Consider the following 135,772-nt stretch of genomic DNA (forward strand, 5'->3'; position numbering starts at 1 on the left):
GTTTGCCTGAGGATGATGGGTTTAATCCAAGGGGAAAAGGTGGAGTATTCTTACTCCTGGTATTTAGGGCTGTATGGGTAGGGAACCCCTGACCGAGAGTTGTCAAATACCGTTGTGGTTCCCAAGACTTAAAAGACAAGGGACACTTAGTAAAAAGACAAAGCTGGACGGAGGTGCTAAATGTAGGTAGATAAATAAGTTGATGCCATAAAAAGTTGATATATCCTCATATACTTTCGTGATCGAAGCTCTAAAGTTAATAAAAGGTAACCTAGTTAGTTGTAAAATAAGCAGATGAATTTAATAGGCCAGTAAAGATGTATCTGCTTCCCCGAACCTGCGCCGCATGAGATATGCAATATAATGAACTCGTAAATGCTGTTGCAAGAGAAAGTGCGTGTTTATACTTAGGTACTCCGGGATTATATATTTGATTTAAGACTTGTTTACTTCAACGTTTCTTTGATTATCTCGTGGACTAGACGGGAGACTACTTAACAGCTATTATGTACAATGAATTTCGATGTTTGCGCAAGCGAATTTGTTAAATGTTACACGTTTAGTAATAAGAGATTTTGAAATAACTAAATGCTTTAAAACATGAAGCATTTGATTAATATGGGCAATTTGGCCACGCTATGTATGGTAGCGCAACACGTTAATAGTTAATAACTACAATTATTTTAATTTTATTCTCGTAATAATTACTGCTTAGCATTTGCTACTTGATATAAGACGCCTTGATATTGTAAGACACTAGCCCGTAAATTACCATATATACAAATTAGGTAATTTAACATATGGAAGAACTTTTAGCAGACAACAAAGTTTGCTCAAGTTCTAATATGATTAACTAATACTATTTATCGGCAGTCTTTTCATATACACCTTTTCAGTTGCTATATCCGGGGCTACCCATTCATTTCATGTCTAGCTTTAATTGGCTATTCACACTGTACAAAAGTACATATTACGTAGTACATCCTTTTATCCTTGTTTAAACTCGGGTGCAATAAAATTATACTTTAATTGTTGACATGTGATAGGGGCGTCATTGAAACCGGTTTAATATGTGTATATGTTTGTCTACCAAATATGTACTAGATACAAAAGCTTGTTACCATGATTTCTAAAATATTCTGCTCGTACAAGCCGGTCATAGGTTCTTGATATTGAATTATAATTGAAGTAGCCTTTAGCTATTCCGTACAATTGAGCACAGTGTTGGTCTAGTTCCCCACGTGGGCCATCAATGCGAAGGTGGGCGCATCCTTGTGAATAAAAAAGGTACAGGCTTTATGTACGTTCTATCAGGAGGGCGTGAATGAAAAGCTTTAGGTAGGGAATCAGGGAAAGAATTTTCAAGATCGCTGGACGGTGTATGATGAGATCCGTCGACTGGGCACCGCTGTAAGCTGCATACTTGGGTGGCCTTGTCCTTCCCAAGAGATTATTACAATACCAATGCAATGCATCGAGACATCCTCGCAGTTGAGGAGCAGCAAAATTCTCCGAGTTGACCAGGCTGCCTGGCGCTCTTAAAGCTAGCGGGGATCAATCATCAATAGTGTGTCGAGGCTCAGAGGCGCCCACTCGCCTCTTTTAACATTGGCCACGGGTCCTGTATTGATCGATTCCACCATCCAGGGGACTTGGTATCTAACAATCTGGGGGTTTTATTTTGGGCGTAGAAACGAGATCTGCCGGTCAAGGATTGATGCAGGCCTTACATCATGCAGCTCATCAAACTGCAATATACAGAACGCGACCAAACTCTATGTTTATACAACAGCTAAATACTTTTATGGTCATTTATAACCTGGGGTTGTTTAAATAACTTAACAAATTGTAAAGTAAAACATATAAATGAAGTATAAATTACATATAGCAAGCACATGTGCCTAAGACAGTAATGGGTTCAAAGGGGGGAAGGGGGCAAAAAAAAACATGTGAAATATCTACCATAATATGGAATTATTTCCGTGACGACAACATGAGCTGGCATCTTGAACACTATGTGAGGTAGTTCACGTGATACATTGGGCTAATGCATACATACATGCACATGAACATACGTAGTAGTGATTCTCGCGGTTGAATTTGGGGTCGCTTTTGACTGCATGATGTACTGAGTACAATGTTCGGCTTATTGCAAAATGTACGTGGTATTACTGATCACTGATCACTGATCACTGATCGGCCCTATTTAACTATGCTTATCTTATGCATAATATAAAATGTCATTTCCGAAGCTACGCGTTAGTTGTTAAAACTATGTATCTCTATCCCACCAATGTCTCCCTTCATATTGTATGGTGTCTCAGACATAAGCACGCTGTCAATGAAGATTGGTATGATGCGTAATTATGCCGATCTTGATCGGATTGGGAAGTTATTCATCAGCATTTAGCCCGGGTGTAATACGAGTTGCATGTTTTACAAACTAAAATATCTAATAATAATATAGTTCGCACGAATCTAGACTTGCCCGAGAGATATGTCATTTATTTAGCTACTTATATCGGAGCAATCCGTGGAAATGGTCTTCTTAATGATGCACGGCTAGAAACTCTATATTGAGCCAGCAACAACGTGTTGCGAGCCAGAAAAAAGATGTTAACATTAACATGTAATTACTTAGGTACATAGGTAAAATACGATAGAAGTGGTGCGATACTTATGTACACGTTAAAACTACTGCTCATTTCGACAATTATTATTATTAAAAAAAAAATCGGCTGTAGACTTGTTTTATAATATCAAGGCAAGCCGTAGAGAGGGAATTTTGCCGATAGACCTGATCTCAAAATTTCTTAAAGGCCCGCGAACTGAAAAGGATGGCGTCTCTTCTTATTCCGTCCCGCTTTAGGTAGGTAAAGAATGAAAAAAAGGCGCCTTTTTCTAATTACTTCTTAAGCTCTCCTAATTTCGCTCGTAATACGTACCTAACGTATAGCATACCTAATAGCGTTTCCCGATCCGCTCTGTTGGTAACGAATTCATTCTAGCATACCGGCGCTGCAGTTAGTGTCCACCACGTAGTAACAGTAACATAGAGCAAAGGTAACCTACCTTTTAACCCCATCGCCTGGGGTCTCTCCAGGGAAAAGATACCCACTTGTCCTGTCAGTTCTCGTTATCCCGAGTCCCGTCCTCGATCTCGACGCTACCGTACATGGCCAGGACAAGCCAACCCTGTTGCGACAAGTACACTATATTGCCATAACTGGAAAGCATGATATTAAAACCTGGTGTTTTTGGTGTCTACTTTAAGTCATACACTACCTATGTACCTGTAAAAGACGCTAAAGCTCGTGCTATAGTATATGCACTAGTCGGGCCTATGGTCACCTCGTGATGCTGTAGTAGTATATTATTTTATTAGTCCGAAGAACTAATGATATTACTAATTAGAAGCGGATATGAAAACGATTAAATGATTACATAACTACCTAATATTAGATGTAGCTACCTATATGTAGGTAGGTAATTTCTATAACTTTAATGTTAAGCAACTACCTTAGGTACCTACTTGCATTAAGGAAGTTACAGGTATGCTATCATAAGCGATATGTAAATGTTGAAAGGCAGGACCTTGGGGATAGGCAGGGGCAACGTCCAATTATGGAATAGGTATCCTGAGAATGGAATTTGATATCGTAGGTAGGAGCTACTCGTGAGTTACAGGCACCTGCAGTAGTCTGTATCGTAGTGTATTAAGTATTAATTATCAGTCATTTTACAAGGGACATCATCTCCACAAACCCTTTGTCCCGAAAACCAACCCCCTGTTAACACACCTTTCAATTATAAGCGGCGATTTTCCTGCTTCGTTCAGGGTGTATTTGACCCTTGTTTCTGCATGGAAGCCGACGACTCTAATACACTAGAGGACCCTAGGTTCTTGAATCTTACAGCATACGTGCGGTACGTACTACCATCCTGAACTGCCAAGTCCCTAGTAAATCCAAGAAGCTTAAGCTTGAGACTGCAGCTAAACTTGGACGGCTTCAACGGCTATCCCAAAAGAGATACCCTGTCGCTCGAACCTCTCCCGTTTCTGTCACTACCTACCTATTACCTACCTACGTAGTTTCTAACGATCCTACATCGCGACTCATCAATTACTAATGTACCTAGGTGGGTATGTATGCCCCCGTTACGAAATTCTGGTTGGTGGTCAGCCGCTAATATACTTTTAGATGAGCATCCTAAAATTACTGGAGTGGGCCAACTCGACATATTTGCGGTCAGTTTCGAGAAACTTTTAGGTATTCCGCTGTGACCGTTAGGTGTTAAATTCGCTTGATTGGCCGAGGTATCACTCATCTTGTAAGTAACCGGTTGTCTTTACTTTAAGCTTGAAATAGTCCCGGCGTCGCACACTGCTACTTGTTTCAAGGGGTGCACATCGCTACAGAATGACATCCAAGTCCGTATGAAGTTACCATTCGCAGCGCACAACCCAAGTGGGACGAACCATGCGTGCTTGAGTACCGGTTCTTATTCTCATTATGGAATCACGGCGAATACCCTTTCCGTCTATCGGATCTGAAATGGAGCTATGGGCTACGTGAGACCTCTGTTACGAGCGGACGGATCGTGGCCTACGCTAAAGTGGATTCACGTGGGGGAATCGGATAGCTATGTATGAGGTGTTCTGATGTGTTAAGACCAAACATTCGTACCGGTTGTCATTCCTCTTTATATGCGCATGCTAAATACAGTTCCAAGTGGAATTGATATTACTCGCTCGAGCGCATAGGCTCTTAAGATACATTCCAATTCTTGAAAATATGAAGGACAGAGAATGAGAATTCTTCAATAATGACTTCGTTGCTTATATAAGATTATAAGTCGAGGCCAGTTTTTGTATTCTTTGATTATTAGATCTTTTTATGGTCCAGATCCCTGGGAAATGCAACTTCTAAACATTGGCGGGTGCGCCGCCTAGACGCGTCCACTGCAGCGCCTCTCACGCGCCCCTGACCCTGAAAGCTTGTCCCAAATAACTACGGGATACCCTGCAAATGCGAGTGTCCTGCATGGGAAATACAAAGATTGCGTCAAGGCTTCTAGAGTAGATCTCCTAGATCTTCTACGACCTATGCCAAACTCGAGATTATATGTTCATACTATCTGGTTTCTTAGTATTTATCCCTTCATACTACTTATTTATCTATTTCACTTTTTTCTCCTTCTTCTTCTTGCCTCTCACAATTGTGCGACACTAGTTTCAAGCCTCCTTACCCGTTGTGTGCTCTATTTTCGCGCGCGTGGATTCAGCCGTCGATCTGAATCAGGGTTTCTCGGAACTATTGTACCCCTGCTGCTTCCCGCTCTTGATGATCCCTGAGGGTTCTCCCATCATCTCATCATCCTAGGAAGATTACATACAAGGCGACCATAAGAAATACCATGTTGCATAGACTGCTTCAGCAATTTTTGCCTGTGCTATAAGTTTTATTACTCGTGTTGATGATTATTAACTCCTGTCTACGTTAGGTAGTTTGCTATTATCGTCAAATTACAAGCCACAAGTAGTACTCTCACGCAACGAGTACGTGCTTGTTTATCTGAGAAAGCCAAATCACACAACGAGCGCAGGAGCCAATCATCTCTAGAGCCTGTCCCGACATCCGTCGACGCCCGTATTTTGCTGAATGACAGCAGGACGTGACTGTTAGCTGAGTCAGAGTCCTTACCATCCGACGTTGGCGCATCCAGAGACCCGGTATTATCGGCCGTCCGTATCTGGCCGTCCGTGCCTACATCACTTGATTCCAGATTGACAGGTATCAAAGAGGCTGAAGATTCGCCTTTCTGATGCATGTGTTGACCCCTCATCCTAGCAGTTCAGCAGAGTGCGCCAGGCGACGGTCCGTTGGTTGACTACCGTTCTATTCACTTATTATTAGTCACCGGCTTGATATCTTTTACTCTACTCGAGGCGCTCTGAATCCTCTGGTAAGGACATTATGATCTCTATTTCCTTAGCATCTGGAAAAAGATGCGCTGATTTCAAGTTTGTCAAGTTGACGTTATCAACTGCTACCTGTCGAGGTAGCATTCTATCCTAACTATTAGATACACCCTTGTATTGCTTGTTTATTAGCCGTCAATTTACCCTCAGATCGGATTTTAAAAATTGCCTTGTAACCCATGCCCAATATAATTCCATCGACTTACCTATCAAAACTTCACTGATGCGGAAGTTTTCGTACAGCTAGTTACTCACACATTGTTATCACTTGTATAATCTCGCCTATATCCTGAATACTACGTATCGGGCTTCACTTCTGCTTTTACCCCATCATATTCGGTGTCAAAGGCGCCGCAATACGTAGTTGGTCCCCCAATTTACTAAATGTCATTTTGCCGAACCCCAGTCACTGCGGCCTGTCCCTACACCCCTCCAACACCCCATTCCTTGTCGTCCCCCCATTCGCCTTGGGGAACCATGCATTTGTTTCCTCCTTCTCCTGACGGTATCTGACTAGACAAGGCTGGCATGCATGAACTAATATGGCAGCACAGATCTAATCCCGGGGCCTGGCCACGACAGATAACTTGCAGAAAGTTACGTCGCTTGCGTTGTTGATGCGCGCAGCTATCTGCAAGATTTGGCAGGCATAGCTGAAGCTCATACCTAAGACACGCGATTCGACCTCACTGATACCAGCGGAAAGGTTCAACCTTGCAAAACACGAAACGCCACGAGGGAAAGGCGGGATTCTGTCGAGAGCCGCGAACCGAATATCCAACGCTCTGGACTGTCCAGCATTGGCATGACACGGCTTCCACTACACCACATTGCCATTTTCATAATCTGGTTATTCGGCCAAACTTTCTCAACCCTCTCTACTTACTAATTCTATCGTAGCCCGAGGTGCGTATAATTGATTATTCTTTCTTCCGAATTAAAGTTGTTATTGTCCCCACTGCCTACTTGCCTTTACTATTATGCATATCGTCATGGAATTTTCTTACGCACTGGCTTCTTCGTCGTCTGCCGCTCTCGACGATATATCTCCTTGCCACTGCACCCACGCGCATCTCAATTTCTCGGCAAGCTTCAGCTGAAGGATTTACATGAGTTTGTCATTCGCTACTCTGGTCGACAGAATATTTTCTTATCGATATGTTACTATTTATAATCTCGATGTTTGTTTATGGTCATCAATGATGTGGATACATCATTATACATCGGTCATAATATGTTACTGACCTTACGATAGAAAAGAGGTCAGCCACCCGCCCTTCAGCAAAATACTTGGGTTACCATTGTCTTTTTCATTAAAATATATAACGGTCTTCCACGATTAAACGAATACAATTATCTCAGCATAGTGTGAGTATGTCCATTCCATTCTCATTATGTATAATTTCTTTCAAAGTTGGATGTTTATGTGCGCACTGGGAAACGCGACACTCATCCCGGCTCTATAGTATGGCACGCGGGGAATTTTTCCCATGTACGGTGTGGTCGCTTTTCTGCTAATCCACCTGCTCTCCCATGTTTTCCCAACGGCTTGCACCAATTTGAACCACGTGGAGAAGGCCAGGTTATCTCTGGTCCATTGTTTGTTTCTTTGCTGATTTGAGATAGTTACATAGAAAAACCAACAAAGACTTTCGAATCCACTTAGAGTCAGACTTCATTTACACTATAATGGTTATGAAGATGGGGCAACACCGACAGGCTTCTAACTCGTACCTGAAGGAGGAACAGCGTCCAGATCCGGTGAGTTTGATCTTATTTATATGTATGCTTCACCATGGTTCTACATCAACGCTCCGGAGCAAGTGCTACTTCGCGAATGTAGATCTGCCGGCTCGTAGGCTCGACCCGAGTCAGCCCAGCCGTACGACGTCCGCAGATGCTACAATGTCACAACCCAATCCGTTCCCGTATCAAGCATGCTGGAACAACGCGTCGTTATTGCAGTAAAGCTTAAACATGGATCATGATATCTATATTGAGTTCCTGCGTTTCCAGAAGGTCGTGGGGCTTATTACAGGCCAGGCTACCTAGATCAGTCTTGAAGTCAAGGGAATTACAGGGGAGCATGCTTGTTTCATAAGCGACAAGGTTCCGTCTTCTGGAACAGGGCTTGTGCGGGTTGCCTTAGTGTCCCCAGTCTGCTTTTCAAGGGTGATGATGCTTCTAATCCTATCAATTACCCTTCAGAACGCTGACGTGCCCGTGATGCCCCCTGCCCAAGTGGATGCGGGGAGACCAAGGAGCTTTTCTCTTAATCACGATTCATCATTTTATTACTCCGTATGTTTTGCGCGGTAACCACACTGTCACCATTTTGATCAAAGCTTTAGACCTTAAAAGTTTTTTTTTCTTCTTTTTCTTTTCTTTATACGACCCGAATGTTTGATGGCGCAAGTGCCAAACAAGATGAGAAAAAAAAATAAGGTCTCTGAGGGACTAGAGCCATTGGAGAGAATCTTTTCCGTTTTAAGCGGCGGCCTAAAAAAAAAAAAAAAAAGTTCAGCGGGTTGAACGGAGTCGAGTCCCTTCAAGATATCTGTTTTTTTCTTCTTTCTTTTCGACGCTATCCTAGCGCTGTAGTGTCGATTTTCTCCGGCTTAATTCCCACGAATGCACTTCCAACGTATAACAAGTTGGGTTAGTGTGGTGGGCATTATCATACCTTCGGGGCAGAAACAGGAAAAGGGAAAATAATATTCGACCGAAGTCGTACACGGTACTTCGCAGTCATGGAGGGTTCAAGCCTAACAGAGAATGGGTGTTGGCTATCAAGTGGATCCGGTACAATTCTCCAATAGGTAGTACGGATGTCCCTCAGGACTCGCTGTTGTTACCACACCACCATGGCTCTGGTTCAGAATTTAATAGCAGAGGAGCGAAAGAAAAAAAAATGGCCACCGAGATATGGTTCGTAGTCAAGTGACTGGAGACTCTACCAGCTAGGAGAGTTTCGACGTGAGGATCGTCCAGTACGTCGTTACATATGCTGCTAGTCCGAACATGTCGGCGAGCAAGGGGCCATCTCAATGCCTGGACGAGTTTCGTCGTGGGCGGTACTCTGGTCCGCCAGTTCAATTACACGCAATTCTCGAGTACCTCGATCGTGCCCCGTACACCGCCTTACTCCCTGAAAGCTCGCGAAGGACCTCCCCCCTGCACTGTTGGCTAGCCCCGGACATAGAATACCTCATTGGGTAGGCTAGCCCTGCTTGGCCGTGCCACCATTGGCCACTTCATCTAAAAATGCAGCTGTCCCCCCTGCCCCCTGTCACGTTTCTTCCATGCGATGTCCCACATCTTGATCCGCCCACACCCTAACACGAAATCTCCAAGTTCCCATTTCTCATCGTTCACATTTCATGCTTTGCCGCAGGCATCGCACGTCCTTCCTCTACCAAACTAAGCAGTCATATCGTTCCTGTTAATTATCCCGGAATGAGAGGCTTCTAAGGACGTACATATTGATACATAATAAGTCCCATCCATACATTAGGTCCCAGTTTTACACCTGGAGGGTACGCCAAAGGTATCCTTACCTCGATATTTTCATACCTTGCGATCTTACCTTACATAGCTCAAATATCGTTGACCCTGCCTCTACATCGTCGCATTTGGCATCCTCGCTCCGATCTCAAATCTGCTGTTGCCCTCTTTTTCTCTAGCTGTCCCCCTGTCAAGCGTATACATCTCTCATAACTAATACCCGACGTGTTCGAGGCATTGTTATTTCTTGTCGCGTCCCAAATAGGCTTGAAGGAGAACCTAGTTGGTGAACTTTGAGACTTTCGGGTTCCGCTTCCGATTCCTATCCACTCCTCCCTTTTAGGAGCAAGCACCTGGTGGTGTCATTTCCTGGTACTGCAATTCTTTATCTCTTACGGTAGTATGCTTAGGCCCCTGGTCTTATAACCTATACCTCCCCCCGTCGCTTAAGCAAGCCTCACCCGTTAAACCTCGTCATTAGGAGACGCTTAAGTTCCTTGGACCTTGACAGTGTCAAGAAAATAAAAATTGCCGACGCGTCCTACTTTCTTTTTCTTTTCATGGTTGTCGTTACTATTTGGCTTTGACACTCCAGAGTTCAGGACTAATGGTTGTCTCCTCTATGCAGCATCATCCCCACCACTCGCAGGGTCCGGCGCCTCCCCAGCACCTACAGCATCCTCGGCCCTCGAGTATCGTTCACCAGCAGCATCATCAGGCGCCGCAGCAGCCGTCGCAACACCCTTCCGCGTACTCGTCAACACATTCGATCCAGCCAGCTTACCAGCAAACTGGACACGCACCGAGTGCTCAACACGCGCAAGATTTGCCCTACTACGCTCACCAGAGCCCTTACAGCACTCCAGGCACAACGAGCGGATATACATCCGCAGGTAAGTTCATTGTCGCGCGTCGTGCGCGTTGCTTCAAGTCAATGCATAGGCTCATACATCGTCAGACACCTCCGACATGATGGCCGCAGCTCAAATGCCTAGACCGTACCCTCCGATGTCTTATCATACGCCCCAATCGAATTCGCCAGCTTCAGTCGCGTCGCCGTCAGGTCACGAACAACACCGAAGTCTCTATGGCCAGCCAACATCGCAGCTCCAGCCTCAATCTATGTACTATGGCGCACAACAACCGCAATACTCGTCTCTGCCGCCGCAAGCGCCCTCTCCGTACCAACAACACGCTCAACAGCCGCATCAACCCATGGCCTCGCAGCCAAACATGATGATGTCTCACACGGGCCCGCAGCATCAGATGACGCAGCATGCGAGCCAACACGCACAACCTGGGATGACGGGAAGCCCTCGGCATGCTAAGATGGAGCCTCAGATGTCCTCGCAATTGCAACGGCCCACACCCGGACCATTAGGAACTTCCCAGCCAACTCAAAACGGTGGACAATTATCAACTCCTACCGGGTCGTCAACGCCTGGTGTCAACAACAATGCCGCACCGGGGCCGATTCCGGCGACTACTCCGCTGGTCGTGAGGCAAGATAATAACGGCGTGCAGTGGATTGCCTTCGAATATTCCCGCGATAGGGTAAAGATGGAATATACGATTCGCTGTGATGTTGAGTCCGTAAACGCCGACGATCTTGGCAGCGATTTTAAGACGGAAAACTGTGTTTATCCTAGAGCATGCTGTCCCAAAGACCAGTACAGAGGGAATCGGTTACAGTACGAGACTGAATGCAACACCGTTGGCTGGGCATTGGCCCAGCTCAATCCATGCCTCCGCGGGAAGAGGGGACTTATTCAGAGAGCTGTCGACAGCTGGCGGAATAGCAATCAAGACCCTCGGTTGCGAAGTAGACGCGTGCGTCGAATGGCCAAGATGAACAATCGCAAGGCGGTTCAGACTCCCCACTCCACACACATGTCCGGTCCCAGTGGTCCGGCAGGGATGTCAACCCCTGGGGCCATTGGCCCTGGTGGCGGTACGCCCATGGGGAAACCTGGGATGAGTAACATGGGTCCGCAGATGCACCATCACCACGCCCACGAAGGAGGTGCTCAGGGTGGAGGAGATGAAGTCGGTATGTTTCACCAGATGTGATTCATGCGTTGCTATTGTTGTCGTTGTCGTTGCTGTTGTCATTGTGCAATTACGTGATACCTCTTATCATTATACCTCGTGCCTGTTCGGTTATTTTTGGATTGGACGCCATTTCATGTTTATATAACGGCGCAAAGCCGCGGGCGCTTTTGGAGCACTGGGGGACTGGCACTATTCTGTACATTATCTAGCTGCCATGCACTTGGTAGTCCTTGCTGCTTCGGGACGGTCTAGTCGTCTGTCTGATAGCAAAAGTTGCATGGCATTGCTTTGCATCTCGCTGCACAAACACACCAAGCGCACATATCACTACCTCACGCCGCTGTCTTTGTATTGGAACCCTTTCTGCCACAAAATTGCAAATATCACATCGAATCAGTTTTTTTGCTGCCTTAATTTGCGCTATAGCGTCTCGACCCTAGTGCAATCCCGCTAATTTGAATCTCTGTACAGGGGATGGAGAGTATGTGGATGGATCTCATCATCACCATCATCAAGCACCCACCGGGCCGGCATCTAGAAATCAAGACGACGTCCGTCCGGCTCAAGTTTTTACTGGCTATCCCCAACAGTACCCTAGCCATCCCGTCTCGGGATCGTCCATGCCACCGATCCATGATGGACTTGGCGGTTCTCACCACAACACTATCGTAGCTCGACGCATGAGCAGAGATGATGACAAAAACCCGGAGGGCTTGTTTCCTGATATCCCCGATGCTAAGAAACGAAAATTCATACTGGTTGAGGATAACAAACGCAACTCTCGCCTTCGTGTACGCGTCACCCTTGAAGATGTGAATCCTAAAGAGATACCCGATTCATTTCGCAAAAGTTCGGCTGTGTTTCCACGCAGTTATTTCCCGCGCGAAATGCAAAGCCCACCTCCGAGCGCCACCGGTAGCCAATTCTTCGAAGATGACCTGAGTGACGATAACGTCGAAGTTGACGGTGGGCGGTCTAGGCGTGCCCGTAGGGGAAATGTAAGAGAACGGGTCATGGTGAAAGCCCCAATGTCCGATGGGAACGAGGCCGAGGTTGCTATACCGAGGATCAAAAGAGGCACTCGTATAAAGGAAGTACGACTCAACGACCTGGCTTACCGCATGGCGTGGATGCATAGCCGTGTGTTTGCGGGCAGGACCGTCTTCCTACAGCGAGCACGTAAGTTTACGTCCAAGTTTGTAGACTATTATTCGAAAACACCGCTGACATTTGCTAGTTGACTGTTACCGTAACAAGACTTGCACGGCAATCGAAGGCATGGCGCAAGACATGAAGACCATGGTGCCCCACTACGAAACCCGAGTTGGCAAGCGAAGATGGGGTGAGCGAATGCGTCGTGGCGAGAAACGAGATGACGAGTCTTAGTTTGACATATCTTGCCTCCTATCGGCTGTGTAGGTGGTCACTAACAAATACCCGCCGCTCGTCACCCTTTGTTTAAAGCTCCTCTTCTACGTCTCGAAACGCGTGGTATCTTTAGGGATTCTTTACTCCGTCAATCGGGCGGATAAAATAATATCTTCACACACATATTACGTACCGCGCTTGTATTATATCTGCGCTTCATAAACTAACCAAAAGGTCAACGATATCACACGATCAGCCTCTTATCCCACTGAAGCCTCTTTACTCTGAAAAGGGGGCTTTTGCCTGTCATTTTCGACCATGATATTTCGATCTTCTCCGATCTTCTCCGATCCGTCTTAACGACAGGAGTTTTCACGTTTCATTACGATAATGGTCCGTTTCTCAATTCCCACATAGGGCGCTTTAGTTCTACCTTGCCAGGGTCAGCTGCCCCAGGTTGGGTTGCTGGGCCGCCTTGGATCTACGTACAATTTGGCATCAGTCACTTCTACGTTCGGTTTTGTCCACGGGAAACAATCTCGGGATAGAGGAGTTTGCGTCTGTTCTGTTTTTAATTCATAGTGAGTGGGCTGGGAAAATGGAAAACTGAAAAAAAGGAACAAAATGAGAATATGTGCTATAAGCCCTTTCACGCTGGCAAAAAAGGGGGGTGGCTATAGGAGAGATACCAAGCACTGGTTTATTTTTCGTTGTTGGCCAAGGATGATGAAAAGGGGTGAGTGAGCATGAGGTTCAGTAGCCACATGTGATAAGCAAGAGAGAGGGCGTCGGTGATCGGGTTCCTCTAAGCTAATCATGGCTGGTCCTATAAGCCAGTGAGACAGAAGTATAACTTGATATCAATATTAGTAGTGATTTTGCTTTATCCTTGTGGATGAATTTCTTATCTTAATTATATGTCGTCACTTGAACTATATGTAAAAGGAGTTATGTTTCAGTTAGCATTACTTTAGGCCACGACGTTCGTATATCCATACTTGCCACGCGTGGTTGTCTTGAGGTTAATGAGACCGTTAAATGTTTAAGTTAGTTACCCGCCCCTCCCGAGACAAGAGCGCCTGGCGGCCTAGATATTAACTTTTAAAACGGCTGACGATGTATCGGACTTTCTAGACTTCGCGGCAGATTAAGTTCCCAACCAAGTGGCTGCGTCGATTTTAACAGCAGACAAATATGAAATCTACTTCATAACCTATTTGCCGCTTAATGCGAAGATGGCACGCAACTCATAGCATGCGACTCATAACATGTACAACTACTTGAGAAATGGGCTCTCAGTCCATTCTGCATTGGACTCTAGACCTCTTACTGAGAAGGCATGTAAAGCACCTAACTAGTAGACAAAAACGTTGGCATCCTATAATGTTGAGATATATTCAATAAAAAGTAGCACGAGACCCAAGAGATTTGCAAGTTTCCAGTTATTAAATTTTACTTTTTTATTGATAAACAGGTAACTTCGTTCACCCAACGAATATACTTTACTGTTTCCCCTATTTTAACACACACTGCCTAGTTGCTTACCTACCTAAGTACCTAGGTTAGGTAGGTAGGTAGGTAGGTAACCTAGAGGTACTAAGTGATCATCACAGGGGTAATAAAAAACGTATTCGTTATTTCTGAGTTTATCTCACCGACATGGCATCAGGGACGGCCCGTATTTATAAGACACTGCGGTCCGGGAGCGCCCGGCTGTGGCCACACGGCCACCATGTCTCAAAACCGGGCCTCAGGGAGTCAGATCTCGAGCTACCAGGTGCCATATCATTTATGTATCTACCCGATCATCCTTACGACTGAAGAAATCCGAGCATCATAGCCTGATATCATAGGTACCTATGTACCTAAGTTAGGTATGTTTATCCATCCCGTCCGCCTAAATACAGAAGAGCGATCGTCGTAATAGCGATTTCGTAGTAACTAGGTACCTAAGCCTAGCCAACTCACATATTTAGAAAGGGAAAACCTATCAGCCTTCTATAGATAGTATTTACCCCTAAGTACGGTATTGTATTACATTAAGTCCTTTCTTATTGAAAGATAAAAAGACATGGCGCGGATACCTACCTGCGTTACCTGCGTTACCTGCCCGGACGGGCCGGTGCCGCAGTGAGATGACGACAAGAGGGTACGGATAAGTACCTAACGTCTCGCACGTACGAGTAAACTAATAAGCTTAGTGGCAGGTGTACATATGGTAACATGAGGGGTGATATAACAAACCATAAATCAAAATCTAAGACTTGCAAAGAATACAACTCCTTCTCAGCTCATAAGACTCATACCGTATGTACATAACTCACATCCCGTTCTCTCTACCAGTCATTTTACTCTTACTTTTCGACTTTGCATTCGCTGTACTTGAGAACCTGTCAAATACATGACATATGTAGCTTTCATTTACATAACTCGTATCATATATAAATAAAAACACGAAAAAAAAAAATCTACGGGGTATATCTAACTAAGACCTTCCTTTCACATCCAACTCAGCTCCCCCTCCCTCGTCTGCGGGTATCTGACTTTTTTGGCAGTGACAATTGTAGTGGTGACAAAGGGAAAGGTCATCAGAGAGACAGAGAAGAAAAGAAAGGAAAAGAAAAGAGTCACAAACGACGGACTATACATAGGTGTGATAATCTAGAAACCCAAAATATCCTCATTCCTTCCCTTATCTTGCACCTTGCTCCGTACACGCTTGCTCGTCAACCCGCATACATGTAAGTCATATCGTTTCATTCGTATATACGTGAGATAGCAAAGGGAAAAAAAAAAAAAAAAAAAAAACCCCTTCATCCTCCCCGCACATCTTTCTGTACAGGTATCGTATCGTGTCATGTCTCCTTCTCTTCCATACACACATACATATATATGTTTGCCCCTGACGTGCTCGAGTCTATATATCTCGGAAGATGAGAAGAGTTCCTCGTCGGTGATGTATACATGGAACGAGTAAATAGCGTATGTTAGGTATGTATCATGTACATATTTTATATAGTAGTCGCGGGAAAGGGTAGGCTAGCTTGGCTTAACTAACGCCTGTCGCTTGCCTTGGTAGAGACGGAGTCGTAGTCCCGGTGAGGGCGGTGGGGGCGGGTATCGTGGCTGGTGTTGCTGCTGACGTCGTATTCGATTGCCCGACGGCCCCGGGCGTCGTCCTCGGAGTCCGAACCTTGCCTGTGTGCGCGGCGAGGACGCTCTCTGTCGTCATCCCGGTCACGGTACTTTCTATAGTCGTGGTCGGTCTTGTGATCGCGAGGGTTGTGGTGAATACGCCTCTCGTCATCCGAGTAGTCGCGGTCCTCGCGGTGAGACTCGTAGTTGCGCTCCTGGCCAAACTGCTTCTCGTATTCTCTTCTCTTCTCCGCTGCTCGCTCGTTAGTAAGGTGTTTCGACCGGAATAGAATAGAAATGGGATAGTTAGGCTTATTTATAACTGCCTTGACTTGAACCTACCTCGAATTTTGGCCGTGTCGTTGGCGTATTTCTGGATGTCCTCCTTGGTTAACACCCGTAGAACGATGACGAAGTCGTCGCGGACTTCGAAGCGCTCCTTGCCATTCTCCAGGGCGGCGGGGTTGATCAGTTTCCTGTTGATCTTGGTCCACCGTGCACCCGGTGGGACACCCTTCTTCGTCTTGTCATCCTTGTGTGGCGCGACGCCTTCTCGGATGGGGTTTTGATCCTCGGGGAACTTTGCGCTTGGCGGCTTTAGGATGCCCTTGATAGGCTTCTGATCAGACTTCTCTCGTGGAGGCGAGACAACTCGGACTTGCTTCTCCTTCTCTGCAATGGCGGCATCACGGCCGCGAGATTCCTCACGCGAGGTGGTCGACATACGCTCCACAGAAACAGAACGAGTCGTCTCCTTTTCCGATACTGCCTCCTTGGTGGCTGGCTTCTCCTTTGTCTTGTCCTGGTCCTCTTTTGCGGCCAGTTCCGCTTTTACATCCAGCAAATCAATTGTGTCTGTAGGATCAAAGGTCGAAGAGTTACGACGCCGCCTTCGCGGTGCTGGTGTAGAGTCGTCAGGATTTAACGAGTCGTCTTTCGAGTCTGCCGCGGCGGATCCGTTGACTCTGGTTTTGTCATCCCGGCCGCTGCGCTCGCGTTCACGTTCAGCCTCTCGTTCTATTTCACGTTCTCGCTGAAGTGCTTCTTTCTCTCGTTCTCGCTCCCGCTCCCGTTCCTTCTCAAATTCCCGTTGGTCTCGTTCCCTCTCCCGTTCGCGCTCATAAGCTCGCTCACGGACACGTTCCCTTTCGAGTTCGCGCTCCCTAGAACCTGATGTCGAGTCCGTCTGCTCTCTCCGGGATTCCCGTCGCGAGTCTACAGCGACTGGTTCTTCTCGAATGGATGCTTTTCGTTCTATATCCTTCTCTTTGGGCTTATACTTATCCGCGGTGCGAGAGCTTCCGGCGTCTTTATCTTCATCCGGGTCCCGTCGTCGTGGAGAAACCTTCCGATCGTCATCCTTAGTAGTAGTATCTCTGGGTGCAAGACCCACCGCCGCCGCAGCAGCAACACCTAATCCGGCGACGACTTTGTCACGAGTCCGACCGCCTACACCGTTCTTCTGGGTGGCGCTATCTCTTTGGTCCCGAACTGAGTTGGTTCGGCTTACGGTGTCCTCGGCAGGCTTCCGGGAATCATGACTCCGAGTGTAGTCGATCGACTCATCAGAGCGGCGTCGAGGCTCGCGCTCTGCTACGTCTCGTCGCTGACGTCGATCATCGTAGTCGCGCCGATCAACTGACCTTGCCGGACGATCCGAGCGCTCTGGTTCCAGCGTGTTCGTGCGAATCCCAAATCCACGAGCGGGGACATCGTCATCGCGGTATCCGTCCTTGCGATCTGAGCGACGGTGCACGCGCTCGTCATCGTGGGAGCGATAAAGTTCATCCGGATGCGACATGCGCGCTGGCGTATCTTGATATAAAGAAACTGGGCGCGGTCGAGCTGCCTTGCGGTCTGGCGACGGGTCTCTCGGCGCTTCAATCCGGCGTAGGGGATCAACCGGCGGAGCAGCAGGTACCGGTGGTGGTAAAGCAGGCATAGTGACGGTAGGACGATCATAAATACCTGTGGCTGTAGTTCTGTTGTAACGGTCGAGTGCGCCGGATGCAGGAGGTGGTCCGCGACCGCGAGTATCGTAACGGCCCAGATCATTACTCACGACATTCACGGTAGGGCGGTGGTAAGAACGATCAAGGCTCTCCTTTCGACTTCTATGCGCTAGCTGGCGATCATGATCTAAATCGTACCTGGCCAAATCGCTAGGTTTTGTATACTCATAGCCTTCGTTATCATAATCGACAACTGCCGTGTTGTTAAGGTCGTAGGAAGGAGCCGTATAGTTGGCATGAGGAAGCGAAGAGCGGTAATAATCAGTTGCGACATGCGTTGGTGGTCGAAGTCTGTCGTCGCCGACTCGCTCCCTCAACCGAGAGAATTCTTCATTGCTCAAGGTTGCGCTTTGGGTATAACCGTGGCCATATCGGGCCTGGCTTCGAGAACGTATTGAAGAGGCCGGTTGCGTATAGTAGGTTTCATCGCTTGACCGGTAAGGATCGCGCGACGGGCTGGTTGTGCGCGCGGCAGACGACGTATGAGAAGCGGTACCGTGAGGTCGACTGGCGTGATTGGTGGTGACTATGATAGGCTTCACAGGATTGGTATCTACCGTTGACGAGCGACGACGGGATGTATTGGAATTAGAGCTTCGTTGCGCCGCGACGGTAGCAGCAGCAGTAGCAGCGCCAGGCTCTTTAGTAACGTTGTAGGTGGTGATAGTAGCAGTGGGATTCGAAGGCGCTTTATGATCAGTCGCTCTTCTTGGAACAGCGGCATCATAACGAGCCGTCTGAACCGTATGAAGATCCCCGCTGTAATGAGGGTTATACCCAATGCTCACGGGCATCGATGCTCGCGCGGGGTTAAACTGAGGCGACCTACGACCCGAATAACGGTATCGTGGCTCAGCCATCTTGTCGACTAGCTTATTCAGAATATTATACGACGCAGCGCAGTCTTCTGCTAGTCAACAACGATGACGATGACGATGACGATGACGATGTAACCAAACTCGTCTTCTTAGTTAATAGTTAATGGTTAAGGGTTGGTAGGTTAAGGTAAGTTGGTAGGTTGGTAGGTTGGTAGGTGTCTTTTTTGGGTGTGAGTCAGAAAAGAGGATAAAGCAAATTTTAGAAAAGCTGGAAATTCCGCAAAGTCAGGGTGGGACGGACGTAATTATGTCCGGCTTATATTATTAGGTCTGGTGAAATGACCAGGTTTTCGTGAGTACATAGAAGATTTTCCAATTTTAGGGGCGAAAGGAGTCTTGTGCCCTTCTCTTCCGTACGTTTTTGGTTTTTGTCAGGTCATAGAGAGAAAAAAAGAATGGGTCTACCTGGAACAGACAAATACGTGAGCAAAGTAAGCCTGTTAAGAATTTCAAATGCTCTCGGAGAATATAGTGAAATTTTTTTTAATGAGGACGACAGTCAAGGTACGGAGAACGAGAGGCCGATAGAGGACATGGAGTTGCATATACATACCTCCTAACCAAGGAACAAATATCGAATATCCTGGTAAAGAAATTGGCGACGATAAGGGTCCTACCGCGGGGTAGAAGCCATAGAACATGGAAGGGCTGGAGGGTTGGAGGGGTTGTATCGTTACGAGGTTGTGTCGTCGGGTTGGGCTGCAGAACAGGGAACCGGCGGTGAAATTGGGCCACTAAGAAGATGGGGACCCTTGAGACAGCCACGAGCCACAAGGTATGTACAGTACAGACGGTACAGACGGTACAGACGGTATGTACAGATCTCCCTGGTCTCTCTCTCTCTCTTATTCCCCTTTTCTAACAATTCTTGCCGGGCGTCGCACACTCTTACGAACTTTCGCTAGCTCTTCAGCCGGGAAGAGGCAAATAGTCCAAGTTGTTCCAGATCAGATGGATCAAGTGATCCCCGACCAAAAATGCAAGAATGTACTAGAGGAATCGGCCGAAGAGATCAACCAGGCGTGCGGTGATGGTTGTGGGACTGTGCGCTTTATCGGCTTATTGTATTTGCCTGAAGAGGATCCGTCCTCTACCCTCCAAGTCGAATTGGTAATGTAGGTAATATAGCCAATAATAAGCGGTTTTTACTGCCAAATATCCTGTCGTAGTCGCAGTAGGTAGCAGTAGGTAGCAGTAGGTAGTAGTAGGTAGTATGTAATAGTATGTAGTAGAGCGGGGTGTCGTCCTTGTGTGCCTCGCAATCACGGACTTAAATCTCTCAACTATATAATGAACGTCCGTCGGATATGTGCGACCCCTACTTATCCCCCCTCGCTCCGGCAGCGAACCGAGCAATGGATGCTTCTATATAGAATAAAGTATCCGTCGGTGGGAATAGCAATGATAGTCTTGAGGCTCTGTATGGGAATAAACGAAACGACTGGCGGGAAGCGTGTAACTAACCAACTATTCTCTAACCTAGCTGGTGGATTTCACCTTCATGCAGCTATGCAGCTAGGTGAACTCTTAGGTTAAGATGTCAGTTAAGGTCAGATCATGTATGTGTTAGGTATGTAAGTGTGGTTTTGCCATGCATTGAAGCAAGGGGAGGGAGTGGGGCGTGATTTGATTGAGTAGTCGTATGGTTCGAAGTGAGAAGAAACACGGTAGAATTTCGAAACCGTCCTTCACGTCCTGCTATTGGTTTCTCTTTTGGAGAGAGAGAATTTTCTTGTCGAGACGACGTCAACTGGTCTGATGACAAGAACCCCGTTTCCCGGTCAAGTTAAGAGAGAATGCCCAAGAAGCTAAGAAAGCTGAGAAGGCTAAGAAGGCTAGACCAAGACGGATAGGCAATAGAGCAAAAGCAACGTCGCTCTAGGTGAAATATGATAGATAGTAACAAATGACGATGGTGTGGTGGAGGATGTGCCCGCTTAGCGAATAGGATGGAGAATGCTCGGCGATGACGTCCCGCTTCGCAAAATAGAATCAAACCGCGTTGCGTTAATACATATGTAGCAAGACTTGGGCGACCCAGGCCGAGCTAAAAAAGACAAGCGACGGACAGGTACCCAGCCGAGCGAGGGCTGGTTACGCTGAACCGGAAGACTGGGAGGATCCCCGTTCAAGGGCTTCAAGGGCTTCAAGGGCTTCAAGGGCTTATGGAGGGATCAAATGTTGCCTAAAAAGGCTTGGAACGGGACAAGGTAAATTGACCTAGGTATTTCGCATTGTGTGTTAGTGTGTGCTCTTTCTCCTTCTCCTTCCTAGATCGTTATCCTCCAGGAACACGAACCAAATAACACCTGAATCAAGATCAGCGACCCGAGAAATTACGCCGCTATTATGTCCGTCGCAGGTAGGATCGACTGTATGTACAGTCGCAATGTCGTGGGGATGGATTAGAAATGCTTCCAAATTCCAGCGTACTATGTGTGTGTAGTATGTAGTATGCAGTATGTAAGTGGGAGTGGGAGTGGGAGTGGGAATGGGGATGGGAATGGGAATGTGACTATCAAGTAGGTAAGCAATCTATGTAGGTACCAGAACTGGCGTGTAAGTGTTCAATGGTTCCTGAATCTATTTATTATAGACTAATAAGTGTTAGTAGTGAGTGTTGGTCGGTTCTAATATTGGAAACTCGAATGTTGGCCGTATCCTTTTCATATATTTATTTTGTTGAGCTCTCTACGTAGACATCCCTAGGTTGGTTAAGTTTCGAATATTTCAACTTCTATTCTGTTGATAGGTAAATATGGAATGTTTTTGTCTCTTCATCTTTTCGGAATCTACCAACCATAGTTCCAATTTGGTAACCTGCCAATGAATGTTGTTGATAATTACATACGACGAATAGGCTCGTTCCCTCTAACAGTCACCTTAAAGCAACACGTAAAGGTGTCTCCAGCACATATTCTTCCGAGGCTTGGGGACTGCCTATTATTCTGTCGGCTGCAACTTTCATCATTAATCACACTCTCTCGCCATAGCAACAATAATAGCATAACCAATAGCCAAAACCTCTTTCTCCTTTTTTGTCGTCTTCACCTTACAGAGCATATCTCATCCGCCCTCTTGAGCTTGTTGGGAATGGTGAGGTCTGGTTCCGAACGCTCATTGGTGCGTATTTTGGTGATTCGGGCTTCAACGCTAACTCGATTGGAACCCAATGGTCCCTCCTCTCTGGCTGCGATATCTTCTTTGAGTCACGATTGTTACTTTGAATTGGCCAGGAAAAGTCACTCAGATTCTAACCCTCGTGCCTCGTACCTCGTACCTCGTGGCCCGGCCCGATCTTTTGGATCCGGCGTCTCGCCTCGTCTCATGTACATGGTAGACACGCGCTTAGTGGCGCGGAATTCTCGAAACACAGAAGGCTGCCTATGCATATTCAATCACTTCAGCTGGACAGTTATCCCTAGGTACCTAGGTTAGTCGAATGTCGTGTTGCCCAACTCGCGATTAACGGTTAATATTAACAGGACTACGTGCATATGCATTTACCTTAGGTATTGAATGACGGCTTGCGGTCTACGGTGGTGAGAGTAGAAAGAAAGCCGCCCAGGTGGCGAATCATTGAACTTCCCCTGTATGATTGGGCTGCTATAGTATCAAGGGATGCGATGCTTGACAACTCCTCGGGACCCCTCGCGGCATTTAGCATTACATACATATATCGCGCTTCTCGAATCATATGCCATTCATAAGCCAAGGCACGTTACGTAGAGCCCGTTTCAAATTGCCCTCCTACAGTTTCCCTACTTAGAGTTACCTAATCTAGTAATGGATATAATGGTTTGAGTTGAGGATGGAGACTACCCCGTTTCCATAGGTAGTTAAGGGATGGAAGATTCAGAGGCACGAATATTATAGCCGCTTTATTTAGTGAAGTTTACCATCATCCGTCATCCCTAACATTCGTACGCACCATATATACCTTTACCACCTAGGTACCCATACGAAATAAGGAGATATTGAGAAGATACGCCGTAGCAAAAGCTCCGTCGACAGCCGACTCTGGGGGTGATGACTGATGTCGATGATACCTAGGGCCCGGCTCCTCATTAATCTGGGGTTCCTGGTCTAGGTTGGGCGGAAATAGCACATTCGATATACGTACAAAGCATATCATACATAACTAACGTTAGCATGAGGAATCAGTTTTCACGACATATCCTGACTAGCCAGGCCAAGGAGCTGACAGATCCATGGCTATCAGGTAGTTATGCCCGACGATAGAATATAGATGTTCAAATGTGACCCTTTAAACTCTTGGGGCCGCGTGTTAGTCACCCTTGCGGGTTGAACACACATGGTAGATGGTCTGTACAGGCGCGTAGTCGGTTTAGGCGCCGTGTACCCAGGTTAACCTAAGCTTCCCGCTTCCTCAGCCCACTTGAGGCCTCGAAATAGACCTTGATTTTGATACGAGTAGAACCAACCAACAAAATCAAACGCCTGGAGGCTAAGCCTTACCTGCCGGGCACCAAGCTCTACCAACAATCCAACGGGGATGGACGTCATATGATAGCGGGTGCTATTGGATGCAGGTATCGTGAGATACGGCCGTATCCAAGGTCAGCAAGAAGTTGTACTTTCAACACCTGGTTCCGCAGTCCGAAGACTTGCCCTGAACTTCACCGCTCGCTTTCCCCCTAATACAACCTCAAACAGGCAAAAATAAACAACAGGCGCCTTCGTACGGCATTGGATAAAAGACCGTCGAGTCTTGTTCTAGCCGCTTGTCCATCATGGTCGGACAACTCAGCGGTCGTGTTTGATTCACCAATGTTGCACTACCTATTCTCCGATTAGTCCTCGAGTTTTCTAGAATATTTCTCAAGCGGTCAACTAGCTAAAAATTGTACTTACAGCTTAAAATCCTATGATCTTCGACGATGGGTAACACAAATGCCAGATCATCAGTCCTAGTCGAACGTCATGACTGCCTAGGTATTTACCATATTACCACGTTGGGTCAAGAGAAAGGCAAACCGACGGTTTCAGATAGCCAAGGCGTTTTTCGACGAGGCTCCCAAGATTAACCACTGAGCAAAAAGCATGGCTAAGGGAATGTGGCCAGGCTACCATAATTCCCGAGCTTACTATAGCTCTAGCTAATAGATTTAGTAAATGAACGAGCATGCATCATCTATTCGTCTCTATTCCCACGCCGTGTTACGACGACGTCTCGTCATCTTTCATATCAAATTTCATGTTTCCGATGTCATAACACACTTTGGCGAAGCGTCCGGTAGCCTCATCTCCCATCTATGTAGGTAGTGGAACCCTATCCTTTACCCCCATGGGCAGATCGCGGGACGCCGCTGACACATGGCATGCGAAGTGGCTGCCACACGCACAGCTCTAGATAATCACCGATATGCTCAGATCAGTCGATCCCCTGGTACCGCCGCCCGGCCAGCGTCCAGTAGCCCCCGATACTGAAGCCCGTCGGGCGTGGAGGGGGGGGGGGACGAAAAGGAGAAGGACGAACCGAACCGAGTCCGACACAGCTGCATCTCTCTTTCGTATATGCTTATGTTTGTTGATGATGTGGTATGACGGTATGACGGAAGCTACTCATATGTGCGGCGTTACACCCGTGAGATGAACACGCTAGCAACGCAAATAGATGATGGCTTGCGCAATGGCAAATGCCAAAACATCCAGATCGAGGGACCCTACGTGCATGAGGCTGCACGAGAGCTCCATCTCAAAGTAGTGTTCCAAAACGTGGACCCCTAATATCAAAAGGCCACCTCCGCCCACTGCTGGGGCGTTGCCGGGAATCTCTTCGATACATATTACTGAAGAGCGGTTGGGTGGAACCGGATGCACAACGGTTTATCCCAAGTGGATCGCGAGAATATCGATGTTCCGACTCAGAGAAGAAAAGGAGGAAAGGAGAGAGACAACTCAGCGCATCGGGACGAGTCCTAACATCCACGTTGCCTCTATCAGCCCATGTAAACAAAGAGAATTATAGCATCGATTTCGTTCCCGTAAGATCTCATTCTAATTCGATCGGTTCCGTTGTCAACATCCTAGCACACGCAGTCTTCCCATGCCGACAATGCCTTCTCCAGGTATTGCGCCACCAAGCCGACCCATCAACCAAAATAACGCCTTGCACCTTCAGCCTACCTACTATTTCCCTTTTCTGACCCTGACTCTCGATGCTAGTCCAACCTTTAGCGAGTGGTCCCCGTACCGCAACTTTTACTTCATGTCCTTACGACATCAATCTCGTCCGACTCCACTAAGCCAGTCGAGATCAATCCCATCCCTCCCTCTCGTATGCGCCATCGCCCGGAAGGTATCATACGGTACGTGGACCCTAGGATAGGAAAGCTAGACATACAAGTGGTTTAGTCCACGCCGCCTAGAAACCAGCCTGGCGGCTTACGGGAATGAAAAAGAAAAATGTGGAAAAAGCAATGGGTCCAGCTGCCCACATATCAGGTTATGAAGGCTCAAGAAACTTCTATTCCATGTTAACCTACTTGCATATACCAGCGCCTACTATTCTTATAAACCAGTAAAGGGGCAAGAATACCGTATATAAGTCAATAGACAGAGCCCAGATATAAACCACATGCAGGCTCGCTACATTACGAGGTTTTGCTAGGCCGCAAGTCACACGGGTTCGTAGCAATAAGTAAACTCACCGATTCTCGGCTACGTAGGGTTTGTCCTTCGAGATATGTAGAGAGCGCGGAAATCACTATTAACCGGAACTCGCCGCTTCAAGCAAGCCGGCTATACAGTTAGGGGTAGACATTGACATACAAGGCAGTATTCGCAAGTTCATGATTAAAGCTAAAATTCCCGTAAAGCATAGTCCCACGAAAGCCATTAGCCAAGTTATCCCAACAATAAATGAGATATAAGTGGTCGGCCCGAACACATTCCCGATAGTAGACCAAAATTCTCATACATGTTATCATTACCGTGATCATAACCGTAGGCTAAATTCCAATCGCCCTCCTTAAGATTTCATTTAAGCCAAGCTCCCCATAGGATCCCATAGGGGCAGTACAATCGGCTCCTTAGTTAGCACGTCTCTAACCTTTCTAGCGAGGAACTTCGGGTCAACCACAGCCTGGTATACAAACTCGTCCATCCATCGGTCGCTCATCACGAACCAGCCCTTAGACCCGACGTCCGTGCCCCAGCTATTCTGCACCTTCCAGCGGACGGGCCGGCCGTCGCCGTCGACGTGGACCGCCGTCAGCACCATGGCGTGGGTCATGGCGGACTCGCCGACGCGGAGGCGAGCCGCTTTGTCCAGCTTTCCATAGAGGTTGACATTAAAGCCAAGCTCGTAATCAAAAAGGTCTAGATCCATAATGCCGCTACCCCGCTCGCTGTACTTGCCCACGTCGGACCCGAAAAAGACGGGCAGTCCGGCTCGTAGCATGGATATGCATGCCTGCTTCAAGGTCTCGATATCAACGTTGATGTACGTGATTCCCCTACCGCCTACGATATTGCCCAGACGGTCGACGGTCATCAGGCTTAGAGGCTCGTGGCGCGGGTCGTGAACTAGGGAGACCATGCTAGAGATACTAGAGCTGGTAATGCGGAACTCGTGCGACGAGATGTCCTTGGCAAACCTGTACGGCGTCGAAACTACCGACCGCGCTCTCCCTTCCTTATCTAGGAAATTCCATTCGAACTCCTCGGAAGTACTAGGTGGTGGTCCCAAGGTCAACGTCAGGATGAGGTGAACCTCTCGTAGCATCTTGTCCTTGATAGCCGACAGACTCGCGGCAGTTGTCGCCGAGCTTTTGACCAAATCGCGCAGGATAACAGCATACTCGCGTAGCTTAGCGATGACGATAGAGTTGATAGTGCTGCTTGCCATAGCATTCCAGCTGTCAGGATACAAAGTCTGGGGTATAAGACCATACTTTTCAACTAGGTTGTAAACCATATCCCACTGACCACCATCGCTGATAGGGTCAGCAAGCAGTCTTTGAACCAGTCTCTCATCCAGTGGCTGGTCAGCAGTTTCGATGATATTCTCAAGGAAGAAGTTAGACTTTTCAAGCTTGTCCCAGAAAAATAGATAGGCCTGTGACAGCTCGAAGGAGTCTAAGTTGTACTTCTTCATGATAGCGATCCGGAATATATTAGTACTGGCAAATAGCCAGCATCTTCCCGAGGATCGCTGGTTTGTGATAGGAGCTCCCTCGAACGGGATACGAATATTGAACACATGCTGGTCCGTAATCTTAGTCGCTCGAGAAGCCAGAACATCTCGCGGGTTCGCAGAGCTGAAGGCCGAGAGAGCTAATCTAATCATGAGAGACAAGACACCATCAGCTCTGAGCATCAATGCCACTGGTGATTATTCCTAAGAATTAGGTATAAGAATTAGGTACAAGGCTACAAACCTGTTCTTGGGATCTGCAAGCACCTTAGACTGCCAATTCTGCGTCAGTTCAATAGCCAGCTTTTCCGGCTGTCTAGATATGCCGCCATTGAAGAGTGCTCCCTTCTCCTTGTCAATATGGACAAAGCCGTCCTCTGAGCTAAGCGCCTGTAGGCGTTCTAATATGGCTTTTTCATGTGCGACGGCTGCCATCACCTCAGGCGAGCTCTTAGACTGCTGCGCACCCATAGTAGTTGCGATAACTAAAGCGAGTACGAGCTCGATTCGGAGGTCCTATCTTCAATATTTTCTTAGTAGATTGGGGGCTTAGATAGATTTTTGATATGTTATTCACGATCCTATAATATGTAGGTTGTATACCTATTAGTACAGTTAGAATATGAAGTACCTATGTAGGGTAATGTATTAGAAATAGCGCCCTACATGTAGGTATAGATTGCTACCTAAGGTTATCTCAACAAAAGGATCAAGAGGACCTTCCTGTTTCTGATTGCGTCTTATGATATTACGTGCTTGATAAGCAGAAGCCTGTACTCTGATTGGTACAAAGGAGACTGGTTCCAATCCGGTGACCTCGGTTGAACCTTACCTTAGATAGGATTGCATTAGATGCATAACACCAAACACCTTGATGACCATCACACCTTTTAGGTAAAGATAAGCGACCCTCATGATAGGCACGAAATACACACAAGCAAGCAAAGACAACAATCAGGTATGTACGTTAAAGACTTGACATTGTATTACCATCCATATACAGAACTATGTATCAACTGATATGCCAAAATCCGCAACGTCCTTTTTCCAATCCATACATAATTACGCGCGAAAGATCTGAGAAGCAATCTTTTGAGATCAACCGCGACTCCATCATAAACCATCAGCATAAGAAAACTCCCCTTTTATGATGACATTAAATTGACCACAGTTGATCCCCACACCCTAAAATATCTTTACAAGCTGGAAGCGTGGATGACCTTCATGTCAACGACAAGCTCACGGCCACCATCGTTCAGCACTAGAACGCGGACACTGCCGTGGCCGGCGTTGAAGGCCTGGGTAAGGCGCTGCCACAGGTTGGACTGGTCAATGACGGGGACACCGGTCTTGACATCACCAGTCTCGGTCATGGCGACGACGGAACCATCTTGGATGTCGAGGACACGGTATTGCTTGAAGACGGGACCAAGCATGGTCTGGACAACAACGCTGGGAGCAGGGTTGGAGACGAAAGAAGACTCTTCGTGTAGCTGCTTGGTGAAGAGGTCGACACCAAGGTAACGGTGCTGGCCAGTAGCCGACGAGGTCGAGATACGGATGACCTGGCAGGGGCGACCCTGAAGGATCAAGATATCACCCATGCGGACATGGTGGCAGGGGATGGTAACAGTGTTAGGAATGGAAGGAGCTCCGTTGGACTTAGAGCCGGAGGTACGAGAGTCGCGGACGATGTCGACACGCTCGCCCTCGGGGTGGAAGACACGGTCAGCCATTTTGTGCAGTCCTTCACGGAGTGAGTGGTGGTGTCCTGCGCAAGTTAGCAATTTGGTCTACAACGATAGCAGGCTAGCACTTGAACTAACCGGTTGAGTCGTAATATCCCATTCTACTCTTCTTAGAGCTTGGGCTAGGAGGCTGTCGAGGATACTCTACGGTTTCCTCGGCAATTTCTGCGTCCCTGTGGTAGGATGAACCGGCCTTGGGGGGATCAACAGTTGATTCGCTGATGCGGATTTCTTCGGTGAAGCTGGGGATAGGCTTGGGAGGGTCGATAGTAGACTCAGAGACGTGGGTGTGAGTATGCTCGCTAGCGAAGTGAGAGACTGGCCTGGGAGGGTCGACAGTACTGGCGGCTACGCTGATGTTGTCTTTATAGACGGATGGCTGAGCTCGAGCGCGATACTCACGTTCGATGCGGTCAATGGAACTAAGGTGGGGATTGTGGCGGTCGACCTCAATTGAAGTCTCTGCGTAAGTGAAAGAGGAGGAAGGGCGAGAGGGCTTGGGCTTGAAATGGTGTTCAGAGTGAGAAGTGTGAGGTCTATCGGAAGAGGTTTGTTGTCAGTTGAAGATATTTTTACAAGTTACTTAGCCAACGGGGGATTGACCAAGTCCCAGCCACTCGACAGGGATCCCAGAAAATGAACAATGCACTGGCCCCATGGCTCCATCTTGGCCAATTTAGTTCAATTGAGTCCGTTGCGGGCCGGAATTGACACAGACCAGAAGCTCGGGCTCTGATAATGGAGCCAGTTGCGTAATTTATTGAAATCCAAGCTCTTTTTACGAAATGAAGGGCTCTAAGAATCAAGAAAATATGGTAGACTGACCTGTGCTCCTCGTAATGCTCACGGTGGGCACCGGGACGGCGGTAACGTTCTTCTTCACGTGTGATGCGGACCTCTTCTTCGCTGAAGTGTGGCTCCTGACGCGGAGGTAGCTGAGCTGAAGCAGAGATAGAAGAGTATTGACCTTCCCGTCCGGCTTTCTCTGCTTTTGCGGGGAGATCGATCTGAATCTCTTCGTGAGTGTGGGTGGTGGTCTCTACCTCAGTCTCCTTGTATGTCCGAGGGAAGATACTAAAGGGGACCGGTACGCGGGCTTCAAAGTCCAGGTTGGCGACCTTATCGGCGCGAGAGTCCTCTCCTCGACAACCTTTCGACTAAGGGCGAAAGGAAGACAAGAAGATTCCTCTTGCTCTTCTTTCTACTATACTGAAAGAAAAGAAGGGAGGAGAAGCAGGCGGAAATTGCTCGCTTCTGTACTCGATTCTCTCGTTCAGGCTGGAAGAGCGGGGAAAGATTGGCTGTATTGGGTTGTGAAAGAGATGTTTGGGTTTGATGGTTAGAAGAAAAGGAGGTGAAGTGTCAGAACAGTTTATTGGAAGGAAAGAAATAGGAGAGGCTGCAGGGAGAAAGATGGGCAGTACCGATGTTATTGTACTGTACTGGGGGGGTCACTGTGGGTTACTGCGGGTTGTTGTGGGAGGGAAGGAAGCACTGGCGTGGCAGGTCGTGTTCGCAGGTTGCCCGGAGCTTCTACAGGGGTTGAGTGGGAAGGAGCTTGTTTACTTGAGTGGGTCATCATGGGTCTGGTGTGTTTATCCTACCCCAAAACAAGTTAAGCGGCTGGGGACTAGGGGATATTACAGAAGACAGGGAAATTGAGACGGGTTTTCGCACGGGGACAGTAAGTTACGACCAAGTTCGCTCTTGCACTGTCTGTCTTCCTTTACCAGTTTCCTACTGTCTCCTTGTTTCCAGCCATTTCTGGCCCCCCGTTCAACCTCCTCCCTTGACTCCCTGGTTCGCCCGTAGTTTCGCTTTTCACCGTTTGCCGGGGAAGTCCACCCAATGGCCTATCCATATTGGGCCACCGGGTCACTAGGCCACCGGTGATGATCAGATCGAACCAACAAATACCCCTAGCCGGTCCAGCCTCCTCTTAGCTTTGATAGCCTACATACATACATATGTACCTACTATGTATGTAGTAGGTACCAAAACAAAAACAAAGAGGCCAGTCGCCAGCCTTCCTCGGTTGTGACATCTATCGATTTGAACCGAGCAAATAGAGAGACGGAGATTGAGGACTTACGGTCACTATTACATACATGTAGCATTGAGCGTGCGTATCGCCCATGGAACTCCCATATGTATCAACCTCAATCAGTGTTATATTTGCATAATAATACGATTTCACCGCTCACCATTGCAGCACATATCACACATATTACACGTACCGTAAGAAGTTTACAGTTCAGAGTCTGAACTTCAGACTGGGTAACGCAGCAGCTATTGATTGCCTGCCGCTGTAGGAAATCGAAGAGGCTGGTATCTCCCGAGAAAAGCTAGCAGAGCGTTTCATTTTCTCATCTTCGAAAAGCTGGGCACTACGAAACCAACCACTTATAGAGCCAATAGCTGAATCGGTCTTATATGCACGGACGAATCACGGCTGAGGATGATATGATTCCCAACCACCTTTGCTGACACTTGCAGATTAAAGCAAGGCATCTTCAATTACGCGTAATATCGTGGGTTCCGCTCATTGGGTTATGCAGTGGATTGTGGTGTGCGACTCAGCTGGACTTATGCACGCCTAATGCAGACGGGCTGAGCAGTAGCATTGAAGTGAGCTTTGCTTTTCCGTTGCACACTGTCAGTCCCACAGTCCCATAATCCCATACATAGTCCCATACTATGTATGTAGTCCCACAGGGCGTCAGATCTCACTCACGTCGGGTGGGGTCTAACCTTCAAATCTGGTGCAACTGGAGTTATCTTTCGATAAATTCAACTCAAACCCTCCTTGATTGTCTTGATGTCACCAATTGATTGGCATCGTCCGGTCAATTGCTATGTTTCAAGCCATCAACACGCTCTCATACGTCTCAAATACCGGGAGAAGTGTTCGGTCCACGTTTCTTACTGATGTCCAATTTACCCCTGATCGCCAAATCTCCAATTCGTTGCTATGACAACCGGTTACTAAAACCACGCTACTTAATACAGATCCTTACCTTCTGGATCAAAGTGGAGACGCCAGGATTTTTTTTACGAGCCATTAGCTTCCTGATTTGGAGAGATTCGAGAGAAGCTGTTGCCAACCGGTCCTACCACAAGTCGTGAATCTATCGTTCGTCACATGTCCGAGCTCGAAGATCTGTTTCGCAATCGATGCGACTAGCTACCTAGTAGATAGCTAATTATACGCGAGATCTTAACATTATCGAATTACCGTATCCGAAGATCCCGCAAAAAGCACTGATAAAAGCTTGGAAGCAATGTTAGTTACGAGGCCAACCCCGTCCCAAAGCTTGGACATTATACCTGGGTCAGCTTCATGTAGCCAATATGTCGAGACGCCAATCACTTAATAAGCTCTACGGTTTTAGACAGCTGAAGTCACGATAAAAATAAGAACTTTTGGCATAGGATTGTAAGTGCCTCGGTAATGCTAATTCACTTGTGATGATGTAGTACGGCTGAATCATCACGACATGCAGGCGCCTACTGAATATGGACCCTTCTTCAGCTCTACGTAGTACGGTCTTTGATAGTGCACCCTGGTGGTTTATGGAGCTATTGTAAATTCGCTTTTAGGGGTTGGTTAATGGACAACATGCAAAGACGGTGACCAGAAGCAGCCAATGTGACCCGAATAACTACGATACAGCTTTAAAGAGGACAATGGCTGTGGATTTGGATCTAGTTCACACGTCAGGATACGATAGGGTAGGCTATTCCGAGATGATGTCCTTACCGCTCAAACCATCTCGAAAACGCTTGGCTACCCCTAATGATTTTGAAGAATGTTGTCTCTTGGAATAAGCGAGCATCCGGCGCCAGCAGAGCACGCCCACGTATAATCATTGCGAGTAGCTATTCCGGTAAGCGAGCTGAGTCTGCTATCGTAAGACGAGCCCGAATGCTGCGGCGTAAGAAATCCTAACGTCGAGCGTTTGCCAAGTAGCTATTAGTCCGTGTCATGATAAACCTGAAGCTTCTCAAATAGACATCGTTGTTCTTTTCCCACCCGTTCGATGACACGCGATAAGACATTGTATCGCTTTTGCAGCTCAATTCGTAGAGCTGTACCTACCGTATGGTGATAGAGCTTCTCGACAACTCATCCTACCACATGCAAGTATACCCGTCCACACTATGATCTCTGTATTGCAGATATACACGTTGGCTCGCGCACGAGCCGGACCGTCTATCCACGCGGTCAGCCCGTAGCGAGCTCATTGTCAACAGGTTATGGGTCTGTCTCCATACCCCGTATGCGTTGTTCGACCCGGTTTCGACGGTTATCCCCACGTGCCGAGACGCCGTATCCGCTTGACCACCGTACGGTGCGTGCGAGAGTGTCGGTCGGGAGGCCGGGTTCAGGCAGTTTTCGCTTCCCGTGCTCGACCATGAAACGCGGCAGTCGTGTCAATCTGCAAAGTGCCGTTTAGAAGTTGTGGTGACCCCCCCTCGCCTTTGGCTACGGGCCCGTAGCTGCATGCTGCAGCGCTTAGGGAAAAGATGTCTTGGAACTTCATATTCGCGTCGCCCCGTAGAACGTCAAGCACACGCCACCTTCTGACCTCTATGATGCAAGACGGTGAATATAGTATGTGGACTTGCCACATATACACGGCGAGATCAGGATTCTTGTAGAAGTTCGACGTCTACTCCGCAACGGGTTTGTCGGTATACCCACCCGACGGAATGCTTCGTACTGTCTAGCTTCGGTAGCGAGAGGTGCAGCAATTCTCCACACGTATCCATCATCTTATGCGCAATGGTGGATATAGATTTGATATCAAATCGGATTGTTTGAGTTGGGCATCGTTGACTGTTTGCACCATTGAGCGTAGAGTAAAATGCTAAGCAATTCCTAAGGCGTCTGAGTAGGGTTCGTCTGGGTAACAACAGATCTTTGGCATAGACCCGTTCAGCAATATGATATAAGTTGTAATGAAGAAAGAATAGTATACAATCTCAATCATGTACGACTTTGAGTATAACGCAAGTATATATCGTTTCAACTATCAGGTAATCGTAGAATACATACATACCTACCTACATACATACATACATAGATGCTCCGCTTAAGTTCCCGGATTATAATTCGGTAACGGATGGGTATATATCGTATGCTTCGGTGACCCGTGTACTAGGCAGGTATACAGCTTTGGCTACCCACCTATCAAGTCGACTTTAAAGAAAGTTAGCTATTAAAGGCATAGTAACATGACTAGAGAAAGCGCTTAGCAAAGCTATTATACTGCTGGTGATAGCAACCTTGAATGGTGTGCTCTCTCGTCTCCGTTGAATAACTTTATTGGTGCGATTAGTATGCTATCCAAACATCGTCGACCAACCCACCTCAGCCTAGTTCCTGCATTTAATATAGTGAGAAGTTTCATCAAACGCTTGATGGAACTATAGGCGCTGTCAAACCAGGTCGTTCCAGAACACTATGAAATTAATATTAACCGACCTTAGCAGCTAGCAACTTTATATAAGCGCTGTCCATTAAATCTCGCGCCCTCCGGACAAGAATATGTAATAATTTTTGACCTATTAACAACCTTAGATATTATGAGGCTAAAACATTGCTGGTAAGGGTCAACATTTTAACCGTGTTCGAATTTACTTGGAAATGAGTAACGAATGCACCCGTTCGAGAGTACTTGGTATCCGGAGGGAGCGGGATTCGATAGACGACGCTAATATATAAAATACAAGAAAGAAAAGTCATAACACATAGTTTATAGTCTATCTGATTCCGGGTGTTGGATTTGATGGTGATTTTGTGATGTCTGGCCTTCTATAAAGGGAATGCGTCCCGAAACGATCATCCCTCCGCTACGGTGACATCGACAAAAGGAAAAATTGTGGAAGCCACTAATTATCCGATCAAGCTCGCCATAACTTTACACCGAGACCCGGTGGGCGTAGGAGATGCTGTAGATGATGTATATAATGCGAGATAGGAGAGCGAAGATCGGCGTAACTAGAAGAGTATATACGTAGTAGCACGTGCAAGCTGAGTCGTTACCCAATTAGACAAGCCACGACGAAATATGAAGCTATCTTCACTCTTGTGGGCCTACACGGCAACCGGTGCCCTGGGCGCATCGTGGATTGCCCCGGGTGCTGTGTGGTATGACACCGATGGGAACAAAATCGATGCTCACGGAGGAGGTGTTGTTAAGCGTGGAGATACCTTCTATTGGGTCGGTCACGCAGCCAGCAGTAAATGGCCTCCAAGTTCATAATGTCCAAACTAGTCGATCACTAACAATATCTTCAAGACCAAACGCCGAACTTGTATTCATCCACTGATCTCATCAATTGGAAGAACCTTGGGAAACAGGCGAGCTCTGTATCTGGAATGTGGCGGCCAAAGATAGCAAAGCCGAACGGTTCATTTTGGGTATGAGATATTTTGCTCAGAAGAGGTCTTATCTATTAGAAACCTACTAACTGGGCGAATGGTGACAGTTGTATGGCCAGCAAGATCGTTATGTTCTTTCTCTAAAGTCGGCGAACTTCGTCGGGGGTTATGGCCAGTCAGCAAAGGTTCATATCCCACCAAACGACTACTCCTATTCGGATACTGGAATGTTCTACGACGAAGACGCAGGTGAAGCAAGCTTATCAGACACAGGGGAGTTCTTTAACTAACAGATATATCATATTAGACACATGGTTCCTCCTAACTAGCGCCGACCACAATATCGTCCAGGTTAACCGCATCAACAAGGACGGTGCGCTGGGCGACAAAGTTTCAGATCTGAGTAGGTCTTTGGTTCATACTAGAGTGTAATAACTGCTAAACAGAGTTAAATAGGAAGTGGAGCATACGAAGCCCCAGGTATAGTGAAAGCCGACGGTGTATACTTCTTGATTGTCTCGGGGAAGACTGGCTGGCGTTCCAACCCCAACAAAGTCTTCTGGTCAAACTCGATTAACGGCCCTTGGGCTGGAGGATCGGATATTGCTCCACAGGACCAGAACACCTACGGCTCGCAGAACACGTTCGAGTTGACGGTTAAGGGCTCGCAAAAGACCACTTATATTTACATGGGAGATGCTTGGGATTCGAAAGGGGGAGCAAGCTCAAACTATGTGTGGGCACCCCTGAACATCAATGCCGGGTAAGTGATTCTAAAACGACAAGCCTCTGATAACTAGACGCTGTATTGGCTAATTCTAGTCTTGCTTTGTGTAGATCGCACTCGGTTCAGATTGACTACCATTCGATGTGGAAAGTCGATGTTAAGACTGGAGCGGTTTCTTACCCTAGTACCCTGAAGCGGTATGAGGCCGAGCACGCCGTATTGTCAGGCAGGACAGGTAACGTACCCAAAACCACAACTTCTAAATCCAGAGACTGACGGTTACAAGTGGTGAAAGATTGCAATGAGTGTCTAAGCAAGCGTTCCGTACACGGAGGTAAGTCGTATTATATTCTACCCCAGACGAGACATGCTAGAACTGAACTGATCATATTTATAGTGGGCGACTCAAGCGAAGTGGCCTTCCACAATGTCACCGGCACTGGATCTCGTCAATGGCTCTCTTTCCACTACCGAGTCACCAACCCAGAAGGTAAGTAGCAATATTGTAATTTGTGTAAGAGGTATCGAAGCTAATAATAAACCATTTCTCTAGCTGGCGAGGCTCACATATTTGTTAATGATGAGCCGGCCGTCAACATCTCGAGCCTAAACTCTCGCGCGGGATATCACACTTCTACTCCAGTCCAGCTTACTCTGAAGCCTGGTGATGTGAACACTATCACGTTCGGAGCAACAGGTTCTGACGGTAAGTTATCTCTCAGCTAGGCCTAACTTATTGTGATCTTTACTGACGGTGGTTTTATTAGGATTCGAAGTTGCTGTGGACGGGATTGAACTCTTTGAAGAGGAAGAAGAGTGAAGGCTGTGAAGTAACGGCTTGCTGCTTCGTTAGAGTGATATCAGTGATATAAGATTCGCAGTATATATTGTGTTAGTTAATATTATGACTTCAATATCGATTTTGTCGATCTACAGCTTGCTATCTTCATGGTGATGATTGAGTTGAGTTGGTTATAAGGCCTATAGGTACTGATATTGGGGGGTAGAATGATGTTGATTAGGTTAAGTTGATAATTACTGGAGCAAAGCCCAATAATTTTCAGTATACATAGCTAGGTACCTGTAATTATATATGTAATCACCTCCCACAGAGGTACCTAACCTAACACATGTATCAATGTTAGGGCCAATGACGTAAATTGTTGACGTAAATTATATATAACTGATTGACGGGATTTATGAAGCCCCGCCATTTCTGCGGGTGATACAGATTATGAAAAGTAATTTATACGTATATTACGGTATAACTACTATTTGCAATGCTCGGCTACGGCCAAAAATAACAGTAAGAAATAACTGTAAGGCCTTAACGGTTAATTTAAAACTGCTCCAAAACTGTTCCGCTCTTACATACGTCGTTCGTCTTTTTGCCCCGCGTGTGTTTTCAGTCATCCTACAGTCTATTATTTATGCAATCAGGCATATCCAAGTGAATCGCATCGGCAACCCTGTTGCAGGTTGCAGGTAGGTACATGGAAAAGGAAGATGAAGCAAAGATTTTCCTCGTTGGACGTCAAGGTAAACCCCTAGGTTACAACATTTCCATTCTCAACCTCAGTTAAGCATCGCTAACCGCCATCCCCTCCTCTCGTTCTAGGTCATCGCTCACGAATTATCTAAAAGCCTCGTATCACTTCGGGTCTCCAACATCTATGACCTATCTTCTAAGATTCTCCTCTTCAAACTTGCGAAACCCGAAGTCAAGAAACAACTCCTTATAGATTCTGGCTTCCGATGCCATCTTACCGAGTTTGCGCGAACAACTGCCGCCGCTCCCTCCGTTTTCGTCCAGAAGTTGCGCAAGGCCTTGAAAACCCGACGAGTCACCGCTGTTTCGCAAATCGGTACTGATCGCATCATCGAATTCCAGTTCAGTGATGGCCAATACAGACTATACCTGGAATTCTTTGCTGGAGGCAACGTCATCTTAACAGACAAGGAGCTCAAGATTCTGACGCTGTTACGACATGTTCCCGAGGGAGAAGGTCAGGAGCCGCAGCGCCCAGGTCTTACGTATTCCCTAGAAAACAGACAGAACTATGGTGGAGTTCCCGCACTGACAAAGGAGCGTGTACGAGATGCGCTTCAGACCACTGTGCAAAGGGCTGCTGTTTCGGCTGCAGCGAGCAAGAAAATAAAGAGGAAGCCGGGTGATGAGCTGAGAAGGGGGCTTGCTACCACCATCATGGAACTACCTCCGATATTAGTCGACCACGCGATGAAAGTCACAGGGTTCGATTCGGGTATACAGCCATCTACGGTATTGGAAAATGAAGGACTCCTCGATGACCTACTACAATCGCTTGGGGAAGCCCTCAAAGTCGCTCATGGAGTAACTAGTTCCGACACCTGTAAAGGCTATATATTGGCTAAAACGAGACCGGGCCTTGATAACAAACCATCGGGAGATGCAGATGATGACCAGCAGCGGAAAGGTGCACTGCTATACGAGGATTTTCACCCGTTCTTGCCTCGCCAGTTTGAAGAGGATCCTGCTTATACAGTGCTTACTTTCGAAAACTTCAACGTTATGGTAGATGAGTTCTTTTCTTCCGTAGAGGGACGACAGCTAGAGTCGAAGTTGAACGAGAAGGAAGCCGCCGCTAAGCGTAAACTGGATGCGACTAAAGCCGATCATGCTAAACGGATCGAGGGCCTTCAAGCAGTTCAGCAACTTAATGTTCGGAAAGCCAGTGCAATAGAAGCTAATGTCGAGAGGGTTAAGGAGGCTATAGATGCGGTGAATGGTCTCATAAAACAAGGAATGGACTGGGAAGATATTGGCAAGCTTATCGACAGAGAACGTAAGCGGGGCAATCCTGTAGCTTCTATCATTGCACTTCCTCTCAAGCTACACGAAAATACTATCACTGTACTTCTTGGTGAGGCGGAAGAAGAAGAGGAGGAAGAAGATTATGAGGCATCCGATACCGACTCGGTCAGTTCGGATGATAGTGGTTACGCTGGCACGGAGGCATCTGCGCGAAAGGTTCAGGAAACCCGACTGACAATTGATATTGATCTCGGTATCTCTCCTTTCGCCAATGCAGGAGAATATTATGGAGAGAGAAAGAATGCTGCCGTGAAGGAGCAGAAAACAGTACTGCAATCAGAGACTGCATTGAAGAATGCGAAGCAGAAAATTGCCGCGGAGTTAAAGAAGGGATTGAAGCAGGAAAAGCCAGTCTTGCAACCTATTCGGAAGCAGCTCTGGTTCGAGAAATTCATATGGTTTATCTCGTCCGATGGTTATCTCGTTCTCGGTGGCAAGGATGCCCAGCAAAACGAGATGCTCTATAGACGGTATTTGAAGAAGGGCGACGTCTATGTGCACGCAGACCTCCACGGCGCACCAAGCGTGATCATAAAAAATAGTCCAAGCACACCTGATGCCCCTATACCACCTTCAACTCTGTCACAAGCTGGGTCTTTGGCAGTTTGTGCCTCGTCTGCTTGGGACTCAAAGGCTGGTATGGGTGCGTGGTGGGTGAATGCGGACCAAGTATCAAAGTCGGCGCCAACTGGGGAATTCCTTGGTACTGGTAGCTTTATGGTACGAGGAAAGAAGAATTTCTTACCTCCCGCCCAACTGATACTGGGTCTTGGGGTGATGTTTAGGATAAGCGAGGAAAGCAAGGCCAAACATGTTAAGCACCGTCTTTATGATCTCCCGGAAACCCTACCGAACAAGCCAAGCTCAGACGCTACTAGTAGCAAAGCTATATCCGACATCGCGAAAGAGTCGAGCGTAGAACATCATGATGATGATAATGAGAGTGACTCGGGAGACAGCGCTATAGATATCCAGGAGGATTCCGAGAGGAGAGAAAACCCACTCCAACCATCAGACAGAAATGACGATGAACAAGAGTCTCGGGAACAGGTTGAAGGAAGTCCGCCTCTTCAAGGAATGAGTAGTTTGACAATCTCCGAAGTACCTGATACCACTCATACAGCAGAGCTTCAAGACCACGAGATTGGTGATGAACAGGAAGATCTGGACGAGGTAGTAACGGAAGCTGATTTTGCACCTGTGACAACGATGAATAGTCCGCCTCCCGAAACGTCTGGCAAGTCCACGCCGCAGCCTCAAAAGAAAGGCCAACAGCCTAAGCGAGGACAAAAGGGCAAAGCTAAGAAGGCCGCTAAATACAAGGACCAAGATGAAGAAGACCGCGCCGCGATTGAAGCTTTGATAGGCGCAGCAGCTGGAAAGCAGAAGGCCGAGGCCGAGGCGAAAGCAAAAGCCGAACGCGAAGCTCAACGAGCGGCTGCGCTTGAGCGGCGCCGAGCACAGCACCAACGTCAGCAACGCGAAACAGCTGAACACGAAGAAATCCGCAAAATGATGCTCGAAGAGGGAATCGAGACTCTCGACACTAACGAGGCGGCTAATCTGACTCCTCTCGATGCGCTTGTTGGAACCCCGCTCCCCGGCGATGAGATCCTTGATGCGACTGCCGTGTGCGCGCCATATAGTGCGCTTGGCCGCTGTAAATATAAGGTCAAAATGCAACCTGGTACGCAGAAAAAAGGAAAGGCCGTAAAAGAAATCCTGGATGCGTGGAAGGCAGCTTCTACGAAGAAAGGTGTCGTGGACGAGAAGAGCGAGGACAAGGAGAAGATGTGGCCCCGCGAAGTGGATCTTCTTAAGGCCCTCAAACCTGAAGAGGTCGTCAATATTGTGCCAGTTGGGAAACTAAGGGTTATGCTTAGCGGAGGCGCTGGCGGGAGTGGAGGAGACGCAAAGGGGAAAGGTGGAAGTAAGGGTGGTAGTGCAAACCGTGGCAAGAAGCGGTAGGGGCGCTATACGATAGGTAGACGATGCATATCATCCAATCGATATATATTCCCATTATCCCTCGGCGACAAAGGTGATTGCTAGTATCCTCAGTGTAGGCGGTCAGGTATGAACCGAGACCTGAGTAAAAGGAGATATCATCGAAGCATATCTTATCTGAAATAACTGACTCGACGATACAGTATATGGTTTCTAGAGGCAAAGGTACGTAAAAAAAAAAAAAAAAAAAAAAAAAAAAAGAAGTCATATTCTACTCTCACTTATCACTTCTGATAATTGCTAATTCAGGAACATAAAATATTATATCAACTACCTAGATTAGAGGAACCATTAAACGCTATGCTTACCTTGTTATACAGTACCGTGCCATACTCTATACCGGAGAAGGGATTTCACATTACCTAGCACGTCTCTATTACCTCAACGGAGGCTACTATGGGTGTGTCGGGTATGTCGGGTAGAAGGGGTCTCTCCAGTCAATCATATTATCGTTGTTGTTAAACTTTGACTTCAGATACCCACTCTGGCCGGCACGGTTCTGGAAAAATTGCCGAGCCTCAGCGGGAATATTCAGGGCTTCTATGACTGGCACTCCGTCCCTCATGATCTGTTCCAAGGCGTACCTATAGTGCAGCGGTGGTGAGTTTCTCACGAAGTCGCAGATCCGGCAGCACACGGTCATCCACGCCATGATATGCGATGGCTCAAGCGATCCCCCCATGTGCCGGAATTCGAAAACTCCTCTTTGCTTATCTACGTTGAAGAACTTGTGGTCGTAGTCTATACTTTTCTGCTCGGATTGATCTTTGGGGCTCGGGTTCGCCTTTCCCACAACATCACCTGTGCCCTGGCATTTAATCATCACCTCGGTCTTCCGCGACCGGTGCCCCGTGCTCACGGCATTCACGATAGAGTTTATGTCCGTATATTGCCATATCATGGTGTGGAAAATACGAGTCGCTAGGTTCTCCCTCTGCTTGATCAAGTCGATGGGTAGATGCTCCGCCGCCCTCTGATTTAGTTTCTCTGTGCGTAGAGGCCCGTGTATCGGCACGATGCCACTGTTGTCGAAGTTATCCACGTCCTTGTTTGTCTGCGCTAGCTTAGCTAGCTGGGAGACTTCGCGGATGGGCCCGCACACTTTGTCATGCGGCCTTTGGCTTCGATACCATCGATTGAGGGACCGTAGTTCGTTGGAGACGGCCTCGGTGGCCAGGAACGACGATAGCTTCTGGATATCTAGGAGTGTAAGGCCGCTGGAGTGCGAAACGGAAATCTGCGTCGTCGCGGGGATCGACGGCGCGTCTAGGTGTACGCGGAAGTTATTACGTACGACTTTACAAATATCTTGGATCATGGTATCGATATCAAGAGGCGGCCAGTTGAAGGGCAGTACCGGCGACGAGATCTTGATTGTTACCCACCCGTATAGATCACTAGGGGTTTTCTCCGTCTGTGGCCAGTTTCTGTACTGTTTGCCCTTCGCATAATCCAGGTTTACCTCGTCCATTGCGTAGACCGAGAAGGCTCGATACCGCGGCCTCATGTCGGCTAAGGGGACATGGCGCTTATCTCGCCTTGCTTGGTATGCTTCCAGGTGGAGTAATTCCTCAAGGTGTTTCTCGGCATCATACCTATCCGAGGTGCTAGGTACGCCGTGCATGATGGCCCGCTGTGCGGCATCCTCGAGCTCCTCCCGACTTGCTAACAGAAAGTTTCTGGCGGGTTCCGAGTTGTTGAAATAGCTCAACTTAAGAAAATCTCGGGCCTGCACCGCCGCCCTCTCCGCTACCCGGCTTATAAGGCGCCTTTCGCCCGAGTGTCGCGATGTACTGTCGAGCTTGGTCACGTCCGCCACGAGGGGGAATCCATGTTCAAGCCTGTGCATATTCTCCGCCCACAGGTCTCCAAAGGGTGAGTCCTCGTCCTCCTCCCGATGAATGAAGACCATGTTGGTTTGCGAGTTGAGCACCTCGATAAAACGGTCCACCGTGATTTTATTGACTCGGTCTTTTGGGACGTCGTCGGTTACGATCTCCTCGGCTTCCCACCGGCGGTCGCGGGGGTGAGGTCGCTCAGCCATTAGCCCCCCTCGCCTATAAACGGCGACGGGCAACTCCAGCTCGAAACCTACCGTCCAGTACCCGGGCAAGTCGTCCTTGTAGATCAGGCCCGGGATCTTCTTATCCTTATTTGGTTGATTAGCTGGCGTGGAGGCCCCGCCCAGGTTGCCCGTATTGCCCCCAGTCGAGGGGCCAGGAGCAGCCGGCTGTGAAAATATTGGGGGGAGGTCGGGAAGATCAGGGTGGTCCGGGGCCTGCGTTCCGGTCGGGGAAAACATCTCGACCTCGTTGGGGAGCCAATCGGGCACGGCTTGGGTCTCTGTTCCAAGGTTTCCCTCTTCCAGCTCCCGTCTACGTATCAATTCATCGGCCGCGGGACTACGTATAGGCCAGGAATTCGATGGTTCATGGGTCTCGTCGTACTGCGCGTGTAGCTTGGCCACCTGTCTAAGAGTGCCATTCCGTATCTCTGCCCAAGGCACACGCTGGAAGTTGTGCATTTCTTGCCGCCAGTCCAGATTTAGCCAGTCCGTGTCAAGGAGCATGCGGTCCCAGTCATATACACGGTTATCCATTGTAACAATGTAGTTTACCTTGTCTGGTTTAGAATTAACGATTTACCTCGTCTCGTACTTACCTAACCCAGGTGCTTATACGAGGTTTGTATGTTTTCGTTTATTTGATTCGGTTATAGAGCAGCAGTCTTTGTAATATTGCTTTAGGTACTTTTATTATCACGAAGCAAGATGATCAAAATCGAATTTCTACGGGGACGTGTCCAATATAAACGCCCTCTATGTGAGACAGGCGACAACAATGACAACGACCCTATTGATGCTCTTGACGATTAAATAGACACAATGCAATTGATTTATGTCTGGACAAAGAGTCTAAATAGTTTCGATACGATTCGGCTCTTTTGATATGTATCATGCTTCTAGTTGAAAGAAGACGTGGAATATGAATCGTTATATTTCTATTGTTTATAATAAATTAAGAATCAGGAATTTGTGTTTATAACGGCAATTGTAGCATTAAGGTATATAATAGGGGGTTATGGATTTTTAAAGTCTCCTATTTTCCCCATCCATGATATTTCTTGGTCTATATTGTTTTGTCTGACTTAGCAAATAGACTTGGTAAATATTGAATACCTAAGGTTATTCACCATTAATCCAAGTATTTATATATAGATTCACGTTCTTTTATATATATCTGAACGGTAGGTACTAGGAGAGTTTTCCTAAGATGTACTTCTACAAGCATGATAGCTTTAAGTGAGTTTCTTTTATGTTGATTAGCCTTTTCCTAGACTCGGATACGAATAGCGAACATCTCGATTCAGGCTCATATTAGAGGTTGCGATTCAAAGCACTTCTACGTGTAGGAAATCGGGTCTTGCATTGTGGTACCAATTCGTGGACGGGAGCTTCACATTAAAGGACTAGTTACCCGCCCCTAGGGACAGATCGGGTTGATATGTTTGCTAATGCACCTATTGCTACGAAACTGTTATTATAGTCTCATCGCTAGGTCAAAGTTGCCGGTGACTAAAAAATAGAGGTTTCTAATAGCAGTGGGGTCTTATGGTAAAGGGGTTAAGGCTCTTTTAATAGTTAAGATGGGTTAATTAGTAACAGTAAAAGTGTTTCTTTAGGATCTTGATCTAGGTACTCAAGAATAACCCTTTAGTGTTTAATTCGCCCAGAAAGAACAATTAACTGGTGTGTTCTATAAGAACTAGTAACTACACCAAGTCTTTTTCTTTTCCTTAATCACAACTGGTGGACAATAGGGGCTATTGCTTTCCTATTATGGAAGAGAAACTACTACCCAAGGCCGAATGCCCATGGACGGCGTGGGGAGTGTGGGGAGGGTAGTATTGTTAATTCGGCCTTCCCGGCACTACCGAGAGCGCTTTGGGGATATGTCGACCTAAAGCATGTAGCAATATTTGGCGACATCTCCGCTCCTTTTCGATTCTTGAAGCCCCTGCATGCACAGGTCGGGAACATCTCCCGCTTTGGTAGCCGGTGGTCTCTTCTCGCCGATTCCGACGGCGACGGCCGTTAGACTCCAGATCTAGGAATCTGCATTTCAAGGATCGGCATGGTCCTGTTCTTCTATCCGGCTTCATGGGTGATGATGGTATGCCAGCAATATTAATAGCAGCGAGTTCTGTGAAGATAACAACACGATAGATACTAGACGTAGAAAGTTATATCTATCTACTTCGGCTTAAGTATCCAAAGCTAGTAGCTGGGTCGCTGATGGCGGCGATTGTTAGTACATACCCGTTAACACCGACGATTGATTCGTGATCATTGGCGCTGGCTCTGCAAGACAACTCCATATAAAAACATTTACTACACCTACCAGCCATAGAACTACATATGTAAGTGCCCTAGTTTGCTTTGCCGGTTGGTAGTAAGGTTAATGGATCCTTACTGAGTGAACTGTAGGCTATACAAACCCACCAGACTCATCGGATTGATGCCGAACTGCACGTGGAAAGTCCGGGAGTCGCCAATTCCGTGAAAGAGCCATTAAAACTCCTGGCCCCCAACCTGATACCAAGTGGTCTAGATGGGCTGACATTAGGGATGCCCGGATTCCTAGACACGTAAGGATATTAATATATGCATACATTGTAGCATACATTGTAGCATACATTGTGGTATACATGCATTGTAAGCAGTACACATATGGATTAGCTACCAAAATAGCTGTTCTTTCGGATAGCTGCTCTTTCTTATAGCAGCATGTCAAACTCGTTTCTGGAAACTTGAGTTACCAACAACGTGCATCCCTTAGCTACTCTGGGTGCAATGTTATGTAAGGTTGGTTGGTTGGTTGGTTGGTATATTTAATGCCGGGGCAAGGGGGAAGGATTAGCCTTCGTAGATTTTTTTAAGGGTATGCGGCGTGTAGAGTTATTTAGAATTAATATATAAAATATTTATTTATATGTATATAATATTGGTTTTTAATATTTTATAAATTTAATTTTAAAAGGTATATATAATAATATTTTAGCTGTTTTCGTTGATTTTTTTAAATAAATTTGTGTTTGGTGTAATATTAATGATTAAAGGCTGTTTATTAAGGCGTTATTATTTTGTTTTTAAATTATTTTATGTTAAGTTTTTTCGGGCGTAAGGTTTGTTTTAACTGTAAATATTATTTTATTGCGGTTTAATTATTAGGTATAAGATTTGAGGCGTTTTATTACGTAATATGTTATTAAGCGTTATTTATTTAGATTATTTTAGTTTTTATTTATTTTGTTTTTTAAAATTTGTTTTTTTAAGATTAAAGAAATGTAAGGAGTAAAATAAAAAAAAGAAATTATTAAAGAAAAGCGAAAGGGGTAGTTTTTTTTTTATTTGTTAAATATTTTTGATTTAAATTATTTAGGTAAATTTTGTTGTTTTAGATTTAATATTAAGGGTTAATTTTTTGGAAGTATAACGTAATTTTTAGAAAATGTTTAAATTTTTTAGGTTTTATTAAAAATTTTTACTAATATGTAATTTGGTTTAATAGTTTAGGTTTAAAAGTAGGTTATTTTATTTTAATGTTAGGTTTTTGTATTTTTTTATAAAAAATTAAGTAGTTTAAGGTTTTAATTTTATTATATGTGTAATTTAATTTAATATTTAAGTAGTTAAATTTTTTATAATATTATGTGAAGTTTTTATGTTTGGAATGAGCGGTTAAAAAGTGGTGTAGTATTTTTTTAAGTAGCTTTAATTTTTATGGGTATTTGAATTTAATAGGTAGTTTTAAAAGTTGGTATAAGTTTAAGGGTTTAGTTTTATTAGTTTATTAGTTTTAAAAGTTTGTGGTTGTTTTAACGCGGTATTAGCGGAGGATTATGGTATAAATTAAGGTTTTTTTTAGGTTTTTTAAGAGTAAGGTGTTTTGTTTAATTAATTTGTTAGTTTATTTGTTTTTTAAGATTTTAATATGTTTAGGTATTTAATATATTTTAATATTTATTAAGGAGGTTAAGTGTTAAAATTTTAAGAAGGTTTTTTAAAAGTTTAAAGGTGGTTTTTTTTTAACTTTTTTATAATTATTATATTATTTAAGTATATATATATTAAATAATTATTATTAATTTTTATAATTATTTAAAAACTTTATTTAATTTTTTTAACCTTTTTATTAAAAATTTTAACTTATTATAATTTATTATAATTATATTTAATATTATGTTTATTTTAATATAAAGTAAATTTATACCTTATATAATCTTTTAATTATAATTTATTTATATAAATTATAATATATGTATTGGAAATAATATATAATTATATTTTAAAGACTTTAACTATATTCTTTTTTAATTATTTTTTAGTAAATAATTTTTTAAAATTTAATATATATTTTTATATTAAGAATTTAAATTAAGGAAATGCGGGGAGTAAATTTATTATTTATTACATACACGTATATGTTTTAATAAAATCTTTTATATTACATTTTTACGTTATAATGAACAGGAGTTGGTATTTCCTACAGAATATGGCATATCACTTTAACGTTTAGATCTTTGTAAAAGGCCTTAAACAGTTGATAATAGCACTATACTTTAGAAGAACTATAAGGATTTATTAATCAAATAGAATATATATAATAAATATGTAAGATAAGGCTATAAGTTATAAATATGGGAAAATAACAAATATGTTTATATTAAATATATAACTGAATAGTAATAATTGTGGCTATTTAATTAGAAGAATACAACGAATATTAAACCTTTATATGGCTTGTAACTTAAGATTACATAATAATACCCTTGCTTTTAACGATGTGGCACCACACCAGTTCAGTATAATAATAATGGTTTTTTAACAATAAAAACGTTAGATTTAAGGGTTAAAAGTTTATTACGTTTTTTAATAATTAAATTAATAATAATATTACATTTAAATGGTTTCGTAAAGTTTTTTTAAAAAAAAATAAAACTATTAAATTGTTAGTAATGGTAATTATTAATCCTTAATAGTTACGATAACCATACCATGATAAAATTCTTTTAAGAATATTTTATAAATAAGGTTTACGTTATTTTTATTTTAGTATATTTATTGTATGTTTTATAAGTTATTAACGTGGGTATATTTTTATTAATGAAACGAAATTATTGTCGTAAATTTATTAAGGTATACCAATTATATTATATTTTTAATTTCGGTAAAAGGAAATTTATTATAGCTTATTAAATAATACAAAAAAAACATTTAATTAAATATAATATATTAATTAGCTAAAAAACTATAGGGATTTATCTTAAGGATTGGAATAAGCTATTAAATTATTGGCTTATACTTTGGGAAACTTCCAATACTACCTTAGCTTTTCCAGGTTTTATTTCTAACTTAAAAAAGCTTAATTTTATCAAAAATATAGCTTTAATTTTTTTAATAACGCCTTTAAGTTTATAAAATATTAATATTTTAATTAAAGAATTATTTAAAGTTAATATAACGTTTATTAAATTTACAATAAAGTTTTTATTTAATAAGATTAGTAAGGTCTTTAATAAAGTTATTGTGAAATTAATTATAATAGAAGTTTGCGTCAAGTATTTAAAAAAGGTATTAGTAAATGCGAAATCGTAAAAACGATGTAAAGTATTATTTAACCCAAATTTAACGTTTGTAAATATTAAGGCTATTATGAAAAAAAAGGAGTAATTAAAGGTTTAAGAATTAAATGGTATAATTATAATTAATAATTCTAACATTAATTTAAAAGATAAGGTTTTGTTAATTAAGTCGATAATAAAAGACTATATTGTCGTTAAAATATAACAAATTATAAATTAATTAAATTTAATTTGATTAAATAACGTTAAATTAAAGTTAAGGTGCTTATTTTGAAGGTCTAAAAATTTGAGGTGGCCCTTATTAGGGTGGCCCCCGTAAGGGTGCTTTGACTTAGGACGCAAAAGGCGGCCGGGGCCCGCATAACCCGGTGAGGAAGGCGGATTCCTGTCGCATTGTTCGATATTTCTTTACTGCAGCCTTCGTGCCTGTCTTCCCCAATTCCGCTTAGACCAGCCGATTCATTTGAGACCGTCTCCTCTCCTAGTTTGTCTGATCAATATTTTTATTTTTTATCAAGTTTATAAGACCCGAGTCCTACGCCGAGAACCCGCGAGTTTTCCAGCTGCAAGAACTCCCCGGATAATTCAGGATAATAAAAGTATCGGACCATTTTAGAGTCGAATTAAGGTTGAAGCCACCAAGTCCACTAGGCACGGGCCGTGGTGGAGCGACTTACTTACCGTAGCACCGTCGGATCCACTAATATAGCAATGTACCTAAGTAGTATTCCGTACGGGGTAATTATCATTTTTAATATCATGTTTTCAGCCTCATGCATCATATTACTCATTATATATCATTTTACATTTACTTGACACATGCAGCTTTTACATGACCACTTAAAAGATGACAAAGCAACGGATAATTATCTAATGTTTATGGTATAATAGCAATTACTACCCTGCTTGTTTAATGTCAGGTAGTTATATACATACTCAACGCTCATGTTGTACAACATAACAAATCATGCCATCTTTTTGCTTTTTATGCACGGGCTGGATTCTTATCCTTGCTAGTGTGGTTCCCGTTTATTAGCGGATAGACCTGCGGTCCCTCCCCCACGTTTTCTTCTTTACATATTGTCGCATATAATAAGTAATGACATTTTACGACATTACAAGTTACCTTTTGGTCAAGTGGATAATCTGACACATACCTATCTAAAAGGGGGTAGCACAATACGTAAACAGGTCTACATAGGGTGACCCCTCGATCAACTGAACGTCATTCTTTTATTGTCGTTTTTACTCACCGGCATGCATTCTCGTTTCAGTTCACACATCCTATATGCACGATTTACAAGTTTAACGTTTAATTTTATTGTAGTTACCTAGTAAGATCCAAAGAGCGAGCAATCCTACTAAGCTCAAGCTGCCAAGCATGGAAAAGATCAACTGAATCAGACTCCTTGTCACTTCCGTAAGCACTACTCTGAAAGCAGACATCTGCCGCCATATGTTCTTTTCCTTTGCCCCGCATGATTCTTACAGCATATAGGATGATAATTACTCCACGGCAGGCACGGCAGGTCCAACTAGGACACACGAATCCAAAGTCAACGTGCTACCGTTGATATAATACGCGGCCGGCGTGCAGAGGTATAGACAGGCAGATGCTACCTCGTAGGGTGCAATCAGACGCCCGGCAGCAGGTAGCTGCTCGATGAGACCTCGCAATTGGGGGATTCGGTTGTACTCCTCGTGGGACATGGGGGTGTCAACCCATGAAGGGCAGACCTGATTACACCGAATGCCGATTGCCTTGTAGTCAACAGCTAATCGTCTTGTCAGCAACATGTACGATAGCAGCACCAATCATCATTCTACGTACCGCAAGCTCGGGTAAGTCCCCCGACGGCGTGCTTGGAGGTAATGTAAGCCACCTTGTTGGGCAGGGCGCTAATTCCCAGGATAGAAGAAATGTTGACGATCGATCCACGGCCGAGGTCCTTAACGCCGTGACGTCCTAGTTCAATTTTGGCAGAGTCTTGAGCCTTCATGACCTTAGCAACGGATTGAGTGACGTATAATATGCTCTTAGCGTTGATGTCGAACACGCGATCAAAATCGGCAACGTCTGCTTGGTCAAACGGAACGTTTCTGCGGCCGTCGACCTAGCCATTGATACTCGTCAATATACTACTTTACGTATGGGTATCATCAGAAACTTACACCGGCGGCGTTGACGACGTAGTCAATCCTGCCAAACTCCTTGACTGCAACGTCGACCATCTCTTGCACTGACTTGGCGTCTGTCACGTTCACCTTCACAGCCACTGCTTTGTAGTCCTTAGCTAGAGCTACTTTTTTGCTGCTCTCGGCAGCTTTGGCGGCTCCTTCATAGTTGATATCGGCGAAGAGAACACCCCTTGAGCCTGCCTCAGCAAATGTGGCACCAAGCTCTGTACCAATACCACCACCAGCCTATTCAAAGGGGGGTCAGCACTAACTTATAGAGTTCTTCTGTTTGGATAAAACGTACACCAACTAAGATGGTGTAACCGCTAACTTGAAAAGCTGCCATTGCGGATGAAGATATAAGCAAAAGTGAAGCCCTACTAGGAACTGAAATATAGCAAATATAGCTTGGTGTTCGTGATGTCTAAGAGAACTCGCTTGTGTAAGTAGTAAGTAGCTACAGGAGAGACGATGAAGAGAGAATCTACACGTTTAAATACTTCTTTGTCTATAGCAACACCTCTGCCCAGAAGTCAGCAGTCACCTCTACGTGTCTCGGCATGATACACAAACCGCATTGTGACGCGGGGAGAACGGACGCTTCTTACAACATTTCAACATACTAGTGACGTATAGTCTGCTAGTTACGTTGCTAAACTCCAAAGAAAACCACCATTATCATGCCCAATTCGGCGATGTAGTAGTAACGCCGATAGGATCCCAAGGGACGGACTACACGTGTCAGCCCGAACCAAAGAAACCGTGTAGGGCTAGAACCGGAATGCTACTCTTCGTCAGATCCGGTAATCTAATGCTTGCCATAGTATACGCCTAATGTGAGTTATGACGAGCCTCGAGCTCAGGTTGTAGTTATTGAAGGTTCTTACGAATCTATCCCAAGTGATATTTTTATCGCAAGGCTGATGATGGGTTGTTCTAGCAATAGCCTCGAAGTCTTGGATGACGTTCGGTTTGGTAGGTATATGGGTCTCTTAGTACGTTCTTCCTAGTGCCCGAGCGTTAAGTCCTACTGCTTGTGAACGTGCGACATTTTTTCAGGGATGTCTTTCTGTAATATGACAGGTCGATTTATTATCCAGGGCTGGCGTGCATACATTATGTATGTATGACACTTCTGGATTGCCTACCTCGTCTCTTGCTAGCGTGTTACCACTTTACACCTAGATGGCTTTATTCAAAAGATATGATTCGGCCATCGTCAATATCTAAAGTATAACAGTGCAGTAGTCACTGTTTCACCGCTTCCTTACAGACAGTTCCCATGTATGTATGTTGGAGTATTAGGCATGGCTCGAATACGTACCTAATGCAGCGTTGACCGCCACTTGCATGTTGTGTAAGCCGCAGTTCTTGTATTCGCGTGGGGAGGCTTATTTCTCGGTCTGCTCGTTTCGTACATGATAAAGGCCTTATGTATGTATACCCGGAAAAGTATCCATTGTTAAGAGGTCCAAGCTTAAGGCTAGACTATTGCTGTCAACCGAAGCTTAGATGGGGTTTTCTTTACGAAATCGATTTCTTCTACATAATATAAAGATAAACGTGTTAAGCGAGTCAAGAATAAACACTGAGATATAAACGGGGTAGCATCTAAGTGACATGATGCTATGTTACAATGTGTAAGCAGCTTACGTTTTTTCCATTATTATAAGTCATCACATCAGTTAACTACATTTCATTTCCAGAGTAAATAGGAAGAGCTCTTATTCGCTTTAAATAGAATACTTAATAATTTTGGATTGGAGAACTAGGAGAGCTACTACCACGTTAGGCTCTCAATCCGACCAACTACCAAATAATAGTAGATTAGTTCACTACCCGAAAGCCATTGACATTCTTATAACCAAGTAGAAGGGTAATACACGTATAGAATCACAGGTTTAGGCTCACTATCGGGATATTATTCAAGCTTTTTTGTGCTATCTCGTAGCATGAAGCAGCTAGTGTGGTTGTTCATACATTTGTCTATAACCGCAGCTTGCGATATTAATGTCCGAACGCCACGGCTATGGAAGATGGTTACCATTGAACAGGAGTTGGTATCTCCTGCAGAGTATGGCATATCACTTCAACGTCTAGATCCTCGTAAGAGGCCCTAAACAGCTGATAATAGCACTATACTCTGAAAAAACTGTAAAGATCTACTGATCGGATAGGATATATAAGATAAATACGCAAGATAGGGCCATAAGCTATAAATGTGGGAAAGTAACGAATGTGTCTATATTGAATGCATAACTAAATGATAATGATCGTGGCTAACTAATCAGAAGAATACGACGAATATTAGACCTTTATATGGCCTGTGACCTAAGATTACATAATGATATCCTTGCTCTTGGCGTTGTGGCACCACACCAGTTCACCATCCAAAGTCCGCGAAGACAGTGATGAGAGTAGATACCTGATAGATTACTGTAACCCAAAATTAGACGCCCACCTATTCCATTCGTCAATTTCGACTTATCACAATATAAATTTTTATGTGTTGCTACCAGCCTTTTGCCCTTCTACTTAGGTACTCATCTTCTAGGATAGGTGAATAGTTGGTCGACTGTCTTAGAGGGTGGTATATAACTCATTAAAGTACTGAGACATCAAGTACCGACATATGACATGCAGTTATTATATGCGGTTCCCAGATCGTGGTGCCGCTTCTCCAATCTCCCATGCAACTCATCATCCGACACAATGCGTAGACTGACGAAGTCGTTAGCTATGAAGCTCAATTGATACAATAGAGTGCCATTTGATCACTCACTCCAACACAAGCTGCATAGCGTACTAACGTATCAGGGAAAGCTGTATTATTGGGGCTAGGCCAAGGCGTACGAAGGCACAACTCGGTTTGAGCAGGATCGGACTGCACAAGATCGATTTGGTCAGAACGGGAGGATGAACAAGGTGCTTATCTTAGATGAGAAGACTCACTTGTTTACATGCCTGTTTGATGCAGTTACATGCGCATTGGGGACGGTAGAAGGGATCAAGAACCTAAGGATCGTCGCCGTCGATTAAGACACAGACGTTGCTCGGAGATTTCCCGATCAGTGGGTTCACAGACCGACCGATTGGACCAGAGATCACGCAAGCCGCCAGTACCAAGGCGCTCGATATTTGATGCAGATACATCTTGGGGTCTGGGAATAAAAAGAATGACGTATTATGTAGCGAGCCGCGCCGGGAAATAGATGAGGACAAACAACTTCTATCCAAGGTCTTGGTAAAAAAGGAACAGAGCCAGGTGACAGTATTTTATTCTAATGTTCTACTTGTATAATAAAAGTGTTACTATTGAGCTGCCATTCTCGGATATCGGTATAGACCCGCGAATTTTGGATGTGGTGCCGAATATTGCGCCGAACATCGTGTAAGCAATTTCCCTAGGGCACATAAAATTACCTTATCTCCAAGTCTTCCCCAGATATTATGCGCGTGCCGTAGAATTGCATTTAGCCACGAGTCGAAGGTTATCGAACATGAAATGGGATTGACTAATATCAGCACTCAATACTACCACGGAGTTCTCCGCAGAGTCCTAGGGAAAGCCTAGAACACAGGCACAGTTTGCTGCCTGGATCCAACGGCATGATGATATCCCTATTCTCATCCAAAAATAGCAGTTGCTCTGCTTACCCCATATAGTCAGCATTGGCTAGGTGGTATTCAATATGAAATTCGGAATTATATCTATATTTTGTTAATATAGAAGCATAGTTGAATGGTGGTGCCCAAATATAGAGGGCACCATTGGACTTCTGGATAGAATTCTATACCGAAATAAGATGATAGTTTGTTAAAACGTGGATGGTCTTAAGAACGGTAGCAGATATATTAGTAAGAGAAGTCAAGCAGAATAGGGGTTGGAGGCACGTACAAGATTATTAGGTAGTCACGATGACTCGAAGGTCATTATACCATTCCTATTTGCGTGTTAGTAAGTTGGAATAGAAGGAACATGAAGCACTTCTGCTTAGTTGGAAAAGGGTCAAAGGTATATTAGAGACGTAGTATTAGAAGAAAGTCAATCCAGACGATGTATGATGTATCACCAGAAGTGGGAAATGGAGCTGTTCCCGTCGCAAACTAAATTTCTCGGGTTAGTTCACACGGTTCTATGAGGATCGCTGAACAACAACTTACCATGTTGGCAACATCATGCGGCCGATCAAAACCGTCGAGTGAGTCACCTTTAGATTCTAGCCCAACAAAAGCCGTACTTGCTTCATGTACTACGGATCCTTAGAATCATCCAGTCGTGTTTGAGTGACATACTAAAGATAAGTTAGTCCCGGGGGTCTTTTAGCTGCTCGTATGTTGCCGCTGCTGTATAGTCTGGGCATTCCCCCCTATTATATACCTATATGCATATTCTTGAAGATGATCTCTCGGTCAGGGGTTCAGGGGTCGGATTGAACTATTTGACCAATAAGATGAAAGATAAGGTTGGCCAATCATTGCTTGGTCATATTCCCAAGAAGGCGGGGGCTTATGTAATGCGCATGGCGGGGTGGACATGCATATTAGTGTAACTATGAGTTAAAGCCTCTAGCTTAGAGGTAAAATTAATTTAAGCTTAGCAATAAGAGCCTCATCAGCATCCAGCATCCAGCATCCAATCCATCATCATTAATAATTCAATCTAGGTTACTCGATTATTACATAATGTCCACCTACGGACGTGCGCTTCGATGTTGAAGGGCTGAGACCTCTTCTTGGAATCAATTGTCGGCATAATGCAACCACCACGCATTCTAATCCGCCGCCTCCTCACCCTCCGTGCCTCGAAATTTCCTCCCACATCTCGCCGATTTACGAGACATACGAACCTCACGTCCCGGGGTCGACCTCAAATTCCGTTCCTGTCGGTGCCACTAGCTAGGAATCATCAATTCCGATACCTCACCACCGAGCGAAAACGATGGTTGGCCTATGAGGTTTTTCTCGGATTCAAGTATACTATATATATCTGGGCTATCGCTGGCTTCTCTATCGCTGGCTACTGGAGCATACAGCAGGAGTGGCTTGAGAGGAAATACCCAACGCCGCACGAGTGGAACTTCATAACTCGGCTGCGATTCAGACTTGCGAAATGGGCCCCCGACCGAACGGATTCGCCCGAAATCGACTGGGTCCTTACTGGAAACTATGCTAAAAACGTAATCGAAAGATTAGAAGATGAGAAGGTCGAAGGCGCCGGCCTTGCGCAGAACCAAGCCGAAGGCGGAGGGTATGATATAACATCTAAGAGCGAGCCATGGAGGAGGGGCTATTACGAGGCCTTGATGCTGTGTGCCAAGGCGGCCGAGCATCTCGATGATCAGATCGTAGATAAGACGCGGCGCTTAGTGTTCCCGGCCAACCAGGTCATAGGGCCATCAAACCCGAGCCCGAAGCCTATTTCGCCCGGTTCACCAAGCGCGCCTCGCGAAGAGGATTGCGAGCGTGCCTTCGAAGCACCCGAAACTTTCTACAAGAAAATACTGGCGACCAAAGGTTTCACATCCAAGCAGAAGTTGGATGCGGCGCTGGAGTACGCCTCGTGGTTGGACTTCAAGGATCTCTCCGACGCCTCCGAGCTCACATACGAATGGGCACTGGCATTAGCTACAGAAAGTTCCCCCCCTCCATACGACCCGAAGTCGTACGTCCTACAGGACCTCTCGCGCCAACCCTCCGCCAATCTCCTCGCCACCCTCACCGCTCTCGCCACACACAAGGCGCGCACAGGCGACATCGCCACAGCCCTCCCAATCCTAATCTCCGTCCTCCGCGCACGCAGATCCCTCCCGCGTCCGCAGCCCCAAAAGAAACCCGCATACATCAACCCCGACGAAACCCAGTCCGCCTCCCCCTGGACCCTGCACAACATCGCCGGCGCCGCCACCCGCCTCCTCTCACCCCCCGCATACCCGCCCCCCCCAGACGACGGCACATCCCCCCCAACCCGGGACGCGAAGGAGCTGTGCGAGGAAGCCGGCCTGAACCTGTACATCGGCGAGATCATCTACGCCTCGTCCTCTGGTACTAGCAAGGGCCGCGAAGACGGCCTGGCCTGGACGCGCGAAGCCGTCGACCTGGCAGAGGAGCAACTGCACAGGCTAAACAGTAGCGGCGACGCCCGCGACGACGCTAAGAAGACGTGCAAGGAATGCCTGCTCGCCGGCCTCGATAACTGGCAGGCCATGGTGGCGCGGCTGGCGCGCGAGGAGCGCGAGAGGGACGCTTTGCCGGGGAACGGGGAGCCGGCGAAGCCGAGTAGTGGCTGGTTGGCAAGTCTATGGGGAGATGGCAAGGCTGGGACCGCAGCGGGAGGACGATGGACTGCAGAGGAGAATGTGGTAAAGGAGAGGATGAGGAGAGCACAGGATGTACTGGAGGAATCGGAAGCGCCTAAGGCCGGGTTTGGTGCTTTGTTCCAGGCGTGATGTGATCTGCCATGTGCGTATGTTGTTACGATATGTAGGTAAGTACCTAGGGGATAAATGGTAAAAAGGACTCTTGGGGGCGTTTGTCTAGGCCAACGCTGTGTATGCTATTATAAGAACATGTAATACGTCTTCTGTCTCGCCGCGCCTGTCTTATTCAATCGATTGGGTTATTTGTACGGCTCCCCGTAGTATATACTCAGCATGAATAGTTTGTATATTTTCAACAATGGGATGAATAATTCAGTATACTGCATATATACCTAGGCAGCTTTGATTTGTGCTTTTATTCTTAGCATAATAGACGAGGTTTGAGAGGTGTCAATTGCCGTATCCACTTGGTATCAGCCTATATGAGGTATCTAGAATACAATCGCAATCCATCTGGCAAAGCTTGAGGGTAATATTCGTTTGCTCCTTGATTCATTACGCCGTCAAGAACCTTACTTCTCGTCAATACTGGGCGTAAATAATAAGGCCGGCCTAGTTCGTATCCTCAGCCTGTCCGGTCTTCACGTTTTCCTTCTTGGTCTGCTCATTATACTCATCATGTTGCAACATAACAAGGCTTGGCTTCTCGCCCTGTGGGTTGCTCGTTTCGTCGTGGACCTGTTCGTTACACATCTTACCATGCTCATCCTTCTGACCAACTATCTCTTCATTCTGCCATGAGCTCCAATCGGGCTCGTCGGTATCGAATACAGGGTCGGCAAAATCAACGTGAAAGTATGGGTTGGTGTAATCCTCGCCCTCCGGTGTCATAGCCACTTCCTGCAGCCAGTCGAGGATAACCTCCGAGCCGGTAATAAGCGCCGTCTCTGTGTAATTTGGCTCCCCACTGCTGAAGACAGGACAGCCCATCTGCGTGAAAGTCGTAGTCTTTGGGTTACCTTCGGGGCCTGAAATAACCATACCAACTGGCTCAACGGAGGTTATGTATGCACGAGCTTTCTTATATCAAACATACAAATTAGCTCTATAAAATCCGAGAACCAATAAGGGAGTGAAATGTAGAATAAAAAAGTAGAAATACGGGTAATCTTGAATAAAGACTCACATTTCTCAAGAACACGTTCACGAATTCGTCGTTCTTCAAATCCCAAACCGGATACAAACCACCAACAATTGCAAGGCAGTTGATGCGGTTCTTCCAGGTATTCCACATAAGGGGTAAGTCCAAGAACTCCTCAACATAGTCAGCACTGCCACCCAGTGTTATGATGTCGATTTTGGAATTATCCTTGGTGAAGTGTGGGATCACCTCCTGGAAGATATGGCCAACGTGCATTCTCGCGGTCGAGTTCTTCTCGACCATGTTGCCCTTTTCAACTACGTTGGTATAGTGTACAGCACTCTGCATTGGTGCTGCAGCAAAAGCGCTGCGACTGAGGGTACGCTTCCCCTCTGGATACCAAATTAGCTCGCCCATATTGGCAAGGATGATTCCTGGAGGGGTCGAGTTGGAGGGCGAGGAGCATTGTTTCTGGAGAGCAGAGACAATAGATATCATAGAGCCTTTGTTTATACCACCGCGGCCACCAATGATGCGATGCGCAAGCACACCAAGGTCCTGTACAGTCTCGCCGAAGATAACAACGACACGCGACTTGGTAGCAATGTCACCACTGACGAAGATAGGAACGTGTGGCTTGCTTGTGTCGAAAGTACCCAAGGGCAATAACTCTTTCTTCAGACCTAGTTTCTCTAGACGCTCCCAAATCACATATTGTAGGGCCTCTGCATTCCCATTTGAATTAGCTAAAGTCTAGCTCATCATAAAGATTCAAGAAGGGAAAGAAAGCTAAGAAAGCTAAGAAAGCTTGCTCACGGTTCATAGCATAGCGCTGACGCTCATTCCATCGGGTATTGCGGTTGAAGAAGAAGTGGAAGTAGTTATCCGGGTTATCGATGGCGCGGACTTCGTCATCTTCATTGATAAAGTAGCTAGGGGAAATGTCCTGTTAGCAAAGCTGCTGTTTTGTTGAGATAGGAAACCAGAGTATCACTTACCCAAGCTTAGACAGGTCAACGTGAAAGTCAGGATCTGCTGGCAGACCTGACCACTTTCGTCGGAACATTGTGACAACCTGATTGTTGATGGAAGGGATCAGACGCGTTTGATTAATAAAGAAGATATAGAAGTCCCGAAGTAGGTAAACCAGTATAAACCAACTAGAATGGCATACCGATAAGTACAGAACTTGAGCCTTCCAGTGCAAGTTTTGATTAAGGATAGTTATATGAAAGGGATGTCACACCTAAGTGAGCAATAGGTGACTTACGAATGTTTGGTTTATCAACCCTACCTACCTATCCTCTAGCAGGATGTAGTAGAGGAAAATCGTGGCTGTAGTGCCTGCCTATGTGGTGTGTTTAAGGTACAAGCAAAGGTAAGCGGTAGCAGCACGGCCGTCAAATGAATTTATTTAAAGGTTACCGTTTGCATGTTTGCATACGAGGGAAGCTGCAGGCCCGGTTCCGTGCTATTAACACAACTAAGTAGATGTAGTGCTCTTGCTTCATTTAAAATGTTAAGACACCATCCACCATCCACCGTCCACCATCCGCCATCTACGTCCCTTCCTGTAAAATCTTATCCCGGACAGGAAGGACCTATGTAGATGCCTAACCACGTAAGTACATGTAAAATCCCATAGATGGACACTTCCAGTAGGTACCTTCAATGTAAGAAGCTGAGTACATTATATACCTAAGGGCACCTAAAGTGATCATGGGAGTTTTCGCTTCTTAAATACCTAGGTACCTAATATATGGGCCACTGGTGACCTTACAGCGCTCATCCGACTGTAGCATCGCAAAGGTATCAATATACATATCATAGGTACCGCAAGCATGAGCCGTGAGCCAGTAACAGCGGTCATATCTTATTAGCATCACTCGTGCCCGACTTCACCAGCTAGCCTTCTTCACGCCTGGGATATTTCCTGCTAAAGCTTGCATCCTGAAGTTATACTGTGCAAAGGAATTAGCACTTTTCAATCCCTATTCGAATGCATAAACCGGCTTACTCTTGACATTTTGAAGTCGCGCAATATACCTCTTCCCTTACCACCTAATATACATCGTCCACGGATTTGTGTTGGTCGCGTATAGCAGTGCATCTGCGTAAGCTGTAGCTGGGCTTCGGCTCGGGCCCTGGGGGGCAGAGTGGTATTTCGGATGATGTATCGTAGAGCTTGTCTATTCAATTGCACAATTGCTGTTAGTATCGCCAAGTTGAAGTAGTCGGGTTTGTTCATTGGCGCACCTCTCGGGCTCGAATTGTGCATAGGCCTTCCTCTTGGAATGATCTCGGATCGTCTTGATGTTGACGAAGCAGCCAATATCAAGCTTCTTAGCCCGGAACATAGACATCTTGACGGTATTGGCGATAGTTGGGTCCCTCGTATCGTGGACCAGCTCGAACTACAGAGTTTTGAAGTCGTTATTCAATTTGCGCATTGGTTTCTGCAAGGCGCAGATCGGTTGGTAACGGTCCAATTAGATTATTTTACACCTGCAAGAAGCTGACACCGGCCCGCTATGTACATAGACATTTAATTAGGTACATTTACGTAAGGAAAGATAAGCGGGTCAATCTCTCCGAAGGGGTCCATTTATTTAGGGGTACCGTTGTACCTATATTAAGTACCTACCTACCTTAGTAACCTACCTCAGGTCCTACGCCCGTCACGTCAGCCCCGTAGCCTCAGAAATCAATATGGATCATCTATGACGTCGAAGTACATCACAACTGCAAGCAGCCTTCTCCATGGCAATGCTTGTCAACGCCATAACAGAATTTTCGTATTGTGTCATCCTAGATAATCATATGTAGACAATATCGATAAGGTGATCTAGCACCTAATGACGTAGGTAATAGTAGCAAGGCACATGGAAAGACTCTTATAAAAGCTCAACCCAAGTTATCTAGCTAGCAGATCTCAGGCTTTCGTAGTTCATACTCATTCAATTTTACAACGTCTCGCAAAGTTACTCTATCAAAGAATTCAAACTATACTCTCTATATACTTAGTATCCTATATTACACATATTCAACATGTCTGGTCACTCCAATGTTGGTCAAAGCTCCGTCTATGAGAGCGGCGACCAAAGGAACCTGAAGGACTCAGAGATTCCAGACCGTCCCCGATTTGAAGAGGGTGTAGAGAATTCGCATCTACCTAACAATTCTAGTGAGCTTTGCCCCCATGTTTTAAAGACTATATTTAAGAACATCCTCTAACATTTCTCGCAGAGGACCAGCGATCCATTGCCAACCGTTTAGCTAATGAAGAGGTATTTCCTTACGACTATTCCTATGAGGAGTAGAGGATAGAGCTAATGACCTGCAGCGCAAGTTAAACCGTGACGAGCAAGAGGACCCAGAGACCAAGGCTTCCAAGAAAGACCCGACATTGCCTGTAAGTCAAATTAATTATCCCATGATGAGATTACCCACTAATTCTATTACAGGCCAAGCTACACGGCAACGAACCCTCTAAAGGCGCCAAGATCGATGCGAATATACAAGCAGAAGAAGAAGAATATTTGAAGCAGAAGGGCAAGAAATAAATCTTGATACATCTATATTGTCCAGAATCTGAACATGCTAGGAATGTCCTAGTATAAGTGCTCGCTTTGTAGCATCAATGAATAATAATAAAACGCGAGGTTCTCCAATAATTTATCTATCAGTAAAATCTACCGTGAAGATAACAACCATGTTGCGAGTCAAATCCGTACTATTCAACACATTTCACAGCTTCGCCCCCAAAGCTCTTCTCTTCTCTCTTTCCCGATCTTTCAAGAGTCTCCTCAAGATCTTCCCGCTTGGGCTCTTGGGTATCGCATCGACGAATTCAACTCCGCCCTTCAACCACTTATACCTGGCCTTGTGCTCCTCAACCCACTTGTTAATTTCCCGGATAACGTCTTCATCCGGCCTCAATGCTGCCGAGGCGGATTTCACGACAAAAGCCTTCGGTACCTCTCCGGATGCTTCGTCCGGTATTGGAATGACCGTGCAATCATTAACGTCCGGGTGGCTGAGGAGGTGAGCTTCCAGCTCTGCTGGCGCGACTTGATGGCCCTGAGTTGATTTTTTTAGTAAATTAAAGAGCATAAGAAACATATAGATAGTATCTCACCTTGACTTTGATCAACTCCTTCAACCGATCCACAACAGCAAAGTGCTCGTGCCCAGCTGGTGACTTCCGAACAACTGCCACATCTCCTGTCCGTATCCAGCGGCCATCGTCGTCCCACACGTAAGCCTCGGCGGTTGCCTTTTCGTTGTTCAAATAACCCAGTGTGACTGAGGGTGACTGGACCCAAAGTTCGCCACGCTTTTCATACTCCGTGATCTCCTTGCCATCTTCGCCTATTAACTTAGCCCGGGAAGCGGGCGCAAGAGATCCCGATGTCCCAATCATCACGTCGTTCTCACCCGTGCTAGTCACAACTGTACTTGTTTCTGTCATACCGTAGCCCTGACCGACATTTAGAAACGGGAAGGCCTTCACCATATCCTCGTGCGTTTCGGCGCCAAGCGGTGCGGCCCCTGTGTACACCATCCGGACGCTAGATAAGTCGTATTTGGCACACAACTCCATATTCCGCAACATTTGAATGACGATAGGAGGGACCTATACAACATAGTTAGAATCTGACCACAAGACCGAGTGCATATGACTCTTACAATATGCATAAAATTGATCTTGTATCTCTGGATAGTTTCCAGCAAGGTCTTTAGCTCAAACTTCGGTAAGATTATTACGGAATCTCCTCGATACGTCCCCGCCTGTGCAACTACTACCAGCCCATAGATATGGCTTAGTGGTAAAAGACCAAGCTGGACTTGGGTTTCGATGCCTTTGGCCTTTCTACCTGGATCCTCATGGCATCGGAACTGCATCACATTCGCAATGACATTTCGGTGTGCGATCATCACGGCTTTCTATCCTAGAGGTTTAGTAAATAATTACCTGAGAAGAGGGCGGATAAACTGACGGGGAGACCTGAAGTGCCGCTAGAATAGCACAGGTACGCGACTTGTCGAGCGCCCTGCCCCTTCGCCCAGACTAACGGCTCGACTTCCGCCAAAGACCGACCTTCGTCGATGAGGCTATCGAGACTCTGGAAAGGAGCAGGTTTGAATTCCCCGGGTATTCGCATAATGAATACTTTGTCGTCTGGGATACCACATGCTCTCGTCGCCTTCAATGCTGTATCTAGTAGTGGGATGCACGTGATTAAAGCTTTGGCACCAGCTGACTTGAGCTGATGTTCAAGCTCGGCTGCTGAATACATAGCATTTGCTGGCGTTACAATGCCCGAGAGGCGGTGTACCGCGAAGGTAGACATCATGTAGTCGATCTATAATGTCGGTCAACGTCCGTATCCCCATCACCATCATAAAGAATAGTTGAACTACCTACCGAGTTGAAAGAAAAAACGCTAACGACCTTATCCCAGGGCGTCTCTTCGTTCGGTCTCCAGCCCATACGCTTTGCTAGTGATCGCGCTAGCAGCTCGTAGCGCTCGGTCATCTCAGCGGTCGTATATGTCTTCCCCGTAATCCCGCAGGTGTAGGGATTCCGCGACCTCGCGAGCGGTTGCCTCCCATACTTCTCACTGCTCCAGAACTCATGAAGCGGAATTGAGTCCGGGGGGTCTAAATGCTTTTATAAATACTATTATTCTCCTATGAGGAAGAAGCAAAGCTGATGACATACCAAAGGGTAACTGAGGCACCCAAGCCGGTGGAGTAAACACCATCTTGCTACAAATTGCTCGTTGGAGTGCTTAACCACGTTTCTACGTGTTGAAGTTCTACGTGTTGAAGTTCCACGTGTTGAAGAAGTTGGGTGAAGCTTGCAAGATTAAGGGAAGGTCGTGGGTATACAGTTTCTTGAAAACAAAGAAGTACTAGCTTTGAGAGTGTCACAAAGGGAGGCTGACTTTACAAAGAAATGTGTAGCTAGCCTCGGCCAGCATCGGGGGATTCGATCGGTGGCTAGATACGACTTTAGATGCCGAAGAACTGACCTATAAAGTAACGTTTATTTATTCCCGTTGAGCCAAACTCCGCGATCCCCACAGCGTCCCATGTTGATGACCCCCCCGCATGATCAATTTAGTATCCCCGAGTGGAGAACTCGCGGTGAATTAGCCGGGGTAAGAGCACATACATATAGGTATTACCTAAGGTACCAGGTTAAGTCAGGTACCCCTGAATGATCCCAGATAATCCGATCTCCAGAACCTTTTATCGTTCTATTTAAACGTCCAATCGGTTTCCTGCCAATTATTCAGGTCTCCCGTACTACACGTATGTATAACGTCTCCCTATTTTTTATATTAGATGTACACAGTGATTATGTAGAAGGTACCTAAGCCCATTGAATGCTACGTACATGTATGTATGTACCCGATATAGGACCTCGGAGTCGGTCGGTTGAGGCAAGGTACCCACACGCTTACCGGGGCAGCTTGGGCCCAGAAAAACGGCTAGAAAAGCGGCTAGAATCACGGCTGCACAACGGGGGGGTTTCTTGGCATTTGCGTCCCTACATCAGGAACCTTAACCAATAGGATTCTTTCTTGGGGTCAATTTGCAAAGCCACGATAATATTGTTGAGGAACGTAAGCCACGAAACCCCATGTCTCGCCCCTATCTGCACCTACAGGTTGCGACTTGAGCCTCCCTTCTCGTTGTGTAAGGCTGAAACTTGCTTCAATATGTAACAGTATTCATACAATCCTACATATTTTTTCTTTTCCTCAAAGAGGGTTTGGAATGGAGTAGAAATTATTGTGGTCTAAACCCGATAACAATTACCTTTTATCACTACCTACCTTAAGTAGATAAACACGCGACTTCACGCGTCGCGACTTCAGCAACAACGCAACAGACTTTACAAATACCTCTAGAATATAAGAGCATGTTACCAAATATTACCAAAGAGAATATACCAAGAGTTCTCTATCATCGGAGCATTATTGCTTATCATTCATGTATATTTTCAATACATTTTCATCAAGGCCAACCGCAACTACCTAAACTTTGATATCAAAACAGGCATGATCCGGACAAGCGATGCTGCTTCCCAAAACTGTGAGCAATTATGTAAATAGGTAGGTATTCAAGAATCAGGGTTTGCAGCTAAGCTTTCTTCGTACATGTAAGTACCTAGGTAGCGAATGTTTGGCATCTTAGTCACTCCCAAAGCATGGTTACAAAAAGGATCAGCTTGCTAGCATGGCCATAGGTGCCAAAGCAGGAGTTTGTAGTCGGTGCAAGCATGTATGTGACCACTCAGAGTCATACTATCACGGCTATATGGTCATATAAAGACCTCTAATGCACCCTCTGACATGACAAGATTATCCACCAAATCACTTAGACAGTATTCCAATATATATCTCTATATATGGCTGTTAGTTCAACAGACATTTAATGTCTGTGTTTTATTATGTACAAAATTCAAATTATATGTAATAGAGCTATTTTCATTCTTAAAGCCAATGTCTAATAGCACAATTGTCTTCTTGGGGCCATAATAATTAGCACTTACCCATTTCAAAATAATGCAGCTCGCTATTTCCATAGAAAGTACTTGACATTACCTAACTTGGACAAGCGAGCATGTTTATTACAGGACTATAGTGCGTTCCTTCCTACGACGGGTCGACGTTGCCCTAGATGTAGTTCTCTCCCCTATCTATTCCTAAATAGGACCTGCTTCGCTAATCGTTAATCGTAAACACAAAACATCCACCAACATTCACCACCTTCAATCAAAAATTCACCAATATTCAGCTTGTTCTTCTCACTATTTCTCATTATTCCAAACCGCGTATTAAAACCCATTCTAGAATCTTGACTACCAATCAGTCTAAGTGGTCATCATTCATTCTCGTGTTATTATTCTCTCCCCTTTGAGTCAATCCATCTCCAACCCTCGTGACTGTGTCGCCTAATCCTCTGCATGGTAAACATCCTCTACCTGCGACAAAGGTGTATCATCTTCCGTGCAATACAGGCCATCAATCCTCACAAGGGCAGTCCTACACTCCTCTCTTCTGCTCTACCTTTACTGCTGCCAATCCAGCAATACCAGCGCCACGGCACAGGACACCTTTCAATCATTTTCAGTGCCCTCATAACTACAGCAACACTTCCTGGACCAACCCTAAACTATCTAGGTTTGATACTGCTTCCTTGATAGTATCATCCAGGAGTCAAAGTAGGATTTTGTAGCCTCTGTCTTGCAAAATTCGGTAAGTCTCTACCCAGTACGAATCTCCCTGAAGACCTAGCATTTCCACTTCTATGCTCCCATTTGCGCTTTCCTTCCCACTTAAGACACATATTTCATGAGCACGCTACTTCTCTATTTACATGATGGAGAAAACATCATTCCTAGTCTTGTCAATACATCTCAGTGGCACCTTGCCGCACTTGTCGCATTCAAAGGACGGGCGTTGTCAATAGCCTTTTGACCTAGCATGCCACCTACTACACATTCTCCACTATCTATTATACTATCCTCTGTTCTCCTATGAACCTTGCAACTTCATATGTTAGCAAGCCATATACTGGCGCTATTAAGAAATAGTACCTTCATGATGATACATCTTATCCATCAACCCTATACACCCTGGCACTCAGACCTTGATCAACTCACTCTCTACCTATATAATATCTTAGATCGTGAATTAACTCCAATTAGGTATTCTCTGGCACACCTAGTCTTTAAGTCTTATTACTAGCGCTGCCAAGAGACAGAAGGTCCTGGAAGCCTTCAGTATAGTCTTCAGTGGTCTATTGTATAGCGTATTGAGAAAAGATAGCCGGATCCTTCAAAAAGACTATAGCACAAGCTATGTCATTTACTATGGAGAAGATAATCGCCGACCCTACACCAGTGGACGATGCTATAGGTATTGCTGAACATAGTCCGGTGAAGCGTTCTTTGAAGCGAAAGTATGAGGAACTAGAAGAAGACGAGAATACGTCCGAAGTCTTCCAGACCCTCGATCAAGTTAAATCCGACCGAGTGACCCGAAGTCGAGTAAAATCTACCAAGCGAGAGACCGCTTCCAACACTGTCACCAGTACATCTATCGACCCTGCCGAGGCACATGCGAACAAGCCAGAACCGCATGGTCAGCCATTGGCCTGGGCTGACAAGAGAGCAGCCCTAAATGATGCACTGCCATATTTCAAATCGCATCAAGGCGGCGTGTATTCAGCGGGGCTAATGCCCAAAGGCATGCTCATAGATGGAATTGTAGGGACGCGTGATCATTTTTCTAGTCAGGTTATAGTTACTTCAATGTAAGTTTCAATACAATTCACTGCGCCTGAAACAAACTAATGTAAGAAATAGTGGTGGTGGCCGAGTTCTAGATCCGGTTACCAAGAAGATGATCAGGATCGAAGATCAAGGGGATGATGGCAAGAATTATAAGGCTTTGATGCGGGCTTGGGAAGCAAAGCACCCCTTCGTGATGGTAGCTGGTAAGTTCTACAATGCATGTATCTCCCTTGTTAGAAGATAGATTCTAATGGGATTTAGGAGCGCGCAACACTATGTTCCCGGTCAAACCTCCCCATTCCTATAATGTTCTTGACTATTTTCATATTACAGATATCTGGCAAGAAAAAACCAAGGAGCCCCAGAGACAAGCGGTGATGATTTATATGGTCCGCTTGGAAAAGGTCAACTTGACTAACAGATCTTGGTGGGCTCCAAGAGATGTTAGTGGTCCCGAAGCGGGTGAATTTGGGGTTGGTGAATACTCCTGCACATCTATCGTTTGCACGACTTGCCAAAACCCGAGCAAGGAGATTTTCGAGCAAGGTTGGACCTGTCTTAACAGCCAATGCGGGAGATTCTTTGAGTTTGCTACCACATTGGACTTCAACGAGCTGAAGTATAACAACGCCTTCTTACGAGAGAGATCCAAGTACAGCGGTATTCCGATCGAGAATGATCTCATTCCTGCGCTACCCTCTGATGGAGAAAACACTTTTGGCAGCGAAAAGGAGTATAAACAAGGAATCCTTTGTCCTAAGTGCGGCTGTTGCAGCAGGAGAATAAAGTGGGATGGCTGGTATTGCGAGAATGCAGAATGTGATTTCACACATACAGTCCCCATCAAAATGACTCCCCTCGATCGTATCAAGAGTGAGAACAAGAATGCGAAGAGCAAAAAGAATATTCCTATAACCCATTGCGACCCTTGTGTTGAAGTTCACAAGACGACTATAGGAGGACAGAAGCTTAAGACTTTTTTCCTCCTAAATGAGAATGGTGGTCATTGTATTGGGACTATCACCCGCATTAGGCCGACAGAAGAGGCCATTTCAAGAGAAGGTGGCCTTAACGACCTATATTTACATTTGCAAAAGGAAGACCTAAAACTAGAGAGAAGACCAGCAAAGAATCCTGGTAAGTGGATGTGAAGCTCTATTTAGGCTGACCAATACTGATTACCATAGGCTGTCGAGTTGAAGAGTTGACCTCCCACTTCTCTGGGAATTTCGTAAGTCCCCAGGTTTGATCGACTCGAAATATCATAATTAACATTATTATAGGGTGCTCCGTACAAGTTTGGAGTAGTCGTAAAGACCACAACTAGTTTCGAGGACGCACCCACTCCAATATTAGAGACTCTTCTCCGACTGACTTGGGGAGGAAAGGCAGCCGTTGAAGCCTCGGGTAAACTCATCCGGGACAAGAAAATCAACGTCCTAGGAGATTCAATACCAAGCGGATTTGAAGCGTATAATGAACAGCTGGTTCTTGGATATTTCGAAAAGTCAAAAATCAGTGTATGTGTTTCTCCAAACTGGTCGTCCTATAGGAGTACTAATATATCCTAGGCCCACGACGACGGTGAGAAAGAACTCGGGCCGAATGTTGCATCCCTCTCCCTTGGATCTCCTTCGGTGATAAAATTTTCCCCCAAGAAAGGAAAAGATATTGGGGGAAACAAAGATATAAACAAGAAGAGGAGAGGGTCGGTCTTGTCAGTGAAGCTGAAGCATGGTGACATGCTGGTCATGCATGGAGAACAAATCCAGAAACTATATCTCGTACGTATTCGCAATAGTTCGTTTTCCTTTTGAGTCCATGAATTGACTTATTTGGATAGCATGCCGTCGAACCGCGTGGAAAACATCGATTTGCCTTGACTTGTCGACACATCCGGCCAGATACCATTCCCGATGAAGAACAGCGCATTCTATCTATCACTACTGGGAAAGTCCCTGATCGATGGGCTGCCATTAGGTATAACGGAGAAGAAGACCAGTTCGAATCCCGTGCTACTGGAGAAGTTGTAGCCTGCCCTGGAACTGTTGTAGGAAGTACTGAGTCTCCTCAAAATCCGGCACCATCTGAATACACCAACGGCGCTGAGAGTGATTCTGTTCTCACGGTTTAGATTTTTATCATATACAGCAAGTTCTAAAGGACCGACTACTGACAAAGCTTCGCCTACCATCACCAACAATTCTATCTCGTTTCGTCTTGCTATAGCACCCCTTAGGTCCCTGAAGCAATCAGGAACTAGTCGAATATTATCAAATGTCGCAAGTGGACTTCTTTTTGTTTCACTACTTAGAATTACGCCCCAAGTTTATTTATTGCATCTACTCAATTTTCTTTTCGCTTTGGCACTAGTTTTTCTCAAGTCACAGGAGAAGTTTCATTATGTGGGAGGAGATGGACTATGCGGTGCTGCAGTGATCTCTTTTTAACGATCTCGGCATTAGCAACTACGTTAACGACTTCATGCTTTACGTGTACCTACTTGGCTCAGCTAATGCATATAAACACATCCCTATGATGTACATGACGATATCGAGCTAGAGAAATTTGGAAGGAGCTTAGCAACGGATTGTCAAGAAAAAAAACATCTATCTACGCCCCTTGTCTAGTGATTACTTGTGCATGTTCCTGTCATCATATACACAAGAGAACAACACAAAGGATGGTGACTCAATGTGCATACGCATTGTATGAGCAATGCTCATGGTCTTCTCGACAGACCAGAGCAAGCCTACGTCTTAAGACGTGTCTCTATGTGTCGCTCTACGCGCCTCCTACCCCTCTTTCCGCCTCATATCAATCAACTTTCGTCTTTTCATATTTCTCTTCTCTTTTCTACCGGCCCTTGGTCTTGCGCCTGCGCTCCCATTCGGCACGCTCTTCATCGTCACTACCGGAGAACTCGGCATCATCATCATCATTATCTTCCTGCCTAACATCAACAAACGAACTCGCCGCCACTGCCTTCTTCTTCTCCTTGGGGGGTGCAGATGTGGAGTCAACAAAGTCGCCCGCGTTCAACTCGGCATACTCATGCTTCTGGATCAGGTCGCGCAGGCCGGTATTAGAAGGGTCGACGAGTTGATAGGGTGTCAGCCGGGCCTTGTTGCGTACGCGTGTGGACGATCCGGCTTCGAGCATCATTTGTACGAGGGCGTTGCCGAATTGGCGCTGGGCAGGGGGCTCGCTGTTGATCCAGCGGATGGCGCTATGCAGGGGCGTATCCCCTTCGATACGGTTTAGAGGATCACATTCAAAATCTGGTTGGTCCAGAAGTGTGTCGATGATCTCATCTGGGGTGGAGGTGTTAATACTGTGTGATGGATTTATGTAATATGAGTCTGAGCAAGATGAAGGACGTACAGTTTCCCTGTAGGGCAGCCTCATGATAGAGGTGATTGCCCATAACGGTTGTAGTAGTGTTGAGGAGGGCGGATATTTCTTCGTCGGACTTGCAACCCGAGATTACGTCGTGGAGTAAGTCGACATTATTCCTTCGGCAGGCTTCGATCAGCCGCTCCTTTACGGAGGCGCCCTGTTGCAAGCAATAAGTTAGCTGGCTTTTCAATCTTGGACTGTAAGACTGCTATCTAACCTCGTGTTCGTGATCATCCGCCATGATAGGCTGTTCTACCAAGCTATCCCGGGTGGCAGCAGACTATTTTTTCTATTGTATTTCTTTTAGTTTCGGATTCAGGAGGAGGGTAATTAATAGGCAAGACCTAGCAAGACCTTGTCAGAAATAAGCCAGCCAGCTTTGTTTCCAAGAACGGTGACTGCTGTACGGCAGAGAAGCGCCTAAGGGTATAAATATAAATGTTAGATAAGCAAGCTTGGAAGAGCAAGCGCCGTAAAAGGAGGCTGTGACGTTTCCAAAAAAGTCCCTTGAACTCCTTCCTTGCCTGACTGAAACCCCACCACAGCCCACTAACCCACGCGTCTCTAAATTGGCTGGATCGGGAACTTACAGCCTAGGTACCGCGGGGTGACTCGGGGGAATAGTTAGAGCGTATTCCGGCGGGATGAGACGGGATCCACCTAATAATGTATTTAAGTACGTACCAAGATACCTAGGTACCTATGTATTTATGTATCTGCAAGGTCCCATATTGCTGTTAGTGCATCTTTGTCGGAGCTCCATCAAAATTTAGAATCTCTCTACTTTCAACTCAATCATAGGTTTGCTCACTCACTTGATCTACATACCCGTAAATTTACTTAGATATTTCATAAAAAAAAAAAAAAAAAAAAAAAAAACAGCGTCAGATACAGCTTTTATTGAGTCACCATGCTGCTTTGTACGTGTTCATGGCCTATACGACTATATACATGCCAACTACGGATTACATTAATGACTAACTTCATTCCTATATAGTCTGTCCGCAGTGCTCCAACATCCTGACGGTATCCGTGTCGGCAGAGGCCGGGCGCAACCGCCTCGAGTGCCGCACATGTCCGTACCAGCACTTGATCGAGGAGAACATGTACTCGCGACGATATTTCAAGCGGAAGGAACGCGAAGACGTGTTCGGCGGCGCGGGAGCCTGGGACAACGCCGACAAGACCCCCGTCCAGTGCAACAATTCCTCCTGCAGCGGCAAGGAGGCTGCCTTCTACCAGATCCAGATCCGCAGTGCCGACGAGCCTATGACAAGTTTCTTCAAGGTGAGTTTTTGTTGTTGTTGTTGTCGCTATGCTATCGTAGGCTTGATAAGACGAGACGATGCTGATGGTGATGTAGTGCATGACGTGCGGCCACAGATGGAGAGAAAACTAGATAGTATATGTAACATAACATAGAAGAGTTTGTATCGATATCTCTACTGCCTGGCGTTTGAAAGGCTCTCGACGGCGTTACGAAGGGTCGTGGAGTTCTTGGTAGTGCGTTTTTATGTAGATGCCCTAGTGTCAAGACGTCCGTCTAGGAATCATGATACCTGATTTGCTTCTACTTTTTCTGATGTATATTTTACTGTCTTCGCGTAGGTCCTTTCTTGATATAATGTAGGGCGTATCCCCTTACTTATTCCTTGTGCCAGTCCACGGCCGCTTTGGCTCCCTCGGCAGCCAGCGCATACACCAACTCAGGACTAATGATTTCTTGTCGGAAGCGCTCTTCTTGGAGCAGCTCGAGGTGCTTTAGGGTCGGGCCCGGATAGATGAGGTACTTGATGTAGGGCGGGCGGGTCCAGTATCGGAGGTAGCTAAGGTATGCGACGAAGGCTGGTTCGTTCAGGAGCTTCTGGGATGCGAGGTGGTTGAGGTAAAAGGGATTCGCGAGGGATTGGACGAACTGGTGCTCTTTTTTAGCATTGTAATATTATACAAGGGAATATGGAAGCTGGGATCAGGGAATATGTACCTCAAGCTCGACCTCGAAGCGACTAAACCCGCCGTATTTCGGCTCGTTGTCTGCCGGGAGGGGAGGCGGGGACTGCTGCATTTCGAAGTCCATTTTGGGTTGACTTGGGCTTCTTATTGTCACAACAATAGAATCTGGAGACGGAATTGGCGTATTGAGAGATAACGCGACGATTGGTATAGTAAAAGTGAGGGCTTGGTAGAAGTTAATTCGCAATGGTGTGGAGAGATGGATAATAAAGAGTTGGATGATAGAGACATTGATAAAGCTTATGTGGGGAATTTAGTTTAGGTACCTAATCTTATGGGGATGACTAAGCCACTAAGCCACTAAGCCACTAAGCCACCCAAGTTAGATCCTTCACATGTTCGTATTCCATCGAAGACAGTTTCTTCCTAAAAACACTACAGACATAAAATATTGGTCCACCAAATCCAGGCATGTATTATAGTTGAATATACTATACTATTCAGATTCCAGCTACAACTAACCAATTTGAATATGTCCCGGCGATCATCAGCTCATAATACAGCAGCTGCACCCAGTATGCCAGCCAGCACGCCAGCGCCTAATCTGACGGGCGTAGCGGCTGCATTCGGCGAGGATACACTCAGAGACTCGGTCAAGGAACTCTCGGTAGCTACCGAAGGCCTGAGCGCGCCGAGTGTCTGCGTCGCCACCGACGAGACACTTGCGAATGGATTTGACGAGATTGTGAGCTCCGAGGTCGTGCTAGCAGAAGATAGCGACCCGGTAGATGTTATAGAGTCCGATGCAGGTAGGATAGGCGTTGGCGTTGGCGTTGGCGTATCAGTTGACGTGCTAGATACTTCGCAGGCGTCGAAGCTTACGCTCTAATCTCTATGTTAGCTCGCCGAAACTACCCAACTACCCAACTACCCAACGTGGGTAAGTGACTATAGATGTGAACGACTTACAACACATCCAATTTGTGTAACGGCCATCGTTACTACCATTGTCAATATCGGAATCAACTTCATCTTGCTTATGCTTGCTATCGGAATGGTCCTCCGGTTGATCGCTAACAGGTCTATAATGGTCACGACGGCGGTTACAATGATTCGTGATTGTAAAGAGGGGTAGACTCATAAGCAAAAGAAGAGATGGGCAAACGTTCTATTTAGCAATGGCACAGATAAGATATAACATACCTACCTACCTAGCAAGAGATGATGCTACCATAACATTGACCGTTTAGGAGCGACACCACAACTTCTTTGGGAGATATACTTCCACCGTAGCACCACATATGGAGAGGATGATATGTGTATTCCCTATATGTGTATTCCCTAAACTCTACCAGCGTTACAACATGACGTAGACTGCGTACACACAAGCTCTACCATGTTACACCGTAACGGATTGACCAAACATATAAGCTTATGACTATCTTGGCTCTTCTCCTAAAAGAAAACTACAGGGTTCGGCGAAGATCTTTATCAGATTTGGGCAAATCAAATAGCAAAATCTTAATCTTCAGTTCCACTCGTAATGCTAACCATATCATGTTCCTGTTATGTACATGAAGTCCCCTCGCCCCCGCCCAAGGCTTGACCCCGCGCCATTCGCTACATAGGTATGTCACCTAACATGTCATGTCGTACCTACTGAGGGTTAGGGCTCAGGAGAGCCAATCAGAGGGGAAGCTCACAGATTAGGAATATATAATCAGTTTGCAGGCAATTCAATCATCCAATAAAGCATCAGTGGTTTAGTGGTAAAATCCATCGTTGCCATGAGCATATTCGATGGGCCCCGCGTTCGATTCGCGGCTGATGCACTTCTTTTTCTATTTTGTCCGTTTGTTCTATCGAATTCTTTTTTAATTCTTTCTTCTAGCCGTGTCTTTCTGCTAGCGTGTTAGTCTAAGCCGGCCGGGGTGACTGTGATAGATAAACCTGTGGAATTAATTACAATAGACTATACAAAAGCCTTAATATTTATACTATGTGCCTAGGTAGTGTATAAGTTGCTCCTTATCACAGGTCTCGTCGCTCTCCGCCCCACCACAGCGGATAACCCTCCCCCCCAATGGCATGTATGAAGGATAGCGGTATGGCCCCACCCCCGCTCCAACTTAGATATTGGTAAATAAAGACATTATTGCTTTACGAAATCCACCTCGGATTAGAAGTTCATGGGACTGCTAGACGATTAGACTGCCAGAGCACAAATAGTATATATATCGAAGAGCAAAGATAAAATAAAATGATCGAACCCAGGCTCGAACTGGGGACCTTCAGTGTGTTAGACTGACGTGATAACCAACTACACCATCCGACCTGGACAAGAAACGGGGAACCTGATTTCTCCATCACGTGATAGTAGACAGGTTAGAGTGTTTCAATATATATCCACTAATAATTTGCATCAGGTAATCCCTTGTGCCATTCTCTACAATGTAAAGATTTCTCAACATTGATTAGCATATTTAAGATCTTGGAACAAGTCTGAATTTAATGAGAAAGTATTTAGGCTCCTTTTTCTTATTTGTTAGGTTGATGAGGCAGAAAAAACGACCCATATCCAGAGCTCCATAAGATACTAACGTGACACTAACCATCACAAAGAACCCTCGTATCATTTATCACCCGCCAACACAAAGCCCGTATCAATGTCCACGACAGAATCTATATGAGATGAAGATCTTGGAAATACGAGATAGCCCGCGAGAGCATTTAAAAGGAAAGACTGGATAATAAAACATGGAACAAGACAGAAGGGGAAAAAATAAAAATAAAGTAAAAACAAACGTACAACACCGGGGATTCGCTGGTCGTCACCGACCCAACTACTAATCCGGCGGTATCCGGTTTATCTAAGGGGAGAGCGGACGGGATCCCGAGCTTTCCAGATCCTATGGTCGTACGTGATAGACTGTATTGTATTTACCACTTATATGTTAACTGTGGCATGTCATGTCTCCACGAATCCCACTACGAGAGAATCCCCATCCCTACCACGCTTGCCTAGCATACGTATGGACTAGTAAAGCAGAATAGACTCCATATAACTAAATACTTCTGCCATGACGGGAATAGTGTTTAAGGGGAGAAGAGGCCGGCTAATTATTATTATGCTTGTCGTAACATCTTGCTTTAGCTAAACGGACTGAGATAGGTGGTAATAATACTTCCCCTAGGAGGCACAATAGACACGATGTATCGACGCTAAAAGATAACAATAATCTCGTTTCTTGGCCTGGTACTTCCTATCTACCCTCTCACTTATACACAATATGGGTGGTTAGGTTAGTTAATTAAGTTATTCTCAAACAATGCACCTAATGTATTGATGTACCTTACATCTATGCGTACTCACCTCCTAGCTCACTAATATACAGGATCGTGTAGCTTTGTCTCTTGAAAATGGTGGATTTTAACTAGGCGGCCCTTCGCTTTCGCAGGGTCTTGGTTTATGTCTATATAAACTGTTTGCTCGCTACAGGCTCACTCACTACAAGATACTCCATCCACCAGCCGTAAACCACCAATCACGAAGAACCCCCTTAAAGGGGATGAAAAGAACTAACTATACGGTCAAATTCGAATATCTGTCTCTGCGGCTAGCTTGGGGGCGTTGCGGGGATATTATGTTTGCACGATCTGAAATCTTTTTGGCTTCCGGGGGCCAATCGCCGCTCTGTCCATCCATCTTTGGCCTGTCGTCAAACGTATCGTCGTGCAGCCTCCGGATATATCCTCCCTAGTTTCCTCTCCGTATTCCCGGGGTACTGTTCAATAGCCATCAATGAGGGCCTCTACCTACCTATTTACTACTAATAATTGCACCGAACTCGCTGTTCATGCCCGTATACCCAAAATGCTCATCATAGCAGCTTTGCGCTATAAACCCTGACACCGTGTTCAACTATCCATCAATCATGCCACCTCGTGTACCAGCTTGACAGTTGTAAAAAGCCAGCATTGCGTCCCTGGCATAACAACTACGGGATTATAGCAGTAGCGAGTCTCACGAATATTGAAGCCATCTCTAAACTTAATTTTCTTTACGTGATCTCAGAATGAACGTCAGCGGCGTTTCTATCTGGCCCCGCTATCCGGTGCTCCCAAGACCCCTTGGGGATTTTGTGCCGCTTGGGCTGCTAATTGCATAGCAGCTTGAGCATTTGCTTCAGCCTGGTGGACGACATTTTGAATAACGCCTTGCTCATCTGCTGACAGACTTGAAGTGAGATTAGAGTAGAATTGTGGGTTTTCTTGTTGCATCTCTGTGAAAACGGGTTAGCGACTGCGAATAAGGAGGGGAATGCTTATTGGTATGTAGGGACTCACTCATTAAGACAGTTCGGAAGAGTTGATAAGGCTCAACCTTGTTCAGAGGCGATTCAAGCGAGACACTGTCTTCCCCAAGTTCGTCATCTGACTCGTCAACGAGACCCCCATGTTGGTTCTCGATTTGGCTGAATTTGGCGGCTTCCTCGTTGAGGAATTCTAGATAGGCCGTACTCTCATCGCGAGCATCTCCCTGGTCTCCTTCTGCTCCTTCCTCAACGGCCCAGCTGGTATCCTCATCGGCCCATTCGTCCTCGTCCTCATACCCGTAATCATTCGAGTCGTACGTAAAGTCTTCCTTCAATGCTTCCTCGCGGTTCTTTAGGGCAGTAGGTAACGTCTTGAAGAGGCCAGTAATCCCTTGCAAGAGCCTTGGCCAGCCGACGCTGACACTTGCAGGAATCTGGTCTGCGTGCAAACTTAGCAAGGTGACGATAGCCACGATACATAGCTTCTTGTCGTGCACTCGACTGAAGTGATCCATGTTACTGAACCAAAGACTGAAGAATTTGTTAGTCCACCCCTTGTTCTCTAGGATAGCTAAAGTCAAAAGCGGGTTATAGTAGATGGCATTTATAACCATTTCCATCAGGTGGATCTTGTACGACTTGACCCTGATTTCTTGACCACTGAGCACCGTCATAGCCGTAGTGATAAATCCCGAGACAGATTGATCAATATGACCACGCAGACTTAACATCATAGCTTCCGCAAGCTTGCACGCGCAGATGCGATCGACATCTCCGACTTTCTGATCTTGGAGGAACATATCTTGGACCATCCCGTATAGAGCCTGGACGTACTCGTGCTTCTGGGCTAGTTGGCTGGCACCGTACTGCACAAAGTTGTCCAGAGCTGGCAGCATATCCTCGAAGTACAGCTCAGCGCCGGATTTGAATGTGCCGTGGATGAGCTCGAAGGCTTGCCACATAGTGGGCGAGATGCTTTTCGCGGCAAAAGTACAACTGTCGATTATTTCGAAAACTTCATTATAGAGATCTAATATACCGTTAATTAGCCAAACGATCAGAGGTAGAATGTCAACTATGTTTACCGTATAACCTATTCTCCAAGGTGACCTGGATGACGGGCATTAGAACAGCCTCGATGTGTAGTAGCACGTCAGGAGTGCTTTCTAATGTTAGGATTAGGGTGCCAATGGTCTGCAGAACACCCAAGGCAGTTATGCTCTTGTCGTCCAGGTAATCACCAAAATCGTCCTCGTCACGACCATTAGTCTTGGCGAGAAGCTCGCTGATAATCCTGAGGTAGGTGTCCCTTAGCTGCTCGCTCAAGGCTACCGCGAACGGGGTTAGCTCGGCCGCGAACACCTCGACGAAGTCCTCCATCACGTTGGCCAATGCATCGATATCACACTCATTAGCCAGCTTGAGGAGTTGCTGCATGATGGTAGGAATGCTCTGCTGCATGCTTATACGGATAACGTCGTGTCGAATTAAAGGTTGTAGCGCTAGCGCAGCCGTAACTCTGACGGGCAGATCGCTATCAGCCATACAGTCGAGGATGTGCCGATAAACGAGGAGTAGGTTGTTCTGATCCTTAAAGTTGAGCTGTTCAAACTTCTCGATGGTATCACAGGCACGGGCTCGCAGATAACCTAGAGGGCTCTTAAAATCGGGGAAGACGTAACGGACCAAGAAATATTCGATCTGGTCGGCAACCGGACTCTTCTTGCCTAGGAGAACCGGCGCTAGAGTAGCAATCATCCTCAAAGCACCCTCCTTTGCGATATGATTCTTCTTATCCTCAGGCGCCTGCTCGTACTCGTTAACGACACTATTGACAAATTGTAAGATATCGAAGGTCTGCTTTCTGCGAGCCTTGGTCAAGGTAACAAGAAAATTAGTCGCCGCCACATCGGGGGCTGAAACCTCCTCGTAGAAGTTTAGCTTCCTATGAAGATACTCTTCGGGTTCGTCTTCGAATTTTTCCACATCCTCTTGGCTTAGACACATAACTGGGAAGATCAGATGAGTAACCAAGTTGGTGAGATGAGGTTGCATCAAGCTCCACATAGACTTCGGCCGACAGCATTCGTCCAGAAAAATAAGCGTGTACGATAAACACGGTTTGCTAAGCCAGGACGTCTTAGAAACCCATTTCTCAATCTCTTGAAGGTAATGCTTAAGGATTTCGGGTGCGATGGTACTCTCGAATTCCTTAGAGTATCTAGACATCTCGTCGTTCTTCGAAGCGGCGCCCGTGTAGTTGCCATGCCTAAAACTCGTTCGTCAGTAATCCTAAACAGCTACCACCAATTCCGTAGGCAATGCCAACCTGATCCAGAGCCTATTGAGGTTGAAGTAGGCCCACTTCTTAGCCTTCCACCAGTGGTGTGTCTCGCGTTCATCTAAGTCTTCACTCATAGCCGACGGGGGCATCTTCTTAGACACAGTTTGCAGGAAAATAGTACACCAGCCGATGTTTATGTCGTGTTGTCTCAGGAACGGGGAGAGCTCGAGCTAAGTTTCAGGTCAGAGACGCCTTCGAACGAGTCGAACCCAGACCGTATAGAGCAGACTTACCCAGATTGTGTGCTTGTAGGCCTTGAGGGCGATATGTAGCATCTCGCCAGCCTCGTCGCTTTCTTGGTTGACCAATTCATTGCAAACCTGCTGGAGCCTCGGAAAGGTAGCCTCGACGATCTTCTCAAAATCTCCCCTCACATCATCTTGAGGTTTGAATCTATAGGCGCGGCAAGTGACAAGGAGACACTGCAGGCCGGCAAGAACAGAAGGGGGGTCATTTGCGTGCAGCAATTGCAAAGTAGCATCCATGAAGCTTGGCCATTTCCTAGGGAAATCGAAGTGTAAGATGCGCTGGATTAGCTGTAACAGCTGCTGGCGGACAGGCCCGCGAGAAGCGGTAAGGATAGGAAGCACGCGCTCGCGAAAGCGTTGTTTTTCATCCTCCGCTATCTGCGGATCGTCGGGATAATGATCACTTTTGGACCAGCCTCGATTCGTCCTGTTCTTGAGATAAATGACAGCTACGGGATCAACAGCGTCAGCAGGGTGAACTCGAGATCGTAGACATGGACAGGTATGTTCATACACGAAAGTCGAACAGAGTCATCGGCTTCGGTAGTCAGGACATCGAGCAAGACATCGATAAAGCCAGGATGGCCTTCGGCCTATTATTTCCAGGCAGTGCCATATTAGCAATTGTAACTCAAAAACGAACGCGTTAGATATCCGAGGTCTGAAGTCTGAAGTAGAAGAAGTAGAATGGAAGTTGGCGCATCGCATCGCATTGCGTAGCATAACACAACGCCCACGGGCCGTAACGGCAGAACACGGCGTGAACCAGCATGACATGGCATGACATATGGCATGGCATTGTCAAAAGCAAACAATAGTCCTCGATAAACATACCTGCTTGAGTTCGAGCTCGGCAGCTCTTCGCACGTTGATATCGGCGGAGAGAGTAGCGGCGATGCGAGCCCGAACGGCTGCGGCATCCATGATTGATTCCTAGTATGCTGCGTTATGCTGATCTGTTGTTATTGTATTTGTTGATGTTGAGAGGGCGACGAGGATGACGTTGATCTTTTTTTTTCTTCTTTCTCGGCAAGGACTCGGGTTGTGCCCGTTCGATCGGGTCGAGTCGACGGTAGGAAAGGAAGGGGAAGATTGACGATAAGGAGGGAAGGGAAGTAACAGGCAGTCAACCGCCGAAAATGCAAGTTTGTGATGATGATGGCTCAGCTGCGTAGCTGCACCCAATTGTGGTGTTTTAAAAAATTATGTGAGGTTAGACCAACTCCAGGTTACTCGTTATTTTTGCGCCGTCCGAAAATGGCGGGGCACTTTTGAGGTCGTGGACGTGCAAAGGGCCCATGTAGGTAATGTCATGTACTTCGTAATACCATCAGGTATTCTATGTATTCCATTGTATTCTTTCTGGGCATTATAACATTATACCTAATCTAACACTAGCGATAGTGCTGAGTGGTACAATATATCAGTACCGCAATACTTGCTTAGGTACCCAGGATATGTACCTAGGTACTTTGTACTAGCGTGGACATGTCACAGACATTACATGTACAGCACGACAATACCTACCTACCTAGGTACCTAGGGCTGCTAGGGTCTACTGAACGCGCACCTCTATCAAACTTTGATATTTACACTGGATCAACGAATCCGATAAGGTTGCTAAAGTTTAGACAGGTACATATGTGCATTAGGTTCGATACACCAATCTATCCGCTCTCTAAAATTTTAATCTTGCTCCTGCTTCAACGTTCAATGCTCAACGTTCAGTGTTCAGTGTTCAGTGTTGCTTGCAGATTTGGCGGGTACCTGAGGGTTAGGTACATGTACTGTGCTTAGGCATGTAGGTATTGTATGTATTGTATGTATAGTGGCGCTCATCCGTTCATACGTTCATACAGGTCGCATTCAATGTCAACTGAAAACGTGTTTAGAATACCTCCCTCTTGATAGGGCAACCCGACAGCCAAGTTTATTTTGTGGTTGGTTTTTTTTTCCTTCTGGCTTTTGACACATAGCATCCATCATCAGTCTTACGTGCCTCTCAAAAAAAAATATAATTTATGCGAGTGCCGGTTCAAAAGGCTTCGTTGATTTATATGTAACTACCCAGGCATTATGCATTATGGCTATATTGGGGATAATACAACCCCACAATGTATGACTAGAAGGATAGAAGGAATTGGAGTGTGCAGCAGATGAGACAGAAATTGAAAGAGAAAACGAGTTCAATGTTCCGATTAATTATAGAAATAGCCTTTAGAGTATGACGATAGCTACGATGTTATTGTATTATTGTTATGTAAAAAGCAGGGACCAACCGGAACTAAAGCTAAAATTTCACTGAACATGGCAAGCCGGGTCAAGAGTGGTCACCGCCTTGGTGACTTTTTCAAATTTGCAGCTGAATCCCAAGTAAAGGTGGGTGCATGCAGTAACTGAGTTAAAGAATCCCCTAGGTTAGTTAGGTACTTTTAAGCATTGTATTGTACCTGGCCTAGGTTCATAGGTATGTAGCCCAGGCGCTGCCACGCTTGCCGCCCCTCCTGCTACGAAGTACTTAGAACTTGCTTATTAAAAAGTTAGAGAAGTAGTGGACATGTATTGGGTCTCTATCGAATTGGGTATTGGGTACCTATTACTCCAGGGTTATGCCGCTCAGATTTCTCCAGGCTTGCTACGTATTCCCCCACCTTCGCACAGATAATTTTTTTAACCTGTTTTTCTCTTAGGTCCTCTCTGTTCCAACGACCACGACACTGTAAATAACCTCACCCGCTCGACTAAAATATCATCTTAACTAAAGTCCTCCTTTCCAATCATTCCCTTAGTCAAAAAGTAATATTAACTCGACGTTCTTATTGGTCTTAATAGATTCATTCCTTAAGCTGCCCCTGAATCTCTGCTACGTAACCAATATTATGCCTGTTACGACATTACGTCTCTTTGCAATTGCAAAATTCCATCTCCCCTATCGTTTATCATTTGCCGGATCAGAAACCATGGTTCTCATTTGAACCTCTCCAATGGGAAGACGAGCGGACCAGCTTCCCTTATCCGATTATCTTAATAAAGCATGTTTACCTACCTTGGGTAGATACTGCATGCTATGAACACGGCAACGGTAATAATAAATATACTGCTCTCTTCCACAAGCAATGAGGTAATTAGCTTCAAGCAGGGCGTGGTGGTACCTATCACCGCATACATGGGTACTATCGTAACCAATTTTCGACCGCACAACCATTTTCGAGATATTTTCATCTATAAGGAGGCTTGAGGAATGCTGTATTTCCCAACAGTACGACGGCAGAGCTTGTCAGATGCTGTTCAAAACGTAAGCGTGCGGAGGCCAGCAGGAAATTCATCTTTAATATCTTGCAGAGTTTCCGGGAATCCGCAGGAGACATGCCCCTGAATCCAGGATAATGATCTTGTTATGCTGTCAACACTATGCATAACTGGCTTGAATGGCCCAAACTACCCGAGTGCTTCCGGCTGCCGGACCGGCCTCAGCCTATCACAGCCTATCACATCTCACAAAGATGCAAAACCGCCAGCGAGACAGATTATCCACGTGCCTGTTTGCTTTTTATATTGACCCGTTCCTATTAGCGTTCTAATAGGCGTAGACCGACGCATGCTGACTATTGCAGCTACATACGTCATGACCCCTTAGACATTGGAATAGGACGAGGAAGTTCTTGGGAGCGAAAATGAGACACCCGCGGAGCGTCCCAACCTTCAATGAACAGATGATAGTGGCAAAGGATCCATTGGAGATTACTTACAGCAGCATAGTAGCATGGCATTGAAACTGCCTTCCTACTTGGTACAAGGCTGTATTTTCATGGAATAATACCGATATGTAGTAGCCCTGCACCAATCTGGCGACTTTTCCACCAATATCGTCGCAGGTCATCTGTTACACAAAGTCTACCCTCAAGACTTGTCAGAGGAACTCTTTATAGTTTTCATATTCCGTCGTTGTTGACTAAGGTAAAGATATTGTGACTCGGCTCTATGCTCTTATGTCTCTACAGATGCAAGATGACGCCGAGCTAGACGGATAACTACGAGCAATGCTGCACATTGAATCTCATAGTGAAGTCGGAGAAATATAACTGCCCGTAGGGTATATCAGACCCTCCCGAAATTTTGAAGGGAAATAACTCTAGGCCACGGCCGGCGGAGTTATGTTAGGCAGAGTTGTCTTACGGCCGACATGGTACTTCTAATCAGGGTAGATTCACCGCTCGTCGGAAGGATCGTGAGGTAATGGTGCTCTCGGCAGGCCAAATCTTGGGACCGACTGCTAACAGATCGATTATACGCATTCTAGTGTAACAGTCGGTGAATATGCATAGTACAGACGCAGGCAAGCTAGGCGCCGTCAAGCTACCGAAGATTCCGAGTCAAGCTGACTGCTGCCTAACGCCCAGCTAGAAAGCAGTAGAGCCTCATATATTTGGACCCCAACAAGTAGACATCCGCTTAGACATCCGCTTACACGGCGTACACCGAATCATTGCTGAAGTCTTTTTCTTCCATCAGGGTTATTGCTTATATTTGCTATACTGCGTCTTGTGCTTCTTAGGTCCCACGACAGCCGAGAGGCCCGGTATGCGAGATTACCTGTGTTCGGGGGCCTATAGGGCTTGATAGAGGGTTGGTGCGAGGTAAACACACAACAGCACCCCTCAAACGCCAGCAATAAGTAGTCGTATATCATTAGAATGTTAAAGAGCTTCCCAGCAGAATTACTACGTAGAATAAACGACACCGTGATGAACTAAATGAGATCACTATTTCAATATTGTAGATATCTAAGATAAGTCAACCAGGACTGAAACCGGACCAAAAAGTCTTAAGGCTTTAGGTGAAGAGACCTAGCCTAATACTTAATTAGCAATATATACTGTATAAGTGACATGCGTTGACCTGTAGTTGACTGTGAACGTATATCATTTACCCAGAGCCCTAGTAAGGCCTCTTAAAAGCTCCTCTATTTATGAAACGGCACTGGATGGCCAGCCGAAGAGATATCGCCGATCCAATGAGTTATATACATGCTGCTAGCGGTCTCTGGTTGGGGATAATAAGCACCAAGTAACACCCCTTAGGCTAGGCTAGGTAGCCTTAGGCCACATTGCATATATCAGATCACATTACGACTTAAACACTTAGGAAGTCTTGATACCATAAAAAGCGTATGCATCCTCACTTACTACATGCGTCGTTGATACTACAAACCGACTGCGGAAGTATCAAAACTGCAGCTGCAAGTAGGTAGTTATTGCTATTCTATAAGCAACTGGACGACGGGGAATTATCAAGCATACAATGAGCATAACCTATGTAGCCAAGTGGATAGACGATATAAGGGACGTGCAAACGAATGGATGAACAGAACAGCACTTTATATTATTAAACCGCCAACCTGTTCAAATTTGTGGCCTGCTCATTCCCCTGCCTCAAACCCGACATTACTCTCAAGTTCCTCTTGTAACAATGACCTCTTCCAGTCTACACATATACACCACCCGCCCAAACCGACCAGTCTCTATCCCGCCGAACCCAAACCAGAACGCAATCAACCTCCGCAGATACATCCCAACGTGTCCGTCCACCATATCCTACTTGAGTAAGCATCAATCCATTCCATCCCGAGGGTAGTCAAGTCCAGGAATCCGGAGACAGCCCACAACGGAGTAAAGTAGGAGACACACACAACGACATCACAGAGCGGAGACGGAAACAGAAAAAATCCGAAAACATGCTGGGAATCCAAGGGCAAAGGCTGTTTGTTTGTTTGTTACTTGGCTGGCGATAGCTGAAGAAGTCGGCACCTCAATGTGGTTGGTTCCGGGTTTTGGCATTCAGTAGGTCCGTCCCATCCGCGGTACTGGCCTGAGTCACAGATCTCTCCTGGGATATATGAACGAGTAGCAAGACCCGTTATATTTCCCCCGCAATTGCACTCAAGACAAATCCGCAAGAAAAGCCAGGTAGGTAGTAGTAGTAGTTGTTGTTGTTGTTTGAAAAGCTCCGCTCCAGTCCGGGATGTGATCCTTTCAGAGTCCTCCGTAAGATAGGTATTTTCCCCCGGTTTGTAAGAAATCCTTGAGATGCATGCCTATCTCCGGATAGACCATCTAACGATGTTCTCTTCCTTGCAGTCCTTGGTTCCCCTAAAAGGAAAGTACTGATCGGCCAGGCCTGTACTGTCATGACCAGGCTTTGAGTTGTTTGCTTTGCTGGAGTCCTGCCCGGGAAATGTTTGCTTCCCTTTTTTCTCCACGGTAATCCGTAATCCTCAGCAGATTGTGGGATTGGGACCATGGCCTGCGGGGATCAGCGGGATCGAGCAGTCTCATACTTACCCAATGCATTGGCCAATGGCAGATATCAGAACACATTCCTTCAATTGGTCATGGTTGATGAGATCATGTCACAGGCCATGAACAAGACTTGGGTAGGTAGTAGTCCTCACGTGGTGTAGCTTAGGGAATGAGATCTTACCTCTGCGTCAAGCTGATTTATTTCAGCGATATGTTTTTTGCACTGTAGCCTTGCTCAGGCTAGTGATCCATGGCAGGCTTGCCAATTGTCCATGTCCTGGTCAGAGTCCCAAGATATCCGGATGGTGCTGTGTCCAGTGGAAGTGCAGTCCATGCGGTCATTGTTGAAGCCATGGCCAATCAGTCCGGTGTTCCAGTCTGTATCCTTTATGGTGTCCTCAGGGAATGATCCTTGGAGTTGATAAGCCCAAATGCTTTCCTAGCAAACCTATCGAGTTAGTAGTACATGCACGGCGAGGTAGAAAGTCCATGAAGGTATGCCAGGCATGAAAGTATTTGAAATCTTGGAAGATATCCTTCGCAGGAGTGGTTGGCACATATATATACAATCCGTCCAGTGCTCACCTTGCTGTCCGGACCTCAACCCTATCTATTAGTAAAGTAAAAAAAAGCATTCCCGCATCTCACCATAATGCAACAACATGCGCGCGAAAACGTTGGCCATTTGGGAATTCGCAAACCCGGGAAAAGTATGAAATATAAAGTAAGCCTCCATCGGCTGGATCCGGACAGCAAGTTGGCAGGAGCCGATCCGTAGATAGTAGAAATACTAACCGAGATATAAAAGAGAACTTCTTTTCCCGCCGGCCAAGAGCCTGGTATAAAATGTGTGTGGCAAAAAGCCAACTCCGTACAAAGGCATAGCAGAAACAATGGTCGTCGTTCATTTCAAGTCAATTGAGGCCCACCCATATGCAAATCGTTAACAACGAAGTTCCCCGTTCATAAGTACGCCGTATCCATTCTGGGTCCCTAGGAAGTATTCATGTGCGGGATTGTAATCGTAGTAAAAAGCCGCCCCTTAAACGTAGTAACGTAGATAGTAGTAGTAGCAGTAGTAGTAGTAGTAGATTGCTGATTGGAATCCGGATCTCTCAGGAGGGCAGTTGAGGGGTCCGGGTAGCAACACATTATTTCATAAGTCGCAAACTTTGCAACTATGCAAGACTCTTCAAGGTCTGCAAAATTCATAACCCGGTCTATCCTGTTTTGCATGGCAAAAATCCGGGGAAAAGACCACGACGCGGCTTATTGGACTCCAAATCCTGGGAATCTCGGGCAATGAAACAATTAATCATGGAAGCATCACTGGCAAGACGGTATGTCACGCCGAACACACTCCAGCGGGTTTAATTTCGACCTGGGCGGTGAGACCGGTGAGCGTGCCTGGAATCGGAATGGCGGTCAACACTATCCCTTTCACGATGTCGCGACGACGGTCCACTGCCAGTAAGTTGTGTACTGGATGATGTGGCTGAGTTGCGAGAGGGAGCAGGGGTTGACTCATACTGTGGATCTTGTTGTGCTGGATTGTAGGACGTGCCTGCTGGAGACGCTAAACAATCAGAAACTGGAATAGGGGAGGGTTAAATCAGAAACCACTAGTGTACGCACCGCGTCCGAGGAAAGGGTCTTGAGGCTGCGCGGCTGGGTAGGGCGGGTTTGAGGGCGAAGGGTTCGAAGGGTAATAACCGCCGCCAGACGTCGGAGCCGGGTAACCTTGTGGCATGGGCGGTCCTGAGGTTGCGTAAGTAGTCCTACTAGGCGCTATCGTGGTAATGGGAGTCCTCTGATCCCTGGGATCTACCCTTGAGCCGGCATACGGATCATTATACGGGTTTGGCGCCACTCGCGAGTCCGCTCCAACAAGCTGGAAAGGAGGTTCCTGGCCGGCCTGGCCAAATCCTCCTTGTGAGGGCATCGGAGGATAAGTCACACTTGCAGACGGGGGCTGGAATTGCGATCCCTGGGTAGTATATCCTTGTTGAGTGCTGTACCCACCCTGAGGATATTGCTGGGCCGTGTAGGAGCCAGCGGCTCCCGTGTAGCCTGCGGAACCGGTTCCTGGATATCTGGGTGTAGCATCACCATACGGGTCGCGATTCGGGGTTCCCGCTGCAAATCCGGCTTCAGTCGGTCCATAGTATTGGCGGGACTGATGCGTGTCCGAATTGCGGTACTGGACTATAGGGGAGTTAGAGAGTCTGACATAAGAGCCATTCGAATCTCTCGAGGCAATAGTACCTCCGGCGGCGGCGTTATTACGGCTCGCCGATTGCTGCCGCCTTTCTTGATCCCATCGTGCGGAATCTGCCTTCAGGTCTTCAATCATAGCCTACGGCGAAATTCTTATTAACAAATTGGAACGTCCATATCGCCCATGCGAAAGGTGCTTACCGTCGTTAAGTTACGGTAGGCGTTTATGTAGTAGCCCTGAATGATCTGACCGCTCTGAGGATTCTGCGATGCACGCAATGTCAGCGTCAAGTATGGAAAGGGAAGCAGACCAAGGTGGTGTGATTACCTCGTACGTGCCGGGCCGAACGAGAGCGTCGTTTCCAAGGTAACGACAGATGTCGGCAGTGATAACTTCACGGTCGATGCCATCTCTGGGGACGAAGTACTCATTCTGGCGATTTTGAGGGGGTAAGGCATTGCTGCTGCCGGACGGTGCTGGTCTTCTAGACATAGTAGTCGGAGATGATGGTGGGAGAAAATTACCGGTCGACGAAGATTAGGTAGAAGAGGTAAAAATTAAAATAAGGGGAGGAATGAGTCGACGGTAGAAGACAGCAAACGTAGAGGAATAGTAAAAGAATAAGCGGTCGAGAAGAATGGTAAGAAGGAAGAGAAGTGGGTGGTGGGTAGTGGGGAGGAGAAAAGGCGGCCGACGCTTTCGCTGGTGGGTATTGAATATGGGCCCGCGGCAGAAAAAAAAGTCCTACTGCGAAAGGAGGGGCCTATTAGGGGAAAGTGACAAGGCACAATGGCGACACCAACTTGGCCTGAACAGGGACAGGGATGGTGGCGCGGGCTTGCAGTCCAATCCTTAACGGGTGGCGATGGTGACCCTACAGGGCTTTGCAGGGTCACAAACAGCTTGAAGATTTGCGTCGCGTAGGAATAATACGGTACGCTTGGCGATGGGACAATATGTACTGTAGCACTAGAAGAATAGCACTAAAAGAAACCAGCTCTCGACTTGTTGGGAACTTGGGAACTTGGGAACAGTAACGGTAACTGTTAGAACGCCAGGGAATAGGAGGGAGGGAGGGAGGGAGGGAGAGGGAGAGAGGTAAGCTAGTTATTAGGAGGGTAGCGAATTAGTTGTCAGCTGAGAGGACAAGATGTCTTTCTCCGGACAGGCAACAAGACCAATGAGCTGTCTGTTTTGCGCGGACACAGTGGAGCGGTGTCACTGTACAGAACGGGGCGCGTGGGAGGAAATGGTTGGCGGAGACGATGCCTTATGCCTGTGTATGCCTGTGTATGCCTGTGTATGCCTTATATGTCTTATATGAGAGAAAGTAAGAGTAGATGATAATTAAAATAAATAAAAGTAATAATAATAATAATAATAATAATGATAATAATAAGTAGGTAATATAAAGGCGATATTGAATATTGAATATTGAATAGTATCACAGTAAGAGTAAGAAAGGCACCGTAGGTATGTATTGCAGTGAGGTGGTGAGCTTATAGCCCTCTGATGTTCGAGATGTAGATGAGTTTGACGAGACTCATCCGGTCTCACAACTTGGTGGAAGCGGAAGGGATAGAATCGATCCCCCGGCGGGTGAGAGTTGACGCGCAGCGACGGGTCCAACAAGCTGGGAATGATCTGTTCGTTGCAGCAGAGGGGGGGGCTTTGAACATGGGAAAAGGAATAGTCGCTATCTAATAGTCACTATCTAATAGTCGCTATCCCCAATTCAAAATGTCAATCGGATTCTGGACTAGGTATCCAGGGTAGGGCCCCGAACAGATGTGGCTGATAAACAGGATGGATAGGTTGGATAGGACTGACAGGCCAACCTTCTAAGCTAGGATTTCCGGATGTGAGAGGGATGGATGGCCGGTGCTCGTATGTCTCGCATCTAGGAGGCAACAAACACCCGCACCGCTTCTTTCGATGCAACTTTCGGCAGTGATCGGTCAATCCGTATACAAAAGAATCGCAGACTTGTCCCGTCTAGGTAGCCGCTGACCGATAACTATACTATGTAATCCTGGATCGTAGAAGAAAGTCGACTTGGAGTCTTGGATTATATTTCTCTTTAAAGAAACGAGCTAAACAAGCAAGATTTAACTTGAACGTCGTGGTTCTGACTACTTAATAAAGCCGTCGGTGGAGCAAATTTGTTTGTCGGTGGCCTTTTCTGGGTTGGGCTGCTTTGGCTCATGTAAATCCTTTTTTGGGTTTTGGTTTTGTTTTTGTTTTTGTTTTTGAGGACTTCCTCACTCTCATCGGCTCGTCGAGATCTAAGGATCCGCCCAAAAGAAGACTAAAAACTTTCTTAGAAATCTTTCACGGGCACGAGGCGCCGTCTCTAGACTTCCTATTATACACGCACACGTCCCCTCTCCCTTGGTTTGGATAAAATCCCAACCCACATCAAGAGAGGTTGTTCCATATGTCTTGTGTTCCATCCCTTTGTGGCTCGGTTGACACCCTACCTACCGACTGACATCATTCTCAAATGAAAAGAGGGTACTGTATTATTATGTATATCATGTACGAGAAGGTTTTTGATTTGGGATTAAGCACCGTCCCTCTCTCAACTGAGCCGGCACCGTCGTTTGTGGCCGGAACGTAATCAAGAGCGGCTTCAACATTACTGGCCAAGATACATTAGAACGGGGCCCCGCCACTTTGAAGTGGTCTCATCCCGCACGAAGCGATTAGGCATTTAACACCAAGATGAGCAAAGGACGTGGCACTGTGAACAAAAAAAACAAAAGCAGGCTGGCAGGAGAAAAAAAAAGTCTCGAGATGCCTGTTCTCGCCGTTGGGTATCAATGCACCACCCAATGCACCCGAGCCTAAAAAAGTAGCGGTTGCTGCGTCGTGGGTGCCTAAGGACCAATCAACCAATCAATGCCAGCTTCGGTTTATTCCCTGTGACATGATGACTTGAATGCCAAATACCTATTCCTGTACAGAGGTAAAAAGGACAAGTAGGCTTGTTTACTATTAGGTCGCCTTGCGACATCATTCGCTTCAGATGCTTTAGACGCTTCAGATTGAACACAAATCTCTCTCTCTCTCTCTGCTATGCCTGCGTACCTGTCAAACTGCAGGACGGGTGGCGGCATAAATCCCTTTTCTTTTCTTCGTACCAGGCACTACTACCGCACTACCGTAGGTAGGTAGTATATTCTGCCCTGTTGTACACACACTTTTCTTCTAGAGCCTCCAAAGATTATATGTACATTTGCGTATGTACTAAGAACTCTCTCCCTTATATCGCATGTGATTACTGGGAGACGGCCGGTGGTAGGTGTGCCGTAGCGCTCGTGAGACCGATGAACCGTCACGCCGAGTCCGGTTCATACGATGTACTCGCCCCCCGAACTTGTGCGTTCATTTGAAAGTCGAGTCACTTTAAAATAGCTAAGTCATCAGCGCGAGTCCGAGGGCAGCCCACTAGGCTTGTTCGCACCACCATGGCGCTATAGTGGGTCGTCCAGACCGACATTTCTGTTGGATCTAGATATTTTCTCGGTTCCGTGCCGAGCGCCTGAGTAGGTATTGCCTGCTATATTCAACATGGAACTTTAGCATAAGCCATCAGTGTCCACAACGGAATTCCACATGCGGCGTCAGTTCATATCGCCTAACTTAAGAGATAGGGGAAGTGCATGAGAGTGTGGGCCCCCCCTACTCCGAGGCGGCGTACTCGATACTAGGAGATAAGTTGGTCCCCCGTTAGACACCGTAGACAAAGGGAGAAAAGGCACTTCATATGGACGAATGAGTGGAGTGGGAGTTGACCGGGGAGCATGTAGCGTTCGCTTCAAGTTGAGTAGCATGCTAGGTATCGATTCACCCAAAATTCAATTTCTGCTGCCCGTGCTCGAGCTTACTGTTACCAGAGGCACTGCCTCTCGTAAGCTTCTTAGACGACGAGGACGATGCAGCTGCAGTCTTCTGGCCTTGTGATACCGTGGAATGGTGGCTAGCAAATGTGTGCCTGCCACGTTCTTCCTCCTGGATGTCTTTGGCGAGATGCCAATCGAGGTGGCTCTGTAGGGCCTCGGCGCATTCGAGCCTTGCATCGCATCGTGTACACACCTTAATGTAATCCGTGATTGGATTGGGGGGACTCCCTGATCGGTTCGGCGAAGCCTCTTTCGTCTGAATCTGGGATTTACCCGTACCTACTACTTCTTCTTCAAGATTCCCATCAGCATCTCCACCCAACGAACTCTCCCTCTTAGGAAAGAAACGCCGGATACCGGGATTATCAACCCGTCGTTTCTTCTCCGGCCGTTCATGCACGAATGACTCTGCCGACGCCTCCCGAGAGGCACCTTTTGATTCACGTGCTTCGTCTCCCTTTAACAAGAAGGCACCTATACTTCTATTACCTATAACCCCATCCTCAAATCCTCCCACACTCAGGCTCAGGTTCGTGCAGGGCCAGACCCTACCTTCTTGAATAATTTGGCTTAGCAGATTCTTGGCAAGTTCGAATAAGGTCGTCTCGTCGAGCGTCTTGCCCTGGGGAATGCTACTCTGCCGGGAGCGGGTCTGGCCCCCCTGGCAGTGATGTAGGTTGATCGTCTTCGGCCGCCTCTTATTTTCGAGAACGCCCTCCTCAACCAATCGCGAGAATATGTCGGCTGCAAAGATTCGTAACCACTTGACGGCTTGTTCCTGGTTGTGTATGCTGGGCCGAAAGGATTTAGCGGAGAGCATGGACTTGATCTGCGTGCGCGAGTTAACCTCGCTCGTGTCGATACCGCGAATCGTATTGTAGAGCCAGACCCCCGTGTCGTCACCCAGCCTGAGCTTCATCTGCTCCACCGGTACGAGGAGTAGATCCTCAATGGTCTCCGTATGGAAAGTCGACACGACCTGGTCGCCAAGCTTGCCCCCCAAGTTTCTAATCTTAGTAAATTTCATATCAGATAGGAAATGCCGCACGGCTCGATTCCGTATGACTGTCTGTTGGTTGGGTTTCTTGTAGCCGGAGCCCAACTTACTGAGCATCTTATTACCAGCTATGCCCGCGGAGCATGTATATCCCAGGGTTCGGCGAATCTGAGCGCGTATGTCTCGAACGATCTCCGACCCAATGAGGATAGCTACGTCGTCCCAGTCTGGGTCGTCCGCCTCGGCTTCTGCATCTTCGAGGTCCACGAGGGCATCCGCCTGCCAGTCGAGAGCGGTTACGGGTGGAATAGGCAGCTTCTCCGTGGGATCGTCATATGGGGGAGGATTCGCAAGTTCCGGGAACCTCTGCAGCAGGATAGAGTGGATATGCGCAGATAGATCGAGAAAGACTTCATCTACACTCGCTTTTTCGACCTTCTGCATGTTAGGCGGTAGACTCTCTTTGATTAGTGCGAGAATTTTACGAGACTGAAGCCTATAAGGGTCAAGAGAGACCTTGTGAGTACCGATATGAGACGGTGCATCGTCATGATACGACCACTTCTCGTCTCCTTCCTTCCAGGTAGCAACATGCTGGGCAATGAGTTTTGGGCAGAGTTTCTTTGCATCAGTCACAGTGCAGTGCCGGCCTATGCCAAACTCGCGCGCAGGATAATTGACGGCAATCAGGCCTTGCCTACAGTTTTGTAAGTAAGAAGTGACGGAGCTATGATGAGGGAAGTAATAAACACCATTGTTGAACGGCTAAAGGCTGATCTTCAGCGATGCCGAGACGTACCATCTCGCATTGAGCATAGAAAGCATCTAGATCGATGTGGGCGATGACGCGCAGAGGAGATGATGTTGAGTAAGATGCCAAGAGGCTTAGTTGCCTATACGTAAACTGGGACTTTCGCCGGCCGGTGCCGTGGACCGGAGAAGATGCTTGGAAACGGGGCGAAGACATGGTCGGCAGCTCAGACGGCAATGCAGACGGCAATGCAGACGGCAATGCAGACGAAATACCGGCACGGTTTAAGTCGGGAGAGTGAGTGGCGGGGTACAACAGCTCCGAGAATTCATGGTCGGACAAGGGTCACACAGATTAACCCGGCCAAGACGAAATTCGGCCGGCCCGGTAGTTCGTGAGTGAGAGAGAGAGATGTTCGGATCCCGGAGAAGATGGAGATGATATGTATAAATATGTATAAGTATGGTGACCGGATTTGATGAATAAGGAAAGATTAGCCCCGGGAAAGACGCGTTCATAAGACCGCGTCGTAGAAGGAACCACATAGTGGTATAATAAAAGTGGAGACTTCCAATAGGTTACTACTAATGTACCTGATCTGCTAGTGTAAGTACGTCAGTACATACAACTGTATTCTTTCCCTTTTCCCTCCTTTCTTATATACCTACATACCTCTCTTCTCTCCCTTTCCCACATAAGCCCATAATCCCCTACCATCGTTCCGGTGTTTCTTTTCCCCTCGTCACAATAGAGAGAGCGAATGAAAAGTCGGACAATTATTAGCATCTCAGCATTTTTGATGGGAGTGAACATTTTAATTGGTCTATCATCCATTCACCTTCTTGACCTGCTACCGGTCAAACTCTGTATATATATACCTATATGTACAAATTACCCCCTTTTGAACTCGAGATGACATAAGTAAAATATTCCCAGTTCGAGCATGTCTTTCCGGGAATTCCGTCCCGGGATATCTAAGACGATGTAACTCCAGCGCGAACTTTTCTCGTGTCATGCCATTGTGTCATGGTTATAGGTCTGGTACCCAAATGAGTGAATGGTCAATATCCTCTTCCAGAAGCTCGCTCTTCGCGCCTTACCGCTCCCATCCAATAACTATGCGTTAACCCTATTCTTCGCGCAGGAACACACACCGGAAACGTGTTCCCCCGCAATATACCACACGTACCCTTGTAATAAGTAAGACTTTGCATCCTCAAGTCATATTTAACCTTACCCATCGTTGTGTTGGAGAAGAAGAAGAAGATCCCGCATCGTGCCAATAAACTGTCTTCTCAGCTTGTATGGTCAAGGCGGCAGAAGAACGCGGAACTCTTACAAGAAAAAAAGACGGCACGCTTCCTCTTATGACGACCGTCTAACGGTGATAGACGACGGGCTACTCTGAGGTTCTAGAATTCCCTATATGACTAAGCCTGCAAGGCTGGCCCTAACCACGAGCCTCCAGCGCAAAGTGGTTCGCGACCTTGCCCAAGCCATCGGCATAATAAGCGAGGCAACGGTTTAGATTTTGCAGCCCGGTGGGAATTTGGGTTGCAATATCTTAAGAGGCTTCGGCTTCGTCCGAGCCACGGAGCATTGGGCCGAGCTGAGTCGCTGGCTTTATGCCCACCGATACTGAAAAGAGCAATTGTTCACGATTAATAAGATCAAACACATCCTTCTTGGAGCGCCGTACGTAATAGAGTGAACTAGACGAGTCTCTGTTGCATGGTGGCTGATTGTTAAACTAGTTGAACAGGCTAACTGGTGTACATCGAACAGTCGAGGATCCAATGCTAGAGATGTTCTTGGTTCTACGAGATTTACCTCTTGACGGTTTCTCCGGCTGCAGTAAGGAATTTTTTGAACAGGGGTTAGTTACATCAAGAAGTTCAAATCTATTAGGTGAGTGAAAATTTTTAGATGGTTACTCGACGTAGGACTTTCTTTATCACCTCACTCGAAGACCTCTTAGCACAACCTACGTTGTGAGTGATGGAGATATCAGTATGCTCAGTATCCTCCCACGACCGTCGCCGTCTAACTACTGATAAGTACAGGTATATAATGGAAAGTCGCTACGGCATAGAGTCTACGTCAGCTATAAATCAAGGAAATCCTCCAGCGAAAGCCTCAAGTACATAAACTTTAGGTTATGATATCCCCCATCTTCATCCCCATCTTTGTCCCCCATTTTTGTCTACCAAAATTCCCGTCGGGCGAGTGCCGTGAGGATCATCATCATCATCGGCATTAGTCCTCCACGGTCACCCACCCAGTAGCCCGTAAGATTAATATGTAGCACATATATTTTCCTACTCCTTTGCAGATTCGTTGGAACCCAATTGCCTGCCCGCCGGGTTGCTTACTAGAGAGGCCCCGAGTCGTGACCGGTAAGGCTTAATAGCCATGAGCCGCCCCCTTGCAGTATGGTTTCCGTTTTGTAAGCGCTTTTTAGATAATACCTTCTTCTTCTTCTGTGAAACTCAATCTCAATCCGGATGTATAATCTTACTATAGGGCTTAATTTGTGTTACGTACCTTTGAGTCTAAAGGCTCGAGCAGTTACGTCAGGAGTTGGGGGCAAGGGTAGAACTAATTCGACTCTGGCGTCGATAGACACACTGAACCATCCGCTTGGGTATCATGTCATCAATGAGTGTCTAGTGTTTCGGTATTATTGCACCCTATCCGTAAGTAGCTATCTGGGGTGTTGAGGCTATAAAATAATGTGTCCCTTATGAGGCTTAGAAATCAGATGTCTTGTTTGTGCTGATTACAGTATCTGTTAGACTCCAAACAGCTTTAGTTCTGTTGTCCTCAGAACCCTATCGTGTATTTTTAGGGGAAACTTGGCCAAAGACTATTAGACCTCCCTGCCCACGATCAAGGTGGCTATGGTAATACAGGGGGCGTAGAGACTTCTTTCACGCATGGCATTTCGCCCGGGGAAGCCTTTCCTGGTGATCTGCCAGGGGCTACTGGCAAAATTCTCCATCAGAATGTCCGCGATCGGAAAGTACAATCTGAATCTGGGCGCTATACTTCCTGCTCACGAGATCTTTGACGCATGCGGCTCCGCTCACGCTGTCACGGTTTCACACTTCGATAGAGCCTATATCGATCTTTACGGCGGTGAGTACTCTATGTATCTTTCTTAATCCCTCGCTCCCCTTAGACAACAAGGAATGTGGTAGTTGCCTTGTGCCGCCTGGTCGTCCCGGGGGTCAAAACTTGCATGGAGACTACGAGCTCATGCTGTACTTGCCCTTTTAATCCAGCACATGCTTAGGTTAAATCATTTCGATGCGGTGATATCATGAACCAAGCTACCGGTACCCACTCATAGAGCTTGCTTTCCATATTAACTTGACCTTGATGGAATGACATGAAATTGAACGCGCCGTTCGGCCTCGCCTGTGTTTTCAGCCCATCTTTCTCCATTCCTTCGCCTTGTAACGTGCTCAACGCTGAATGAACCAATGTTCTTATTCGTTAGCAACTAGACTTGAAGCTCTGGGCTTCCTTCCTAAAAGTCTCCTTTATTTTGGCCGGCCGGTTTGCTCCTCCGCTCTTCGGCCTCTCCCTATAATGACTATAGTGGTGACATCTTCCCGCTCTAGTAATCCTTGGAAGTAACTCCGCCTTCATTGCATTTTCGGCGCCTTTACTCAGTATGTCAGGTGTTACAGTGATCCTATCATCGCCTCAGTCGTCACCGAGACGACCTATGTCTCTAGAGGACACCAGATTCGAAGGAAATTGTGTGCTTTCTTGTGAGGCTCTGCGACTTTTCTCAAACAGAAAGTGCCATCTTCAGGTTTCGACTTACGAATACTCGGTATGGTTTGAATTTGCGGCTCGTATGCTGCGAAACTTGTGGTATCATGGTCGTGGCTCTCTTCCTCTATAAGGAGCGTCGAGTTCCAAGGTTGATCAGTCGAGATGGAATGTAGAATCACAGCAAATTCAGCTACTCTCCTCTACAATTAACATTGGAAAGTTATACTACTATCTAGCACTCTCAACTCGTATCTCCCTCTAAGCTTTAACACTTGCTTAAATTGTAACGACACACGCTTCCTTCAACACAATGTAAGAGAATCTATTAACAATCCCAAGACTCCGTCTAACAAACAACATAGGAGCAGCGATAGAACTCCCGACTCCGAAAGTTTTTACTACCCTCCCCCTGACACTGGTCTCCACAAGACGGACGGTAGAATCGAGTGCCATGAGTGCCATGAGACAGACTATTTTGAGCACGATGGCGACCCTAAAAATGCACTATGCAAGCACTGCGGTCACAATAAGTGTACAGACTGCGTAGATCAGTAAACAACAGCACACGTTTTCTATTATGACCACTATAGGAAGATGGACGATAAGTAGCCCCTGAAGAGTACGGGGCTATATTTGGGATTGGAATGGAGGCTGTCACTCGTTTATGAAACCATTGGATCCATGGGCTTCATCTGTGTCGCTTTTACCCTGTTACTGTATTCTGATTAGATTCTTGTTGGAATCGATAGCCAAATGTCCTGTTGGACTATACGATAGAAACCACACTCGTTTATTAATATAGACAAGACCTCGAGGTACTTCATCTTTAATCATATGACCGGCAATTCGGCCTTTTTTTTACGGAAGTCATAATTGTGACTGGTGGCTAGTCAAACTTATGATTTCTCCTTGTCTCTTAGCTCGCATTTCATTGCATTGGTTCTATTTTATTAGGTACCTGTTATTAAGACATAGTCGAGTTAGGAGGTAGTGTGGAAATAGGGGAAGCTGAAAAGGGGAAGTTGTTTCATCCGACCACCACACAAGCCAGGCCATGGTTAATAATTGAGCCTTACCTATTCATTATATTATATATAATCCAAAGCTGCTCCTAGAAGGTAGACATCTATTTCCGACTTCTAATTATATATATGCGTTGATTATAATATCATTAAGCACGCTCGCTAATAAGTACCTAACTTATTCTACCAAAATACCTACCAGGTAGGTTACCAAATATACGCTATGAGCTTGAACCCACCATAAATCTCCCAACTCCAATGCCTAAAAAGGGGGTATCTATTATGCACGCATGTCTAAGCCCTGCTTCCTCTTGCAATCTCTCTCATCTCCAGCCCCGAATCGTCCTTCATCGCGAGGTCGGTGAGGTCGTACCTGGCTAAGAGATCTGTCAGGACGTGGCCCATGGGGTAGAAGCTATCGTGGCCCTCGTGGTTGACGCAAGGCGACTTTCGAAGGGGTAAAATCCAGTCTAAGACGTTGGTACCCATGACACTTTGCCAATTGCGCCATATCCCGATATCCCATGGATTTTCTCCCGGCTCCGTTTTGAGTATAGCAAAAGTGCGAGTGGCCAAGTCGTCGCGAACCGACGGCCGAATCTGCACAGCCGAGCCGCCGCTCTCATTCGTTCCAGGCCGGGCCGTTCCGTTAGACCAGCCGTTCATGGCCTCACCCGGTCTCGGTAGGGGATACGTCACCACGGTGAACTTATCTGTCGGTTCGGTACCGCGGGGCACACGGACGGCTAATTGGTACACCTTGGATTGATATCCGAGAATATCAACATTCGTCATGTTGGAGAAGATGTAACGCATTGACGTTACAGTCATTAGAAAAGTAAAAAGACCAAAGAAAGCAGCCAGTACTATGGCAGGTACGAAATGGGGATCCAATGGAGACCCCTCACTAATTTCTTTTCGAAGACTTGAAGCTGTAGCACCAAGGACAAGGCCGCAATAGCAAGCAGTATACGTCGTGAACTGCACAAAAAACTTGAAGGCTATGGATTATTAGTAAACACCAAGTATTTGGCAGGGGGGCCAGGTATTGAAGCTCACAGTTCTCCCCTATCATGCCGCCAACCCACGGACAGTAGTGGTCCATGCGGTAGACACAACGATCAATTTCGCTGCTATGGTGAACCCGATCTGCTTTCCACGTGGAACATTCCGAGCACCACTTTGGGCGACCGTCATTTTCGCATATGAAGACATCTTTGGTGTAAAATTCCTCTAAGCCTGGACTATCTGGGTTCAGATCGGGGCCGGCGTAGTAGGGTAAGCTCTCGAGGTCAGGTTCCTGACGCCTTCGTCTCCGTCGGTCTCTTGCAGCCTTCTTTCGCTCAATTACCCCCGGTCCGAACGGCACAACTCCCGGATCGAGAAGGACGGTAAATATAGTCCTTATATAGGTACCGACCATCAATAAGAGAAGTATGAAGTATAGAACTAAAATGGCAATGGCTGCCCCGACCTCGCCTCGTTTGCCGATCAGGTAGTTGGCTAGATATTGGCGACGTTAGCAAACAAGCCCATTGATTTAAGAATATTACATGTATCATGCATGGCAGGTAAGGATATAACCTACAGCAGACCCGGCCGACCACGGCATAAGTAGCATAGCTAACGGCGGCGACGAGAATGGCTGGAATTGTACGGGTGATCCAGCGCGTCGCGGCTCGAGTGCTTTCGATAACAGGCATTTCCTACCTCACATCCTGATGGCAATGCGTCTCGAATGTTAGCGGTTGGCAGCGCTGAGTTCGAGAAAGAATAGAAAGGAGAATCGAAAGGAGGTGGTCGGATCCCCGACGAGACGAGGGAACTGCCGTCGTGAGCTCGTTGTTTTGGTTGATTTTTGGGGGGGGGGGGGGGGTGAGTTGCATCAAAATTCAAGATTGAATCGCTAAGATTGCATCGCTAAGATTGAATTGAAGCATGCACATTACACATTAAATGACCCCCACTGAGGGTCATTGACAAGGGTATGCCGCGGGTCATAACTTGCGTGATGCGATGCCTACCTACATAGGTTAGGAGGTACCTACTATTAATAGATCCAAGTTAAGATGTACTAATATTATGTACATAATGCATTGCATTAGTGGTCCGTGCATTATACAACATTGAATGTTTATACATACCTATGTAACTAACCTAGTAGGTTAGGTACGAAATAACTACCTCCTAATCTTAAAATCGAGCTTTCTTAACCTATAGGGGTATCCATGATTTCTTAGGAATATATTCGACAGTGCAGGCAAGTACTCAAGTTCTAGGGTACTAATAAAACAAGAATCCTCCCTATGTAGACTTCCCCAAGGCCCAAGCATGGGTATCACACATTTCATTTATAATGCCCTCTTATGATCAAGCCAGTATATCACTGACCACCAACATGGCAGTTAACACCAACCCAGTCGTGGACACCCGGATACCGGCTGCTGTGCTGTGTTTCGATTCGATATAGCTCACGTTCATAGCCTTGAGCAGAATATCCTGGGTCACTTGCCCGCTTTCGGCAATCTTGTGTAATTCGTCTGTGAATGTCGCCAATATGGTAGTACTTCGCCCTGCCGGACAGAACACGATTTCCCATCCACCTCCGCTAGGGATGATAAACGTGGAGGTCTGATCGTCAAACGCGTAGCTGTATGCGTCAGGGCACATAGCCTTGGCATTATACGAATACTGGCTGGGCTCGCAGATCCATGGGTCGTCATATTCGCCGGTGCAGCAGTCTTCGGGGTCATTATTAGCGGCGCAGGCACTCTTGCACGGGTCAAAAACGGGCCTATGTAGAGTGTCGTCTGGATACGGATATACACCGTCTCCGGGCTTCTCTGGAAGGAAGGCCTGGAGGTCCCAAGGACACCAATTGCTTAAATCCGCGTTGGATTGTATATCTTCGTATGGTATAGGATAGGTCGAGTTAGTATAAGTAAGTCCGGTCTCGCTATAGGCAGCGAGGTACCCGGATGTTCCAATGCAGGAAGGATTGACTAGATTTGGCGGGATGTATGATGTGTTGTCTGCTGGATGATAGACTATTGCTATTGGCAAATTATAACCATCGACAAGTGAAATGTCGTAAAAGGTCTGTCTGCCAGTTGCGCCACCAGCAAGATTGAACTCAGCAAGAGTAACAGGTACAGCACCCTATGTTGTGATTAGTATCTATACTATAGTTGCTCGTTCTGGCTCAACTTACCCCGTACTCGCAATCTAATTTACCAAAACAATCACCAGTCTTACATGTCGCCGTGTCACCACTAGTGGTACAATTGGTACGGCCCCAGACTCTGCCCTGCCATGTAGGACCGACTGTCTGTTCTTTCGTCTCGCCAGGCTTGAGTTCGAAACCGTGGGAGTCTGGAGGGTCTCCATGTTGAGTTCCAATTCCCGGCCATATTGTATCGCCGCAATTGTTGGTAATGATCAAGGGGATTGCATTCTCATACTTGGTCAAAGGACGGCTCGTGCCTAAATATTGTCTGTTGGGTCCCAAATAGTCGAAAGTATATAACTCATGGTTACTTGGATATACAACTGCTCTTACTTGCGGGAGCTGTGATGTTAAAAAGAGACTGGTAATAACCGACAATCTAGTCCTTGTAGAATTATGCCGGCGCTCGCATTGCCGTGACCATTTAGGCATTGTGCTTGCTCGCTTCGCTTCTGTAGGACTTATCTTCTCTGGCTAGATAACTGCGATTGTTCTGTTACATAGGCAAACCAGCGGGCGATGAAGAGTGTATTCTGGGAGTAGAGTATAGCGAAGTAAGCAGCTCATTATCCGATGAAGTCTATCAAAGAATGCAGGGCCTTATTCGCCGATGACAGTAATCGCAGTTATGCTATGAACAAGATAGTACTCAATCGAATTAGGGAACCGACTTTAAATAACGATGACTGCCCTGGCCGTTGGTTATACGGGACCCTGGATATTTACTTGGTGGCGTCGTGCGCTAAACAGGGAACGAGGAATGAATGATAACAAGGTGGCAAATCGTCGTGGTTGATCGAGCAGGCCCCGCGAATATTCCTGTCCTGAATCTTGATATTGGCTCTTGACTCTCAATAGCCAGAATGCTGAAGAGTAAGCAGGGGCAGGATTCGCGGAGAGGAAGAATATGCAGGTATAGGTATATCGGAAGAGCAGAAGCACGGAGGAGTTGATAATAATAATTTATCCTAGAAGTTGCGCAAAGAAATAGGTATGAAATATAGAAACACCCTCAGTACCTCAGGGAGGCTTGTTGATACGGAATGAAGCCATGCTAAATATGTTCGTTGCTTAGAAGATGAAAGAAGAGCAAGAAAGTCAGAGAGGGAGAAGGCCCAATGCAATTGCCTTCGGTGAAGTTGCCATCGAATGTCGCTTGGTAAATTAATGTTGGAGGAATGGGCGATGACGCAGTTGCGACTGGTTACCAAGATTTTGTGCTATTTTCCAGGGGTATGTCCCCCTTGTCCTACCTTCCCCAAGATTTGATTACTTTTATACACATTGGAAGCAACTAGTCCAACCTTGTTATTATCCATCAACCATCAACAGCCAATCACGAGGCTATTTACATGGCACTACAAGTGCCCTGGTATATCAAGACTTACATATAATATTCATATCAAAACTACAATTTTACCATCGCGGCCGCAATATTTGTGTAGGTTCTTAAATTATCTGTATACGGCAATCAGGCATGGAAAGATCTCTCGCTCGTGCAACTATCCATCTGTCCATCTGCCAACCATTCAAATAGCCACCCATGTCGCTGGTTTAAATTTCTAGAAAAGGGATTTCCGTAATTGATGATAGCTCGCCAAGAGAAGAGACCTTTCCTTCCTTTCCATATTGCTAGATCACCTATTAGCCCAAGTGCGCTGTTGCTCTTTCCTTAACGAGGTATCATGTGAAAGCTAGTAAAAGCAACGCAGTAGGCAAAGAACATTAGTAAAAAGGACGCTCAACCACGAAATTCACGTCATCTGCTCATTTCTGCCCTTCTACCTGAATCTAGATCTGCAGCGGCCCATAACCTCTCCTTGACAGACTAATTCAGCACTAAATTCCGAGCCGTCGAGAGTGAGATAGATGTCGAAATAAACTCGGTAAAATGTACCCTGTGGCGTGTCCATACGCTCGAAGTCTTTTTCGAGGTTCTTGCGCGATAGATCGGATGTGAGAGTAACTACTTCCTTTATACCTATATGATATGTAAGCCACGAGTAAAATGGGTCGCGATAAAAGCTAGACAACTTACGGGGATCTTTGGTGTACTCGGGGCAGACATCTTCGTCACAAGCGTACAGGATGTCTTCGTACATGAGCGTAGCACCCGGGGCCACCTGTCGGAAAAATGATACCTTAACTGGTTCGCCGATCTTGACTTTCTGGCCCTTTTGCACAAAAATCTGTCGAGTGAACTTGCATCTGTCCTTGCCGTCTAGAGATGGCACACGATATGCTTCGGGATGGTAGCCCTCCTTGAAGGGCTGCAGAGTTGCCATAAGATAATGGCGACGAGCTACGCGGTGCGTGATAACCCGCTCGGTAATACCTGCGGTGACGGCTCCCTTAACGATGGCGGCAACGGAGTCCATAGGTCGCACAACCTTGGACTGGAACTGGGGAGGGACGTGTAGTTTGATCTGTTGGAAAAGGTATTCGGAAGCGCCAAAACCACCAACGACTAAGATGTTTTGTAGCGTCCTATTTTGGGCTTGGATGGCGATGATTTGGTTTCGTACGAGTTCCAAAATCCGGTTTACGACGGGTTCGAAACATTGAAGAATTTCCTCGTTAGTAAAAGTCATGTAACCTTCTTCGATACCGGCCTCGGGGAATTCGGCCTCAATACCAACATCAACAGCCCACTTCTGGCCGTTATTCCTGAAATCGGCCTTGATTCTGTTCTCAAAATCCATAATACATTTAGCGTACACGCGACCGGCCGTCTTAGATCCGTCTGGTAACTTCATCTTTCGGATCTTAGTGCGTAGAATGTTACTAAAATTCCTGTTGAGGGCAGTAGAACCACAAGAGTCGCCAGAGCCCGCTGTGCATTCTGCGACCGTGAATGGATTCTCATCCTCGACTTCATATGCAATCAAATCAACAGTACCACCACCACAATCGACAATCAAGATAGCGTCGTGAACCTTCAAATTAAGCAAGCCAGTCTTAGCACAGAAAAGTGATGCAGCCTCGGGCTCGCTAACGAGTGTCAACCTGTTGTCGTTCTCGTCCCTGAGAAAGCCGGCCTGGATAGCGGCGGCTCGTGTAGCAGCCTTGCCAGCGTCGTTCCAAATAGCCGGGACGGTCAGGTAGTAGCGAATATTTCGTTCCTCTCGATTGAATACCTCGCCCAATGTCTTCTGTAGCGCCGTGCGCATAGCTTGGCGCAGCTTAAACAGGTAGTCTGCGGCTACATCGATTTCCGACTTTCCGGGCGGTAGTGGCGGAAGGTTAATGGGGTCGATGTAAGTGTTACCTGACAGCATAAGCTGGAGTTTGAACCATTCGACCTTTTGGACACCAGGTTTCGGGTATCCCGTAGGTGCCAGGGCATCAGCAATATCTGGGCCCCATCCAACAACCTTTTGGTATTGGTCGTAGTAAAGAACAGTAGGTATCTTATCGAAGTTAACAAGATTTGATCAGATGGTTATGCTTTTCCTCGGATATCTTACCTTCTGCTTCGTGTACGATCCAGCACCAGGCCATTCTGTAATGATGTCCTCCTTCGCTTCATTATTTGTCGCAAACGCAAAAGCAACGCCAGAGAACGTTGTACCCTGCGTCTCGTATGATTAGTTTCAAAAAAAAAAAAATCGACACAAGCAGGAAATAGAGAATTTGGACAGATCAACGGAGGGGACGTACGAAGTCGATTCCGACGATTAACTGCGCCTTACTTCTACTGTTCCCTTCGACTTCAGCAGCCGGCCTGCCATAGGACTGCATAGCGTTGGTCGGTTGAGGAGCGGGAGCAGGTGGCGGGTAACCAGCGTAACCAGGAGGACCACCAGCAACTCCTGGGGGAGGTTGCGAGCCCGGGGGGACATGCATCTGAGGAGGGTAGCCGGAGACAGGAGCACCGGTGTTGATGGGAGGGGGACCGCCAACCATTTGCGACGGCGGTGTGCGAGCTTGTCCCGTTGTTAAAGGGCTTGTGCGGCCAACAGGAGGTTGAGGACCAGGTTGGAAATTTGCAGTACTATAGCTAGGTGGACGTGGTCCAGCGCCAGGATGGTTCATTATCGGGAGGCTCGTCTGGGAGGACGAAGCTGTTATAGAGGGGGCGGCGGGACCAGGATAAGGATGGGGTTGGGCTTGGGCCTGTGGGAACTGCTGCGCTATTTGCAGTGGAGGGGTTGAGGTCGGGGTCGAGGTCGCAGGCCGCTGCAGGTCAGGCGTACTTGAGGGGATACTGGCGGTGGATTTCCGTTTACCTAATCCTAGGCCTCTAAAACGGGAATTCAGGTTGTTCAATGAATTCATAAGGAATTAGGGAAGCGGAAAGAAGAAGGGAAAAAGGGAAAAAAGAGGGTAGATCAAAGAAGGGTGGGAAGGACTTTGTCGAAGGTGTGATCCGATTGATGTGGGATCACTGGGCTTCTAGGCTGGGTTGTGATAAGGCGGGCTGAGCTGAGCCAAGACGAGGATGCTGACTGAGTTCCCTAAGAAGAAACTGAGCAAGAGAGAGGCGTCGGGTCGCTTCCATACGAAGTGAGTTGCGGCGTCAGAAGAGGGGCTGCTGCTGCTGTTTCTGCGTGCTTGCTGCTTCCAAGGTTGTTGCTTGCTGCTGGTTGTTACTGCCTTACTGCCGGATTGCTTGATATGCTCCTGCTTCGCTTCGCTTCGCTTTACTGTGCTTGTCCAAGTGTAAGTTGTCCAAGTGTAAGGTACCTAGAAGTAGGAATAATCCCTTATTCCCCGTTCTGTCCCTTTAGGTTTAACCTTAGGTAGGTGGACTAAGCTAAAGTAATAACCGAGTATGCGTACCACAGGACGTTTGGGAAGGGAGAGAAAAAGTACCAAGGCCTAAAGATGTACCTGAACACTAAAGGTACGAGTTACAAGTACAGTTCTGTTAGAAGCGAAGTCCTTGATTGCCTTTAGTGCTGTGTGTAGGTATGTGCAATTCCTTAAACCTAGGACTTGGATTAATAAAGAAAGGCGGGCAGGCGGGCAGGCGGGCGGGTAGGTGGGATAGGCCTGAATGGGGCCAGTAGGTAAGAAAATAGTAGAAAACAGTAGTTAGTGGAACACTATTATCGCGGAGGATCAATCAGATCAATCAGATCAGTTAGATCAATTAAAACTTCAGTGTTGCGACCCTGTTCCTTGTTCGTTCTTTTTTTTTTTTTCTCTCTTTCGATTCCACTGTGGCTGATGGAGCTGACCGCGTTAGGTTGGGTTAATTGGGTTGATTGGGTTTGCGGGCTGCAGTTTAGCGATTAGCGGTTAGGGTCCTTTTTCGGGGAAGGAAATCCAGGATAATAAGGCTGAAGCGAATTCTTAACAACCTGCAAAGGGAGTCGAAAAAACAAAAAAGTCCTAGATTTGAGGAGGGGAACCTGTAGGTGGGTACCTAGGCGGTAGGCGGTAGGCTGTAGGCTGTACATAGGTTGTAAGCAGGTGGGTAGGAGAAATGAGACGATGCAACGGTAGGACAATGACAGTGGTGGACAATGCGACCTGTGGGGCAAACCATATTCACTCTAGGTACACTTACACTTACACTTACACTACACTACCTATAACACTGCTTTGCACCGCTTGCACTGTTAGACTTGAGGATTGTGGCAATGCTACCCAAGTGTCGTAAATCGTTGTAAATCGCCGTAAAATGGCTTTATCTCGATATTCCCAAGTTTCTTTTCGATTGATGAGCAATCCAATGTTTCTGTCTTATGAGTAGAGTCGACGTGGCCGCACCAGTTCCCGTAGTTCGTTACCCGTAGATTCGTGCGAGGTATCATGCGAATAAGCGCTTCGCTACCTGTGGTTGGTCGGGGGTATATATTCGAAGAGGCATACCCGCGCGTTTGAGAATTCGTAAAAAATATAATATTTGATATTGCCGCTGTGGCAACTCTCACGGCCACATGGGTATTTTACGCAATTGCCAATGGCGATAGTGGCATCTACGTATATGATATGATGTATGTAGGTATGTATGTGGCGCATATGACAATGACAAACTTGCTACCTGTACTCGGAGGAAGAAACGCCTTGGCGATGCCTCACATTTGACCGTACCGCGCCGTTGGAATATAATATATAATATATAATCCCGCGGGGAAGAGTAGTCCAGATAAACGTTGCCTCGAACGGCTGTTCAACCCGTTAGAATTATACCAAAATCGAATTAGTTGATCCAAGTCGTTAGATAACAAGCAACGTTGTAAAAGCTAATATACTCCAGATTCACTCCAGATTCGATAAGCGAAGCTTGGATGTTGTTTGGGGTTTAATGAGATGTAGGTTAGTTAGTATTCCTCCAAATGCCTTCTGCAGTCCTTTCAAAGGATGGTAACTAGGTAGCTAACATGTAGGTACCTTATGTAGGTTAGCTAGCTTTATGCGACCTAAATCAAAGGCTCCCCTCGTTCTTGCTGCGGCCTCTCCGAGTCCTTTGTTCGCAACGGCTACGAAGGCTTGAAAAAGAAGTTAAAAAAGATTCGGCCCGTCCATCATATGATATGCAATTTGGTTGGTTCAACTCGCGAGCTACACGCAATCCGTATACAGATGTTTTCTCCAAGACTGCGCCGCCAATTCAATATTCAGGGATCATATATATGTTAGTCTCGATGGTATTTTCTAAATAACAGAGATACTTCAGTTCGTATGACAAATGCTTCAAATTATAAGTATTGGCTGTTAAGCTGAGCTAAACATACTAGGTAATGTTTCATAATTGGTTCCTGACCCGACCACGTTTCTTACGCTAACCCCTCTAGCCCCGCCATTAGCCTTTCCCACTCAATGGACCCCCGCTCTTAGCTTGTGGTGCTTCCAGTCTAGAGATACATACATAGAGAGGCTCAGCCAAACTCAGCCTCATCTAGTTGAATCAGCAGATCAGCCACATCTTTTCATAGCAGATACATACACCAAGAAAACTGGGTCGAAAAGTCGGGGTTACGATTATTTGAACTATTAATGTACCAAACTATGAATTGTTAGATTCGTCAAACCTCGTATCTTGGCTTAGACCAGACTTGCTATTTCAAGGTTTTATCAATCGTTGAAAGACGTAATCTTGTCGCATAAAAGACACGTGCTCACGATAGATTTGGCATCTTGACTATTCAAAGGTTCGAAGGATTCAACCAGTTACATGCATTATCGTTTCATCGTCTCACCAAATGCTACTTAACTGTTTTAGGGCGTAGAAAGGTAAGTCATTAGCTTCTGCTTCTTTGCCCTATACGGTATCATCCGTTCATATTCTTATACATATCCCTATCCCTATCCCTACATGTCTCACATCACTCAGTCAGCTTGCCGTCCAGGAGAAAGCTCCTTTCCATTAAGTACCTTGCATAACGTAAAAACCTTCTTTTAAATATTATTTTTCTTAGCAATAATTATTAGTGTTTAACGTTGATTTATACGATTTTTCTTAATATCTACTATAAAAGTGTTTAAATTTTAAAGCTTATTAAGCTTTTAACATAGTCCCGCAGTTTACCTTAAAATTTAATAGTTTTTAAATATTTTATAAAGGTAATTTTATATTTTAATAGATTATTAATAACGAATCTTAAGTTAAAAAAATATTATTTATGCTTACGCAGTTTTTAAAAAGGAAAAAAAACGTATAAGTTTTTTTAATTTAATTAAATTTAAAAAAGGTTTTAAAAATTATACCGATAAAACTTATTAAAATTATTAAAATATAAGTTTTTATGTATAATTAATTTAATAAATTTATAGTTATTAGTTTTTTATTTTTTATTTTAATAAAAATATAACGTAAATAAAATGTATAATAAAAAGTGTTAAAAAATATGGTATATTTATTAAATAACGTAGTAATTTTTTACAAAAATAATAATAAAAAGTTTTTTACGTGGAAAATTATTAAATATTTTTTAATATATTTTAATATTATTTTATTTATAAGGAAGATTTTATGGAATTTTTTTAATAATTTTAATATTAATTTAATTAATGTTAACGCGTTTTTGGTTAAAAAAAGTATTATTAATATTAACATTAAATGTTTATATATTTTAATAGTAATTAATAAAAACGGCGTTAGCGGTAAAAGAAATAATAAGTTAAGTATTATTAATAAAGTAGGAATTTTTTATTAGTAAAAAAATTTACGTTTATTAATTAAAGTTGTTAAAAATAATATAAAGTGGGTTAAGAAATAAATAAATTTTATTTTTAAGTTTATTATAATTATTATATTAAAAATAATATTAGTAAATATTTTAAACGTTTATTATATTATTATAAGTTTTATTATTTATTTTAAAAATGTAAAAATTAAAAATTATTTATTATAAAGTAAAAATAAAATTGGTTTAATTTTTAATGTGGTAATTATAAATATATTTATAAAATGGTATAATTATATAGTTTTTAAAATCTTTATAATTATTTAAATTTATATTAACAAATATATAAATGTTGTTTAAATTATTAATAATAAAGTATATATATAAATAAATTATAAGTTTATTAATATTTAATTTTTATGTTAAAAGGTTAATTTTTAAATTGTTATTAATAATTAAATTGTTTTTTTTAAAGAAATTTAATAAATCTTTTAAATTTTTTAAAATTAATTTATATTCTTACTTAATCGAAAAAAAAACTTTATTTTTAATATATAAAAAGTGTTAAAGTTTTTATTTATTTTAAAATTATATAAAAATTTTATGTTATATGTATTATAAGTTTAAAATAAATAAGGATTATTAATAACCATATTAATATCTTAAAAGTTACGTTAATTATTATGGTTTATATTTATTAAATTACTTAAAATATTTAATTAAGTTAATTTAATATAATAATAAATTAATTTTTTAAATATAAAAAAAACTAAATATAATTTATATAATTAGGTTTAAATTATATTATATAATACATTTTTTTAAAGGCGTTAAAAATCTTATTATTAACGTTATTAATTTATATTTTAACATAAGGTTAAATAAATAATTTAAAGAAAATTTTAAATTAATGTTAAAATTTGCTTAAATACCTATTTAAAAACTTATTTAAAAGAATAAAAAATAGGAAAAAAAACAAAAAAAAATAATAAAAATAATAAAAACAAAAATAAAAAATAAAGATTAACCTTGGTAAAACCTACCGCCTTTAATAATGTAAGATTTATAATTACATTAGACATTTTTATAAAGAAAAATAATAAAAATTAAAATTTATACATTATAAATTATAAATTTTCCTTTTTCCCTTTTTAAAATATTCGTAATTATTATAAAGATATTACCTAATAAAATTATAATATAAAAAATATATATATAAATTTTAAATTAAATTTGGAAGTTTAAATAATCCTTTAAATGCCATTAATAAAAATACCTTAAAATAATTTAAAATAATGTTAAAAAAAATTATTAATATATATTATTTTTTTATAATTGATATAAAAAAATAAAATAAATATAATATTGGTATAAAAATTTTAAGTAAATATTAATAATAATTATTATATTAATAATTACTTTAAATATAATACTTACATTTTAATAAATTATTAATATAATATTTTAATAAAATTTTAAATTATTATATATGTAAAAAAAGGAAATAAATATATAATATAATAAAATTGTTTTTAAGTTATAAAAAATATATTTTAATTAAATATTAATAATATTAATATTATTAATATATATAAATTATCAAAAAAAATCTAATAATAAGGTAATAAATATATTATTTAATTATATATCTTTATTAAAGTATATAATAATAAAAAATTTTAATGTAAAATATTTTTATTAAAAACTTAAGATTAAAGGGTAAAATAAAAGGGTAAATATTATTAAATAAGTCATTAATAATTATTTAGTATTAATTTTAAAAGTAGGAATATTAATATATTTTAATAGTTATATTTTAAATTTTATTTTTTTAAATATTTTTTTATAATAAATAAAATAGTTAATATATTATATTTAAATGTAGATTATATAATTTTATAATTAATTATGTTAATAAAACGTTTTTTTAAACTAAAAAAATATAAAATTATAATTTTAAATAATAAATTATTAATTTTTATAAAGGTAGTAATAATAAAGGTTTTTTTATTGTTAAAGTTATTTAAAAATCTTAATATTATTATAATTAATTATAATATATAAGTATTAATAAATTTATTTTTTAATATATTAAAAATTATTAATTATTTATTAAGCGGTAAAGGATATAATATATTTTAATAAAATAAAGATTATAAAAAAACACTTAATAAAATAAAACGTATATAAATAAAAAACGGTTTTTTATTTACGGTTAAATAATAAAAGTTATATAAAATAATTTATTTAATTAAATATAATTATTAATAAGGTAAGGTAAAAAATATTAAAAATAATATTAAATTATATAAAGTAGTAAATTAGTATAAATTTAATTTTGTAATTAAATTTTTTTTATTGTTGGTAAACAAAAAGGTTATTAAAAAAATTAATAATAAAATATAAGTTTTTAAAAGAAGTTTTTTTAAAAGATTTACATTAAATAATAACTTTAACATAAACTTATTAAACGTTTTAATAGTCTTTAAAAAGATATTAAAATAAAATATTATAGTTATATTAAAAAAAGTGGAAGTAATTATAATTTCTATTAAGAATACGGTTTTAAGTATAAATAATTTCTTAATATATTTATTAAAAGTGGTGTGAAATTATATTACGGAATATGTATAAGTTATTTTTTAAGTTAGTTTAAAAATTAAATATTATCTTAAACCTTTTAAGATAATTAAAGTAATAATGCTACTAAAAATAAATAAAAAAGATTTTATTAATATAAAGTTATAATACTTAATTACGTTATTATTATGTTTAAATAAAAGCTTAAAGAGATTTATAATAATAAAAATAAAATATATAGTTTTTTTTACTAAAATAATTAACTTATAATAAATAAAAGCTTTACTTAAATATTTTATAATAAATTTTATAACATATTTTATATATAATATAGAATTTATTTTTAAAATCTATAAAATGGTAATGATAGTTACTTTAAACGTATAAAGCGTTTTTAATTTAATGTTTGGTAAATATCTTATAATTTAATTATTATAATAAAAATGGCCATTTATTATAATAAAATATATTTTATTTTTTATAATTAAACAATAAATTAAAATACAATTAAAAAATGTAATTACAGGCTTTTTTAACGTATGGTATAAATTTTTATAAAAATTCTTAACTTCCCTTATCTTTTTCTTACTATATATGGTAAATATATTTTTAAATAACCTTTAATATTGTTTTAATTATATTAACAACCTTTATATTTTTTACATAAAAGATTTTCCAAATAAAAATATTACATAATTTAAAAATAATATTAAATAAATTCTTAATTAAAAAAAAATAATAAAATTATTTTTACCTTTATTAAATACAAATTTATATATTTTACTAAAACTTAAAATAATTATACCCCAAATATATATATATTTAAATTTAATTTTATTATACAACAAATACGTAATAATAAAAAAAAAATTATACCTATACGTTAACTAAACATTTAATTTAACCAAAAATTTATCTTTTAATAATATATTTCTACTTTAACTAACAAAACTAAAAAAGTAATATAATATATAAAAAATTTTGCTAATATTAAATTTAATCTTTTAATAAAATTATTTTAAAAGGTAATAATTACCTACATTCTACCGGTGATTATATATAAAACGAAAATATAATATATAAAAAAAACCAAATTATTTATAAATAACGTTTAAATAAAAAGTTAAAAAATAAATATTAAATAAAACTTTTATATTATAAAAATAAATAAAGTTTTAAATAAAATTATAAAAACCATTCTTTTAATATAAAAAATAATTTTTAAAAATATTATTTATAAAAATGTTAGGTTTTTTATAATAGAAATTACCTTAAACAAAATCTAAAACCAATTAATTTTTAAATTTAAAATAATTAATAAATAATATTTTATAATAAATAAATTAACCTTAAAACTTATTGAACTGGTGTAGTGCCACATCGCCAAAAGTAAGGGTATTATTATGTAATTTTAGGTTACAGGCCATATAAAGGTCTAATATTTGTTATATTCTTTTAATTAAATAACTATAATTATTACCATTTAATTATATATTTAATATAAACATATTTGTTATTTTCCTATATTTATAACTTATAATCCTATTTTACGTATTTATTATATATATTTTATCTGATTAGTAGATTCTTACAATTCTTCCAAAATATAATGTTATTATTAGTTGTTTAAGGTTTTTTATAAAGATTTAAACGTTAAAGTGATATGTTATATTTTGCAAAAAATACTAACTCCTATTTAATGGTAACCACTACAAAATTTGAATTTATAACTTTAATCTTAAAAAAACCGCTAAATATTAATTAATAAAAATAGCCTTAAAAGTTAAGAAACTAATTTCAAATATTTATTAGGAAGATTTATGAGAAAACGAGGGGATTATAAAAATTTCGAAAGTTGTTAGGTATTTAAGATGAATTATTATTAGATTGTTATAAAAACCTTTTTATAAATTGATATTATTTGATTAAAGATATTTTTATTAATATAAGATAGTTATAATTAAAATATACCAAAGGAATATTAAAAATAATTATATAATATAAAGCTATTTATAAATTAAATAGTTAAAAATAGTAATTAGTATTACAAAATCCATAAATTAGAAGATATTAAGATATACGATTAAGGATAATATATAATTATGATGGAGTTGTTATTAAGGGATATAAAATTAATATTTTTAAGGATTATAGTTAAAATATAATTAAATATTAGTAAAAAAAAGATATAAATCGGAATATGGTATTATAATTATATTGTTAAGACAAATAACTTATAATTAATAAGTGATAAAATCCAACGCCAAAAAACCTATTTACTTATTATCTTGGATATGTAGAAGAATCCATTAATTAGAATATTAAAGTAAAATAAATAAAGTATTATTAAAACTATTGTAATAACTTTGCTATTACTTATCTTAATATATTTTTAAAAGGTATAAATAAAGGTTAAATTAGTGATTATTTATTTATAAACTAAACTTCACGCTAGAAAAAAGACGTTATGCGATAATTAAGAAGTTGATTAGCCTTTAATGAATAAAGATAAATACTATTTTTACTCCCGTACTAAAAATAAAAGGTAAAACTACCAACGCAAATCATTAATAAACCAAATATTCTTCATATTTTCATTACAATAAAATATTAATTAACCTTTTAAAAACATCCTTAATCAACCCTAGGCCAATAATATTAATCTAAAAAACCAATTAATATAATAAAGAATAATATTTAAATTAAAAGTATAATTAAGCTTATTACCCTTTAAAAATATTATTTTACTATTTATTAATACATTTTAAATACCATTAACTATTAATTCTATTTATATTAATTAACCAGAATTCAGAACATATAAGGATACTTCAATTATATCATTTAATAATAAAAACGATTAAGATAGTAAACCCCTAAAATAACCTTTAAACCCTAAATAAGTATAATTAATAGCACCTATTAATCAACTATAATAAGTTACTGTTTAGAATTTTAGTAAAAAAATATCTAATTAGCACAGAAGATTAATCAATATTTAACCGATTATATACCAAAACTTTATTAAGAATACATCCATTATATCAACCATTACCCCAACTTCAACAACTTTGCCAACAACATAAACATTGGTTTCTAATCAAAGACTACCAATCTATCCGTACCAAATTATCTTACCAAACCCGCAAAATCATAAAAACAAATTATTTAACAGAGTAAATATTACTCAATAATTAAAAAATATCAATAAAATTCTCCACTAATATAAAATAACTGATCATAATTGGATCAAAAAAATCCCAGTATAAACTACTAATAGCAATATGTGTAAAAAAATTAACACAACTATTAATAATGTAACTATTTAAAACAAAACTCAAATCTTATTAAAAAGAAAATTCGCCACACATAACCCATATTAATACAGATTATACAAATTAAAACTAAAAAATCTTAAAAATAAAAACGTTTTTAATAACCCTATTAAATTCACAAACCTAATTAAGAATTATATAATTTTCTTTTAAAATATTAGATTAAACATAACATAAAACATTAATCCTAATAACTATATTAATGCCATCCTAAAATAAATTAATAATAATACCTTAAAAGATATTATTTATTATGCCTACTTTTCTCTTACAAACATTTAAATTATATTATTCAATATAATCAAAAACATAATATATAATTAAGCCAATAAAAAAGTTAAATTATTAAACCGCTACTATAATAACAAAAAAGTTAAACTTTAAATTTCTGATAATATTAAAGATACTTTTTAATAATCTATTAATCGTCTATAAAAAAATAACGCTGGTAATCAACCCTAATTTAAAATTTTTATAAAAGATAATAAATTATAAGATCTATTAATTATAAAAAGTCTAACAAAATATTTCAACATTATGTAAATTAATATATAAAAAGTTATAATGGAATAAATCAAATAGGAATTAGCGATTATCAGAAGTACGCCAGAAATATCGTCTTATGTAATAATACGTAACGAACGTATAGCATACCCTAGTCAACCTATCGAAATTAATTAAATTTAAATCTACAAATAGCCCTAATTCTTTAATTATTGTATAAAAAATTATGATTAAGTTAGATTTTTCCTTCTATATATAATTAATTATCTATTTAATATATATTGGTTTTATAATATTTAAAGAAATATGTATACACGTTATACAGTACCTTTATATCTAATAGCATATAATATGGTTATAAATAGATTTTTATACTATAATAGAATTTATAATATATATATTATAGGCTAATTAAATAGATAAGGATTAATTTAGAACATTAACATCCCTAATACAATCCAACTAGTTATTAAATAAGAAAAAAAGATTATTAATATTACTATTTACAAATATATTTATAATTAAAATATTAATAATTTATTTACTAAGAAATAAATTAAATATTACATTAGAAAAATTAAGATTAAATAAAAGTTGATAATGTTACATTTTATTCCAACTAATTTAATATCTCAAGATTAAACCATTTATATAATAACAGAAATTAACGTTATAAGATTTGAAAATAATATTAAAACATTTAATTAAAGTTTTCTTATTAAATATAGATAATTCCTAAAAATAATAAAAAAAAATAATATTATTTGTATAAAGGATATTATTTAAAAAAAAATTAATAACTAATTTAAAAATCTATTGGTAAATATTAATGTAATTAAATAATAAAAAGGATCAAACAATAAAACCATTAAAATTAAATATTTTAACAAAAATGAGCCTAAGAAGATTAACGATACTAATTAATTAGAAGTTAAAAAATTTATATTGATAAAGATTTTAAACATATATAATAAAGAATTTACGAAATTTTAGGAAAATAAACTTATAGAAAATTTTAAGAAATAATTTAATATAATTTAAGATAAGATAATTAGATTTATATTTAAATTTAATAAATTTGTCTACTAAAAACTAATTAAAAAATTTAAAAATTAAAAGATTATTTTAAATTTAATTATTAAAATTATAAAAAAATAAGTTTAAAAAGATGTTAATATTAATATTAATTATATTAAATTTATTAATCCGCAATTAAAACTATATACATTTTCTTTAAAAGATATTAAACGATTTTTAATTGATTAGTAGAATTAAAAACCGTTATTTTTATTGTTAAATAAATTTAGAGCATATTTTAAGCCATACCTGAAATTGATAATTAGAATTGGATTTCATAAAGATAAAAATTTGATTACTAAAGTTATTGATATAAGAATCAAATTATTAATTATAATATAGTTATATATTAAATAATATAACTTGTTTTATAAGTAAAGTAAGATGGTTTGGAAAGGATTTGGTTAATTAATTTCAATTTCGATATTAGGATATATTAAAGGGTTTATATGATTAGTTGGTTAATTATTACGATTATTTATTTACATTATAAAAAATAAATATTATATGAACAAACTTATTTTAAGCCTAAACTTTATCTTTTAAATACAGATAAATATAATAGTTAAAAATAATAAAATTTTAATAGAAGTTATAATTTTTGATTTAATAATAATTGAAATATTTTTATTGCTTAAGAATTCTACTAATTGGATTTTAAAAAATTTTATTGAATTATATTATATATAAGAAAATTTGGGATTGTTAATAATAAAAACTTAATTAGTAATATTATAAGGTTTATTAATTTAAATAATTTATTAATTAATAAATTAATATATAAAATATTTATTAAGATTAATATGGTTATAATAGATATTAGAATAGAATTAAATTATAACCGAACCAATCCCAATATTAAAAATATTTATAAGAAAGATATAATCCTTAATAATTAATTTAAAATATTTTATTATCTAAAAGTGAACCTTATTGAATAAACTTTATAAGATTTTAATTATAAAGATAAATATCTATTTTATTTAAAGGAAAATGAAGAAGTTAAAGTAATATTATTTAATAATTAGTTTTTTACGTTTATAATAAAGGCTTTATGCGAAATATAGAAACAATTTAGAAAGAGATAGCGAAGGATATAAAGGCGCTTTAACAATTAAATAATTTAAATTAATATAATATATAAAAATAAATTTTAAAAAATTTATCTTATTAATAATACATTATTTAATAGATTAATACCACTTAAATTATTAAATTAAAAAGATAAGATACTTGAAGAAGCCTTAAAGAATATTAAAGATTTAAAACTATTTAGAATGGACGGTTTATATTAAAATATTACCCTATAATTTATTAAGGAATTATAAAGAATATAATTTATTTTTAAGTAATTTAAAATCTTAAAAATTAAATTATAGGATATAAAATTTATTAATTAAAAAAAAAAGTATTTATTAAAATATTATATTGTTAAGAAATGATTTTAAAATAGGACTTTATTAAATTAAAGAAGATTAAAAATAAGATTATATTATTATATATAATTAAAATAGTTTAATATAAGGTTTAATAAATTAAAAATATTTTGATTTTAATTTTATTAAAAGATTAGGTAATTAAGATTTTATAAGATAGGATAAAAACGGGAATTTTAAAAAAAAGTTATAATTTTTATTATAATATTTAGTTTGTTGTTAAGAAAAAGAATAGTGGATTATAATTAATTAATTTTATTATTAAATTAAACGTTTAAATAATTAAAAATATGTTTTTTTTAAAAGATTATAATATATTTATAAAAGAATTTATTATTTACGCAATATTTTTATATATAAATTTATTTTTAAAATATAATTAATTAAATTTATTAATATATAATTAAAATATAATAATATTTACTATTTCAATTAATTTTTTAAGATTTATTACAATTTTGATGGGAATAACAAATTTAATTGTATATTTTTTTAGAATTATAAATTGTATATTATATAATTTAATTCCAAATATTTATAAGCTATTTTTTAATAATGTTAATGTTAAAAGTTCAAATATTAGGTATAATAATCAAAAAAGCTACCTAAAAATTTATTAATTTATATTAAAATATATTAAGAATTTAATAAAAGTATTATTTAATTTTAAATTAATTAAAACTATTATAAACCTTATAAAATCTAAATTCTATAAATTAATTATTAAGATTGTAAATTATATTTATAAATTTAATAGCTAATTATTAAGAAAAGTTAAGGTTTTAAAAATTTTTAAATGGGATATATATAAAAATATTTCTAAAATCTAATTATTTTTAAGTTTAATAATATATTTTTATATATAGATTAAAAATTATATTACTAAAATATTACCCTTAATAAAATTATTATAAAAAGGAAAGTTATTTATATAAAAAATATTTTAGATATAATATATAATTAGGTTAAAGGAAATATTTATAAAACCGCTATATTTTATTATACTTAATTATAATTTAAACTAATTAATAATGTTAAAAATAGACATATCCGGTTAAAAATAAAGAATAATAATAAAATAACTTAATAATTAAAAGAATTTTAAACTTTTTTATTATAAATTAAAAATTTAGAAAGGAGTTAAACTTAAATATAATATTATAAAATAGGAATGTCTTGTAATTATAAAGATATTAAAATATTTAAGGAATTATATTTATAGTATCTAATTTTAATTTAAAACCAATGTAAAAATCTTAATTTCTTAATTAAATAATAATTTTAATAGTTTATTAGATATAATATTATTAAAATGGATTATTTATATTAAAATATTTAATTTCGAAATAAAATATGTTGTAAGTAAATGTAATATAATAACCAATATTTTATTAAGAAAATTTAACAAATTATTTAATTAGGAAAATAAGCGATAAGAAAAAAACTTAAATAATTTTATTAATGTCTAATTTAACATAATTATTTTATTCTTAATTAACCTTAAAATTTAAAATTATAATTGTAATTTATAAGATAAGTTATAACTAATTATATTATATTTAACCAATAAATGGATTGTTGAATTTTAAGAAATTGTAAGATATTTAATAATATTAAGATTACTTAAGCGATTATTTATTGATTATATGAAGAAGGGTTAAAAAACTTGAATTAGTTTTAAAATAAAGGCTTTAGGATATATTATATCCGAAAGAATTCTTTGGAAGAAAGTTAATAAAAACCAATTAAATTACCAAATTATTGATTATAAGTTTATAAAACAAAAAATTATTACTAATTTGCATATTTAATATAGATATAAAAATTAAATTTTAATATTTTATTATATTTCTATTATATATTATTAGAAAAGAATATATAAGTATATTGCAAATACAATAAAAGTTTATACTTAATGTTAAAAAATAAATTAAAATAGACTGTTAAATAAAGTAGGTTATTTAAGTTTAGATATTGCTTTAGCTTATTAAATTTTAAACGTATAATATATATTTAATAATTATAGATATAAATAATTATTAAAATTAAAGAATAATTATTGGATTATTTAGAAGTAACCTTTTTAAAAATAATAAAATTAATAAATGTGGTAAAGTTTATAAGAGAAAGAATAATTTTATAATATAGTTAACTATTAGAGATTAGGATAAACGAAAATTTAGAATTTAAGGATGAAGTTGTAAAAGCCTGTAAAGAATTAGGGATTAGGAAAATAATAAGATTATTTTATTTTTTGTAAGCTTAGGGTTAAGTTAAAGTTGGTTATAAGTTGATTAAGTTTAGATTTATAAAAATAATTAATGGAATTGGTAAAGGTTGGATATAATATTTAAATGTAATAGTATGGGTTAATAGGATTATAATTAAATTTAATGGATTTAGTCTGTATAAGATCATATATAACAAATACTTAATTCTCCTAATTAAAGTATTAATTTTATTTTAAAGGATATTAAATTGGAAAGAAGTTAAGATTTCTAAAGATTTAATTATTATGCGTATATAAATAATTGAATATTATTTAATTAATATTAATTGTGTTATATAAATTATTATTGAAAAATAATAAGTAATAATTATAAGGAATAATTAATGAAATGCTTATAGAATAAAAAAAAAAGCTTTTGAAAGTTAATGATTTAATATTTTTGTATGATATTTTTAGATATATTAATATGTTTCGAAAATGTTAATTATAGTATAGTTAGTAGGGATTTTATTTAATTAGTAATATCTTTGACTTGGATAAATATGTTATAAAAGATTTAGGAGGAAATGAAGTATAAGGGAGTGTAGTAAGGAATAGATTAAAATTATTTATTTAAAATGATTAAAGATATTAAGAATTTATAAATCTTAAAAATAATAAATGAATTATTAAATTAATTTTGGAATTTATTAATTAGAATAGTTTTGAAGTAACCGATATAATTATTTTAAAATTTAAAAAGGATAATTATAAGAAGATTAGATAGTAAGAGATTAAAATTAAGGTTAATATATTGGTGGGAATAAAAGAAGGATATAAAAATTATATAGATATTAAATTTGAAAATATTAAATTAAAGGAATATAAAGAAAGATTATATTATTATTTAATATAGATAAGGATATAAAAAACACGGTCTGATTAATTATCTTATAATTATTAATTAATTAAAAAATATAAAAATCGATAAAATATGTAAGTTAAAGTTTGATTAAAATATTATATTTATTTATTATTAAATTGCGTTAATTATTATTATTTATTTTATTACTTTTTATTATTTAAAGATTTTTAATAATAACGATTTATTATGATATTCTTTTATATATAGTAAGTTATTTAGCGTAATGTTTTTAATGATTAGAGGATCCTTATTATAATTAACCTAAAGACAATAAAGATAAAATTCCCGGAACAAGTATTATTTTACTATAAATAAATAATTATTATAATTATTATTAAATTAATTAAGAATTAATTAACAATTAAAAAACGGTTATATATTAGTATAAATTAAAGATTTGAAAAATTTAAAATGTTTTTTATAAATATAATATAGGATTTTATTTAAATAATTATAAATTTAAATAATTAAACCTTTAATATATTTAAAATTTTATAATTAAGTTATAATTTACTTAATTAAACTACCTTAATAAATATCCATGTATATGAAGAGTAGATTATTTATAGTTTAACTTTGAATATAATCAATATAAAATATTAAAGGTTTAAATAATATTTAAAATTAATTATTTATAACAACCTAACAAACATACCAACCAATTATTATACTATTAAGGAATTGAATGATTAGTTATTTAAATAGTTATATATTTTGATTATTAATATTACGTATTAAATATCAAATAATAAAATATTTATAATTTGAAATAGTAAGAGATGTAACTTTTTTACTATATTAATTATTTACCAATATTTTATTATTTAAAATTTATTAAATTCCTAATTAAAGCATTTAAGAGTTTTTAAATAAAAAAAAAACCTAGGAATTAAATTATTATTATTATTATTGTTAATATTATTATTATTACTATTAATTAAATTAATTATAATATTATGGGTAGAAGAAAGATTATAAAAGAAAGGAAAGGTAATATATTTTGCATACTTCTTATAAATAGTTTTAAAATCAATATTATTAATGACAGTAAAAGAAGGTATTATAAAAAGTTATATGTAATATATATCAAGAATCAAATAACAAAATCTACCTTAAGATAACATAATATTGTAATAAAATAAAATAATTTTACTAATTAAATAAAAATTAATTAAATAATATTAAAATAAATTAAAATGGGTTATAAAAAATTAAAATTTATTTAATATAAAATAAAAAAACGAAGGCTTATAAAGAAAGAAAGAAAAAATAAAAGAAAAGGTAATTTATATAAATTGTAAATATTATAATGGTTACCCCATATTGAAATTTATAAATATATATAAGTATACATATTATTTTCTAGTAGATTTTTCAGCTAATTAGGTCCTTTCAATTAATAACAATAAAGTTTTAAAATATAATATAAAAAAATTATTAACTACATTATTTTATAAGTATTTTATTCTTCTTCCTATAATATTATTTAATATATTAATATTTTAATTAAGTTAATATTTATTCTTATATTAATTTATTTTTATTATATTCTATTATATTACCACTATTAATTTAATATATTATTAATAACACTTTTTTTATTTATTTTTTAAGATATTTAATATTTCTTTTATAAAAATTAAAATAAATATTAAATAATAAAAGATATATAATTTAATTTATTTATTCTAATATTTAATTCATATTAATAAATTATCTAATTAAAAAAATTATATTAATCCCAACCCTTAATGCATAATTATTATTAATAAGATTATATTTTTGAGTAATAAATTTAATAATTTATTACATACCTAATTGCTATTATTAAAGATTAATAGGAAAGAATAGGAATAAGATTTATTTTTTAAATTTATTTATATTTTTTAATTATATAAAAAGAAAAAGTAGTTATATATTGAATAAATTATAATCTTATAAAAATTAATAATATTAAATATTTTTAATTAAATAGTAAATTATAAACTAATAATAATTTAAATATTTAATTATTAAACTATAAGAAGTTTTAATATGGAAATAAAAAAGATTTTAAAGAATTATTTTAAAGTAATGGCCTTTTTAGTATTTATTAATTTATTAAATTTAAAAAGGATAAAGGAAATTATAAGTAATTTATATTATTATTTCTTTGTTATTTATATATTTAAATAAAGATAGATTTATATATTTAATATAATTAAAAATAAAATAAATTAATAAGTTAATTATATTAATAAGTAGTTAGAAATAGTTATAAAAGATTGGGATTAAATTTTTATACTTAAAAAATTAATTTTGTTTAAAATAGTAGATTAGAATAATAAATAGATATGTAGATATTGGTATAAGTTTATATTATATTTAATTATAAGAAAATTAAAAACCTTATTAAGTACGATAAGATATGGTATAAATTTATATATTTTATTTAAGAAATATATATAATTTTTTCTATATATTTAAATATTAAAATAATTGATAAATTAATTAAAGAATTAATATTATCGGTACCCTTATAACCTTTAAAAAATATAAACTTTATACCTAAACATAAACTATAATAAAAAATATTTATTATTAGGATTAAATTAAAGATATTAAAGAAATAATAAATTAAAATTTTAAATATATCGAAAATCTCAAAGTAATTAATTGAATTAATTATTAATAATAGTAATATGTTAATTAAAAAATTCTTAAATATAATAAATTTAAATAAGTATTATTTATATAATCCTAAACCATATAAAACTAATCAATATAAATATAAGGAATTTATTTTATATATATAAGTTATTAATATATATAAAACTGTTATTATTTAACCACAACCCAATTTCCCAATAAAATGGTTAAATTAAAATAAATTTAAAAAATAATTTAAATAAATTAAATTAAAATTTAAAAAAATTAAATTAAAATTTAAAAAAATTATTAATTAAACTAAAAACTGTATTAAACAAATTAAAACCAAAACTAAAAAATAAATTAAGATTATTAAATCAAAAAATAAAAATATAAATAATTTTAATAACTAAATTAATTTATTATTATTAAAAATATATTAATTAGCGATTTATACGTTAAATCGGAATATTTTTTTATTAAAATTACTTTACTATTACCAATATTGTTAACTCTAAAAAATATTAAACTAATATAATACCACATTACCAAAAACAAAAATATTATTATATAATCTTAAATTACAAACCATATAAAAATCTAATATTCGTCATATTCTTCTAATTAAATAACCACAATTATTACCATTTAATTATACATTTAATATAAATACATTTATTATTTTCTTATATTTATAACTTATAACCTTATTTTACATATTTATTATATATATCTTATCCAATTAATAAATCCTTATAATTCTTCCAAAATATAATACTATCATCAACTATTTAAAACCTTTCACAAAGATCTAGATATTAAAGTAATATGCCATACTCTACAGGAGATACCAACTCCTGTTCAATACATATTTACCTACATATATAATAAAGGAATTTAAAAATTGGCTGTTGCCATTAACGTACTTAATAATTAACATCTAAATCTTATTACTACAATCTTTAACCATAATACATTTTTTATAAACCTTGCCAATAATTATCCTGTTATTCCTAACCCCTTTTATAATCTCTATCTCATTAACGTTATATATATACCTAATCGGGATATTTTTAATCTTAAAGGTTTTAAATTAATTAAAAAAGATATTAATATTATTAACTATAACCTTATTAACTTATTTATAATTAATTAAATAAATCCTAACCGATTTAATATTAAAATAATAAAATAAAAATTATATATACTAATATTTACCAAAAATATCGGGTTAATAATTATAAATTAATAATCTTCTTGCAATATCTTTAAATCAATATAAAGAAAACATATAGCTAATATAACTTAACGTAATAACCCAATCAACTAATTCTTTTTTTTAATATTTCAATAGTTTCTAACATTCTTCTAAATAATTATTTTGTATTCTACAACCTAATATTTGATTTATAAAATAATATTATAATATAAAATATTTTTTAAACGCTTACCGTAGGGATACGCCATCGAAAACGTTATTTATTACCGCAATACAATACAATTAAGTTAAAAAAATAAATATTTTAAAATCGTAAAAAAATAAAGATTTAAATAATAAATTTTATTTTTTAATTAATTAAAAACTAATAAAATTATATAATAATTTATATATAAACCTTATTATAAACGCGTCGCGTTTTTGAGGTGGCCCCCACTAGGGTGGCCCCTATAAGGGTGCTTTGACTTACCTAAACGCTTGTGCTCCGTTTTGCAGCCGGGGCCGGGTAACCGTTTTCTCTCAAACGGAGCTCAGCCTGGCTCGAGAATTAACGGCCGGATCTTGGCATTTGGCCTCTTTGAATAATCGACGATTATAAAAGTAAATTAAATGGTAAAGCAATTATAATTAAAACGTAAAAACTATCTTTAATAATAATCAAGGGCTAACGAATAAGTATATGATTCTTCCTATTTTCCATGGCCTTCGTTCATATTCATTTTGAATATAGTACGTGGTGTTGAGTTTGGGGTAAAATGCCCACACCCGGCCATTCATTTTCGCTTCTGGCTGAGCTGTCGAGGACCCCAGAAGATTTGCTCATCTTTTGCAACAAATTATCCCGGACTACATATCGCATGAAACCTCGACGAGTGTAGTCTAAGTTTACTGAGAGAAGTCACCAACCCCTCGGGTTCGCTAGCGCCCTGTCGATATTCAGCATAACAGCAACTCCAGCTCGGTCGAGGGGGCGTGATCATTTGGTTCACTGCTTCTATCAGTTCGATCGGGTGATCGAGCCTCTAGGATCACAGTATTAACGCCCGTACAACTCTGTGCCCCGAGGTTGAAGCTATTACCCGTGGTCAACCTCACTGATTTGCACCAGCGCGATGCGTTTCAGCGAGCAGAGAGGCCGCCACAGCTATCATTCGTGGGAACCGACAGTGCTTGCTTTACCATCACATCTCTTTTCTACTGACCGGTGACAGCTTTGCCAGGCAATAGCTTCATCCGCACCTCTCCCAGGCCAGAAGCCATGTTCTAGCCTCGCGGGCGTAACGATTTATGGCGACGTGGCTAGGACTACAGCGTTTACACCGATGGGCATATTATGCTATACAGCCAATGGTATAGGAGCATGACAGCCTCGAGGGTCTTCATGTCCGATCAGATAATAGTTAGTATTACATGTGAACACCACGTACATATCCGTTTACAGTACCCGTCAGGAATGTGGTATCATCAGGTGGCGAGCTGAGCTGCAATATCAAGCGTCCAGAGTATAAGGCCGCAGATAATCGAGGGCAACAGCGTCTCCTAGGACGACAATCCGAAGGTGATATCCGTCAATTTCTTCTCCCTGTCTGTCTGCGTGCATATTTTCCTATTCTCCTCGATATATATTATAAACCAACCCGCCTACATGAAAAAGAGAACTTGGCTTGGACTATAACCACCCATTATTGTCCTTGAATCGCTGTTACCACCGATTATTATCATCACATTTATACACTCCCCAAACAAAAGACTTGAATCATGGCTACCAGAGCCTGGCTTGATGCGAAGGCACACTCCGTCGAAGGCCACACAAAGCAATGCGTCCTTACCTACGATGAAAAGACTATCTGGGGACCGGCCTCCTGTAATAGTAACACGACCCAGCTGCGAGACGCCCTTCATAAGGCTGATTCCCGGTTTAATATGATCTTTACGGACAAGCCCAAAACGGTCGAGGGTCACACAGCCTCCATCAGCGTCAGCGCTGGTGGTATTCTTTATTTGGATAAACTCTCCACTCACGAAAACATGGCAGGGCTATGTAAAGCCGTTCACGACGCCCAACAGGTACGTGGCTTTCGTTCTATCTACCTCCCAAGACATTGTCCCGTAAAGTTCTCCGAGGATAAAGCCGATGCAGCGCCGCCATCTCAGCCCCCTAGCCGTCTCCTCCCATGCATCTCCAGTTCTGCACTATATATTTTGACATGTCGAAATCTCATACGAATGCATCAAAGCTAACACCTTTCCAGTAAGGATTGTACTTGCACCGATTCTTCGTTTCAACCGCTTCGCTTCCGGAGATGGCGTCATGAAGAGTGGACTTCGTCGTGGCTGGATTGTTGCTAAACAGAGGGTGATAGTATTTTAAATGGAGGACGGCATTTCCAGGCATTTCCAGGGGTCTCGTGCGACACACTGAAGTAGGGTGCATCAAAATGCCCCTATTCGCCACTCACTAAAACACCATAATGAATCACGTGATCGAAGCCTTCGCGTTCGACTTCATTAACCCGTTCTATCCTACCGTCACTATAAGATATATAAAAACAACTATTTGCTATGTATTTAGTCGCTCTCTTAGTTTTAGTTTCTTAGCTAGCAAACTAACAACACTCTTTTGTCTACTGTATAGACTCATGCCTCTATCCAGTGGTGGGAGCCCCTTAAGTCTCCCTGACGAACAACTTGTTGACTCGCTTATTGTTACCTTTAAATCAAGACACCCAGACGTACTGCTATTAACTCCCTGGTGATTTAAGACAGATTCGTTATACCTCTCGGTCGAGAAGTCGATCTTGACAACTCATTGGTGAGCAGCGATTATCTTACCGGTCTTGCTCCCGCTGGAGACCTGTTGTCCAGGTACTACGACTGAGAGAACCTCGATAACAGAGCTGTTCTTCTGGGGGGATTTTTATCACACGGACAACACCGCCAAGAGGGTGTTGGTCGCTATATGAGATGGACAAGCGCTAGTCAGACGGTTAGGATAACCAATATTAGAATCATTGGATGAGCCGTATCACAAGGACATGCAGGATTATGCAAGAACAACCAACATTTACTATAGTATCTTGGTTAGATCTCAAGATACGTACTCAGGACTGTTTACAAATAGGACTTGAGTCCGTCCCTTTGAAGAAGGGAAGGAATTAAGGATCTTGAGACCTTTGTGGATTATTAGTAAATTGAATATACGTTCCAAACCTATACAGCCCTTGTTACAGTTTCTGAGGCTGATATATCGGCATATCAGAGCTGCGGTCACAAGATGAAAGGGCAGCGAAATCCAAGATCCTGGGCAGTTTTTGACGGCAGAGAAACCAATTATCTGGTTCAAGCTCCACCTAGATGCTATACTTCCTTGGTGCTAGCATCGGGTCTCAAAACTATGAAGCCGCTGGCTGTGGCTATAATCTCGCCTTCGCGCCTATCGGATTATTGCCTCTATACCAGGACGTCGGACTGGGATTGATATGGACTGACGGACTTACGGACACCTTTTATTTCCGTTCAAAGACCACCCTGTTAGAAAAAACGAGTTATGTGCTAAGGTAGAAGGAAGAAATCATAAACGCCTCAAATTACGCGAAGGCAGAATATCATAGGTTAAGTCAAACCACCCTTACTGGGGCCACCCTAGTGGGGGCCACCCATTTCCCATACAAAATCAACAACTTCGCATGTCTAGAATTAATTCAAGAAAATAGATAAAAATATATAATCTCTTATGTTTTACTTTGCGATCATTATAATAGCTTATGTACATTTTATCATATTTAAAATCTAATATTTTGATAGTAAAATAATAAAGTGTATTTTTAATGTTATTTTTAAAATTTTTAAAATTTTAATTTTATATGGGAATTTCATCAAATTACCATAAAACCTTATGTAGGAAGGACCAGGTATGGGTAATAATTAGGTAAGGATTAGGTGTACACCAATAAGCGTACGGCAAAGGAAAGGGAATACACGGTACCGAAATGAGGCTATCACGATCTGTTGTTGCTTGTTGTTGAGTTGTGTGTGTGTGGGTTAGCCTAAAAGGTAAACCCTTTTAGGCTTAGCCCCACGCACGTGGTGGCACGTGGCTAGATTACATAATTGGCTATTCCCCATATTCCAACACCTTATAAACGCTTATAACTTCTCAGATAAATAAGTTATATAATTGGCCCTAGATTTAAAAGTTGTATTAAAACGTCCCTTATTTAACGATATAGATTCTACATTTATACCATATTAATTGGTAAAGTTATAAGCAATAATATCCCTTAACAGCTTTGTATATAAATTTGTATGTGTAATTGTTAGTGTATACTCTTGTATTTATTTCATCACAGATATTAGCCCTGCCATTTTTTCAAAATTTTATACCTGGTTAAAATCCAATACCGTACTCAAAATCAAAGACTGTATAATTTTATCTATTTTCTTGAATCAAATACAGATATGCGAAATCGTTGATTTTGTATGGGAAATGGGTGGCCCCCACTAGGGTGGCCCCAGTAAGGGTGGTTTGACTTATAATCATCAGGCTCGAAGGCTCAGGGCCGTCTCCAGTTTGATAATCAAATGCTATCTGAATAAAGCCTAACCGTTATATAATAGGGTTGGGATCTTACGTTACTCTTATGTCTTTATTTCCCCTCTCCTCTTCTTTCCTCTCCTTTACTCAACCCCCAGCAGAAAAATATGGAAGACCCCGCCCTATCTACAACTTTCCTTAATTAGGTAACTACTGGCGAAAGTTTCCTCACGATTTCCGCCTATTTTTTCCTAAAGTGTGTCGATATATTTTACGATTCAAAAAAAATTCTTTTTCTTTCAAGCGCGATATCCTCACACGCTATCCTGTAAAACTCCTAGGTATTGTGCATGAGAGCCTTTCACAGGAAAGCATATACTGAATAACTTCACCTGGAGCACATGGCCAGGAGGGAGTTACATCAAATAAGGTATAAGGTATAAGGTATAAGGTATATATGCAGTCTATAACTCTCTACACGACAATATCATTTGTACATAACATCTATCACCTTATGTCTGTCTTATCACTGCCCTTCCTTGAAATTTATAAAGCCGTCGCTAATGACTATTTTTAATTACAGAATGATTTTTCACTACTCCTGCAGATATGCGGGATTTGGGTACACTAAGAATCCCTTCAGCATAACAACAATTCTTCGCCGCTAATACTGCTTTCTGTTCTTGCTGTCATAGATGCTACACCCTTGGCGGAGGGACCGAGGTTTTAGGGCTCTTCCTTTGCCGCAAGTAAGAATTGGTTTATCTCAACGACTTCATACGTTATGCCTACCTAGGTACCTCTTATATTCGTATTGCAAATATGCCCTAGCATTCGTAATTGCAAGCCTTGGCAAGAAGATGCCAATATCGGCACTTACGAAAATTAGGACATGGATTCTCAGAATTAACCTACGATAGTTAACTAGTCGGGATTGAAAGTGCCTATTTTTAGTGTATACGCGTAATGTATCATTCCGTCCAATAACCCATGCAGAGAATTCTAGCTGATCATAGTTACTAGTTAGGGGCCACTACTAATAGTCTTCCGAGAATGCCCTATGATCATGTCCCATCATTTCATTATCTCTGGTCGATTTTCTAATATACTCAAAAATTGAGGTACCTATTTTTGAGGTATACTTGACTCTGCGGCTTTAAAATAATAAAGGGCTTTTGTTTTGAGAAAATATAACCAGCAAGTCATGGAATTAGTACCTAGATGCTTATTCCTTGGCTTCGGGATTTGACTCCATACCGGTGTGGATGTCTCTTAGCTAGGTATCAGTTTAACCCAGCAAGCGACATCATGCATTTAGGTGATTGGATATATAGTGGCCGAGAGAATAAAAAGGCGCTTATTATTCGTCTCTTAGTACAATGATGTTAGTCCCATGGGATTGAATGTCGTGGATCACGAGAAAGTCAGAATTCGAATGAACGGATCATATCCAACAGAGACTTAAGCGCCCTTATACAAAGACTACTCATGCTTCATATAGTATCACATCCTATTCATGTCATATTTATTATGTTCCTAGGTGCGAGGAAGATACGATAATTGTCTATTTACATTTGGTTGGTCGAGACTTTGCACCGTTCGTAAGCGGCATGTTTTGAGTCTTTCCAAAGTCTTAATTTACCAATATAAACGGAATGTGTATGTATCTGTGTCTCTCTCGCACCTGAGCCTGAGTGCATAGGGAAATATGTTTACGGTACTCCATACCGATCCTACCTAAATATGGAGCCGCATCTAGGAGCTCGGGCCTACACGGAGCCTAGGCAGGGTGGGCGGGATTTGTTCTACGTATATACGAACCCACCTCTGCCTACTCCGCGAGCAAGGATCGATAATGATCCCAGCGGGGTGATGCTATGTGCTATGCCAGACTAGTAACCACTTTTCTAAGTCATGTGGACCGGCTACCCTACTGACCGAAGCAGTTGTATTGTTTTACATTTAGAATATTGGAATGTAAGATATACCGAGTAACAACATAACACATGAAAGCATAACTGAATATCTACTCCAATTCATATTGTTAAACGCTGTCTGACAAAAGTACAAGGAACTCTATCAAACAAGATAACTCTGGTGTAGGACTTAAACCGGCTAGCCCGCCATCTTTGCCTTGCGTTAGAACAAGGTTCTTACATTCGCCAATGGGAAATTCCGGTTGTCTTAATTCAACTTCATTTCTGGCCCACCGAAACCCTTGTTAGTCAAACTCCTCATGGGCTCAATACCCGGATGCCGCACATGCCTCATTAAGCGACTCCATTACGTCGAATGAAGCATCTACCTCCGCAATGTCTACATGTGATGCTATCTTGGCAGCGTAGAAACTCCGTATCCGATGTCAAGGATCTCATTGACAATATTAGTCAGTTGACACGGCACGCGGGAAAGAGACCCTGGAATGCTACCTTGCAGCTGGGAGATTCGATATTTGATATCTGTGTTCGTCAAAGCGACTATAGCAAAATCGAGTTTCCCCACACACGCTTACCTAAGTAGGTACGGATCAGTTTTTGACATAGCCTAACATGGCGAGCATTGTGGAAGTTGCATATATTAGGTGCTTGTCTCATGCGTATCGTTGCTGTACGTCCCAGCTGCAGCTTAACTTAACAAGGTCTACGCAACTTACAGCCAAAACATTAGGTAATGATGATCAAGATTCTCATAAGGTACCTGATCTTTACATAGACCTGGAGCTTGAAATCAAATATACGAGCATCCAGAAAGGACGTAGTTGAAGTTGAAAATGAGCTTCCTTTAATGGGAAAACCTAGTGGAGTTAACCATGATCAAGGCCCAGGCCAGAGTCTTTATACATAGGTGATAGCGTAAGACGGCAGAACTTTAGCCAAGAAACACACGTATACCATGTGTATTAGATGGAGTCATCTGATTTTTGATTTCGTTATGGCAGACAGGATTGCATGTCTACGAGCCCATATTTCTCCACACTGCAAAGACACTGCAATATGTAGACTCCCCCGAGTCTATTCTCAAGCTTGATTAGCTAAAACATTACACTGCATTCCAAAGACAATACCCATGATGTTTCATCTGTAGGGTGACTAGTTGTTCGCTTGCAAGCTTTTGGATGGGGTTCCACAATTGTCCATAATCTCACGAGTATATAAGACATCCGAAGATGTCTTGAAGACTTAGAAATTAAGCAATATATTGGAACATATATTACCCTATTCCATCATGTTTGAGATTGCATACAACAGACTTTTTACTTCGGAAGCACTATGGTTTCTCTTCCTAGCTCCAGTGCTGTTAGCACTAACTCAGATCATAAAGATCTTCAATCGGAAACTCGAAACTAAAACCCTCAAGGAAAAGTCATCCAAAGATGATGAAATCGAGCCGTTATGGGATTTCGACTTCCGTAAGGTAGACCCTATTAAGTACCAGCCGTACAAGACTCAAGGACACGTTACTATGGGTAATGAAGTCAACCCCTTAGTATTCATAATTCCAGGCTCATGAAATACAGGAATCCAAAAGCGTGTTCGTTCAGATTGGATTAGAATGGATCGTGGCTATCTTGGTCGTATCCAAGAGCGTTTGCCCCTTATCCGAGAAAAGGCCGAGTTTACGATCGGGACCGGCGAGGCAGTCAATCCAGCTATCGAGGAATTATACGAAGAGATCATGATCAGGTATTTGCCCGCTAGGTTCCCAACCATGTTCAAGACGCAAGGGAAGATGCGGGGGAAATCGGTCAAGAATCTAGCTACAGGAGCGACTTACCCACTTACTACCGAGGGACTTACACATGCCCAAATGCTGGCGTACATGGGAGAGAACGTCGAGGTCAGTATTGTTACATTTACATATAACTAAACTCTTAAGAAGGCTTAGTTATTGACTCTAAAATGCGAAATAGGAAGACTTTTACTTCATGTGCCCTGACGCAGACGGAGAGTATCGCTTACAAGGATACATTGCTTGCTTCCCAGGTGGATTCCTTAGTCCATCCCGTGTCGGTGAGTCCGTCCGGGAAATCCACAAACCAGTTCCAGGCTACGAAAGGAAGCTCGGACTTAGCGTGGATCGGTATTTTGCTCGGATGCAGCCCGGCGACTTCATAGGACGCATGAATGTAAGTCATCATCCCCATCATGTCGTGATTGTTGTGATCTGCCCCCCGGACTAACTTAAAAAAGTGGTCTCTCCAGGTTGACGGCGCCGATCTCTTCCGCACTGACGGTAATAACTACTACCCTGGAACTGACCAGGAGGTCTCCGACTACAAGGAAGATCCTTCTCTCGACGAGTGCTACTTGCGCGTGGAACACCAAACACTCACCAAACTGCCACGTACAAGCGCCGTCATCTTCACTGTCCGGTCTTACATGACTCCGCTTCACCAAGTGAAAGCCGAGGGAGATGGAAAGGCGTTGGCCGAAGCCATCCAATCTATGCCTGAGGGATTGGGCCATTATAAAATGGTGCAGTACTGGGGAAAGAAGGTTTTGCCTTGGCTGATGGAAGACGTTGTGCAATGATGTGTAAAAGGATGTAAAAGGATGTTGTATTGTGAAAGATTCCAGTATCCCACTTCCAATTGGGTTAGGTAAATCTTATAAGTTAGGTACCTAGGTACCTACCTATACTAGCTGCGTGGCCCATATATAAATGTAACCTCTTATTGGCTAGCCACACCTTAGCGCACATCCAATAAATCTTTTGTAATCGGTAAAATCAATTGACCTACTATACTATGGTATAAAAACTTTAATAATTGGTATTATTTGATGAAACTTGTTTTGCATACCATTTCTATACCATTTGCACCTTTTGCAAGCCTTGTACAATAGAATGGTAAAGGAAAATGTTGCTAACTGCGGAGCGATTCTACAGATCTGATTGTTCATATGTGTCATACTAGTCAGCCATGTCAGGTGACCTAGATTCCCTAATTTCATGTAATTAGCGGTGAATAACGCGTTCCTACGATTACAACACAATCAATCAAATCATCAGGAATTTCATTAATATTGCCACATCTCAATGACCCAATAGTACGTATCGGCTGTGTGATAGTATTTTACTGGATAGCCATTTGCAAAACTTCTCCAAGGTTTTCTGCCGGATCGCCGTTATTGACAATGCCGAGCCAGGTCTCTGGTTTCTTATACCCAAGCAGAGACAGCATCTTATCGCTCATGCCGAGCACCTTGCTCCGGGGGATAGCCAAGAACTGATTCTCCTCGGGCCGGAGCGTGCCCGGGATGAAGAATAGACCGTAGACCTTGCGCACTTGTTCGGGAACAGAGTTGTGCCCGGCGCCGTGATAGACACTGCCGAAGAAGACAAGCGTGGAGCCCGGTTCCATTTCTAAAT

The 135,772-nt window shown here is 41.9% G+C and overlaps 29 protein-coding genes and 2 non-coding genes across 31 annotated transcripts in view; 13 read left to right on the forward strand and 18 right to left on the reverse strand.

Annotated features, from left to right (window-relative positions):
* Positions 1-10,094: 10,094 nt before the first annotated feature.
* F4813DRAFT_382526 (uncharacterized protein) lies at positions 10,095-12,925 on the forward strand (the record flags this gene model as incomplete). Its single annotated transcript, XM_049245814.1, has 4 exons — positions 10,095-10,380; positions 10,446-11,537; positions 12,011-12,718; positions 12,777-12,925. The coding sequence occupies 4 exons, from the start codon at positions 10,095-10,097 to the stop codon at positions 12,923-12,925; spliced, it is 2,235 nt and encodes a 744-aa protein (XP_049096667.1).
* Positions 12,926-15,863: 2,938 nt separating this feature from the next.
* F4813DRAFT_201174 (uncharacterized protein) lies at positions 15,864-19,237 on the reverse strand. Its single transcript, XM_049239551.1, has 2 exons — positions 16,385-19,237; positions 15,864-16,295 (listed from the first exon to the last, which is right to left on the reverse strand). The coding sequence occupies exons 1-2, from the start codon at positions 18,912-18,914 to the stop codon at positions 15,961-15,963; spliced, it is 2,865 nt and encodes a 954-aa protein (XP_049096668.1). The 5' UTR covers positions 18,915-19,237; the 3' UTR covers positions 15,864-15,960.
* Positions 19,238-21,443: 2,206 nt separating this feature from the next.
* On the forward strand, positions 21,444-22,668 carry F4813DRAFT_201138 (uncharacterized protein). Its single transcript, XM_049239549.1, has 3 exons — positions 21,444-21,491; positions 21,547-22,365; positions 22,418-22,668. The coding sequence occupies exons 2-3, from the start codon at positions 21,759-21,761 to the stop codon at positions 22,453-22,455; spliced, it is 645 nt and encodes a 214-aa protein (XP_049096669.1). The 5' UTR covers positions 21,444-21,491; positions 21,547-21,758; the 3' UTR covers positions 22,456-22,668.
* A 2,855-nt stretch (positions 22,669-25,523) lies between these two features.
* F4813DRAFT_370003 (peptidase C1B, bleomycin hydrolase) lies at positions 25,524-27,815 on the reverse strand. The gene is made up of 2 exons (XM_049244474.1): positions 27,338-27,815; positions 25,524-27,238 (listed from the first exon to the last, which is right to left on the reverse strand). The coding sequence occupies exons 1-2, from the start codon at positions 27,562-27,564 to the stop codon at positions 25,939-25,941; spliced, it is 1,527 nt and encodes a 508-aa protein (XP_049096670.1). The 5' UTR covers positions 27,565-27,815; the 3' UTR covers positions 25,524-25,938.
* Positions 27,816-29,060, reverse strand: F4813DRAFT_370006 (translation protein SH3-like protein). The gene has a single exon (XM_049244475.1). It carries the CDS (start codon positions 28,827-28,829, stop codon positions 28,290-28,292), a length of 540 nt encoding a protein of 179 aa, XP_049096671.1. The 5' UTR covers positions 28,830-29,060; the 3' UTR covers positions 27,816-28,289.
* A 5,778-nt stretch (positions 29,061-34,838) lies between these two features.
* F4813DRAFT_201296 (carbohydrate-binding module family 35 protein) lies at positions 34,839-36,817 on the forward strand. The gene is made up of 10 exons (XM_049239552.1): positions 34,839-35,087; positions 35,147-35,268; positions 35,337-35,478; positions 35,537-35,632; positions 35,686-35,992; positions 36,067-36,191; positions 36,243-36,290; positions 36,354-36,446; positions 36,510-36,662; positions 36,724-36,817. Exons 1-10 carry the CDS (start codon positions 34,916-34,918, stop codon positions 36,774-36,776), a joined length of 1,311 nt encoding a protein of 436 aa, XP_049096672.1. The 5' UTR covers positions 34,839-34,915; the 3' UTR covers positions 36,777-36,817.
* A 523-nt stretch (positions 36,818-37,340) lies between these two features.
* Positions 37,341-40,835, forward strand: F4813DRAFT_370013 (fibronectin-binding protein A N-terminus-domain-containing protein). Its single transcript, XM_049244476.1, has 2 exons — positions 37,341-37,495; positions 37,575-40,835. Exons 1-2 carry the CDS (start codon positions 37,463-37,465, stop codon positions 40,776-40,778), a joined length of 3,237 nt encoding a protein of 1,078 aa, XP_049096673.1. The 5' UTR covers positions 37,341-37,462; the 3' UTR covers positions 40,779-40,835.
* A 12-nt stretch (positions 40,836-40,847) lies between these two features.
* Positions 40,848-43,535, reverse strand: F4813DRAFT_370014 (uncharacterized protein). Its single transcript, XM_049244477.1, has 2 exons — positions 41,067-43,535; positions 40,848-40,982 (listed from the first exon to the last, which is right to left on the reverse strand). The coding sequence occupies exon 1, from the start codon at positions 43,414-43,416 to the stop codon at positions 41,212-41,214; it is 2,205 nt and encodes a 734-aa protein (XP_049096674.1). The 5' UTR covers positions 43,417-43,535; the 3' UTR covers positions 40,848-40,982; positions 41,067-41,211.
* Positions 43,536-49,757: 6,222 nt separating this feature from the next.
* F4813DRAFT_370017 (NAD(P)-binding protein) lies at positions 49,758-51,721 on the reverse strand. The gene is made up of 5 exons (XM_049244478.1): positions 51,248-51,721; positions 50,944-51,161; positions 50,634-50,885; positions 50,293-50,575; positions 49,758-50,236 (listed from the first exon to the last, which is right to left on the reverse strand). Exons 2-5 carry the CDS (start codon positions 50,983-50,985, stop codon positions 49,968-49,970), a joined length of 846 nt encoding a protein of 281 aa, XP_049096675.1. The 5' UTR covers positions 50,986-51,161; positions 51,248-51,721; the 3' UTR covers positions 49,758-49,967.
* A 3,502-nt stretch (positions 51,722-55,223) lies between these two features.
* Positions 55,224-57,337, forward strand: F4813DRAFT_370019 (uncharacterized protein). Its single transcript, XM_049244479.1, has one exon. It carries the CDS (start codon positions 55,397-55,399, stop codon positions 57,086-57,088), a length of 1,692 nt encoding a protein of 563 aa, XP_049096676.1. The 5' UTR covers positions 55,224-55,396; the 3' UTR covers positions 57,089-57,337.
* A 234-nt stretch (positions 57,338-57,571) lies between these two features.
* On the reverse strand, positions 57,572-59,166 carry F4813DRAFT_392464 (Arb2 domain-containing protein; the record flags this gene model as incomplete). The annotated part of the gene is made up of 4 exons (XM_049247288.1): positions 57,572-58,039; positions 58,146-58,825; positions 58,917-59,032; positions 59,099-59,166. 4 exons carry the CDS (start codon positions 59,164-59,166, stop codon positions 57,572-57,574), a joined length of 1,332 nt encoding a protein of 443 aa, XP_049096677.1.
* A 327-nt stretch (positions 59,167-59,493) lies between these two features.
* F4813DRAFT_370021 (glucocorticoid receptor-like (DNA-binding domain)) lies at positions 59,494-60,600 on the reverse strand. Its single transcript, XM_049244480.1, has 3 exons — positions 60,357-60,600; positions 60,118-60,289; positions 59,494-60,061 (listed from the first exon to the last, which is right to left on the reverse strand). The coding sequence occupies exons 1-3, from the start codon at positions 60,461-60,463 to the stop codon at positions 59,999-60,001; spliced, it is 342 nt and encodes a 113-aa protein (XP_049096678.1). The 5' UTR covers positions 60,464-60,600; the 3' UTR covers positions 59,494-59,998.
* A 548-nt stretch (positions 60,601-61,148) lies between these two features.
* On the forward strand, positions 61,149-61,663 carry F4813DRAFT_392466 (uncharacterized protein; the record flags this gene model as incomplete). The annotated part of the gene is made up of 4 exons (XM_049247289.1): positions 61,149-61,284; positions 61,347-61,387; positions 61,444-61,512; positions 61,565-61,663. The coding sequence occupies 4 exons, from the start codon at positions 61,149-61,151 to the stop codon at positions 61,661-61,663; spliced, it is 345 nt and encodes a 114-aa protein (XP_049096679.1).
* On the reverse strand, positions 61,591-64,134 carry F4813DRAFT_201518 (acetyl-CoA synthetase-like protein). Its single transcript, XM_049239553.1, has 6 exons — positions 63,826-64,134; positions 63,529-63,764; positions 63,101-63,466; positions 62,790-63,047; positions 62,239-62,736; positions 61,591-62,180 (listed from the first exon to the last, which is right to left on the reverse strand). The coding sequence occupies exons 1-6, from the start codon at positions 63,866-63,868 to the stop codon at positions 61,848-61,850; spliced, it is 1,734 nt and encodes a 577-aa protein (XP_049096680.1). The 5' UTR covers positions 63,869-64,134; the 3' UTR covers positions 61,591-61,847.
* Positions 64,135-66,990: 2,856 nt separating this feature from the next.
* Positions 66,991-69,908, forward strand: F4813DRAFT_398851 (uncharacterized protein; the record flags this gene model as incomplete). Its single annotated transcript, XM_049248101.1, has 7 exons — positions 66,991-67,433; positions 67,486-67,616; positions 67,675-68,550; positions 68,601-68,644; positions 68,697-68,933; positions 68,985-69,197; positions 69,257-69,908. 7 exons carry the CDS (start codon positions 66,991-66,993, stop codon positions 69,545-69,547), a joined length of 2,235 nt encoding a protein of 744 aa, XP_049096681.1. The 3' UTR covers positions 69,548-69,908.
* Positions 69,909-71,153, reverse strand: F4813DRAFT_201556 (uncharacterized protein). Its single transcript, XM_049239556.1, has 3 exons — positions 71,030-71,153; positions 70,798-70,969; positions 69,909-70,727 (listed from the first exon to the last, which is right to left on the reverse strand). The coding sequence occupies exons 1-3, from the start codon at positions 71,051-71,053 to the stop codon at positions 70,270-70,272; spliced, it is 654 nt and encodes a 217-aa protein (XP_049096682.1). The 5' UTR covers positions 71,054-71,153; the 3' UTR covers positions 69,909-70,269.
* A 569-nt stretch (positions 71,154-71,722) lies between these two features.
* On the forward strand, positions 71,723-72,211 carry F4813DRAFT_392470 (uncharacterized protein; the record flags this gene model as incomplete). Its single annotated transcript, XM_049247290.1, has 3 exons — positions 71,723-71,732; positions 71,810-72,099; positions 72,176-72,211. The coding sequence occupies 3 exons, from the start codon at positions 71,723-71,725 to the stop codon at positions 72,209-72,211; spliced, it is 336 nt and encodes a 111-aa protein (XP_049096683.1).
* A 246-nt stretch (positions 72,212-72,457) lies between these two features.
* Positions 72,458-72,889, reverse strand: F4813DRAFT_382537 (SOH1-domain-containing protein; the record flags this gene model as incomplete). The annotated part of the gene is made up of 2 exons (XM_049245816.1): positions 72,458-72,727; positions 72,797-72,889. 2 exons carry the CDS (start codon positions 72,887-72,889, stop codon positions 72,458-72,460), a joined length of 363 nt encoding a protein of 120 aa, XP_049096684.1.
* A 219-nt stretch (positions 72,890-73,108) lies between these two features.
* On the forward strand, positions 73,109-74,322 carry F4813DRAFT_370037 (uncharacterized protein). The gene is made up of 2 exons (XM_049244481.1): positions 73,109-73,650; positions 73,735-74,322. Exons 1-2 carry the CDS (start codon positions 73,298-73,300, stop codon positions 73,898-73,900), a joined length of 519 nt encoding a protein of 172 aa, XP_049096685.1. The 5' UTR covers positions 73,109-73,297; the 3' UTR covers positions 73,901-74,322.
* A 195-nt stretch (positions 74,323-74,517) lies between these two features.
* On the forward strand, positions 74,518-74,597 carry F4813DRAFT_t116. The gene has a single exon. It is a non-coding gene; the product is annotated as a tRNA-Gly (tRNA).
* A 429-nt stretch (positions 74,598-75,026) lies between these two features.
* Positions 75,027-75,100, reverse strand: F4813DRAFT_t117. The gene has a single exon. It is a non-coding gene; the product is annotated as a tRNA-Val (tRNA).
* A 1,030-nt stretch (positions 75,101-76,130) lies between these two features.
* On the reverse strand, positions 76,131-80,925 carry F4813DRAFT_370039 (importin-7). The gene is made up of 7 exons (XM_049244482.1): positions 80,508-80,925; positions 80,188-80,266; positions 79,659-80,122; positions 79,411-79,595; positions 78,167-79,350; positions 77,113-78,111; positions 76,131-77,048 (listed from the first exon to the last, which is right to left on the reverse strand). Exons 1-7 carry the CDS (start codon positions 80,595-80,597, stop codon positions 76,861-76,863), a joined length of 3,189 nt encoding a protein of 1,062 aa, XP_049096686.1. The 5' UTR covers positions 80,598-80,925; the 3' UTR covers positions 76,131-76,860.
* A 6,471-nt stretch (positions 80,926-87,396) lies between these two features.
* F4813DRAFT_201722 (uncharacterized protein) lies at positions 87,397-89,261 on the reverse strand. Its single transcript, XM_049239560.1, has 3 exons — positions 88,518-89,261; positions 88,391-88,453; positions 87,397-88,328 (listed from the first exon to the last, which is right to left on the reverse strand). The coding sequence occupies exons 1-3, from the start codon at positions 88,680-88,682 to the stop codon at positions 87,585-87,587; spliced, it is 972 nt and encodes a 323-aa protein (XP_049096687.1). The 5' UTR covers positions 88,683-89,261; the 3' UTR covers positions 87,397-87,584.
* A 2,413-nt stretch (positions 89,262-91,674) lies between these two features.
* Positions 91,675-94,406, reverse strand: F4813DRAFT_201679 (DNA/RNA polymerase). Its single transcript, XM_049239559.1, has 2 exons — positions 93,845-94,406; positions 91,675-93,789 (listed from the first exon to the last, which is right to left on the reverse strand). Exons 1-2 carry the CDS (start codon positions 94,057-94,059, stop codon positions 92,040-92,042), a joined length of 1,965 nt encoding a protein of 654 aa, XP_049096688.1. The 5' UTR covers positions 94,060-94,406; the 3' UTR covers positions 91,675-92,039.
* A 3,404-nt stretch (positions 94,407-97,810) lies between these two features.
* Positions 97,811-98,406, forward strand: F4813DRAFT_370058 (uncharacterized protein). The gene is made up of 2 exons (XM_049244483.1): positions 97,811-97,941; positions 97,992-98,406. Coding segments are annotated over exons 1-2 (195 nt in total). The 5' UTR covers positions 97,811-97,939; the 3' UTR covers positions 98,185-98,406.
* Positions 98,407-98,414: 8 nt separating this feature from the next.
* Positions 98,415-100,517, reverse strand: F4813DRAFT_370059 (palmitoyltransferase PFA5). Its single transcript, XM_049244484.1, has 3 exons — positions 100,240-100,517; positions 99,711-100,154; positions 98,415-99,652 (listed from the first exon to the last, which is right to left on the reverse strand). Exons 1-3 carry the CDS (start codon positions 100,352-100,354, stop codon positions 98,946-98,948), a joined length of 1,266 nt encoding a protein of 421 aa, XP_049096690.1. The 5' UTR covers positions 100,355-100,517; the 3' UTR covers positions 98,415-98,945.
* Positions 100,518-101,021: 504 nt separating this feature from the next.
* On the reverse strand, positions 101,022-102,309 carry F4813DRAFT_392479 (Osmotin, thaumatin-like protein; the record flags this gene model as incomplete). Its single annotated transcript, XM_049247291.1, has 2 exons — positions 101,022-101,810; positions 101,863-102,309. The coding sequence occupies 2 exons, from the start codon at positions 102,307-102,309 to the stop codon at positions 101,022-101,024; spliced, it is 1,236 nt and encodes a 411-aa protein (XP_049096691.1).
* Positions 102,310-103,074: 765 nt separating this feature from the next.
* Positions 103,075-106,843, reverse strand: F4813DRAFT_202072 (actin-like ATPase domain-containing protein). The gene is made up of 4 exons (XM_049239561.1): positions 105,538-106,843; positions 105,345-105,449; positions 103,916-105,287; positions 103,075-103,858 (listed from the first exon to the last, which is right to left on the reverse strand). Exons 1-4 carry the CDS (start codon positions 106,153-106,155, stop codon positions 103,659-103,661), a joined length of 2,295 nt encoding a protein of 764 aa, XP_049096692.1. The 5' UTR covers positions 106,156-106,843; the 3' UTR covers positions 103,075-103,658.
* A 20,783-nt stretch (positions 106,844-127,626) lies between these two features.
* Positions 127,627-128,239, forward strand: F4813DRAFT_392483 (uncharacterized protein; the record flags this gene model as incomplete). The annotated part of the gene is made up of 2 exons (XM_049247292.1): positions 127,627-128,053; positions 128,121-128,239. 2 exons carry the CDS (start codon positions 127,627-127,629, stop codon positions 128,237-128,239), a joined length of 546 nt encoding a protein of 181 aa, XP_049096693.1.
* A 5,370-nt stretch (positions 128,240-133,609) lies between these two features.
* F4813DRAFT_370085 (uncharacterized protein) lies at positions 133,610-134,979 on the forward strand. The gene is made up of 4 exons (XM_049244485.1): positions 133,610-133,868; positions 133,920-134,239; positions 134,313-134,528; positions 134,593-134,979. The coding sequence occupies exons 1-4, from the start codon at positions 133,628-133,630 to the stop codon at positions 134,932-134,934; spliced, it is 1,119 nt and encodes a 372-aa protein (XP_049096694.1). The 5' UTR covers positions 133,610-133,627; the 3' UTR covers positions 134,935-134,979.
* A 244-nt stretch (positions 134,980-135,223) lies between these two features.
* The window catches only part of F4813DRAFT_370086 (uncharacterized protein), a 1,065-nt gene continuing 516 nt past the window's right edge, over positions 135,224-135,772 (reverse strand). The window contains exon 2 of the mRNA XM_049244486.1: positions 135,224-135,766. Coding sequence (XP_049096695.1) covers positions 135,477-135,766 — 290 coding nt within the window. The 3' untranslated portion in view covers positions 135,224-135,476. The remainder of the gene's footprint in view (positions 135,767-135,772) is intronic.

The sequence above is a fragment of the Daldinia decipiens genome, assembly GCF_022478715.1.
Source record: "Daldinia decipiens strain CBS 113046 unplaced genomic scaffold F4813scaffold_35, whole genome shotgun sequence".
Lineage (NCBI taxonomy): Eukaryota > Fungi > Ascomycota > Sordariomycetes > Xylariales > Hypoxylaceae > Daldinia > Daldinia decipiens.

Coding starts and splice junctions, on each gene's coding strand:
- F4813DRAFT_201174 (XM_049239551.1), bottom strand. CDS start 18,914: ATGGCTGAGCCACGATACCGTTATTCGGGTCGTAGGTCGCCTCAGTTT. Junction 16,296..16,384: donor CGACACGGCCAAAATTCGAG/GTAGGTTCAAGT, acceptor ACGAGCGAGCAG/CGGAGAAGAGAAGAGAATAC.
- F4813DRAFT_201138 (XM_049239549.1), top strand. CDS start 21,759: ATGAATGTTGTTGATAATTACATACGACGAATAGGCTCGTTCCCTCTA. Junction 22,366..22,417: donor AGTTATCCCTAGGTACCTAG/GTTAGTCGAATG, acceptor TAATATTAACAG/GACTACGTGCATATGCATTT.
- F4813DRAFT_370003 (XM_049244474.1), bottom strand. CDS start 27,564: ATGGGTGCGCAGCAGTCTAAGAGCTCGCCTGAGGTGATGGCAGCCGTC. Junction 27,239..27,337: donor CTTGCAGATCCCAAGAACAG/GTTTGTAGCCTT, acceptor TCTCATGATTAG/ATTAGCTCTCTCGGCCTTCA.
- F4813DRAFT_370006 (XM_049244475.1), bottom strand. CDS start 28,829: ATGGCTGACCGTGTCTTCCACCCCGAGGGCGAGCGTGTCGACATCGTC.
- F4813DRAFT_201296 (XM_049239552.1), top strand. CDS start 34,916: ATGAAGCTATCTTCACTCTTGTGGGCCTACACGGCAACCGGTGCCCTG. Junction 36,192..36,242: donor CGTATTGTCAGGCAGGACAG/GTAACGTACCCA, acceptor GACGGTTACAAG/TGGTGAAAGATTGCAATGAG. Junction 36,447..36,509: donor CCGAGTCACCAACCCAGAAG/GTAAGTAGCAAT, acceptor CCATTTCTCTAG/CTGGCGAGGCTCACATATTT.
- F4813DRAFT_370013 (XM_049244476.1), top strand. CDS start 37,463: ATGAAGCAAAGATTTTCCTCGTTGGACGTCAAG. Junction 37,496..37,574: donor TTTCCTCGTTGGACGTCAAG/GTAAACCCCTAG, acceptor CTCTCGTTCTAG/GTCATCGCTCACGAATTATC.
- F4813DRAFT_370014 (XM_049244477.1), bottom strand. CDS start 43,416: ATGGATAACCGTGTATATGACTGGGACCGCATGCTCCTTGACACGGAC.
- F4813DRAFT_370017 (XM_049244478.1), bottom strand. CDS start 50,985: ATGGCAGCTTTTCAAGTTAGCGGTTACACCATCTTAGTTGGT. Junction 50,576..50,633: donor ACGTCGTCAACGCCGCCGGT/GTAAGTTTCTGA, acceptor ATCAATGGCTAG/GTCGACGGCCGCAGAAACGT. Junction 50,237..50,292: donor GGGACTTACCCGAGCTTGCG/GTACGTAGAATG, acceptor CAAGACGATTAG/CTGTTGACTACAAGGCAATC.
- F4813DRAFT_370019 (XM_049244479.1), top strand. CDS start 55,397: ATGCAACCACCACGCATTCTAATCCGCCGCCTCCTCACCCTCCGTGCC.
- F4813DRAFT_370021 (XM_049244480.1), bottom strand. CDS start 60,463: ATGTCTATGTTCCGGGCTAAGAAGCTTGATATTGGCTGCTTCGTCAAC. Junction 60,290..60,356: donor GCACAATTCGAGCCCGAGAG/GTGCGCCAATGA, acceptor GCAATTGAATAG/ACAAGCTCTACGATACATCA. Junction 60,062..60,117: donor GCGACTTCAAAATGTCAAGA/GTAAGCCGGTTT, acceptor TCCTTTGCACAG/TATAACTTCAGGATGCAAGC.
- F4813DRAFT_201518 (XM_049239553.1), bottom strand. CDS start 63,868: ATGGTGTTTACTCCACCGGCTTGGGTGCCTCAGTTACCCTTTG. Junction 63,467..63,528: donor GCGTTTTTTCTTTCAACTCG/GTAGGTAGTTCA, acceptor CCGACATTATAG/ATCGACTACATGATGTCTAC. Junction 62,737..62,789: donor AGATCAATTTTATGCATATT/GTAAGAGTCATA, acceptor TATGTTGTATAG/GTCCCTCCTATCGTCATTCA.
- F4813DRAFT_201556 (XM_049239556.1), bottom strand. CDS start 71,053: ATGGCGGATGATCACGAACACGAG. Junction 70,970..71,029: donor CGGATGATCACGAACACGAG/GTTAGATAGCAG, acceptor TGCTTGCAACAG/GGCGCCTCCGTAAAGGAGCG. Junction 70,728..70,797: donor GGCTGCCCTACAGGGAAACT/GTACGTCCTTCA, acceptor CCTCCACCCCAG/ATGAGATCATCGACACACTT.
- F4813DRAFT_370037 (XM_049244481.1), top strand. CDS start 73,298: ATGTCCCGGCGATCATCAGCTCATAATACAGCAGCTGCACCCAGTATG. Junction 73,651..73,734: donor CAGGCGTCGAAGCTTACGCT/CTAATCTCTATG, acceptor TGAACGACTTAC/AACACATCCAATTTGTGTAA.
- F4813DRAFT_370039 (XM_049244482.1), bottom strand. CDS start 80,597: ATGGATGCCGCAGCCGTTCGGGCTCGCATCGCCGCTACTCTCTCCGCC. Junction 80,267..80,507: donor CCGAGCTCGAACTCAAGCAG/GTATGTTTATCG, acceptor TGGAAATAATAG/GCCGAAGGCCATCCTGGCTT. Junction 78,112..78,166: donor CTTGGAGAATAGGTTATACG/GTAAACATAGTT, acceptor ACGGTATATTAG/ATCTCTATAATGAAGTTTTC.
- F4813DRAFT_201722 (XM_049239560.1), bottom strand. CDS start 88,682: ATGTCTAGAAGACCAGCACCGTCCGGCAGCAGCAATGCCTTACCCCCT. Junction 88,454..88,517: donor TTCGGCCCGGCACGTACGAG/GTAATCACACCA, acceptor CGTGCATCGCAG/AATCCTCAGAGCGGTCAGAT. Junction 88,329..88,390: donor CCTACCGTAACTTAACGACG/GTAAGCACCTTT, acceptor ATTTCGCCGTAG/GCTATGATTGAAGACCTGAA.
- F4813DRAFT_201679 (XM_049239559.1), bottom strand. CDS start 94,059: ATGTCTTCGCCCCGTTTCCAAGCATCTTCTCCGGTCCACGGCACCGGC. Junction 93,790..93,844: donor CCTTTAGCCGTTCAACAATG/GTGTTTATTACT, acceptor ACAAAACTGTAG/GCAAGGCCTGATTGCCGTCA.
- F4813DRAFT_370059 (XM_049244484.1), bottom strand. CDS start 100,354: ATGCCTGTTATCGAAAGCACTCGAGCCGCGACGCGCTGGATCACCCGT. Junction 100,155..100,239: donor CGTGGTCGGCCGGGTCTGCT/GTAGGTTATATC, acceptor GCCAATATCTAG/CCAACTACCTGATCGGCAAA. Junction 99,653..99,710: donor CGGCATGATAGGGGAGAACT/GTGAGCTTCAAT, acceptor AATAATCCATAG/CCTTCAAGTTTTTTGTGCAG.
- F4813DRAFT_202072 (XM_049239561.1), bottom strand. CDS start 106,155: ATGAATTCATTGAACAACCTGAATTCCCGTTTTAGAGGCCTAGGATTA. Junction 105,288..105,344: donor GATCGTACACGAAGCAGAAG/GTAAGATATCCG, acceptor AACTTCGATAAG/ATACCTACTGTTCTTTACTA. Junction 103,859..103,915: donor CGAGTACACCAAAGATCCCC/GTAAGTTGTCTA, acceptor CATATCATATAG/GTATAAAGGAAGTAGTTACT.
- F4813DRAFT_370085 (XM_049244485.1), top strand. CDS start 133,628: ATGTTTGAGATTGCATACAACAGACTTTTTACTTCGGAAGCACTATGG. Junction 133,869..133,919: donor TCAAGGACACGTTACTATGG/GTAATGAAGTCA, acceptor CATGAAATACAG/GAATCCAAAAGCGTGTTCGT. Junction 134,529..134,592: donor ACTTCATAGGACGCATGAAT/GTAAGTCATCAT, acceptor AACTTAAAAAAG/TGGTCTCTCCAGGTTGACGG.